The 137137-nt window shown below is 59.9% G+C and overlaps 6 protein-coding genes across 9 annotated transcripts; 1 reads left to right on the top strand and 5 right to left on the bottom strand.

Annotated features, from left to right (window-relative positions):
• Nucleotides 1-723: 723 nt before the first annotated feature.
• On the bottom strand, nucleotides 724-13995 carry FAM83H (family with sequence similarity 83 member H; the record flags this gene model as incomplete). Its single annotated transcript, XM_080693951.1, has 5 exons — nucleotides 13386-13995; nucleotides 4617-5078; nucleotides 3747-3911; nucleotides 3552-3676; nucleotides 724-3448 (listed from the first exon to the last, which is right to left on the bottom strand). Exons 1-5 carry the CDS (start codon nucleotides 13938-13940, stop codon nucleotides 724-726), a joined length of 4032 nt encoding a protein of 1343 aa, XP_080550077.1. The 5' UTR covers nucleotides 13941-13995.
• Nucleotides 13996-16213: 2218 nt separating this feature from the next.
• On the top strand, nucleotides 16214-38265 carry IQANK1 (IQ motif and ankyrin repeat containing 1; the record flags this gene model as incomplete). The annotated part of the gene is made up of 13 exons (XM_080695227.1): nucleotides 16214-16400; nucleotides 16521-16817; nucleotides 20806-20939; nucleotides 21296-21460; nucleotides 22033-22224; nucleotides 22297-22422; nucleotides 36872-37011; nucleotides 37090-37144; nucleotides 37215-37307; nucleotides 37378-37486; nucleotides 37576-37669; nucleotides 37747-37881; nucleotides 37962-38265. The coding sequence occupies 13 exons, from the start codon at nucleotides 16214-16216 to the stop codon at nucleotides 38263-38265; spliced, it is 2031 nt and encodes a 676-aa protein (XP_080551353.1).
• Nucleotides 38266-38581: 316 nt separating this feature from the next.
• On the bottom strand, nucleotides 38582-57117 carry SCRIB (scribble planar cell polarity protein; the record flags this gene model as incomplete). The annotated part of the gene is made up of 37 exons (XM_080693935.1): nucleotides 38582-38727; nucleotides 38799-38850; nucleotides 39010-39084; nucleotides 39208-39460; nucleotides 39534-39719; nucleotides 39790-39925; nucleotides 40006-40153; nucleotides 40253-40360; nucleotides 40500-40583; nucleotides 40963-41025; nucleotides 42031-42105; nucleotides 42188-42244; nucleotides 42313-42423; nucleotides 46829-47017; nucleotides 47083-47376; nucleotides 47477-47587; nucleotides 47924-48181; nucleotides 48257-48337; nucleotides 48423-48764; nucleotides 49378-49455; nucleotides 49782-49871; nucleotides 50249-50311; nucleotides 51085-51462; nucleotides 51990-52157; nucleotides 52748-52873; nucleotides 52965-53095; nucleotides 53175-53341; nucleotides 53411-53610; nucleotides 54130-54248; nucleotides 54653-54797; nucleotides 54862-54936; nucleotides 55046-55109; nucleotides 55193-55249; nucleotides 55331-55420; nucleotides 55501-55579; nucleotides 55659-55776; nucleotides 56959-57117. 37 exons carry the CDS (start codon nucleotides 57115-57117, stop codon nucleotides 38582-38584), a joined length of 5076 nt encoding a protein of 1691 aa, XP_080550061.1.
• Nucleotides 57118-57991: 874 nt separating this feature from the next.
• Nucleotides 57992-70442, bottom strand: PUF60 (poly(U) binding splicing factor 60; the record flags this gene model as incomplete). Of its 4 annotated transcripts, XM_080694914.1 has the most annotated exons (12): nucleotides 57992-58291; nucleotides 58367-58602; nucleotides 58726-58861; nucleotides 58952-59142; nucleotides 59234-59447; nucleotides 59562-59654; nucleotides 59733-59894; nucleotides 61844-61894; nucleotides 62618-62707; nucleotides 62800-62895; nucleotides 65402-65485; nucleotides 70355-70442. In XM_080694914.1, the coding sequence occupies 12 exons, from the start codon at nucleotides 70376-70378 to the stop codon at nucleotides 57992-57994; spliced, it is 1677 nt and encodes a 558-aa protein (XP_080551040.1). The 4 variants fall into 4 exon arrangements, with proteins under 4 accessions (XP_080551040.1, XP_080551038.1, XP_080551039.1 ...); XM_080694912.1 differs by lacking the exon at nucleotides 65402-65485 and having other exon boundaries at nucleotides 70355-70378; XM_080694913.1 differs by lacking the exons at nucleotides 61844-61894; nucleotides 65402-65485 and having other exon boundaries at nucleotides 70355-70378.
• A 6876-nt stretch (nucleotides 70443-77318) lies between these two features.
• NRBP2 (nuclear receptor binding protein 2) lies at nucleotides 77319-82053 on the bottom strand (the record flags this gene model as incomplete). The annotated part of the gene is made up of 18 exons (XM_080693732.1): nucleotides 77319-77387; nucleotides 77469-77524; nucleotides 77614-77677; nucleotides 77767-77820; nucleotides 78660-78795; nucleotides 78868-78918; nucleotides 78991-79093; nucleotides 79179-79311; nucleotides 80017-80112; nucleotides 80207-80262; nucleotides 80345-80428; nucleotides 80549-80572; nucleotides 80704-80798; nucleotides 80888-80928; nucleotides 81059-81148; nucleotides 81240-81341; nucleotides 81419-81541; nucleotides 81925-82053. The coding sequence occupies 18 exons, from the start codon at nucleotides 82051-82053 to the stop codon at nucleotides 77319-77321; spliced, it is 1506 nt and encodes a 501-aa protein (XP_080549858.1).
• A 12070-nt stretch (nucleotides 82054-94123) lies between these two features.
• EPPK1 (epiplakin 1) lies at nucleotides 94124-110845 on the bottom strand (the record flags this gene model as incomplete). Its single annotated transcript, XM_080694140.1, has 6 exons — nucleotides 94124-95344; nucleotides 95684-97231; nucleotides 97571-99118; nucleotides 99458-101005; nucleotides 101345-102949; nucleotides 103289-110845. 6 exons carry the CDS (start codon nucleotides 110843-110845, stop codon nucleotides 94124-94126), a joined length of 15027 nt encoding a protein of 5008 aa, XP_080550266.1.
• Nucleotides 110846-137137: the final 26292 nt, after the last annotated feature.

Genomic DNA, 137137 nt, shown 5'->3' with positions numbered 1-137137 from the left:
GTGTGTGGGCAGGTCTTGAGTGCTCCCCACAAGGATGGGTGGCAATGGCCACAGGGCAAAGTAGGGAGGCCAGAGTCAAACCCTGCAGTGGCAGGCTCAGGCCCCCCGCCTGTGCACAAGCACTCTCCGCCCAGCCCCTCTTGGGCGTGCTGTGGCATGGCGCCCGTGCGGGGGACACTTAATGAGGCCAGTGCCCAGGGTGTCGGTCCAGGCTCTTTTATTGTGCTGCCCTCCTGGCTTGTAGGCCACCAGGTGCCTTCAGTAGGAGGGGCAGAGCTGGCGAAGGCGGCTGCAGCTCCCAGGCAGGCAGCCCTCCTTCCCAGCTTCCCCTTCTCTGCAGGGCAGCATCCTGCTGGGTCCTGCCCCTGCCCCCTCCCAGCTGCCCACAGCCAGTCCTGTGGCAAAGAGCGGGGGCCAGGCGGGAAGAGTGGGCACCCCAGCGGGGGTGGAGTCCGGAGGACGGCAGGGGTGGCTGTGAGCAGAGGCAGCCGCCAGGAGACCAGCACCCTGAGAACAGGAGCCCTGAGGAAGCAAAGCACCCCAAGGAGGGCTGGGAAAGCGAGGCACCAAGTGGTGGGGTCCCCTGAAAGGCGGGGCCCAAGGCACACAGACGGTTCCCTGAGGTGGATGGAAGCCCGGAGGCCGGTCGAGGCAGAGGCGAGCGGGAGCTGGGGAGGAGGGCGCCCGCGGATGCACCGAGCCCGGCTGGCAGCTGGGTGGGCCTCACTTCTTGCCCTTGAGTGTACCCAGGAGCTTGGGCATGAACTTGCCCACCTTGCTGTCCCTCGTGTCCTCCTCCGCCACGCCGTCGCCCGGGCTGCCCGCCTCCTCTTTCTTGCAGAAGACCTCGAAGCGGCTGTAGACGCGCTTCTCCTTGCGCATGCTCTCCATGCGGCGCAGCAGCCGGTCGCGCTCCTCGGCGCTGGCGGGCAGGGTGCGGCTCAGCCGGCCCTGCGGCCCCAGGCTGTCCGAGCGGAAGATGGCCGAGCACTTGTCCTTGTCGGACATGTCTGGGGCCAGGCCTCCGGCGGCGGGGGCCCGGCCCAGCTCGGGGCTGCTGCGGGCCGGGCCGGGCGCGGGGGCCCCGCGGTGCTTCTGGCCATGGGCGCTGATCTGCTCCAGGATGGCCTTCGTGTCGTCCCGCAGGTTGCTGCTGTACAAGGCGTTGGCGGTGGCCGAGGCCAGGCGCGCCCTCGGGCCCCGCTCGTCCTCCGCGCTGTCCCCGCGGCCCAGCGACGGCCGCCGGGGGCTCTCGGGCTGCCCGTTCTCCTGCGGCACGGGGACAGTGCCCTCCTCCTCCCCACGCCGCTCGCTCCTGGGGCTCAGCATCTGCCTGAGGCGCAGGGAGCCCTTCCGCAGGACGTCCATGGGGCCGCCGGCCACCTCCTCCGCGGGCCCGGCCTTCGGGGCCTCCCCGGGGAAGGCCAGGGTGAGGCTGCCCCTGCGCTCCGGCACAGGGGGGCCCGGGCTGCCCCTGCGCTCGGGCACGGGGGGCCCCGGGCTGCCCCTGCGCTCTGGGTGGGTCAAGGTGGGGCTCCCCTTTGGCTCCATCAACCCCGTGGTCGGGCTGCCTCTCCGACTGGGGAAGCCAGGCGTGGGGCTCCCCTTTCGCTCCGGGAAGGCTGAGGTGGGGCTCCCTTTTGGCTCAGAAAGGGGCATCTGGTGCGCTCCGGGCCCTTCCGGCGGGGGGCTGCCGCGCCCCTGCGGGGAGACGAAGCGGGAGGACGGGCGCTCGGCGCCACCCCGGCCCAGAGTCTCCAGGAGCTGCGCGGCCGTGAGCGACGCGGCGCCCGGCTGCCGCTCGGCCTCCTGGTGCAGCCGCTGCGCGAAGGAGTCCCGCAGGTCGAGGAGGCAGCTCTCCAGGCTCCTGCGCTCGCTCCCGCCCGCCTCCTCCCGCCAGGCCTGGGACGCCGCGGCCTGGCTTTGGCCGGACACGGTCACGGCGCCCGCGGGGTCGCGCGCCGGGCCCCGGTACTTCTCCAGGAGCTCGGCCACCTTGGTGGAGGCGGCGGAGCGCACGGCCTCGCCGCCGGGGCTCAGCGTCTCGCTGACCGTCTGCTCCCGGTGCAGGAGCTGCACCTTCTCGGCGGCCCCGCCCGCGCCCTCGGTCTGGGCGAAGATGAGCGAGGAGCGCAGCCTGGAGCTGCGCTGGATGAGCGGGTTCAGGCGTGCGCGGAAGGAGTCCTGCTTGGCCAGGCCGGCCTCCTCGGGGCCCTCGCGCTCCCAGCTCTCGGCGCCGCTGCTGCCCGCGCCCGGCATCACGCCCGGGGCGGGGAAGGCGGCAGGCCCGCGCAAGGCCGAGGGCGGCAGGTCCCCGGCAGCCGCCCGGCCCGCGGGGCCCAGCGCGTCGTCGCCGCCGGCCTGGGCCTCCATGGGCGCGGGCAGGCCCTCCTCGCCGGCGTCCTCGCCGTGGCAGCCGCTCAGGTAGGAGGCCAGGCGCCAGTGGCGCAGCCCGGCCCGGCCCTCGGGCCCAGCCCTGCGCTCGGGCTCCGCCTCCGGGGCGGCGTCGGGGCCGGGGCGGGCGGCCGCCTGGCAGGGGAAGCGCTGGCCCAGGTTGGGGCGCAGGGCCCCGCCGGGCTCCGGGCCTCGGAGGCCGGGCTCGAAGGCGGGGTCGGAGCCGTGGCGCACCTCGCGGGAGGCGCTGGACGGCACGTACTCCAGGCGCTGGTGCCCGTCGGGGCCGAGCTCCGGGAAGCGGGGCCCCGCGCCCAGGGCGAGGTCGTCGTGGTCGGCGAGGCCGAAGCCGGGGCGGCCGGCGCGGAGCTTCTCGAACAGGCCCTGCGGGCGCGCGGGCGCCCACTGCGGGTCCCACTGGTACTGCTGCTGGTAGAGCTGGTCGCGGTGGAAGTGGCTGGTCTGGAAGCGGAAGTCGTCCCCGTGGCCGAGGAAGGTCTGGCGCGACACCTGCCGCGCGGCCGCGAAGTTCTCCACGGCGCCCCCGCCGTCCGCGTAGCTGTGCCGCTTGTAGGCGTCCAGCTCCCAGTGCCGCGCCTGGAAGAAGCCGCGCGGGCCCCCGAGCTCCCCGCCCGGCCCGGCGTCCGCGTCCAGCCGCCGCGGCGGGGGCCGCAGCCCCGCGAGCGGCTCCAGGGCGCCCCCCGGCGGCCGCGGCGGCTCCTCCCGGCGGAAGGCCGACAGGAAGTGGCGGTCGGGGTCCAGGAAGGAGGGGAAGCCCAGGCCTTCTTCCCGCGGCGGCGGGAACAGCAGGTGGGCCCGTTTCGGGAAGGAGAAAGGGGTTGGCGCCCCCAGCCCCGGCATGCCCACCAGGGGCCCGGCCCCCGAGTACGGAGCGAGGGCGCAGGTGTCCATCCGGGCCAGCGCCCCGGCCGAGGGCACCAGCGGCTCGGACTGTGCGAAGAGGATGCGGAACTCCTCGTCGAAGCTGGAGACCAGCTCCCCCTGAAACACGTGCGCCAGGCTGCGGTGGATCTTCTCGAAGGACCACATGAAGCTGCGGGTGGGGGGGAGGGGGAGTCAGGGGAAGCCGCGGCCGGGGGGGGGGGGGGCTCCTGCAGGGGAGGGCTGGGGGCGGCCGGGACCCCGGGAGCGCGCACCTGTAGCTCCCGCTCATCACCACGGCACAATCCACCAGGAGGAACTTCTCCTTCACGTGGCCCTTGAAAGACTTCCCAGTGCGGCAATAATAGGTGGGGCCCGCCACGGTGCGCACGCGCAGGAACTGGAAAGGCGGGCGCGGGGCGAGTCAGGCCATCTCCGGGGCCTCCCCCGCCCCGCCGGCCGCCACTTACGTCTACGTGGTGCAGGTTGACGCGGCACTTGTCCGCCATGTCCAGGAAGTGCTGCGCGTTCATCTCATCCAGCAGGATGTAGACTGGGACTCGGCGCGCGGCGGCCTCCAGCACTTCACTGAGCAAGTCCACGTCGGTGAACATGTCCATCACCACGGCCACCACCTGGGACAGGGCCAGGAGGAAAGGCAACGCATGTGCCCCAGCCTTCCCCCACCGAGGGGGCCTCACACCACCCGCAAGCACTGGAAGACCCCGGCCCAGCCGGGAGGGCAGCGGAGGCGGCTCAGGAGCCGAGCCTGAAGCCGGGTGGGTGGTAGCTGGCAAACTGGGGGGGGGGGGGGCGCGGATGGGAGCCCAGGCAAGGGCAGCACCAGAATCCTGCCCGGGGTGCGGGGCAAGGGAGTCCTTGGACCCTGACCACACAAGTGTCAGTGCTGAGGACAGGCTTCAGGCCGGTCCATGGGGTGGTGACACCACTCCAGGCAGAGGACAAAGTCTTCTGCTCCCGGACCTGCTGTCTCAATTTCCCTGGCTGTTAGAGGCTGCCTTTGCTATTTCCCAACTGCTTGGAGATGCTCTCAGCCGGTCAAAGCGTGTGAGGCAGGACTAGAGAGAATTCTCTGAACTAACCCAGGCTGGGAGAGGCCCGACACCCCAAGTCTGAGTTTGTGGGAACTGGCTGTGGCCATGGGCCACCAAACCTGTGTGGAGAACGGCAGACGGCCCAGCCTCGCAGCCTGAGCTGCCAGGAGCCCGGGCCAGGCCCCCGCTGTCCTGCTTGCCTCTCCCTTTCGCCCCTCCCCATGTTCCCAGGGCCGGCCAGCCCAGTCCACCTTAACCACTGCCCACCGTGTGGCAGCACCACACCTGCTGGGCAGAGCGGATCATCCTGCGAGCCTCGTCTTTGATGCTGGGGCTGTCAGGTGGCGGCGGCTGCACCAGCGTGGTGACCTCAGTGCCCTGGAAGCCGAAGGTCAGGGGCCAGCCCAGGTCAAGCTCAGGTACCGCCTGGTCCGAGTTCACTGGCCAGTAGGTGCCCGAGGAGCCATCCATGTCCACGTCAGGAGGGCTGCCTTCCGGGGGCTCCCGGGCAGCATGCTGTGGGGGCTGCAGGTGGCGGCTCACATGTTCCAGCTCCTCGGGGCACAGGAAGTCAGGCGCCCCCTCCGAGGCTAAGAAGCGGCTGTAGGCCTCTGGGCCTCCCTCAGTCAGCGCATCCACTGCCAGGCGGTAGTACTCTTTGTAGTGAGGCGGCAGGTACCCAGGTGCCAGCGGGTTGTCCCCCTGTGAGGAGCTCTGGGAGCGGCGAGCCATGTTGGGGCCAGGGTCCTGGGAGGCAGGGAGGTGCATTAGCTTGGAGCAGGGGTGCTGGGGCCCAGTGCCCTAGCCCACAGTGGCTGGAGTTCTGCCCATGGCTGAGAGGCCTTTCATGGCCCAGATAGGCTGAGGGCACCCCGGGCCTAGGGTGCCCTGGCTGAGGGAGCTCCAGCAGTGCCTGGGGGATGCCAGCCCTGGCCTCACCTGGGACCCCATTCGCGCTGAAACCCAGGGACTGCTCGCAGTAGGCTCCCAGGAAGGGAGCTCCACTCCACCTTAGCAAGGCCACACTATGGCCCAGACACTTGGCTTTATAAGTCCTTTTCTCTTTTTCTTTTTGTGGTAGTGGGGATGAACCCAGGGGCATTCTACCTCCGAGCTATACCCCCAGCCCTATTTTGTATTCTTTATTTTGAAAGAGGGTCTCTCTGAGTTGCAAAGGGCCTAAGTAGCTGAAGCTGGCTATGAACCCGGATCCTCCTGTCTCAGCCTCCCAAATGCTGGGATTACAAGTGTGCGCCACCATGCCCAGCTCATTATTTGTGTGTGTGTGTGGTACTGAGGGTGGAACCAAAGGGGCTTTTCTACCTCTGGGCTATACTCCCAGACCTACTCTCTCTCTCTCTCTCTCTCTCTATATATATATATATATATATATATATACATATATATATATACATATATATATATTTTTTTTTTTTGCAGCTCTGGGGATGGAACACAGGGGCATTTGACCCTTGAGTTACACCCCCTGCCCTATTTTTTATTCTTTGAGACAGGGTCTCATTAAATTGCAGAGGGCCTCACTAAGTAGCTGAGGCTGTCCATGAACCGTGATCCTACAGTCTCAGCCTCCCAAATGCTGGGATTACAAGCATGTACCACTATGCCCGGCTTTCTTTATTTTGAAACCAGGTCTCAGTAAGTTGTGGAGAGCCTCACTAAGTAGCTGAGGCTGGCTTCAAACCTGTGCTATCCTTCTGTCTCAGCCTCCCAAGCGTGGGGATTACAAGCGTGTGCCACCACGCCCAGCTCATTATTTAATTTGAAGCAAGGTCTCACTGAGTTGCAAAGGACCTCATTAAGTAGTAACTGAGACTGTTCACAAACTGAGATCCTGTCTCAGCCTCCCAAGTACTGGGATTACAAGCATGTGCCATCAGGCCCAGCTGCCTTTCCTCTTAAAAAAATTTTTTAAAAATATTTTGGAACCCAGGAATGGTAGTACACACCTGTAATCTCAATACTTGGGAGGCTGAGACAGGAGGATTGCACGGGTTTGAAGCCAGCCTCAGCTACTTAGTGAGGCTCTCCGCAACTTAATGAGACCGTTTCCAAATTAAAAAAAAAAAATTCCCATCCCCAGTATTACAAATTATATATATATACAGGCGTGGTGGTACATGTTTGTAATCTCAATACTTGGGAGGCTGAGACAGGCTCAGCAAATACTAAAACTCTCATCAAACTGGTGAGACCCTGTTTCTCTTTTTTTTCTTTTTGTGGCACTGGGGGTGGAACCCAGGGACTTTTTTTTTTTTTTACCTCCGGGCTATACTCCCAGACCTATTTTATCCTTTATTTGGAAACAGGGTCTAAGTTGCTGACAGCCTCACTAAGTAGCTGAGGCTGGCTTCGAACCTGCGCGATCCTCCTGTCTCAGCCTCCCAGTGCTGGGATTACAAGCATGTGCATCACGCCGGGCTGTGAGTTCCTGTTTCAAAATAAGATATTTAAGAATAGGGCTCGGGGGTGTAGCCTGGAGGTAGCATGCCCCTGGGCTCCATCCCCACAAATAAAAGAGGAACGGGTGTTTTTTCGGTATAATGCGGGCCGGGCTTGGTGTCGGTGTATTCACTTTGTCCTACCTGTGGTGTGGTCGGGAGGCCCTGGGCTGGCAGCCTCCGCTGGCCAGCAGGGTTAGAGGGCTGAAGGGCTGCACACTGACCCAGGGGGCGGAGCAGGGCTGGGACTTCCTCCAGGGACTGCAGCCTTGGGCCCCGGCCACACCTGTCCCCATCCCCCGAGCTTTGCACTAGGGACCCCCACAGCCCCTTCGCTGACCTCGTGGCTGAGCCTGGCCTCTGTGCCATCCCTGGGTCCCCGCCCTTCCCGGCAGGCCTGTTCTTCACACCCTCAGACCTGGCTCTCCAACTTGTCTATGGCTGCCTGTTCCCACTGCGGTAAGGATGAGGGCAGGGCCTATGTTGTGGCTGTGGGTCTCAGCCCAGGCTCTGTGCGCCACCGAGCCTCCAGGGGGCGGCCTCTCCAGGAAGCTGAGCCTCATCCCAGAATACCTGGACTTCCCCCGGCCCCTCAGGACCGATGCCCTGCTTAACACACAGGTCCCCGGATGTTAGCCCAAGCTGGGAAGTTATTCTACCCAGGAGAATAGCTCTGCCCCCAAGTGTGGCTGGGGTGCTGACGGATGGGGCACCAGCCTGTTGGACCACACCAGGGTTGCAAGAAGACACTTGCCTGAAAATGTTAGGAATCAAACCCTACTATGTGCCGGCCAGGGAGCTGTGCTGTCTGGCTCTCCTAGGGCGGGGCATGGGCCGGAACCGGAGGTGGGGAGACTCCTATGTAACCCCTCCCTTGGCCAGCCTGCATGCTACCGGTCCGCTTGTCCTAGAGAAGACGCCCTGACTTCCCCCGTGGGGCGCTGCCCGGCGGCAGGTGCTCCCCATCACACCTCACACGTGGGGCAGGGCAGTCCTGGGGCAAGGCACACCCGGCAGCTGGCCCAGGGGCGAGGGCGTTGGCCTGTCTGCCAGGGCAGGTCCACAACCTGGTCTGGCTGTCCTGGGGCAGTGTCTGACCACCTGAGTTTGGGGGGCACTTCCTGTCATGGGGGAAACACAGGAAGGGACCCACCGTCCTTGCGAAGCCCCGGGGAGGGGAAGTGACAAGGCATCTGGACTGTAGATGTGGTGGTGAGGAGCCTCCACACACAGGTTCAGGGGGGCCCCAGGCCAGGCAGCCACCTCGGTACTTCACAGACCCTAGCCCCTGCCTGTTTCCTTTTGGGGCACCTACCCCTGGTCTATGGACAGAACGGTGGCCTCTCTCTAGTGGGCAACGGGGCACCCAACAGCCAGCTTCCTGACATTTGTCCACCCAACTAGGCCCAGAGGAAGGGGAGTATCCCATCCAGACCAGTGACTCAGCAGGCTTCCTCCGCTGACCTCTGACCTGAGGCCAGGAAGAGTAGCCAGGGCCCTCACCTCCACTTCAAGGACCCCACCCTCCCCACCTGGGCTGGGGGGGTGGGGTTCCTGTGTCTGGCAGGGGGATCCATGGGAAGGAATTGGGACTTTCACACCACACGGGATGACCGTGGCCAAACTGAGGAGGGAGGGACAGGATTCGGAAGTGGGTAGGTGACCAGAGGGGTGGACCTTGGCTGGATGGGGCTCGCAGGCCGGAAGTCGGTAAGTTATAGCCTGCGGGGTGGGCACTGCGGGGCCCAAGGGTGTAAGGTACACCAGGAAGTTAGCGGCTGCCCAGGCCAGGTGTCCCCTCTGCCCACTCCTGTTCAGGGACTGAGCCCAGGCCAAGGATCAAGGGGCCGGGGACCTCCCGCTCTCCATTCGAGGATCCAAGTCGCGCCCTGGCCACCCCGGCCACGGCAGCTCGAAGAGGTGTCCCCAGAGAAGGTCCAGGCGGTGCCCAGCACCCTTCCCAAGCTGCACCTAGGTCGCTGAGGCGGGCGCGAGTCGGGGCCGGGCAGCCGCCGCGGGCCAGGCCCTCGCTCCCTCGCGCCTGCAGGGCCGGCGCCTGCGCGGGTGCCGCTCACCCCGGGCGCCCAGGTGAGGCCGCGCGGAGCCCTGGCCGCCAGCTGCGATCGGGGGGGGCCTACCTGGCCAGGTGCGCGGGGTCTCGGCACAGGGGCAGCAGCAGCCGACCGCCGCCCAGCGGCCTCGCGGTCCGGTCGGTCCGGCAGCCACTCCCCGGCGCGGCCCGCCCGCCCGCCCGGCCTGATTCACGCGCCCGCCCCCGCCGCCGCCTGCCTCCTGCCTGCCCGGGCAGCACCTGGGCGGGGCGGCTCCGCCCGCGGCGCGCCCGCATTCCTGCCCGACCCCCGCCCGCCGCCGCCGCCCGCCCGGCCCCCTGCACCCAGCCCCCCTGCACCCCAGCCCCCTGCACCCCAACCCCCCTGCACCCAGCCCACCTGCACCCAGCCCCCCTGCACCCAGCCCACCTGCACCCCAGCCCACCTGCACCCAGCCTCCCTGCACCCCAGCCCCCCCTGCACCCCAGGGCCCGCCGCCATCCGCGAAGCCGACGCGCCAAGCCCCTACTCCTGACCCCTGACCCTCGCCCCGGAAGTCGGGGTGACTCGGAAGTTCCGGCTCAGTTGCTAGGAAACAGGCGGCCGACGCGAGGGCAGGGCTCCTGGCCCTGGCGTGGGCCCGCAGGTGAGGCAGGTGAGCCCGGCGCACCAGGAACACCGCCGCACCCCGACCTTGCCGGCCACCCCCACGCTCACACCCCTCACGCAGGGGACCCCTGGCACGCGGGGCCGGTGCTCCTGGGGACTCCCTCCACCAGCTCCCACTACACTCTGATGCCCAAACAAGGGATCGTGAACCACCGACTCCTGTACACGCGGGGCCCTGCACCGACGTGGGGACTCCACCTAGCCCTCAATGCACCCGGACCCGCAAACGCACCAAACCCTACAAGCCCAAGCCCAGTACAGGCCGACCCCCGGCCAGGACCGCGTGAGGCACCCTGTCCACCGAGCAAAGGCCCCCACCCACACCCAAACAGGGCACCTCATACCCACGCATCCAGGGGCACGCACATTGCTCAGGAAGCCCGGGGACCTCCCTTACACATGTCCTTGACCCTGCAGGACAGCAGGAGACCCTCATCCCCCTGCAAGACCTTGGCCCCCACAGACAGGGGACCCCACACACGCACACGCACACGCACCTGTGCACACACCATCCCCACACGGAGGCCGTCATCCCCCTGCCCCAGATGTTCTTGCAGGGGCCCTCCCTACCTGGTGCTCACACCTGTCTTGCCACACCTGTCTCCCTGGCCCTTATGGCCATCAGCTCCAGTCACCTCCTGCCTCCCACCTTCCCACCATGGAGCTGCGCTCAGAGCACTCCTGGTGCCACAGGGCCCTTCCCAAACAGCACCACCCCACTGGTGTCAGTGCAGGGGGCTCAGGGAGGTGAGCTCTGGCCCCGATGAACTGGGGTGAGCCTAGAGAGGAGGGGTTGCTTCCAGGCCCTGACAGCACCTGCAGAGGCCGACAGGCCTGCAGAGGGAGGGGCCGGGCTCAGGAGCAGAGCTGGGGCAGTGAGGGCACCGGGGTCGCTCACAGTAGTGCGGCCCAGAGGTGCGAAGCGGGTGTCCCAGCTTGCTGCAGACTGGGCTGGGCTGGGCCGGAGGGCAGGCATGGAGGCTCAAGGGAGCACATGTCTGCTGCACACCCTTGCTCAAACTACTGGGCACGCGCTCCGGTGACCAGGCTGGGCAGCAAGCTGGTGCGTGGTGAGCCCTGGGAGTCAGTGTGCCTGGCCTGCTTGCCCAGGCCCGCGGCCTCTGCCACTGAAGACAACCTCGGGGGGCTTCTCCTCACACCTGCCAGCAGAATGACCAGTAAGAAGCGGGGGGCTAAAGCTGTGTCAGGGAAGCGGCAGACCCCCCTCGCTGGGCCCAGGCCAAGACCTGCTGCTGGTGAGTACACCCTCTGACCCTAGGGTACTGCCGCCCAAACACTGCTGGGACCCCGCCGCCACTGGAACCCTCTGAGCGGGCCCTGCCCTCCGAGACTGGGCTTCAGGGCATCTCTGGGATAGGCAGAGAGTTCAGAGCTCAGATGTGCGCTTCAGACCCCCATCCTAGGAAGCCGGGCGTGGTGGCACATACTTGTAATCCCCGCGCTTGGGAGGCTGAGACAGGAGGATGGCACAGTTTTGAAGCCAGCCTCAGCTACTTAGTGAGGCTCTCAGCAACTTAGTGAGACCCTGTTTCCAAAAAAAGTATAAGATAGGTCTGGGAGTAGAGCCCGGAGGTAGAAAGCCCCTGGATTCTACCCCCCAGTACCACCAAAAAAAAACCAAAACCCAAAACCCACCCCAGCCTGGGGTCCCTGGGGCTGTGGTGGAGGCTGGGCACAGGCTCAAGGAGAGCACAGCCAAGCCGGGTGTGGTGGCATCCACACACGTGTAATGCCAGCTTTCAGGAGGGTCACAGTTCGTGGACAGCCTCAGCTACTTAGTGAGGCACTCCGCAACTTAGTGAGACTGTTTCAAAATAAAGAATAGGAGCCGGGCATGGGGCATGGTGGTGCACGCTTGTAATCCCAGCATTCCAGCATTTGAGAGGCTGAGACAGGAGGATCTGGGTTCCTGGGCAGCCTCAGCTACTCAGTGAGGCCCTCTGCAACTCAGTGAGACCCTGTTTCAAAATAAAGAATAAAAAATACGCTGGAGGTGCAGCTTGGAGGTAGAATGCCCCTGGGTTCCATCCCCAGACCCGCAAAAAAAAAAAAAAAAAAAAAAAAAAAGGTTGGGAGTCAGGTGAGGTGTGGTGCTTGCCTAGAATCCCAGTACTTGAAAGGCTGAGAGAGGAGGGTCACAGCTTTGTAGCTAGCCTCAGCAATTTAGTGAGGCCTTCCCAACTTAGAGAGTTCCTATTAAAAAAAAAAAAATAGAATGTGGTGGTGCACGCTTGTAATCCCTGTGCTTGGGTGGCTGAGACAGGAGAGTCGCACAGGTTCAAAGCCAAAAGGTCTGGGAGTATAGCCCGGGGGTAGAAAGCCTCTGGGTTCCACCCCTAGTACCACCAAAATAAAAAATAAAAAAATAAAAAATAAAATAAGTCCAGGAGTGTGGCTTGAAGGTTGAGCACACCTGAATTCAATCCCTAGTACTGCAAAGAAGAAGAAGAAAAGAAAGATTGTGGATATAGCTCAGTGGTAGATTGCTTCTGGGCTCAGTCCCTAGTACTGAAAAACAAAATGAACAAACAAGCAAAAACCAGTTTTGAAAAAGTACAGGGCTAGCTGGGCGTGCGCACGCTTGTGATCCCCGCGCTGGGGAGGCGGAGACAGGAGGGTCACGCAGGTTCGAAGCCAGCCTCAGCTACTTAGTGAGGCTCTCAGCAACTTACTGAGACCCTGTTTCCAAATAAAATATGAAATAGGGCTGGGGTGTAGCCCGGAGGTAGGAAAGCCCCTGGGTTCCACCCCCAGTACCACACACACACACACAAAGTGCAGGGCTGCCAGGCGTGTGGTGCACACCTGTAATCCCAGCATTCTGGAACCTGACACAGGAGGATCATGGTTCGAGGACAGCCTAAGTTACTTAGTGAGGCCCTGTACAACTTAGTGAGACCCTGCTTCAAAATAAAGAATAAAAAATAGGGCAGGGGGTGTAGCTCGGAGGTTGAATGCCCCTGGGTTCCAGCCCCAGACCCAAAACAAAACAAAACAAAACACCTCGCAGGGCTTGGTTCTGAGTTGGGTCCTGGGGAGCCTGTCCTCCCATCTGCTGCCTCACCTGCTGCCCGGGTCCTGTGCGGTCAGGGACCCCACAGCAGCCACCCCGCCCTGAGGCCCACTTGTCCCTTGTCACAGCTGTGAACGCCTCCCAGGCCGCACCCCTCCTGGACCCTTTGTGCCCAGGCCTGCCTGGCATCTGTGCTTGCTGCGAGAGCATCCCACCTCTACCACAGCAGCTCCCGCTTGGCATGGGCTGGCTCTTAGCCCTGGGCCCCAGCGAGATCCTGGATTCCCAGAAGCTGATGGGGTGCTGGTGATCCCACACCAAGCCAGGTTTAGTTACCCAAAATAGCCCCAGCCGCGTCTGAGGCCGGCACTCCTCCCGGAATGCGGATAATGGGCCCAGGCCCGCGTGCTGCCTCTATGACCTCAGGGGCCTGCTCCCAGTAAACAGGGCAGGGCGGGTGCCACAAGCTGCCAGGAGGCTAGGGCCGGCGTGTTCCTTCTTTCTGCAGCCTGCCTCTGTGTGCCCAGGCCCCAGCCCCACGCCTTAGCCTGCTCGCTGCCCCGGACAGCCGCTGTGGCCGCCGCTCCGGCTCTCTGGCCCGGGATGCGTGGTTCTGCAAGAACACCTTCCTCCCCACATCCTCCAGCGGCCTCTGTCCACCAAGCTTTGGGCAGCCTCGGCGGCTTGATGCCCCGGTCTCTACAGCACCCTGTGCTGCCCCCGCCTTCTTTGGCAAATGTGAGCAGGGCCACAGAGCTCCCACGGCTAGCCTGGCCTCTGGCAGAGTGGCCACAATGCCAACACCCTGTCCTGACTTCCTTCCCACTCCCTCCGGCCTTACCTGGCCTTGGGTCTGCAGCGCCTCGAGGCCCTCGCTCCGAAGCTGCTCCAGGGCCACGGCCAGCTGCAGCCCCTCCATGTGCACCCAGGCCTGCTCCTCCTGCAGCTGCTGCAGCCACAGCTGCTCCTCCTGCCACAGCTGCATCTGCAGCTGGGCCTGCCGCCGCCGGTCCTCCAGCAGCAGCTGCTCCTGGGCCAGGCACAGCTGGACCTCGTGGAGCCTTAGCAGTTCGGGGCCCAGGGCCGGCATGGGGCCCCAGGCTCCACAGCCCTCCATGAGCTCAGGGAGGCACAGCGCCAGCTCAGACCCCGCAGCAGCGGCCTGCGCTGGCCCCAGGGCTGCCTGTGGCTGCTCTGGCCCAGCTGCCCTTGGTCGCTGGGGAGCCAGCTGGGTGCTGGTCACGTGCCCCATAGAGGCCACCCCCGCCTGGTCCCAAGGGCCCCCCGTGGCGGGGGGCGGGGGCTCGGCCTCTGGGCCCTGCTGCCTGGCTGCCCGCTGGGCCCTGCCCGCCCTCCTGCCCCGGGGTTTGCGAGCTCGGCCTCGTTTCCCAGACATGGCCCTGGATCCAGTGCCTCTTTCGCCGGGTCTGCTCCCCCGGGGGCCGGCTCATCCACTGGCAGCTCAGGGGCACTGGAGAGGCGGCAGCAGGCTGCCTGCTCCCGGCTGCGATCGGCCCCCAGCGCCCGCGGTCCTGAGTGCCGCCCTGCCCCTCGGCCCGCACCCGTAGCACCGCGGCGCCCGGCCCTGCTCCGCCTATGGGCCTCGCAGGCCCCACTCGGCAGGGCCGGGCCACGCCAGGGAGTTTATAGGCCTCGGCGGCACGGTGGCTCACCCAGGCCGAGAAGGCTGACTAAGGAGCTGACAGGCGCAGGACTTACGGGCCACAGGCCTCGCTGGCCAGACGGGGAGGGCGACTGAGAGGCTGGAGGCGTCTCAGCAGCTAGACCGCAGCACACACTGGCTGGCGTGCCCGGTCCTGCCTGGGCGGCACCGAGGCCCCTCACCCTCCCCGGCCCCACCCCAGGTCGCGGGAAACTTGAACTGCCATCAAGGCTGGGAACTGTGTCCTGGCTGCACTGAACCTCGGACCCGGACCCTCACTGGCCACAGTGCGTCCCCAGCCGACCTGAGCACTTCTCAGAGCGGCCAGGGGCTCTGGAGGCGCAGGGCCTCGCGGCCCAGTGTGGCTCCCGGAGGCCTGTGCACTGGTGAAGGAGCACTGGACCTTCAAAGGCCCGGGTGGCATTTTTTTGGGGGGGTACTGAGGATGGAACCCGGGGTCATGTACCTTCGAGCTAAACCCCCAGCCGCCACCGCCGCCACTGGCACCACCGCCACTGCCGCCTCCTCCTTCTTTTTTTTTTTGGCAGGTCTGGGGATAGAACCCAGGGGCATTTGACCTCTGAGCTTGACTCCCTGCTCTGTTTTTTATTCTTTATTTTAAAACAGGGGCCGGGCGTGGTGGCGCACGCTTGTAATCCCCACGCTTGGGAGGTGTAGACAGGAGGATCACGCAGGTTCGAAGCCAGCCGCGCTGGCTTAAGAGACCCTGTTTCCAAATAAAAAATAAAATAAAGAATAAGCCGGGCGTGGTGGCGCACGCTTGTAATCCCTGCGCTTGGGAGGCAGAGACAGGAAGATCGCGCAGGTTCGAAGCCAGCCGCGTGCGCTGGCTTAGGAGACCCTGTTTCCAAATAAAAATGTGAAAATAGGTCTGGGAGTGTAGCCCGGAGGTAGAAGGGCTTCCAGGAACCCCAGTACCACCAAAAAAAAAAAAAAAAGAATAAAAATATATCTTGGAGGTAGAATGCCCCGAGGTTCCATCCACAGTACCACAAAAAAAAAAAAAGAAAGAAAGAAAAAAAGAAAAGGTGACAGTTGGCAGCCTGTCCACTAGGCTGTGGGTGGGCGAAGGGGCAGGCTCCACCCTCGCCATACTGCACTAGACAGAGGAAGTTGGGGACGTTATCCTCTAAGCCTGGTCCCCTGACCTGGAAAATAGGCCAGCCGCGCTGGCTTAAGAGACCCTGTTTCTAACTATAAAAAAAATAGGTCTGGGAGTGTAGCCCCGAGGTAGAAGGGCTTCCAGGAACCCCAGTACCACCAATAAAAATAAATAAATAAATAAATAAATAAATAAATAAATAAAATAGGGTCTCACCAGGTTGTGGAGGGCCTCACTGAGTGCTGAGGCTGTCCATGAACAGCGGTCCTTCAGGCTCAGCCTCCCGAATGCTGGGGTGACAAGCGTGCACCACCACTCCTGGCTCCCAGCCTTGGTTTTTATTCTGTATTTTGAAACAGGGTCTCACTGAGTTCACAAAGGGCCTCACTACGTAGCTTAGGCTGTCTGTGAACCAAAATCCCGTCTCAGCCTCCCGAATTGCTGGGATGACAAGCGTGCCCACCGCGCCCGGCTCCAGATGGCATTTTAAAGACTGATACAGGGCAGGAAGGAAGAGTCTAGTCTACCTCTGGAGGTGGGGGCACTTGCTGCATCTGGTTGGGGTCCAGCACACGCAGCCCTCATGGGGCTCTTGGGCCCCTCCCTGGGGTGGGGTGGGGCCAGCTCCCACACTGGCCCTCCCAGGGCTTCCTGTTGGGAGGTAAGGCCCCAGCTGTTCTCCTGGGCAGGGTTTCTCCCAGGCAGGGGGGCTGACTCACACCCCCGCCCAGGGCCCCATCCCAGCCAGCTCTGCCTCACTGGATGGACTGGTTTGCCTGGCCCAGCCCCGCCCAGAAGCTTCAGCAGCCCCGGTAGAACCCAGTTGGACTGAGATGGGGAGGGCCTGCAGGACAGAGGGGCACTGCTCGGTGGGGGACGCGGAATGTGTGTGCCACGCGCCCCCCTGCTGGCCCGAGGGGCCGGCCAGCGTGGTCCTCCTACCCGGGGCTGCAACATAGGGCCCGGGTTCCCCAGGTCCGAGAGCAGGGGCAGCTCTCCCCACCGGCGGGGTCAGCCGGGCAGGGCAGTGTGGCTGCTGCAGGACGCTGCCTGCTGCTCGTTTGCCTCCCGTGCGGAGCGCCCTAACAGCCGGACACGGCGCCCCCGCGGTGTCCCATGAATATCTCCCGAGGTCGATGGGGCGTGGGGGCTTTCACACCCTAACCTCCCTGACCACGGCCTTCCCCCAGGGAGCCCAGGAGGGACCCTCCAGCTGCAGAGGAAGACAGGCCAGCCCGAGCCCGCGGCCACCGACGGCCCCGAGCCCCCTGCCGGTGAGAGCCTGTGGTCCGGCCTCTGGGCGGGCGGGAGGGCGCGGGGGCTGGGGGCAGGCTCGCCCAACGACCTACGCCCCTCGGCCTCCCGGCCCTCCCGGCGGCGGCGGGGCAGGGAGCGGCCGGCGCTGGCCCCGCCCGGCCTCCCGCGCCCCCTGCAGGAGGCCCGCGCCGGCTGTCCGTCCAGGCTGCCGTCCTCACCCGGGCCGGCGGGTGCAGCCTCCTTGCCCGCCCAGAGGGCAGCGCGGAGCTCAGCCTGGGGGCAGGCGAGGCCGGCCCAGGGCGTGCACTCCCACGGCCAGCTCTGCTACCCCGGGCTCATTCCTGTGCCCACCTCCACGGCACCTCTGAGAGGCACATCCAACCCTATTTTTATTATTTTTTGAAACAGGCTCTCACTAAACTGCAAAGGGCCTAAGTACCTGAGGCTGTCCACGAACCGCACTGTCTGTCTGTCTGTCTGTCTGTCTGTCTGTCTGTCTATCTAAGAGTGCCAAGTGTGTGAAGGCCGGAGATTACACCCAGGGGCATCCCAGGTACGCCCTAGCCCTATTTTTTCCCTTTTGGCACTGAGGATTGAACCCAGAGGCATTCTACCTCTGAGCTAAACCTCCAGCCTGGTTTTATTTCCTATTTGGAAACGGGGTCTCTCTAAGCTGCTCACTAAATCGTCAAAGTTGGCTTTGAACCTGCAATCCTCTGTTCTCAGCCTCCCAAGAACTGGGATTATAACACCATGCCCAGCCATAAATGTCTTTTATCAGACTGAGCAAATTTCCTTCCATTTCTGGTTTGTTGAGTTTTTTTTTTGTTTTGTTTTGTTTTTTGCGGTGCTGGGATGGAGCCCAGGGGTACTGTACCTCCAAGCTACACCTCCAGCCCTATTTTTTTTACTTTTTATTTTTAAATTTATTTATTTGTTTCTTTTATTTATTTTTGCAATATTGGGGATGGAACCCAGAGGCATTCTACCTCCTACCAACACCCCCAGCCTCATTTTTATATTTGTGTGTGTGTGTGTGTGTGTGTGTGTGTGTGTGTGTGTGTGTTACTGGGCTTCCTGGAAGCCCTTCTACCTCCGGGCTACACTCCCAGACCCATTTTATACTTTTTATTTGGAAACAGGGTCTCTTAAGCCAGCGCAGCTGGCTTGGAACCTGCGTGATCCTCCTGTCTCCGCCTCCCGCCTCCCAAGGGCGGGGATTACAAGCTGCCCCACCATGCCCGGCGCCCATTTTTATATTCTTTATTTTGAAACAGGGTCTCACTGAGTTGCAAAGGGCCTCACTAAGTAGCTGAGGCTAGCTGCCGTGATTCTCCGGTCTCCGGATTGCTGGGATTGCTGGGATTGTTAAGTGTTTTGTCATAAAAGGTGTTAATTTTTGTCAAATGCTTTTTCTGCATCCATTGGGATGATCACATGTGCTTGTTCCCTCTTTGTGTTAATATAGCATACTTATAGTGTATTACATTGGCCAGTGTTCATGTATTGAACCATCTTTGTACTCCAGAAATAAGTCCCATTTCTTCTACACAGCACTTTTTTTTTTTTTTAACAGGTCTGGGGATGGAACCCAGGGGCATTCAACCTCCGAGCCACACCCCCTGCCCTATTTTTTATTCTTTATTTTGAAACAGGGTCTCACTGAGTTGCAGAGGTTCTCACTAAGTAGCTGAGGCTGTCCGCGAACCGCGATCCTCCGGTCCCAGCCTCGGAATGCTGGGATGACATGTGTGCGCCGCCACGCCCGGCTCCCAGCAGCTCTTCAAGTCCTTTCTTCCCAGTAGAATCAATAGTACTGTTTCCACTTTGTTGTGGTGGTGATGGGACTGGGGACTGAACCATGAGCCATTCTACCTCTAAGCTATATCCCTAGCCCTATTTTTTATTTTTATTTTGAAACAGGGTCTCACTAGGTTGATGAAGAGTCTTACTACTTGTGGAGGCTGTCCTTGAACTTGTGATCCTCCTGTTTTGGGATTATAGGTGTATACCATCATGCCCGCTTCTCTTTTCTTTTTCCTTTTCTTTCTTTCTTTCTTTCTTTCTTTCTTTCTTTCTTTCTTTCTTTCTTTCTTTCTTCTTGGGCTGGGGATAGAACCCAGAGGCATTCTACCTCTGAGCTACACCCTCAGCCCTATTTTTTATTCTTTATTTTGAAACAGGGTCTCACTGAGTGGCAGAGGGCCTCACTAAGTAGCTGAGGCTGTCTGCAAACCTGTGATCCTCCTGTCTCAGCCTCCCAAGCGCAGGGATTACAAGTGTGCACCACCACGTCCAGCAGTATTTTATTATTTTTAATTTTTATTTATTTATTTATTTGCGGGTCTGGGGATGGAACCCAGGGGCATTCGACCTCCTGCCCTATTTTTTATTCTTTATTTTGAAACCGGGTCTCAGTTGTGGAGGGCCTCACTAAGTAGTCCGTGAACTGCGATCCTCTGGTCTCAGCCTCCCGAATGCTGGGATTACAAGTGTGAGCCACCACACCCGGTTTAAATTTCCTTTTGTAATTTTGAAAAGAAAAAAAAAATAGAGCTGGGAAGCCGAGAATGGTGGCACTTGCTTGTAATCCCAGTACTTGGGAGGCTGAGACAGGAGGATCACAGGTTTGAAGCCAGCCTCAGCAGCTTAGTGAGGCTCTGTTTCTAAATAAAATATAAAGCTGGGTGTGGTGGGCACGCTTGTAATCCCAGCATTTGGGAGGCTGAGACAGAAGGATTGTGGTTCACAGACAGCCTCAGCTACTTAGTGAGGCCCTCTGCAACTCAGTGAGACCCGGCTTCAAAATAAAGAATAAAAATAGGTCAGGGGGTGTAGCTCAGGCACCAAATGCCCCTGGGTTTCATCCCCAGAACCACAAATAAATAAATAAAATATAAAATAGGTCTGGGATTGTATCCCAGGGGTAGAAGGCCCCTGGGTTCCATCCCCAGTACCACAAAAAGAAAAGAAAGAGGTAAAAAAAAAAACAGAAAGAAAGAATAGGGCTGGGGTGTAGCTCAGAGGTAGAATGCCCCTTGGTTCAGTCCCCAGTAACATACACACAGGCACGCGTGAGTACGCGTGCGCGCGCACACACACCCACACCCACACCCACACACCTGACTTTTCTAAATATACCGTTAAAGGTTTTTATTTTATTAATTTATTTATTTGGTGGTACTGGGGTTCCTGGAAGCCCTTCTACCTCCGGGCTACATTCCTAGACCTATTTTATATTTTTATTTGGAAACAGGGTCTCCTAAACCAGCACATGCACCTGGCTTCGAGCCTGCGCGATCCTCCTGTCTCTGCCTCCCAAGTGCGGGGATTACAAGCGTGCGCCACCACGCCCGGCCCGTTAAAGGTTTTTAAATGTTTAGTGTCTGGGCTGCTACTGACCCTGGTGTGGGGCTGAGCCCGGTGTATCCTGTGTTTGTTGATTCTGGGCATTCCACCGTTTTATCCCTCCTACCTGGGGTCCCGTTGTGCTGACTTCTGGTTTTATTTGGCTCAGCTTGGGGACCCCTGGCCGCTGCCTCTCTTCCTCTGGCCTGGGCTCTTCAGCCGTCTTCCCAACGCTGTTGCTCTACTGTGGACAAGGGGCACGGAGGCCCAGCCAGCAAGGCTGAGCCGAGCTCACAGGCCAGTCCCTCGCAGGGCTTCATGGGTTAATGCACTCTCCTGTGGTCCAGGCCACCAGGCTTAGCACTCAGCCTCTGATGGTCTCAGCCTGGAGCTGTTTGGGAGGCCAGGTCTGCAGGGATGGTCCTGGGACCCTGGGCTCTCTGGCTATGGTGGAGCTGTGCCTGGAGCCATGGAGACCCTCCGGGGTGGGGCCATCTTCGCTTCCCAGCTGCCAGGCTCCAGGTGCACTGGGACCCAGGCCAAAGGGAAGCTCTGGCTTTCTGGGGCCTCCAGCCCTAGCAGGTGGAGGCTGCTTTCCTCAGGGTCTCCTACCAACTCCCTCAGCCCGGGGCTTTCCAAGCTGGACGCTTAGTGGATTTTCGGGGTGTCAGGAGATGGGAGCCCTCGCCCCTCCTTCAGCTCCCACTCTGGAAGCCTTCCTCTGGGGCCTCCGCCAGTGGATCCTGGCCTGGCTGTGGGTCTGAGAACCATGTGGGTCCTCACAGGTTAATCTGGTGTGGCTGGCCCCGCAACGGCCGCTGGTGCTTTGGCGGGGAGGCCCAGGGTCCACAGTTCTCTGCCTGCCCCCAGGGCCAACCTTGCAGGACCGAGTGGCCACTCTCATCCAGTGTGCCTTCCGGCAGCACTTGGCGAGGAAGGAGGTGGCCCGGCGTCGGCAGGAGCGCCAGGAGTACCTGGAGCAGATGGAGAGGCTGCAGAGGGAGGTGAGCAGGCTGCGGCCTGCACCCGGGCGCCAGGCCAGCGGCGGGTCTGTCTGAGCCAGGATGCCAGGCGGGCGCTCAGGCTGGTGGGACGGGACCTGCGGGCTGGGGGCGAGGGGGCCGTCCCTTGGGCAGTGCTCAGTGACCTCAGATTGTGTGGAGTGTTCTTAGGGATGTGGACAGTGACTTAAGGGCTGGGAAGGGAGTGATCTCAGGCTGGAAGAGCAGTGACCTCTGGGCGTGGACAGTGGCCCTGGCCTGTGGTCAGTGGCCTCAGGCTAGAGGAATAGTGACCGTGGGCCTGGGGGTAGAGCCCTCTGCCGTGGACAGTGAGCTCGGGCCGGCCTCGCTCCTTGCAGGCCTACCTGGCCCTGGTGCGCCAGGAGCAGGAGGCGGCGCGGCGGCAGCGCGAGCAGGAGGAGGCGGCACAGCGCGCAAGACGAGAGGAGATGGAGCGCCGCCGCCGCCTGCTGGAGGCCGCCTTCGAAGGCGACCTGGGAGAGATCCAGGCGGTCCTGAAGGAGGTCTGCGGGACGAGCGTGAGGGCGTGGCGTGGCGTGAGGGGAAGACGTGGTTGGGTGTGGTGGGGAGGGCGTGGCTCTAGAGGGCGTGGCGAGGGGAAGACGTGGTTGGGTGTGGTGGGGAGGGCGTGGCTCTAGAGGGCGTGGCGAGGGGAAGTCGTGGTTGGGTGTGGTGGGGAGGGCGTGGCTCTAGGGGGCGTGGCGAGGGGGAAGACGTGGTTGGGTGTGGTGGGGAGGGCGTGGCTCTAGGGGGCGTGGCGAGGGGGAAGATGTGGTTGGGTGTGGTGGGGAGGGCGTGGCTCTAGAGGGCGTGGCGAGGGGAAGACGTGGTTGGGTGTGGCAGGGAGGGCGTGGCCCTGGAGGGCGTGGCGTGAGGGGAAGCCGTGGTTGGGCGTGGCCCTGGAGGGCGTGGCCCTGGAGGGCGTGGCCCTGGAGGGCGTGGCGTGAGGGGAAGACGTGATTGGGTGTGGCAGGGAGGGCGTGGCCCTGGAGGGCGTGGCGAGGGGAAGAACTGGGTGTGATGGGGAGAGGGCGTGGCGGGCGGGCCGGGTGGGTGACCCCGCCCACCGGCGCAGGTGGACCAGCTTCTGACCCGCGAGGGCGTGGGCCACGACGAGGAGGGCCGGGCGCGGCGGCTGCAGCGGCGCGTGGCCACGGTGGAGTGCGAGGACAGCCACGGGAACACGCCGCTGTCCGAAGCGGCCGCGGGCGGGCAGCCCCTGGCCATCCAGCTGCTGGCCGAGCTCGGCGCCAGTCCCAACAGCAAGGTGGGCCCCGCGGCGGGTGAGGGGGGCGCGGGGGGCCGCCGCCGGGGTCGTGCTCAGCGAGCTCTCCCGCAGGGCGCCTTCGGTCGGACGCCGCTGTACCGGGCAGCGTTTGGCGGCCACCTGGAAGCCGTGGAGGTGCTTCTAAAGCTCGGAGCAGACCCCCGGGTTTACGCGGACGACGGCAGCACCCCGGAGCAGGTGAGAGCGGGGCAGGCCAGACCCAGGCGGGACAAGGCTCAAGAGCCCGGGTCCGCAGCCCTGGCTTAGCGTTGCTATGCAGGGCCCTTCCCAAAACCTTCCTGTCACCTGTGGTGAAGGTGACTGCCTCCTGCCCCTGTCCTGCCTTATCCCCTTCCATGCTCACCGCGGAATCAGTGTTACTCTCGCCGTTGGGGAAACTGAGGCTGGAGGTTTCCGAAGATGGCTGGGGATGTCCGGGTGCTGGGGCATCCCTGGGCCCACTCAGAATGGCCCACTCAGCACTCTTCCTGCCTCTGAGCCAGGGAGTTGCTCCTGGGACCCAGGGCCTGCCTCAGAGCTGGAGAGAGAGGTGTGCCCCGGCCAGGTGGGGGACACAGGCGACGGGGAGGCCACTGGGGAGGCTCGTGGGCTGCTGAGGAGCCAGGAAGAGCCGCTGCCTTCACTTCTTTTACTTTTGCATCACTGGGGATTGAACTCAGGCGTCTCTCTCATTCAGCCTCAGCCTCATCTCTTTTTATTTTTCATTTTGAGACAGGGACTCACTGAGCTGCCTAGATGGCTTCAAACTGTGGCCCCTTTGCCTCAGCCTCCCCAGGTGCTGGGACTTCAGGCCTGTCCACTGCACCCAGCTCCTTCTTTTCCTTTGTCCTGGGGGTTGAACCTAGGCGCATTCTACCTCAGTCCTTTTTGTTGTGTTTGCAGTACTGATGGAACCCAGGGGCCTTCTGCCTCTGAGCTGCTACACCCCCAGCCCTATTTTTTTATTCTTTATTTTGAAACAAGGTCTCACTAAATTGCAGAGGCCTCGCTAAGTAGCTGAGGCTGGCCATGAACCTGAGATCCTCCTGTTTCAGTCTCCAAGTGCTGGGATGGCACGCGTGAGCCACAGTGCCGGCTTGTTTGGTTGTTTTGAAACAGGATCTCCCTAGGCTGAGGGTCGACACTGCTGAGGTTGTCCTCAGATCTGTGATTCTCCTCTCTCAGCGTCCCAGGTACTGTGATTCCAAACAGGTGCCACCACACCCAGCTCTTCACTCTCCTTAAATCACCTTATTTTGAACCCTAGTCCACACTTCAGACTCCAGGCCCTAAAGCTGAGCCTGCCTAGGAATCCTGGGGTGGCCCTAGGCCTGCGGGCAGACCCTTGCTTCCACAAGCAACCGTGGGGGTGGCCAGCCTCTCTGCCTAGCCTGGAACCCTGGCCCTGGGCTGGCCGTGGGCTCCCTCTGTGGGCACTGCCTCAAACTGGCCCGTGCGGCCCTCTTTCCCTTGTTGGCAGGTGGTGCAGGGTAGAGGCATGGGCTCTTTGAGGCATGCGGGGGCCAGGCGCAAGTCGGTGACTGCTGAGAAGAGGTCCCAAGAGAGCCAGTGCCTGAGGGGCAGTCCCAGGGGATAGAGGGGGGCGGTGTCTGCTGGCTGGGAGGTCAGGATCTTGATCATTAGCCTGGTGCTGGGCCCACTGGATGTCCCCAGAGTGCTGAGGAGCCTTGATCTGAATTTCATACCTTATACTAAAGTAACTTAGGATAGACTTGAAACTTAAATGTCAGTGTAAAACTGAAGACTTTTTTTTTTTTGGTGGTACTGGGGCTCCTGGAAGCTCTACCTTTGGGCTACACTCCCAGACCTTTTTTTTTTTTTTTTGGAAACGGGGTCTCTTAAGCCAGAGCGGCTGGCTTCAAACCTGTCTGATCCTCCTGTCTCCGCCTCCCAAGCGTAGGGATTACAAGCGTGCGCCACACGCCTAGCTAAACTGAAGACTTTTAGACAGATACACAAGAGAAAATCTTTGGGGCATAGGGCATGGTCAAGAGTTCTTAGACACAACCCCAAAGCATGACCCATAAAGAAGAAAAAGAAGGAAAAGCAACAAATCAGAATTCAAGAAATGCAAAACTTCTGCTCGGCAAAAGACCGTGCAAGCTGGAGTGGTGCGCGCCATCCCAGCACTTGGGAGGCTGAGACCGGAGGGTCGCAGGTTCTCAGCCAGCGCCAGCAACTTAGCAAAGCCATCTGCAAGTTGGTGAGGCCCTCTTTCAAAATAAAAAACAAAATAAGGCTGGGAGGGTGTAGCTCGGAGGTATAAGGCCAGGGGCTCTCTCACATACAACTGAAGAAAAGATGAGCCACCCGCCCGCAGGGAGAGGATACTCACAAAGCCTGCACTGACAAAGGGCACACACCTAGAGTATGAAAGCAACGCTCAGATTCCAGGAGTAAATAAACTGTACCATCCAGTTATAAAATGAACAAAGGACAAGGGGAGAAATTTCAACAAGGGAGATACTATAATAGCAGGTAAATACCCTGCCACTGCGCTGAATGCACGGTGCCTGCCGGGTGTGCACAGGCGTCACATGGCGAACCCCTCCGGCGAATGGTGTGGTCGCTTGTTAACCTAAATAGAGGCTGGGCGTGGTGGGCACGCTTGTAATCCCAGCATTTAGGAGCTGAGACTGGAGGATCGCAGTTTGCAGACAGCCCCAGCTACTTAGTGAGGCCCTCTGCAACTCAGTGAGACCCTGTTTCAAGATGATAAAGAATAAAAAATAGGGAGAAGTGTAGCTTGGAGGTCGAATGTCCCTAGGTTCCAGCCCCAGCCCTGCAAACAAACAAACAAACAAACAAACAACAACAACAACAAAAAACTATAAAGGCCAGGCATGATGGTGCACGCTGGACAGGATTGCAGAGATTTGAAGCCAGCCTCAGCCACTTAATGAGGCTCTTGACAACTTAAACCCTGTTTCCAAATAAAATATAAAATAGGTTTGGGAGTGTAGCCTGGAGGTAGAAAGCCCCTGGGTCCATCCTCAGTACCACCAAAACACAAAACATAAAGAAGCCAGGTGTGATGGACACACTTGGAATCCCAGCACTTGAGAGGCTGAGACAGAAGGATGGCAGGTTTGCAGCCAGCCTCAGCTACTTAGTGAGGCTCTCTGCAACTTAGTGAGACCTTATTTAGAAAATAAAGAGCTGGGCGTGGTGACGCACGCTTGTAATCCCCTCGTTTGGGAGGCGGAGACAGGAGGATCGCACAGGTTTGGAGCCAGCCTCAGCTACTTAGTGAGGCTCTCAGCAACTTAGTGAGACCCTGTTTCCAAATAAAATATAAAATAGGTCTGGGAGTATAAAATAGGAGGTAGAAAGCTTCTGGGGTCCACCCCCAGTACCACCAAAATAGCTCAGAGGTAGAATGCCCCAGGTTTGATTCCCAGTACTCAGAACACACACACACACACACACACACACACACACACACACACACACACACACACACACTGTGGTGTGGCTTGGCAGTTTCGCTCCTGGACATTGGTTCCCGTAAGATGGAACCGTTGCCCACACAGCCGCAGGTGCACAAGTGTCCACAGCAGGCTTATCGGTATTGGCCCCAGACTGGAAATCGCCCAGACGTCCTGTCCTTCCGTGTGAGAGGCTGAGCCAGCTGTGGCCACCCCAGGGAATGCCCAGGGCAGGAGGGAACCACGCCCTGGGCTTAGGCTTCCCTGGACAGCACACTCAGAGCTCAGAGATGGAGAGCAGATTAGTGGATTGCAGGGAAAGGGGAGAGAGCCGAGCAGAGGGCGTCTCGGGGGTGGCGCAGCTCTGACCCGAGCCTTATGTGGCTCTGAGTATCTGCTTGTGGTAAGGATCGTACAGTGCACAGACAAATGAGTTAGTGTAAAACTGCTGAGATACACTGTCAGCGTTCCCTGGCACGCTGCACTTAGTTAGCTAAGGTGCTGTGTGGAGGTCGGAGATCCCCGGGCCGAGCTTCCTCGGTGACAGACAGAGTCCAGAAGGACCTGGCAGCCAGGGAGGAGAGCGTCTGAGGCTCCAGAGGCGGGCGGAGGGCCTCTGGAGTCAGCGCTCATGGATGTGAGGGAGTACTCAAGGCTGGGAGAGGCCCCGCGGCAGCCACCAGCCGGGAGCCGCACGTGCCCTGGCTGGTGAGTAGGGGCTCGGGGGAGCTCCCTTAGTTCTAGAGTAAAAGTGGCTCCCTCTGTCTCTCTCCATATATGTATGTATGTATATACATGCATATATATGAGTATATACATACATACATACACATTATTATTATTTTTTGCTATACTGGGGATTGAACTCAGGGGCATTTTAATTCCAAGCTACATCCCCAGCCCTATTTTTTATTCTTTTTTTTGTGGTACTGGGGGTTGAACCTAGAGGCATTCTACTTCCAAGTTAAAGACCCAACCCGATTTTATTTCTCACTTGGAAACGGGGGCTCGCTAAGTTGCCAAGGCTGGCTTCGAAGCTGCAGTTTTCCTATCTCAGCCTCCCAAGTACTGGGATTACAAGCGTGTGACACCTTACTTGGCTTATTCTTTGAAACAGAGTCTCCTCACTAAGTTTCAGAGAGCCTCACTAAGTAGCTGAGGCTGGCCACGAACCTGTGACCCTCTTATGGTCTTGTTAAATTGCTGATGCCTCAGTACCACCAAAAGCCAGTGAATGGCTGAGATCAGGCATGGTGGAGCAGGCCTGTGATCCCAATACATGAGCCTCACCGGTTTGTGACCAGCCTCAGCGACTCAGCAAGGCCTTTGGCAACTTACTCAACCTGTTTCAAAATAAAAAATAGTCTGGGAGCGTGGCCCAGAGGTAGACTGCCCCTGGCTTCAAGCCCCAGGACCCCGACACCCACCATGGAAACCATGCTGGTGACAGAGGGGAACCTTAGAAACGGCTAGAGGTAAAGACACTCTGCTGAGGAGCCAAGATAGAGGCACAGCAAGCGTCTTGCTGGAAGTGGACGAGAAGTCAGCGGTGTGACAACTAGAGCATTGGAGGGCGGGCCATGGCACGCAGCGGGAATCCCAGTACTTGGGAGGCTGAGACAGGAGATCCCAGGTTAGAGGCCAGCCTCAGCAAGTTAGTGAAACCTTGTTTCAAAATAAAAATAAGCCAGGCATGGTGGCACATGCTTGTAATCCCAGCATTTGGGAGGCTGAGACTGGAGGATCGTGGTTCTCGGACAGCCTCAGCAACCTAGACCCTGTTTGAAAATAAAGAATAAAAGTTGAGTGTGGTGGTGCATGCGTGTAATCCCTGCACTTGGGAGGCTGAGACAGGAGGATCACACAGATTCACAGCCAGCCTCAGCTACTTAGGCTCTCAGCAACTTAGCGAGACCCTGTTTCCAAATAAAGTATAAAATAGGTCTGGGAGTATAGCCTGGAGGTAGACAGCCCCCGGATCCCACCCCCAGTACCACCACACACACACACACACACACACACACACACACACACACAGAATAAAAAATAGGGCAGGGCCGGAGGCATGGCTTGAAAGTATAGTGCAGGCCAGGCATGGTGGCACACGCTTGTAATCCTGGCATTTGGGAGGCGGAGGCCAGGGGATCGTGGTTTGTGGACAGCCTCAGCAACTTGGTGAGGCCCTTTGCAACTCAGTGAGACCCTGTTTCAAAAATAAAAAGACTAGCCGGGCGTGGTGGCGCACGCTTGTAATCCCCGCGCTTGGGAGGCAGAGACAGGAGGATCGCGCAGGTTCGAAGCCAGCCGCGCGCGCTGGCTTAGGAGACCCTGTTTCCAAATAAAAATGTAAAAATAGTTCTGGGAGTGTAGCCGGAGGTAGAAGGGCTTCCAGGAACCCCAGTACCACCAAAAAAATAAAAAATAAAATAAATAAATAAAATAAAAAGACTAAAAACTAAGGCTGGGGTGTAGCTTGGAGGTATAGTACCCCTGGCATCCTTGGTACTGCAGAAAGAAAGAAAGGAAGAAAGAAAGAAAGAAAGAAAGAAAGAAAGAAAGAAAGAAAGAAAGAAAGAAAGAAAGAAAGAGTACACTTGTTTCAATCCCTAGTACCACAAAAGTACCGAAGGAACTGGATGTGGTGGACATGCCTGTAATTCTAGCCCTTGGGAGGCTGTCAGGAGGACGGCAGGTCCAGGACAGCCTCAGCAGTTTAGCAAGACTCTCCGCAACCTAGTGAGAGAGAGCCTGTTTCAAAACAAAAAATAGCCAGGTGCGGTGGCGCACGCTTGTCATCCCAGCATTTGGGAGGCTGAGAAAGGAGGATCGAGGTTGACAGCCAGCCTCAGCTACTTAGGCCCTTTGCAACTCAGTGAGACCCTGTCTCAAAATAAAGAATAAAAACTAGGGCTGGGGTGTAGCTTGGAGGTAGAATGCCCCTGGCTTTCATCCTCAGTACTGCAGAAAAAACCAAAACCAACCAAACAAACAAACAAAACAATAAAAATAAAAAGGGCTAGGGGTAGAGCTCAGTGACAGAATGCCCTGTAGTTCAATTCCCAGCACCACAAAATTAACAGACAAAATGAAGGCTACAGCCGGGTTTGTGACACTGCCCTATACTTCCAGCACTTGGGAGGCTCGGACAGGAGGGTCGCAGGTTCTAGAACAGCCTCAGCTACTTAGTGAGGCCCTCTGCAACTCAGTGAGACCCGGTTTCAAAATAATGAATAAAAAATAGGGCAGGGGGTGTAGCTCCGAGGTCAAATGCCCCTGGGTTCCATCTCCAGACCTGCAAAAAAAAAAGGGGGGGAGGGAGCCGGGCTTAGTGCTGCACACTTGTAATCCCAGCACTCAGGAGGCTGAGACAGGAGGAGCGTTTAGGTTTGAAGCCAGCCTCAGCTACTTAGGCCCTCTGGAACTCAATGAGACCCTGTTTCAAAAAAAGAATAAAAAATAGGGCTGGGGATGTAGCTCAGAGGTCGAATGCCCCTGGGTTCTATCCCCAGCACCACGCACACACAAAAAGGAGGGGGCTGGGTTTGTAATTCAGAGGTAGACCCTGGGTTCATGCTCCAGAACCAAAAAGCAAAAGCAAAGTGGTAGAGCTAGAAGGTGAAATAAATCCACAGTTGCCGGGCATGATGGCGCACGCTTGTAATCCGGCGCTTGGGAGGCTGAGACAGGAGGATCGCACAGGTGCGAAGCCAGCCTCAGCTACTTAGTGAGACCCTGTTTCCAAATAAAATAGAAAATAGGTCTGGGAGTATGCCTGGAGGTAGAAAGCCCCTGGGTTCTACGCCCAGTACCACGAAAAGAAAAAAAACATCCACAGTTACTGGTTTCCTCACCTGTCGGTGACTGAGCATGGAGGACATCCGCAGTTGAGGCCTGGGCACGCCGAGCTGCTGTCCTCTCCTACTCACCGCGGCCCTGCTGTGTGCCAGTTTCATAAATGTGCCCATCCAATCCCGTGCCATCCCCGTAGCTGACTTAGCCTTGATCGGTTCGTCAGTCTCTCGTTGACTAGCTGGACACTTAGTCATACACTGGCTCGCCCATCCCTTCCTTACTGTACGGCTTCTGCCCTTTTTTGTGTGTGCAGAGCTGGGATTGAGCTGGGCTCGGTCCCAGCTCTATGGAGCTACACCCCCCAGCTCTATTATTTTAATTTTAATTTTGAAACAGAGTCTTGCAAGCTGGACGTGATGGCGCGTGTTTGTAATCCCAGCATTCGGGAGGCTGAGACAGGATTGTGGTTTGCAGACAGCCTCAGCTACTTAGTAAGGCTCTCCGCAACTTAGTGAGACCCTGTTTCAAAATAAAGAATAAAAAATAGGGCAGGGAAGCCGGGCATGGTGACGCATGCTTGTAATCCCAGCATTTGGGAGGTTGAGACAGAGGATTGTGGGGTTTGCGGACGGCCTCTACTTAGTGAGGCCCTCTGCAACTTAGTGAGACTCGGTTTCAAAATAAAGAATAAAAAAAAAAGGGCAGAGTTGTAGCTCGGAGGTCAAATGCCCCTGGGTTTCACCCCGAGACCCGCAAAAAAAAAAAAGGCAGGGCTGTAGCTCGGAGGTCAGATGCCCCTGGGTTCCATCCCCAGACCCTCAAGAAAAAAAAAAAAAAAAAAAAAAAAAAAAACAGGGTCTTGCTAGGTTGATGAGCCTCACTACTTGCTGAGGCTGTCCTTGAGTCTGGGTTCTTCCTGTCTCAGTCTCCCAAGTACTGGGTTACAGGCATGGACCACCATATATGGCTTTGGTTTTGTCCTTAATGCCATCTTTTGGGGGGGAGTTCTGGGGGAGGATTGAACCCAGTGGCATTCTCCCTCTGAGCTTCCAGACCTATTTATTTATTTATTTATTTATTTATTTATTTATTTATTTATTGGTGATACTGGGGGTAGAGCCCAGGGGCTTTCTACCTCCGGGCTACATGCCCAGACCTATTTTATATTTTATTTGGAGACAGGGTCTCACTGAGTTGCTGAGAGCCTCACTAAGTAGCTGAGGCTGGCTTCGAACCTGTGCGATCCTCCTGTCTCAGCCTCCCAAGCGTGGGATGACAAGTGTGCGCCACCACGCCCGGCTTATTTTATTTTTTTTGTTTTGAAACAAGTGGCAGAAGGCCTCACCAAGTTGCTGAGGCGGTCCTCGAACCTGTGACCCTCCGGTCTCGGCTTCCCAAGCGCCCGCCAGCACGCTGGCCCTCAGCGCCGTCTTCAAACCATCCCTCATTTGTTCATTTATTTATCCAGGACCAGTTCAGATATCCATCTGTTTCCTACTCTCCACCTGACAGTGGCCCAGGCTTGGCTAAGCACAGTCATAACCCGCTGCAGGCCCTGCCTGCCTGTGCGCCGCATGGAGACACCGCAAGGTTTTGTGGCGCTGTGCGTGGTGTGTGCCTGTGATCCCAGCACTCGTGAGGCCGAGACAGGAGGATGGGAGTTCTGAGGCCAGCCTCAGCAACCTAGCAAGACCATTTCAAAGTTGGAGAGTAGATTGGAAGTGGAATGCCGCGGAGTTCAATCCCCAGTGCCACACAAACAGAAAAACTAACAAGGGCTGGGGGCCGCTCGGCGAGGGTCCGAGCTCCACAGTGGTAGTTGCTGGCTTTCCTTGGCCGCCCCCCTCCGCCATGGGCGCCTCGGGCTCTGCGCAGCTTCCCGGGACCTGCAGGTGGCTCAGGTTGGCGTAGCGCGTCCATTAGGTGACCGTCCACAGTGCACCTGCCCCTTCTGCTGCCCGCTTAGCGTCAGGTGGGCAGTAATGGTGGTGCCGGATGCTCAAACGTCCTCCTCCGTTTTTCTTGGCGCTCGTGTGCACAGCTTCCCAAAACTGTGGCAGCGGCAGCATCTTTGTGGTGCAGGGCTGCGGGCTGTGATGGTGGCTCGGTGTGCCTTTAACTTGCATTTCCTGGTTAAGTAGCAAAGGTGAGACATCTATCTTCAGCTTCTTGGCCACTTCACCTTTTATTTTTTTAATTTTTAAAAATTTTTAATTAAAAAAAATTTTGGGGGTGATACTGGGGGTGGAACCCAGGGGCTTTCTACCTCCGGGCTATACTCCCAGACCCATTTTCTATTTTATTTGGAAACAGGGTCTCACTAAGTTGCTGAGAGCCTCACTAAGTAGCTGAGGCTGGCTTTGAACCCGTGCGATCCTCCTGTCTGGGGATTACAAGCGTGCGCCACCACGCCTGGCCCCACTTCACCTTTTAAAGAAGTGCTTTTGGAGAGCTGGGAGGTCGGCCTGGTGGACTTGGTAAGCTGAGAGCAGACTGCAGGTTTGAGCCCAGCCTCAGCAATCTGGTGAGGCCCTCAGCAACGTAAACCTTGTTTCAGAATAAAAAATAAAATAGGGCTGGGATTGTGGCTTTGGAGGTAGAGGTAGAATTCCCCAGATTCCATCCCCAGCACCAAAAGAAAAAAAGAAATCCTATATCAGGCCAATCTTCCCACCTGGTTTTTCCTCAGGACATTTCTGGAAAGGCCCCTGTCATTATCTCTTCTTCATTTCCACCGTATTCTTTTTTTGTGCGTGTGGTCCTAGGGATGTGACCCAGGGGCATTCTACCTCTGAGCTACACCCGAAGCCCCATTTTTTTTGGGGGGGTCTCGGGATGAAACCCAGAGGTATTTGACCTCCAAGCTACACACCCTGTCCAATATTTATTTATTTATTCATTCATTCATTCATTCATTCACTTATTTAGTGGTACTGGGGTTCCTGGAAGCCCTTCTACCTCTGGGCTACACTCCCAGACCTATTTTTAAATATTTTTATTTGGAAATAGGGTCTCTTAAGCCAGCGCAGCTGGCTTCGAACCTGCGCGATCCTCATATCTCTGCCTCCCAAGCGCGGGGATTACAAGTGTGTGCCACCATGCCTGGCTTTTATTCTTTATTTTGAAACCAGGTCTCACTGAGTTGCAGAGGCCTCACTAAGTAGCTGAGGCTGTCTGCGAACCGCGATCCTCAGGTCTCAGTCTCCTGAATGCTGGGATGACAAGCGTGCGCCACCACGCCCGGCTTCGAAGCCCCATTTTTATTCTTTATTTTCAATCAGGGTCTCACTAAGCTGCAGAGGACCCCCACTACGTAGCTGAGGCTGGCTTCGAACCTGCGATCCGCCTGCCTCAGCCTCCCAAGCACTACAAGCATGCACCAGACGCCTGGCTTTATTTATTTATTCTCACCCCCTCAGGATACGGATGGCAGGTCAGCTTGTCTGCTCGGGCAGGGTCTAGCAGTGCAGCGCCGCAGCGGCCCCGGGTCTCAGCGGCTTCAGCCATTGAGTCCTTTTCCTCCTCGTGTGTTTCTACGAGGCTCTGCTTGGCGTAGTGTCAAGAACCCAGGCTGAGGAGCAGTCACTGTCAGGAATATCACTGGTCACCGTACCAGAGGGAGAGAACTCTGGGGTCCGCCCGGAGGCCCCGCTGGGTTTCCTCACCGCAGGTTGGTCTGGAAGCGCTGGACACATATGAGGTTCTTCTCATCAGTCTTTATCATCTTTTCTGAATTTCCCATCATTTTGTCTGTTCATTCTGGACTTCTTATTCCTCCCCAGGGGCATTTGACTTCGGTGCTGTGCCCCTAGCCTTATTATTTATTTATTTATTTATTTATGTATTTATTTATGTATTTATTTATATTACAGATTGAGTCCAGAGGCATTTTACTTATGAGCTACACCCCCAGCCCTCTTTTACTTTTTATTTTGAAATAGAGTCTGGCTAGGCTGCTGAGGCTGTCCTTGAACTTGCAACCTCCTGTCTCAGCTTCCCAAGTACTAGGGTCACAGGTGTGCACCACTATGCCCGGCTGTGTTTTTTTTTTTTTTTTCTTTTGAAACATGGTCTCACTAAATTGCTGAGGAACGTGTTAAGTTTCTGGCTGAGGCTGCCTTGCACATGTGACCTCCTGTCTCAGCCTCTCAAGTACGGGATTTCAGGCGTGGGGCGCTGCACCCAGCTGGGTCAGCATGTCTTCTGACATGTCATCCAGCCCCTGATTTTCTCCTCAGCTCCATCTAGCTGATTGTTTTATGTGTACACTTTTTTTTTTTTTTTTTTTTTTTTTGCGGGTCTGGGAATGGAACCCAAGGCATTTGACCTCCGAGCCACATCCCCTGCCCTTTTATTATTATTTTTTTTTTTGGTGGTACTGGGGCTCCTGGAAACCCTTCTAACTCTGGGTTACACTCCCAGACCTATTTTTTATTTAGAAACAGGGTCTCTTAAGCCTGCACGGCTGGCTTCAAACCTGCGTGATCCTCCTATCTCCGCCTCCCAAGCGTGGGGATTACAAGCGTGCGCCACCACGCCCAGCTCCCTGCCCTATTTTTATTCTTTATTTTGAAACAGGGTCTCACTAAGTTGTGGAGAGCCTCACAAAGTAGCTGAGGCTGTCCGCAAACCGCGATCCTCCAGTCTCAGCCTCCTGAATGCTGGGATTACAAGCGTGCACCACCACGCCCGGTTACACTTTGGTTTCTTTCTTTCTTTCTTTCTTTCTTTCTTTCTTTCTTTCTTTCTTTCTTTCTTTCTTTCTTTCTTTTTTGGTGGTACTGGGGTTCCTGGAAGCCCTTCTACCTCCAGGCTACACTCCCAGACCTATTTTATATTTTTATTTGGAAACAGGGTCTCCTAAGCCAGCACGCACGGCTGGCTTCGAACCTGCGCGATCCTCTTGTCTCTGCCTCCCAAGCTCGGGGATTACAAGTGTGCGCCACCACGCCCGGCTTGTTTTTAATTTGGGTTAATTTTTTTTTTTTTTTTTTTTGGTGGTACTGGGGTTCCTAGAAACCCTTCTACTCTGGGCTACACTCCCAGACCTATTTTTTCTTACTTTTTTTTATTTGGAAATAGGGTCTCCTAAGCCAGCGAGGCTGGCTTCGAACCTGTGTGATCCTCCTGTCTCCGCCTCCCAAGTGCGGGGATTACAAGCGTGCGCCACCACACCCGGCTTGGGTTAATTTTTTGTGTGTGGTATTGGTCATTGAATTCAGGGGCATTCTACCTCTGAGTTATAGCCCTAGCCCTAAATTATTTTTTATTTTGAAACAGGGTTTCACTAAGTCGGTGAGAATCTTGCTAAATTACTGAGGCTTGCCTTGAACCTGCAATCCTGTCGTAGCCTCCCGAGTACTGGGATCACAAGTGTGCATCACCATGCTTGGCTTAGTTATTTTAACTTTAATTAGCACACCTTTCATATATAACACACACCCTAACATATGTATCTCCTAATTCTCTACCAAAGGTAGCAATCTAGTTTTCCATATCCTTGAACACAGTAAATATATTATTTAAATATCTGAAGCCAGGCGTGGTGGCGCACGCTTGTAACCCCAGCATTTGGGAGGCTGAGACCGGAGGATCGCGGTTCACGGACAGCCTCAGCTACTTAGTGAGGCCCTTTGCAACTCAGTGAGACCCTGTTTCAAAATAATAAAAATGGGGCTGGGGGTGTAACAAGAAGAAATCCGTAGCTGAGTACTCCGACGTGTAGACCCCCACGTGTCTGTCACCTGCACTTCCTGCAGTCTTCAGGAAGCACAGGTGGTTCCTGGTGCTCTTTGGTGGTGTCCTGTTTTGTGTGGTGATTTGAAGCCCAGCGCCGCCTCTCCCCCAGGCGCTCACGCTGCCTGCCATCAGGGGCGCTCGCCACCCTGGGGTTCCAGGGCTGGGAAGTGCTGAAGCTGACCTCAGGGCCTTCTGGGAGCCTCGTTCCTGGTCACTTTCAGCCTGAGGCTGCAGTCCTTAGAAGCCAACCCAAAGTGAGATGGAAACCGTACGTTCATGAGCTCCTTTACCGTCTCTCCGCCATTCTCCTCACCCGTGCGTCCGCATCTCGGTCTGCGTGTCTGTCAGTGCATCCGCGTGTTCCTCTCTTCTGTCTCGCCGCCTCTCCTTGCGTACGTCAGCGCCCCACTCCTTCACGCGTGCGTGCCCAGCCTCTGGGCTAACTAATGGACACATCCTCGAAGCCGAAGCCCCGCCTTGAGGTGGGAGGCGGTGGGCAGCCAGCCAGCGCATGGTTGGTGAGTGCTCTAGAGAAGGAAGGGTGGCGCAGAAGGCCCTGCTGGGTTGTGGGGTACAGGGCTGGGGCTTGGGGAAAGGTAGCAAAGAGGAAGGACTTGGAGGTGGGCCGCGCTCGTGCCTGGGCAGCTCAGGCCTGCAGGCGGGACCCAGTGCCTCTGGAGAACGGGCCAGCTCATGGCGCCCTGGCCTGGCCTTGTAGCCCTGGCCTTTGCCCTGTCTGTGGCTGGTGGCTGTCAGTGTCGTGTCCAGGGTATGCCATGCAGGCCATCTCCAAGCTCATGGGCTGTATTTAAAGCTACTGGATGCGTAGACCCTGGAGCTAACACCCAGCTGATGAGACCCACCCACCAGCAGTCAGGGGCCAGGAGGGCACTCTTCACCCTAAGGCCACAGCCCTTTGTGCAGCTCCTTCCTGCATCCTGCACCCCGCCCCAGCCTGCTGGGCTCCTGAATGGGGTCTCCAGGTGCGCCCCATCTTTTCTCCTTCCCCAGCACATCTGAGAATTACTCTCATCTGTCCACTTGTGGGTGCCCTTAGGGTCCCCTTTCCCACGTGGCCCATCTCAGCCTCCTGGCCATCCCCTTTTGGAAGGTCACGTTCTGTACCTGTCCGTGCAGTGAATGTGTGGTCTCCTGCCCCAGCCTCCTTGGCTAGGGCCAGGTCCTGTGCACTGAACCCTGAGGTTTCTGGGGCCCCTCCCCGCCTCCCAGGCACCTCCTGCTTTTCCCCAAGCCGCCCTTCCTTGGGAGGGAGTGAGGCGGGTGGCCTGGGGCAGTGGCAGCTCTGGGGGCTGTACCCTGCAGCTGGCAGCCCGCAGGTGACAGCAGGCAGGCCACATATGCCGTGGGCAGCCTAGGGAGTCTGGGGGACAGAGGTGTTGGCCCAGGGGCCATGGCAGAAGGGTGGAGAAGAAGTGGGGCCTTTGGGCACAGGCAGGGAGCCTGGGGCCTGGTGGTCTTGGCTTTGGGGGCAGCTGCTCTGCAGTGGTTAGGGTTCTGGGCCGGTCAGGGACCAGCCGAGGGTGTGGCAAGCTTTATGGATCATGGTGTGGTGCCCCTTTCTCTAAGACGGGAAAGTGAAGCATCTCCCGCCAGGTTGAGGATACTCAGAAAACGTGCTCTGAGCTGGATAAACGCCCTGTCCTTAGGTGGCGTCACTGGCCGCGGTGGCCAGTGTGCTGCAGGCGTGGGATGTGAGCCTCACAGAGGCCATGCTCCAGAATATGGAGGCGGAGCGGCAGCGCCGGGCCCAGGAGGACCAGAGGCACAGGGAGGCAGAGGCCAAGCGGTGCGCGGCGGGCGTGGTGGCGGGCGTGGTGGTGGGGGCGCTGGCAGGGAGGTCGTCTGAGCCCCCTGCGCACCCCAGCCTGACCCTCAAGGTGCAGCAGCGGGCCAGGGAGCAGCAGCAGTGTCACAGGGAGGTGAGCAGCACTCTGGGGGCAGGTGGGCTCCCCGCCTCCCGTGAGCGGCTCCTGAGGCCTGTGTCCCCAGCTGCAGCAGGCCTACTGCGAGCTCAACCGGAGGATTGCCGAGCACGACAGGTGCCAGCGGAAGTGCCCGGGCAGGACGGAGCTGACGCTGCAGGTGCGCTGCGCTCGCCGGCCCTCCTGGCCCCGGGTGGGCAGATGGGTGATGCCAGTGTGGCCCCCACCAGGCCGTCAAGGATGCAGAGGACCAGGTGGACAGGCTGCGCCAGGAGGCACGGAAGGTGGAGGCGGCGCTGGCCATGGCGCGGCTGGAGCTGCGGGAGCAGAGCCAGCAGGGTGGGCGGGCCTGGCTGGGGCTTGGTGAGGCGGAGTCCAGGGAGGGGCTGGCATTGGCATCTGGTTGGTTGCACCTAACATCCCCACAGAGGAGGCAGAGGTGCCAGGGCTGAGATGCCAGATCACCGAGCTCCACGATGTGCTGCTGAAGGATGTGGGTGACCGCATCAGCGCTGATGGCCGGTCAGTGCGGGGGTGGCGACCTGCTGGTCACTGTGGGGGGCGGGGCCTGCGGCGTGGTGACCTGGTGGCTCCTCCAGGTGGCCTCTTGTCATCGACCCCTCGGGCCAGGCAGCTACCTTCCTGCGCTACCAGGACACCAACTACGTGGACACCTTGAACCCCGAACACCTGCGGCCAGAGAGGATAAGGCTGGCTCTGCTGGGGGCGCTCAGGTGAGCAGGGCAGGCGGGCTGGGTGGGACGCCGCCCACTGGAACACAGGGCGCCCCGCCCTCACCTGCCACTGCGCCCAGGTACGGGAAGCCGCTGGTGTTCGACCTGCGCGAGGTGGACCTGTTCCCCATGGTGCAGAGGCAGCTGGAGGCGGTGCAGCCGGGCCTGGCGCAGGCACTGCTGGGCCGCGGGCTGCTGCAGCAGGAGCAGTACCTGTCCCTGCTGCGGCCGGGCGATGGCCCCGAGTACAGCCCCACCCAGTTCCAGGAGGCGCGCCTGGGGCACTTCCGCCTGTTCTTCGTCACCCAGGTCCGCTGGCCGCCAGCCGAGCAGCTCCAAGCGCTGCTCCCTGTGCGTGTGCAACTGACCCGCCAAGGCCCCTAGGCCACCCAGGCCACCCACGGCCCACCTGCGTGGGGACAGACCTGGGTGCGGTCGGTGCGGGCGGGTGGGCGGACCTACTCGGGAGGTAAAATGTAGTCAACTTTATTCTCCTTAAACCACAAAATAGAGTCTTTGGTTGTACAAACGTCACTAGTTACAGTCTTGCCAAGATTTCCGGCTTGGGGGGCAGTCAGTCGGAGGCCAGGAGTCCTGAGGGGTCTCTTTAAAATGCTAACACCCAGGTTAAAAGACTTGGAGCAAGGGTGGTGTTGGAGCTGGCAGGGCCCCCACCCCAAGTCCAGGCTGGTGCCTGTCCCTAGGAGGGCACCGGGCCCAGGCCCCGGCGCCCAGGCCGCGTGGGGCGGCGGCTGCTGCACAGCGTCACGTCCTCGGGGCCCACGGCGCCAGGTGAGGGCCTGCCCAGGAGCACTAGGGCCACCTCTCCGTCTTCCTCCTGCGGGCCTGGCCAGCGGGCAGGGTGTGAGTCTCGGGCACCCAGAGACCTCGCCCCATGCAGGCACCCACCCACTCACCTGGGCCAGGCGACGGCTCTAAGGACCTCAGCTCCTCCACAAAGTCTGGTGACTGAAGGGGAGAGGGCTGGTCAGTGCGGGCCAGAAATTCCCGGAAGCACCCGGGGGGGACTGGGCTGCGCAGGCGGGAGGGGTAGGGAGGCCAGGCGACAGGCACAGGGCGGTAGCGTGCAACGGAGCCCATGCAGTCAGGAGGCCGGGAGGCCGGTACCTGGATGTCATAGACAGGTCTGGAAGAAGGGAGGGCGGCAAACGCCCTGTAGTCAAACTTCTTTCCAGACAAGGGCTTGGAAGGACAGCGTGAGGGGGAAGAGGTAGAGAGTGCGCCAGGGAGAGGTGAGGGTGGTGTGTGGGGGTCGGGACACCCTCCCCCGGGGTGCGGGGGAGGGGGTGGCTGCCAGCTTCTCACCAGGCGTCCAGGGGAGGTGCTGGTCTGGAGGCTGAGCTCTGGTGGGACAAAAGGCAGGGGTTGGGGGGGCCCAGGGAGCGGGGCCCCTCCCTCTTTGCAGACATACAGACCTTCCAGAGGGGTGGGTGACGGGGTGGGGGCGGGGGAGGGGGCCTCGGCCAGCCGCTCCAGGGGCCCTCGCCTGCTCCCGCCCTCCTGGGACTTGCTGAGGACCATCTGTGCACGCAGGGCGTCCTGCTCCAGCGACTTCATCCTGCAGGACAAGCAGGTGGGCACGGGCACGGGCACGGGCAGGGTGGGGGCTGCGGGCAGGGGTGGGGGCTCACCTGGCCGCCCTCCACAGTGCTCGCTTCTCGGCCTCCAGGGCTCGACGCTCCGCAGGGGACAGGGCCCGCTCGGGCTCCGGCAGCTCTGGGCTCTGCATGCGCAGCCGCTCCTGGTGGCGCCGCTCTGCTTTGGCCGTCCGCACCGGGGCACTGCCTCCCCAGGGTGGGGGGGACGCAGGACTAGGCCTGGGAAAGGGGACAGGCCCGTTGTAGGGGGGAACGTGCTGAGCTGGCGGGAGGCTGGTGCGGTCCTCACCCTCCAGCGGGGCCCAGGCCAGCCCAGGGTGGCTCGTCCTCTGGCTCTTCGGGGGCCTCCTGGTCATCCTGGGGGGTCCCCACGGTGGCTGCCTCCTCCCGCAGCATCTGGGCCCTCTTCTGCTGCAGCTTGCGGGCTGGGGGGGTGGGCGGGTCAGGTCAGGAACCAGGCCCCACCCTGGCCCCGCCCCACCCCAGCCCGCCCCACTGCCCTCACCTTCCTCCTCCTGCATCTTCCGGAGGTCATCGGCACCCACCAGGGACACGCGCTTGGGGTGTCCCTCTGCCTGGGGCGCCCGCACCTCCAGCTCGAAGTACTTCTGCCGCTCGCGGAAGGACAGCTGCTCTGGGGAGGCTGCCAGGGGCTGGAGGAAGTGGGCCCTGAGACTTGGCCCACGGCCCTCCAGGGGCAGTGGCCCCGGAACGGCACACACGGCAGGAGAAGGCGCCGCGGGCCAGCATACCTGGACAGTGCTGCCCTCCAGCGGGTGTGCTGTGGGCACCGCGGCGAAGGCCCTGTAGGCCTGCTTCACGTTGGCGGGCAGCTCCTCCGGGGAGGGCGGCTGTGGAGTGGCTCCGGTGAGCTGGGCTGAGGCAGCTGGTGCAGCCACCGCCCACCAGGCCTCCAGCTGTCTCCACTGACCCCCACCCACCATCCTGCGGGGGAAGGAAGCATCTGCCATCCCTAACCCCTCGGGGCAGGACACTCACAGAGTGGGGACCACCTCTGCCCCTGGGGGCCGGGGAGCCCCTTGGCCAGGCCTGAGCCAGTGGCTGGATCACCCCTGGCTTTGTCTGCGGAAGGCAAGGGTGGGGCCAGTGGAGAGCAGGATCAGAGGTCCAGGAATAGGGTGGGGAGGCGTGGAGGAGAGAGACAGACAGATGAAGCCAGGGAGCACACAGGTGCGTGTGGACATTCGCCCGAGCCTTTGCCTGGGCAGGCCCCCGCCCGCCCCGACCCTCCTCGGGTAGCAGGCTGGTGGGGCACCAAGGACCCGAGGAAGGGCAAGCGTGTGCCAGCCCCTCAGGAGGGCCGAAGCCCCGCCAGGAGCAACATCCCTCAGAAGCTAGCTCTGTCCATGAAGGTGTCCTTCAGAGGGAGGGAGGCATGCACCAACTCCTCAAGACAGCCACCCACCCACAGCCCAGCGCAATGCCGGTGACGGACACTCACCTGCTGGCCACCTGGGGAGCAGGGAGCCTCGGCCATCTTCCCTCCGGTTGTGCCAGGGGGTACCTGGAGGGTCAGGGCGGGGAGAGGGCAAGACTGTCTCTTGAGGGGAGGGGGTGAGGAACCCAGGCACTAACCCTGGCGGTATAGAACCTGCCCCTCAGCTTCTCAACCAACACCCCCCGCCAGGTTTGAACGAATACTTGGTCGCCACGGGGGCTCCTGGGGCAGAGTCCCCTGGGTGCGCTCTCCCCACGGGCTGGGGCTCAGGCCTGGCCCAGCCTCTGTTCTCCCCGGCCCTGGGCTGAACAGCTCAGCCTCTGTCCAAGGCAGGAGGCTGCGCTCGGGAGGTCGCCTGAAACTCTACAGAGCCTGGTGACAGTGGGGCTGGATCTCAGGGACCCCCAGCCACCCGGCCGTGCCCTCCTCTCTCAGGCGGTGCCAGGCTCCCCGCTCCAGGCTGGCTGTGGTGGGGCCTGCCCACGGCTTGGATGGCCCCTGTCTGCCCCTCACACTCACGTTGCTGCAGAGGTCTCCCAGCGGCAGCTGGCTGGGCAGACCCCGAGGATTATTTATATCTCCTAGGGAGAAGTGAGGACTGGCTATCCTCCCTGTCCATCCCCAGGCCCACACTGCCCGGGAGGCCACACCCAGCCCAGCTGCCATTGCTGGCCGCTATCCCGACTGACCCAGGACTCCTGAGACACCCTGCAGCTGCTCAGCCCTGTGCCCACCCAGAGCAACTGCAGCAGTCCAGCCCACCAGGAGCCCGATGGTTCTGGTGCCACGGGGCAGAGGGAGGGCCAGAGGCTTGCCAGGACACCCCTCTGCACCTGGCACCTTCACACCTGCCTCGTGGCTAAGGCCAAGATTACAGAGAGCAGACACTGCCTGGCTGAGAGGCCAGGCCCAGCATTGCCATCCGTGGTCCTGGTCCACGCCCCACACTAGAGCTCCCGCTACAGTGGCCTTGGCTCGCGTGGTTCCCAGAAGAAAGGATATCGGGGCAGGGACAAAACCCACAGGCAGGCGGCAGATGGACGGGCGGGACAGCACACGTTGGGCACTGACCCTTTGCATGGTGCCCGTGCTGGGCACAGCGGCCAGGGCTCGGTAGTCCAGCTTCAGGGGCTCCAGACGCTGGGCCTGGGGAGCAGAGAGGACAAGGGGCTAGCGGGGAGCAGCAGCGGGGCGGCCACGAGCACTGAGCTGCCCGTGAGGGACTCACCGTGGTCGCTGTGGCCTCCGGGCCCCAGTGCGGGGGCCGAGCAGGCAGCTCCTTGTCCTGTGGACAGAGCAGGCAGTCAGGACAGCGGCTGGGCCCTGGCCCGTGCTGCGGCCGTGGGTTCTCACCTTGCCCGAGCCCTCGGGACTCAGCTCCCGGTCGATGGACGAGATGCTTTCCAGGCTGTTCCGATGGCTGATCCCTGCTGCAAAGGGGTTGGCAATGACACCTGGGGATGCCTGCAAGGACAGGAGTGGGCTGGGTGGGCTCGGCACCGGCGAGGTCACAGACTAAAGCCTGGGCCAGTACAGCCCAGGCAGCGCGGGACCTCCGGAGCCCACCTCTGCCAGCTTGGCCTGTCACAAGCCAGAGGTGCCTCCCACTGGGCTTTTCGGGACACTGTCCCACATGCTGCCTGGGCTGGGGCAGAGCATGCTGACCGGTCACCCCAGGAACAAAGAACAGGAGGGCGGGAAGCTGGCATGGACGCCGCGCATGGTGGCACAGAGGGGTGCTCCCAGACGGGTCTAGGGTGCACAGTGCCGACTCCAAAGGACTGGAGTGGGCAAAGAAAGTGTCCGCGTGTTGCTGGGCAGGGCTGGATAGGCGAGCGTGCGGCCTGGCATAGAACGTGCCCAAGGGTAAGCAGCGTGATGGGAAGGGGATGGGTCCCTTCCACCCACCAAGGCCTCCTCCTGCAGTGGTCCAGGAGCAGCCGCGCAGGCAGCAGGAGAGGCGCCAGCGCGCTCGCCACAGCAAGTCCACCGGAGGGCCACCTAGTGCAGGCCCCAAAGACCTCACTGCATGTCATTATTTAAAAAACCGCCCAGTGCTAGGAGGGCAGGCAAATGAACCAAAGGTGCAGAGAGCAGCTGCTCAGACCGAGGCAGGCTCTGAGGCTAAGCTCACCAGCAGGCACGGGGCAGTGCCACAGAAACACATTTACAAAGGTGCCGATCGCCATGAGCTGTTCAGTACTGAGCAGACGAGCAGCTAAACCAGAAAGCAAAGCTACTAGAAACAAGAACTCTAAGTAAAAACAATCATTGTGGGGGACAGAAATGTCTCTCGCATTCTGACAACACTGGTAAGACAAACCAGGTGCTTAACTCCTGGAACACAGTCCAAAGGCCCTGGGGCAAGTCCGAGAGAGGCTGCCGCCTGCAGGTGTGAGGACCACCATGCACGGCCAAGGGAAAATCACAAGCAGCAAGGACCAGGACGCCTGGGCCCAGGTCAGAGGAGCCGCTCGCAGGCCGAGGCTGGGGAGGTGGCCCTCGGGCTTTCTTTGCACGGCCCCTCGCCCTGGCCACGAGGGGCTCTGAGACCACCAGGCTCCAACAGCAGTGCTCTGTGCTCTGCCCAGCATCCGGACCTTGGCTGCTGAGCGCCGCTCAGAGGAGCCAGCGCTCCTTGGAGAAGCAATGAGCCCCGGGGCAGGGCGGGATGGCGTTAAGAAAGCCAGGGAAGCGTTTGAGCAGTGGCAGCAGGAGACTGCCCCAGTCGGAAGCATAAAGACAGACACAACAGACTAACCCGTGAAATAAGCTGGGCACCGAATCCACGCCCATGGACAACCGCGCAACAAGAACAGGAAGTGAAGCAACAAGACGAGTGGTGGTGCGGGCAGACGCGGCCAGCACGGCCTCGCTCACCAGCCCACAGGGCCTGAGGAGCTGCGGCCACGCTCTCCAAGTGCCTCGTAGGGATGACACCCAAATTCAAACATGATGTCTCGACTAAACCTGCACCGCCTTGGCACCACTGTGAAGCCCAAAGACTAAGACCGTCGCGGGCCGGGAACCATCTGCGCTATAGACTTGGGCCAGCTGATGAAGCAGACAAAACACACACAACAGGATCCACAGGAGAGAACTCCAGAAGAGCAGAGTCAAGGGAGCAGAGAATGTCCTCTGCGCCCCACACACGGGCGAGCGAAGCAAAGCTCCTTGGGAAGCGCACACGGGCCACTCTGCTCAGGCGGGCTCTCGAGGGCCTCTGAGGAGGACCTGCTGCCTGCCGCCCTCCCGGGCAAGAGGCCAAGCTGCGCAGGAACCCTAGAAACGTGCCATCCTTGACGGCAGCCCAGGCACGTTCCACTCAGCACCCTGATAAACGCGCTGCCCCGGTGGCCGGCTCGCGAGCTGCAGGTCAGGCAGGCCAACAGACAGCCTGAGTGGGTCAAGTGTAGGGAAAGGTGGGAGGCGAGGCGCCAGGTTTGTCACAGGAGGCCCAGGACCTCAAAGGTCCGGAGGGGATGAGAGGGCTGTACTAGGACCTCTGGTTCTTGGTGAGAATTCCCCCAGGAATCCAGACAGTGCTGGGAAGCCTTGATGTGTACACAGCGTGGCTCGATGGCACCTCTGTGGGCTGAGCCCACCAACTGTACTCAGGACCTCAGGGCCACTTCAGGAAACTCCATGCCCCTTTCAGACAGCTCTTAGAGATAGAGACAGACCCCCCCCCCCCATTAAAGAGTGTTTTAAAAGAAACTAGAGCAAACAATGTGCTACAAGAGCAAAGTCCCTTAGCTGAGCACCGCCAAGGCCACCGACCACGAGCATGGCTGGCCGTGGGGACTGAGGTGGCTCTGGAAGGAGGCTCCACAGGGCTCCTGCCAGGAAATCAGCAAAGCCAGCCCATCAGGCTTTATAGGAACCGATAATAAGAGCTACCTAAAAACACGCTTGAAAAAACCTTACCCCAAATACCAAGGCCCCAGCAACGTCCAACACAGAACGCGGGCAGCTCCATCAGAAAATACAGCAAACAAGACTTTTAAGACAATGACAATAAGACGGGTGACTTGACGGGTGTGGGATACAGGTAAGATGACCGCGGAGAGAGGCGCTGGCCGAGCTGCGACTTGGGGTGCCCCGGGATCATGCTTCCACACGAGGTCACATCCCTCACACCAGCGGGTAGATGGCGGGCCAGTCACAAAAGACCAAGACGACCAACATCGTTCACTTGAAAAGCAAGTCCAGGTGGACTACAGAGCTGCATTTTTTTTTTTTTTTTTTTTTTTTTTTGTGGTACTTGGGTTCATGGAAACCCTTCTACCTCCAGGCTGCACTCCCAGACCTGTCTTTATACTTTTTTTTTTGGAAATGGGGTCTCTTAAGCCAGCACAGCTGGCTTCGAACCTGCGCAATCCTCCTGTCTCTGCCTCCCAGCGCGGGGATTACAAGTGTGTGCCACTACGCCCGGCATCAGAGCTGCATTTTTAAAAACTACAGAAACACTAGAAGAAAATAGGACAATACTTTTGTGACCTACTAAAGGAAAAGCTTTCCTTGGCAAAACCAGTCCCCAGAAGTCCTAGAGGGAAAGACTGAGCCTTAACTCACGATTAAAGGAAGGCTTCGGCGGCAGATGGGGGGCAGCAGCAGCAGCCTACCCTGCAGGACGCTTGCTTGGGCGCTGCCTGAGGGCAGCTGTGTGGAGATGAGACAGGTGTGGGGCTCCAGGGGCGCTCAGCCCCTGCTCCCTGCCCAGGAGCCCTCACCTGCCACCACTAGCAAAGCCAGCCTGCAGACACAGCCCCCGGCGCTCCTGGGTCAGCCAGGAGCAGCAGGACACACGCGGCCCGGCGTGAACAGGGGTATGACAGCCCTACTCTCCCAAAAGATCAGGCCTTCCCTCTCTCCAAGCTTAAAATAAGTAAACATACCAAACACACTTAAACACAACATTAATAAACAAAAAGCAAGGCCCTCTCTGGGGTTCAGAACCGTCTGGAATGCAAGTCCTAAGAAACGTTCATCCCCATACCACCAGGACTCCCTTGTGGACAGTGAGAGGGCGCTGCATCTAGGGAGCGGCTCTGGGCTCAGGCAGGCTGTGGTCGTGCCCAGCGTGGGCAAGACAAAGGCAAGTCATCTCCCATCAGAGGGACCCCTTACTGGTGGTCTGGGTCAAGGGGCTGGGTCTGTCAGCCCTGGGGTGTCTTTCTGGCTGGCATCTGGCAAGAAGTCACTGTCCCAAAGACTCATTGTAAGAAAGCCAACCAGGATGGCTGCCTGCCCCAGGAGCCACTGTGAAGAGTGAAGCTGTGGGCAGAGCTGCCCCAGGCACCATACTCTGGGGCCACGTGAGCAGCAAGGCTGCTCTGTCAAGGCTACAGCAGGGAGGCTCGTCCAGGACACAGGCTGCCGAGCCCAGCCCCGGCCTGGAGTGGAGAGGAGAGTGGCTGAGGTCTGCTCTAGCCTGGGCTTTGCTCTGAGGAACAGGGAGGGAGAGGCTGTCAGTCAGACAGGTGGTGGGAAGGGAATCCTGCCCAGGGGCCGCAGAAAGACGCCCCTGGGTCACACAAGGCCAGGGGCAGCAGGCAAGGGGGGGGGGAATCCTGTGCAAATCTGATACCGAGGCTCCGGCCTTCCCACCTGGCCAGGGCAGCCAGCGGCCCTTCAAGCCGCCTACCAGTGGCCCATGGCTCTGCCTCTCCTCCGGGACAAGGCCCTGCCAGTGCCAGACATGCCCCAAGTCTCACTGCTTCATCCTGTCTAGGCAAAGCCACCAGGCAGTAGGGCTAACAGGGTCAGGAGACAGGCCTGGCTTGGGCCACAGCCAAGCTCCCTCGCCAGAAGGAAAGGCCATGCTTCCCAGCCCACAGATGCGGCCCCGGCCCAGCCAGCCACTAACCTCCAGGGCTGCAGCGGTGCTGGTGTCGAAGCCGTCGCAGACGAGCACAGTGAGGCTGTCACCCACGCCACGCAGCAGCTGCACGGCCTCCGTGTGTGTCAGGCCCAGCAGGCTCTGCTGGTTCACCTCCAGCAGCCGCAGCCCCACGCGAAGCCGGCCGTCACGCCCAGCCGCCCCCGTGGGGCTCACCTGTGGAGAAGCCACATGAGACCCTGCACCAGGCACCTGATGTGGCACCAGGGGATAGCCCTCACCTTGGAGATGAAAATGCCCTCGTCGGTGGGGTCACAGGGGTTCCCTGCGTGGCCCTTGGCGCCCCCGCGGATGCTGATGCCCAGCTTCTCCCCAGGGGCCTTTTGGATGCAAAGTTCCCTCATGCCCGGGGGTGGCGGGTCCCTCCGCACGAGCAGGGCCAGCTCCAGACAGGGCCGGAGCAGGGCGCTGACTGCCTCTTGGTGTGTGGCCTCCCGCACGTCCTGCCCGTTCACTGCCAGGATGCGGTCCCCAACCCGCAGGCCACAGCGAGCAGCCAGGCCCCGCGGGAGCACCTGTTGGGAGGAGGGCAGGATCTAGTGGGTGGGGGGCACATGATCCATGCCAGTTGCCAGGACAGGTCTGGGCACCACGCCACCGATCAGGACCGTCTACCTTGGAGATGAACACGCCAGGCTCCTGGATGCCAAACGGGTGGCTGGAGTGGTCAGAGCCCCCGACGATGCTGAGCCCCAGCGGGCCCCCTGCTCTCGGCAGACGGACTTCCTGAGGACGGGAGACGGGCCTCAGCAGTACAGAAAGGGTACAGGAGCACAGTGGGCAAACACCAGTGGGCTGGGGCAGGAGCCCGGGCCTTGAGCAGGGTGGGGCCGTGGGCCATCGTGCCCCAGAGCTACTCAGACGCCGTGAAACCCTGGCAGGGGACTGTGCCGGGCAGCAGCCACTCCGAGGAGGCCGCCAGGGAGCACGGCTCCGCCTTGTGAGTGCGCAGAGAGGGGCGTGCATGATCCCTCCTGTTCAGATGACTGCAGGACTACAAGCAGGGAGTCCTCCACCCTAGAGCTAGGTGGATGCCTGAGCAGGGGCGTGCTGGCGCCTCACCTCCACTGGGTAGGGCCCTTCCACAGCGGCAGCCAGCAGGCCAGGGCTCAGCCTGGGCAGCCCGGCCTCCCCGGGCACGGCAGCAGCCATGGAGGAAGCAGCAGCAACAGCTGAAGGCGGGGAGGAATGTGGTGGGGGGCTGGGAGGGAGGGGCGCCCCTGCCTCCCGTTCTAGCAGCAGGGCGATGGTAGGCGAGGCGGCGGTCAGCAGGGAGACAGCGTGGTCGTGCCTGGCCTCAGTCATGTCGACTCCGTTGATCTGTGAAGGTGGGGTTGGTCAGGGAGCGTGGGCAGGACAGAGGGCACCGGGCAGGTCTCACTCGCCCCCACTCACCGAGAGAACGCGGTCCCCGACCTGCAGAGTGCCCGCCCGGTGGGCAGCGCCCCCCTCTGCAATGCGGGAGATGAAGATGCCCTGCAGGGGAGGACCACATGAGTCTTCGGGGTGGGGTGCCCGGCAGAGCTGCCTCCCAGACTTCCCTGGGCTCTGTGGGCCTCACCCCATCGCCTGTGCGGTAGGGCGTGGAGCCTTTCCCTCCAGCGATGCTGAAGCCCAGCCCCTTCTCGCTACGCACGAGGCAGGCAGTGTAGCGCTGGCGGAGGGGGCCGGGGGCTTCTGGCTGGGGCAGGGGCAGGGGCAGGGGCAGGGGCAGGCGCAGGCCGCTGCCTCGCCGCTCCCGGGGGCTGTAATCATCCTCAGGCCGCAGAGGCGTGATGGTGACTGCGTTCTCAGGCTCCACCATGCGCTCTCGCCATACTCGCATCTGCACGGTGGTGCCAGCTCCCCGGAGCGCCTCCACGGCCTCATGGTGCTCTGCGTCCTGCAGGGCCACGCCGTTGACCTGTGTATAGTGGGGAAGAGGCCGCGGGACACGTGAGCACCCTGCTGTAGCAACAGACAGCTGGGCTTCAACAGCTTGGTGCGAGCAGGGAGACTGAGGCACCGGGTGAGGGAACTGGCTTCAGGGCCCAGCCCCAACCCCTCCAAGTGCCCAGGAGCAGATCCCTCATGTATCCCTGAGCCGGCAGATGCCAGCATCCTCACTCCTGGGCACCCCCTGTCACCTGCCCCGTGTCTGAACAAGCCCAGGGAACACAAGGCTGCCGGGTCACCCCCGTACGCCTCCCGCTGCCCTTGGACAGGAAGGCAGGACGCCAGCACCCCAACGCCACACAGGGAGCAAGCCCCTCCAGAACTGCTAGGGCCTGACCTTCCACAGCAGCCCCTCTGCTTTCGGTGGCTGGTACCCCTCACTGCCTCCTGCCTAGACTGTGGCTTCCTGGGGAGCCCGGGCCTCTGTAGCCTCATCCCCATGTCCTAGGGACCGGGCTCAGGATACTTGAAGGGGTGGGGGCACCTGTGGAGCCCCACCTCTTGACAGAAACAGCTGAGCACTCCAGGAGCCAAGACCCTCTGCACCCCGAGCACACAGCCCACAGGTATAGCCTACGCACCTCCAGGAGCTTGTCACCCACGCGGACGCCGGCGCGAGCTGCAGGGCCCTCCTCGGACACCCGGGAGATGAAAATGCCCTAGAGCACAAGTGGGGACCGGTCCGCAGCAGCCCTCTACGAGGAGCCCGTGCCGCCAAGCCCCATTCCACAAAGATGCCAGCCCCAGCCTCCGTGCAGAGGCTGCGGAGACCTCCCATGCTTAAAGGGGTCAGGGTTGCGTGCTCCACAGGCCACTGTGGAGTACAGCTGCCCTTGGAAAGGCTCTGACCAGAGAACAGAAGAGCAGATATAGCCTGACTTATGCTGCGCCCGCCAGGGAAGCGCGTTCTCCTGGGGCCGGGCACACCACACCCTCAGAACAAGGAGCTCCTGGGCCCGCCCGCCAGCGGGGAGGTGCTGCTCACCTCATCGTCTCCTTTGTAGGGGGTGGAGCCCTTGCCCCCTGCGATGCTGATGCCCAGGCCCCCCGTCTGTCGCACGATGGTGAGTGTCAGCTAAAAGCAGAAGCAGACGCCGTGACTGGGAGCCACCTGGGTGCTGGCGGCAGTGGGTGGCCAGCTGTAGACAGCCCCTCTGGTTAGTTTTTGGTGGCCGTGCCTCAGGGCAGCCGGGGCAGGAGAGGAGCCACGAGGCACTGAGCCTCCGGGGGCCAGCAGGGCTGCAGGGAGTGGGTGCAGGCAGTAGGGCTGCCTCTAGGGCCGCGGCCTGATCCCACTCTGCGGATGGGGCTGCCTCAGGTTCGTGAGTGGGAGGAGGGACCTCAGCTCTGCGGCGTGTGGAGTTGGGGTTGGGGAGAGGGAGAGCCCGCAGCCCAGAGAGCAAGGTGAGAGCGGCCCCGGCCCAGAGCAGAGCAGCAGTGAGCGGTACAGACCTCTTCCTCCTCAATGCGAGCAGGCTCTATCAGCAGGTTATTGGCCTGGTCAAACGACACCCCCTGTTAGGACAGGACCAGCGAGGCATGCAGGTTAGCCACCGCTGGGGACCGCCACCACCTTACCTAGCCCCGGCCACGAGCAGAGAACAGAGAGAAGACCACACCAAGCTCCTGCGGCCCGAGCCAGCCCCTCCCCACCTGCACCTGGCCCTGCCCTATGGCCGGGTCCTCTCTGGCCTGCGGTACAAATGACCAGGCTTGGCTGGCTAGGGAGAGGCTCCAGGGTGAGGCTCGGCCTGGCCCAGCCCTCAGCTGTCACGTCCCTGACCTGTGTGGGGTGCTGTGGGAGCAGGAAGGGTGGGTCCTCGGGCAGCCCAAGGGACCCGGACCCTCCCTGGCATTGAGGGTCCCCAGTGAGCAGGTGGGACCTGCTGTGAGCCACCTAGAGCAAACGAGGAGCATGCCAGTGCCCCATGGGATCTGCCTGGAGCCCCGGACGGCAGGATCGGACGGCAGGATGAGCCACGGCTCAGCCACAGGGCCTCTTGGCCGAGTCACACCCATGTGTGACTGGGGAGGACACCAGAGGTCGGCTGCTCTCAGGGAGAGGACCTTGCCTGGGTCCCTGAGAGTGTAGAGCAGACCCGCCCGCAGCTTCTGTGAGTCCCTCTGGTCTGCCAGCCTCTGACCTAGAGTTGCCATGAGCCTTGACTAAGGTCAGTGCCAGGGGGCCCAGGGCCGGGTGAGGAGGGCCGAGCAAGGCAAAGGCCTCACCGACTGCGGCACAGACACACCCCAGCCAGCTGGCCGCGGTGGGCTGAGGCCCGACGCACCTTGACAGAGGGCGCAGAAGCCACCGCCTCCTCCTTCTCCTCCTCCTCCGTGGTAGCCTCTCCTTCCTCCTCGGCTCTGTCGTCTTCCTCCTCCCGCTCCTCCTGGGCCCTAGGAGCCCAGGGAGTGTGGGGGCCGTTGTGCCAGCCACCAGGCACCGCGGGGCCCTGCCTGTCCGGCTGCACCCCCTGCAGGAGGGCCACAACGGCCTCGGGCTGCGGCAACTTAGAGATCTTGAAGTGCTTCTTGTAGTGGGGCGTGTCCTTGCGGATGAGCCGCTGCTTCCCTCCAGGCAGGGGCCAGGGGGCCTCGAGCTGGCCCTCCTCACTCTCGCCATCTTCCCTGGGCAGCAGCGTGTCCTCTGCAAAGTGCACTGTGGGCTGTGCAGACAGAGAAATGAGGGTGGCAGCCTGGCCCCGACTCCCAGCTCCTTCCAGAAGCCCTGGGCAACATCGCAGGCAGCAGAAGGGGCTCCGGGAGGACTTGGGCAACTGCCCGGTATGCGGACATGGTAGCTCAGCTCGGCCCAGGAGGCTCTTCCTAGACACCTGGCCCCAGGCGGGAATGCAGGAGTACAGAGTCCAAGCGAGGGCTGACCCTCTGGGACAGAATGCGGCTGGCAGATGACAGTGCAGAGCCGGCCTCTGCAGTGGGGCCACTCGCAGCAGCCTGGGTGGCGCCTCTCCAGGCAGCCCAGCAACACGGCCTCTGAACCTAGGACCACAACCCCGCCCAGCTCTCGGTCAGGCTGCACCAGGAAAGCCCCCGCACAGCCCCTACCTGGCATGGCCCAGCGGCTGTTCACGGGGAGCCCGGATGCTTGGTTGGGCACAGGGTAGGCAGCCTATATCCCTGCAGATACTATCTTTGGTCCAGTGGTACCATACCTGTCCCTGCCCATCCTCACCTCAACATAGTCCTCCTCCGTGTCTTCCTCCTGGGCAGGCGGTAGGGTTTCCTGCTGGCCCAGTCCCTGTGTCTCAGCCAGGGGACCCTCGGGCTCCCCCTGGGAGGCTGTGCTGCCGGATGGACCGGAGCCTTCGCTTGAGCCAGACTCAGTACTCAGCCTTCTCTCCTGTGGCGGGCAGTGGTGTCAGGCTGCGTGAAGCTTGTGACCACAGGGCCCTACCTGAGTGGCCCCTCATGCAGCAGCCCCGGCATCGGCTCCCCTTCCTAGTCCTGGAAACTGAGCTACATATGGAGCCACAGCCCAGGCTCAAATAACCCTTGCCTGACAGCGGAAGGAGAACCACACAGGACCCACGCCTGCCTGAGCGATTCCTCCTCGGCACACCCCGCCCCTGACTGTCCTGCTGCACCACGGGTTTCAGAGTGGCCCCTGATCCCGAGGTCAGAAGCTCCCAGATGAGCAGCCGAGGCCGCCTTTCCTGGTGCTAAGGGGCCTAAGCGGCCACACTGCTGCATGGGAAGACATAGGCCCCGTGGTGTCTGGAGGCCCTGCCCCAACACGACCTCCACCCCAGCACACCCTCAGCCAGCTGCATTCTAGCCCCATGCCCTGCACCCTGCAGTTGCTTGCCTGGCCCTGCAACCCAGCCCCTTCCACCAGCTCATCTCCCCTCCCTGAACAGCTGCAGCTCGCAGAGACCCCCACCCCAGATGGACAGTGTTCAGGGTGCCAGGGGTGGGGCCCTTGATACCCACCTCCTCCAATGGCGAGGGCAGCCCGGGGTCTGGCTTGCAGGTGGAAGCCTCGCTCCGGCGCTCCTCGATGCCCCTCTTCATCACCTTAAGCTCGCTGGGGTGAGGTGTGGCGCGCCGCTGCAGGCCCTGCAGAGGGGACCGGGGTGAGGAGCAGAGGCAGGGCAGGGTCAGGCAGGGTGGGCAGAGGCGCACCACCCAGGGCCCCACCCCCTCATACCCGCTTCTCTGCCGCTGCCTCCTCAGCATCCTCATCGCCTTCGGAGGCCTCCTCAAACTGGATGACACTGACGCGGCTCAGGGGGGTGTCACTCCAGCTCTCTGAGGGGCTCCCCTGCTGCCCAGAGTCCTCTAGAAGAGGCAGGGGTCAGGGCCCAAGCTGCAGCCTGGCCTCGCCCACCCGGCCAGGCCACAGCCACCAGCAACCTACCGAGGCTGGGCAGGGGCTGCTGGGGCAGCAAGTAGCAGGTGAGCACCTTCTCGCCAGTCCGGGCGTCATCCTCGGTCTGGAAGCGGAGCATGGGCTGCGCCTGGTTCTCGGCCAGCCACAGCGCTTTCAGGTTGAGGTGGGTGAGCGCCAACGGCAGACTCCGCAGCCTGGGGGCCAGGTGGGCAGTCAGTGAGAGCTGGACACAGCCAGCCCCCAGGGGTCAGACAGACACTCACCGGTTCCCAGCCACGTCGAGCACGTGGAGCTCAGCCGTGTGGGCGAGCTCAGGGGGCAGGGCGGCCAGGCGGTTGTCCCTCAAGGAGAGGACGCTGAGTGCCACGCAGCCACCAATCTCAGGCGGCAGCACTTCGAGCTGGTTCCGGTCCACATTGAGGTTCGTCAGCTTGGTCAGCTTGCCCAGAGAGCGTGGGAGGGCCTGGCAAGGAGAAGAAGGGCCAGAGGCTTCAGAAGCCCCCTGGGCAGGAGGAGGAAGCAGAGAGCCTTTGGAGCAGAGAAAGGTTGACAGAAGCCACAGCCAGCTCTAGTTCGGGCTCTAGCAGCCCTTGGGGACTAGGACCCAAGGCCTGAACACAGGACCAGGTTACGCCACTTACTCCGTCCCCTCCTGCCCTCAGGGCCACCAAACACTGTCAGGCCACCCAAGACTTCTGACCACACTGTCCCAGGTCCCCTCATGGTCAGAACCAGCCCTAGTCCTGCCCCGTGACTCCTGCTCCACGTGGGACCCATCCCGCAGGGCAGCCCTGTGTGTGTCCTGCCTTTCCGGGGCTCCTGAGGAGGTCCACGGCCCAGCAGCCACCAGTTCCCGCTCCATGCCTGCATTCCACCTCATCGTGCATGCCCTGCAATCCCCTCACCTCCCAAGCGAACTCCGAAACTCCCCTGGGCCAAAAGCACCGCCCTGCCAGGGCCTGGAGCCCCAGGGCCACCCTACCGTCAATAGGTTCTCTGTGAGGATCAGCTCAGAGAGGTTCTCACAGTCCCCAATGGCCTCGGTCACCTCACATAGCCGGTTCTGGTCCACCTTCAGGATAGACAACTGCTTCAACTGACCTGGCATCACAGAGAAATGGCGACTCGGCTGAGCTGGGGCAAAGATATACCACCGTGCAGCCGACCCACCCACGAAGCAGAGACAGGCCATCAGAGTGGCCACAGCCTGTCCCTGCCCTCTGCCGCCGTTGAGCTGCTGCATGGACCTGTGCCCCATCCCCGCCTGCCTCGCTTCCTCTGGAGGGACACTAAGCCTCTGCGCTCCTCCTGACCCTGTCGCCGAGCCTGCCCTGGCCCAGGAGGCTCTCCCCGGAGCTCAGCAGCTGCCCTGGCTTTGCCTCACTCCCCTCCAGGGTGCTTCCAGCTCGGGCCAAGAGATCATCCAGCCCCTGCCCTGCCCCGCTGGATAGCACAGGGGCCGCCGAGCAGACCCCTGTAAAGACCCGGGCAGCTCTGGCACTTACCGATGCCATCCGGCAGCCGCTGCAGTGAGTTCTGGGAGAGCAGCAGGTCTGTCAGCAGTGCCAGCCCACCCAGCTCCACAGGCAACTCCTCCAGTCGGTTCTCCGACACGTCTAAGCACACCAGACGCCGGAGGTTCCCGAGCTCCTGAGGGCAAGGTGAGGGTCAGTGACAGCACCCAAGGTGGGAAGCCCAGCCCACCCTCACTCACCGGGGGCAGTGCTGACAGCTGGTTCCGGTCTAGCCACAGCTCTCGCAGGTTGGGCAGCGCACCCAGAGTGTCGGGCTGCGGGAAAGAGCGGAGCAGGGAACGCATGACCATGGAGCCGCCCCGGCTCTGCCGCCAAGGGCAGCCATCCTCCACCCCGCACCCTGCCCCCAGCGCCCTACCGCACCAGCACTTCCAGATCATTGCCTCCCAGATCCAGTTGCTCCAGCTTGACCAGGAAAGACAGGGACCTGCAGAGGAGACAGTGCTGGTGTGCCCGATGGCAGGGCCCCAGCACAGCTCCGCCCAGGGGGTGGGAGCCTCATTCACTCACGCAGGCAGAGACTTGAGCAGGTTCTCCCGGAGCTCCAAGGTCACCAGGTTGGCCAGGCTACAGGAAAGACCAGGGCTGAGGCTGTGGGAGGCAGGGCAGAGCCAAACCCTCCCAGACCCGTTCACAAGAACCACTCACTTGCCCACATCTCCAGGCAGTGCCTGCAGGGACACGTCGTTCAGGGCTAGGTGAGCCAGGCTGCGCAGCTGCGTGAAGCCATCGGGGAGCCTGGCAGGGAGGAGGGGACAGAGGATGTCAGAGGCTCAGGGCGAGGCACAGGACTCCCACAGCCGCAGGGCGCTGCCCACCTGGACAGGGGGTTTCCGCTGAAGTCTGCGATCTCCAGGGCTTTGCAGAACTTGATGCTCTCAGGGATCTCAGGGATATCTGTGCGAGAGAGTCACCACTTAGGGGTGGCCGCGGCCTAGAGAAGCCCTCGCCCCCACCCTCACTCCTGCCTGCCTACCGTTCCGGGACACGTCCAGCTCCACCAGCTGCATGAAATTGGCTACTTCAGGGGGCAACCGCTGGATCTCGTTGTCACTGAGGCCCAGTTTGCGCAGGTTCAGCAGCCGGAAGAAGGGCTGTGGGGAGGGAGTGTGGTCAGGGGAACGGCTCCCCCGCCGAGGCCTCTGAGGGCAGAGGAGTTTTGTGGGTCCTCTGAGCCTCTGCCTGCCTCTGGTCACACAGGGTCCTAGGGTCTAGCCACAACACCGCAGCTTGCCGGGAGCAAAGCACGCGCACATCCCCCCACTGACCCTGGGCGCCAGGTCGCCTGGTGCTGCTCACATCATTCCTGCCCTCCACACGGCTGGCTTCAATGAGGAGCCCACAGCCCTGGCCGGAGGAGAAGCTGCCCGCCCTGTGCTGCCCTCAGGACTCCACCCACCACAACTGCTTCTTTACTCCTAGCTGAGCCTTCCAGAGTCCAGGCTGGTTTACTGCTGCATGGATCTGAGGATAAGGATTCAGAAAGACCGACAGAAACAAGACAAAGAAACCCAAAGACCACCACAGACATGTGGACGCCACGTAAAGAGAATGCTGGACACACAGGTGGGTCCTGCAAGACAGAGCAGGAACGGGTGTGACGGCCAGACCCAGAGCAGAGCCATGTCCTCCACGGCACCCCCAGCACTACGCATCAGACCACTTAGCCCCAACTCCATCAGGTCACCTCCCACAACTTGCTTCCCCTAAGCTTCTTTAGGAACCTTAAATAAAGGGGTAAAAAAGGGGGGGAAAGGCAGGTCAGGAGGAATGTGGCCAACGAGAGGTGACTCCCTCCAGAGAGAGACAGAGCAAACCTGACCAACAGGGCACTGGAGGAGGCTCCACCCAGTCCACACCCGGGAGGAAAAGGTGGGCAGGGCCTGAGAAGTCCAGGCCTCCACCTCCAGAGCTGCCCAGGAAGCGGTACCCATGTCACCCAAGTCCACCTTCCGCCTCGGTCCCAGTCACCCCCCGCACCCCATGAGCCTCACCGGCTCCCCTTCTCGGCTCAGATCCACCCCGTCCTAGGCGGGCAGGCAGGCACCCATTGCCGCTGCCACCCGGTACCCACGCAGGCGACTGGGTGGGGGTGGGAGGCGAGCCGGGGCGGGGCTCTGGCCAGTAGGAACCAGCGGGGCCGGCTACAGGACCGGCGCCCGCCGGGCCAGCGCCTGCGGAGAGCTCGCTCCAGCCCGCCGCCCCAGCCGGGCAGATCCGCCCAGCGGCCGAGTGCCGGCCTGCGGGCGCCGGCGGCAGGTGCGGCGGCCGCTCACCTTGGGCAGCTCCCGCAGCTGGTTGGCGTCAAGCAGCAGCTCCTCCAGGCTGCGGCTGTAGCGGTAGATCTCCTCGGGCACAGCCTGCAGCGAGCAGTGCCGCTTGTCCACCGACTCCACGTGCCGGTTGCAGCGCCACAGCGGGATGCACTTGAGCATGGTGCGGCGGCGCGCGGGCCCCGGGGCTCTCGGCGGGCTCGGGCCGGGGGGCGGGGCCGGCCCGCATGGGCGCCGGGCGCGGAGCGCGAGCGGGGCGGGAGGCGGGCGGGCGGGCTGGGCCCGGCCGCGCTCGCACTGCGGCGCCCGGGGCGGGGCGCGCGGCGCCTCGGCACTCAGGCGCGCGGGCGGCCGCTCCGCATCCCGGCCGGCCGCCGGGTCGCCGCTAGTCCGCCCGCAGCCCCGCAGCCGGAACCGCCGCCGCTGCCCGCGACAACCGCCCGGCCGCGCAGCCCGCCGGGAAGCCGAGGCCCGCCCTCGCCGCCGAACTGCAGTCCCCAGAAGGCCTCGGGCGCCGCGCCTCCGCCGACCCGTAGTGACCCGGCGCACGGCTTGCCGGGATCCCAGCCCCGCCCAGGCGCGGGGCGTTGTGGGAGCGGCGGCCAGGCCCCGCCCCCCCGCGAGAGCCGCGGGGCGCCGCTCGCTTTCCCGGGGCTAACGCGCCTCGCCCGCCCCCCTCGCGGGAAGCAAAAGCTCAGCCCCCAGGGCCCGCACAGCACACCGCTCCCGCGCTCCCCCAGCCTTTCTGCGGGCGCCCGCGCAGCCCAGTGCCCCCGCCCACGAGAGGCTGGAGCCTGCCTCCCGCCAGGCCAACACGCCTCCGCGACCTGGGATGTCTACAGAAGGAGACCAACGCACGCGCGGGGCTCACAGGACCAACGCGAGACACAGGCACGTTCGGGGCCAGCAGCATCTGCACCTTTATGCACACTACAGGCTGGGCCGAGCAGAGTGCCTGGTCCCAGGGACACCACTGTTTATGACTATAAAACCCAGAGGAAACGAGCAAGTGCGAGTCCGGGGAACTAGCCCAAGGTCACGCGGAGAGGTCACTGTTATCAAAACGCTCCTGGTCGTACACTTCAGCCACCACTTTGCGGCCAGCGAACCAGCGCCCATTGAGGGCCTGGATGGCCTTGTGAGTCTCTGAGGCCATGGAGAACTCCACAAAAATCTTGACGATGATTTCTGCGTCTTCCTCCTCCCCCTGCTTCTCCTGGTAGATGATGACACGGTTGACAGCACCGAACTTGCCACACTCCTCAGTCACCTCCCCTTCCAGGTCGTCGTCGATGTCCTTGGGGTCCACCATGTTGCGGAGAACCATCACTGTGGACTGTGGGGGAGGGTCGGCTAAGTGCTGCGGCCTGCCCGGCCCACCGCCCCCACCCTCCAGGCCCCGGCTGCCCACCTCCTGTTTGCGGAGCAGCTTCTGCATGACCATGTGGCGGGCACTGCTGCCCGAGATGCTCATGTGCTCCTGCTCACTTAGCATCTCTGGCCGCTCTGACTCAGGAAACAGCTCCTCCTCTTCCTTCTCCTTCTTGGGTTCCAGGAGGCCCAGTGTTGGGGGGCTAGCCAGAATGGGGTTCACCACTCCCACAGAAGGGATGGTGACCGGGATGGGAGGTCGAGCTGGGGTCACACCTGCAGCAAAACCAACCAGGTCTAGCAGTCCACCTTCCCTGAAAAACCTTGGGAAGGAGGCCCGCCCCAACTTGGGCAAGGGAGGGCCAGGAATGGAAAAGGCTGTGGAGGGCTCGGACTCACCTGTGATGACTCCAGGGGCCTGGGCAGCCATGACAGCCTGGGGCAGCGCCCCTAGGGGCTGAGCCAAGGTCAGTGCTGGGGACACCAGTCCAGGAGTGGCCAAGGTGCCCAGTACCGCTGCTCCAGCCACTGCTTCCTGCAACCCAAAGGCCATCCTCAGTCCCTGGTCTGGTTGCCTCCACCCACGACCACCCCGTCAAGCCCACACATCTGCAGCAGCCCTCACCTGAGCTGTAATCTTGGCTGTGGCTGCAGCTGCGGCCACAGCAGCAGCAGGCGGGAGGCCTCCAGGGGTGGCAGGTGTTAACAGAGGCATGGGGGGCGTGACGGCCTTGCCCACCCGCAAGTACTGGCCACCCAGGTCAAAGAGGTTCATGGAAGACACGGCATCCTGGGACGACTGGGCCTTCTCGTACTCTGCAGGGCAGGAGCAGCGGTGAGGAGACCAGCCCTGCCCCAGGTGAGCCCCAGTGGCCAGGTGGCCCTCCCTCTTCACCCAGGAGCTCACCAATAAAGCCATAGCCCTTGTGCTTGCCAGTCGTGGGGTCTCGGGCCAGTGTGCAAGACTTGATCTTGCCAAAGGCCTCAAACACGCTCTTGATGTCGTCGTCAGAGAGGTCCTGGTGCACGGACGCCACGTAGATCCGGTTGAAGGCCCGCGCCTCCTCAGCCAGCTGGTCTATGATGGGCTGGGCCTGCCCTATGTTGCTGGGTCTGCCTACCTGGGGAAGTGGCGGAGGACGAAGAACAGTCAGCCAGGCCCATGCACACAGGCTGCGTGTGGGGAACGGGACGCAGCATTCCGTGGGTCCACGACACGACTCCCACACCCTCACCTTGATGTTCCTGCCCCCCAGCATCACTGAATTCATCTGCTCCAAGGCCAGCTGGGCAGCTTCTGGGACCTCGTACTCCACGAAGGCAAAGCCCTAGGCACAGGAGAGCCCTGCTAAGCCAGGAGAGCCCAGGAGGGCAGGTCCTGGGCAGCTGGGCCCACGTCCGCTCACCTTGTGCTTCATGGTGACGGAGTCCCAGGACATGTCAATGCTCTTGATGGGGCCGAAGGGGGCAAAGGCCTGGCGGATAGTGTCCTCCCCCAGCTCGTAGTAGATGGAGCCCACGTAGACCCGGCACATAATGGCCAGTGCGCGCTGCCGCTGAGCTGCCATCTACAGCAGGACAGAAGGAGAGAGCCGCTGGCTTGTCAGGGGGGCAGGAGGCTCAGCAGCCCTCGCCCAGCCCCGCCTGCCCGCCCAGCTCCGCAGTGGGGAGAGCTCCACACACACAGCAGTGCAGGCCGGCCCCTGTGGTTAGGGCATGGGGTCATTGGGACCCCACCCCAGGAAGGCCAGCCCAGCGCAGGACACAGGTCCCAGGCCAACTGCAGCAGCAAAGCTGCCTGGTCAGGAGGCAGGGCAGTGTGCCCTCCCACCCAGCCCTTGCCTCCAGACTGGGGCCAAGGACCCTGGGGCGGGCTGGGAGATCCTCCCGCCTTCCCGCCAAGTACTGCAGCAGAAAAGGGAAGGAGGAGCCATCCAAGCTGGAGGGACCCACTGGAATGGAGGCCAGAAGAGAGGGTGGCAGAAGACAGGGCCGCCACTGCCCAGAAGAGACCCCAAGGGGAGAGCTCAGGAGCCCGGGAGGGGCTCCTGGAGAGAACACGGAGCAGGCTCATGCAGGGCCAATTCAGGCAGGGGCTCAGTGCTGCTTATTATCTGGGTCCCAAACCCCCTCCAAACAAGCTGCCCGGAGCCTGTGCCTGCAGCCATGAGCGTGTCTTGAGATGGGGACGCCAGGGAGAAGCCTCGGGGCTCCCTGGAACTGGGAGTTGGTGGGCCTGGGTCCTAAGGGACCTCCCCACGCCCTGGGGTGGGCTCCCAGGCAGGGGTTCCCTGAGCATCACAAAAGCCCTTGGCCCCAGGCTGCTGCCCTGCATGAACAAGGGCTCCTCGCTCTCACAAAAGTCCCAGTAGCGGAGACCAGTTTACGTCTACCAGGATCAGCAGGCCTGAGACAGGCCCAGCCCGGCCCCTCACTCAGAGAGGACCCTAAAAGGGCCACATCTCACCCCAATACAGGACTCCCCACAGTGACGCCTACCTTCCCTCAAACTAGAAATTCCCCCAAACTCTGACTGCTCTCTTCAAACTACGCTCCCCAACAAACAGGCCCCAGGCTCCTGCTTAAAGGGGCCGAGGTGAAGCCCTATCATCTTCTCCTAGTGGACTCCTCAGGCATGAAGCCATCTGTCCCTAAGCGCAAGTTCCTAGGGGGCCGTGTTTCCTCCTCAGAGGGGGTCCCCAACTACAGGCAGGCAAAGAGCTCTCTCCCTAACCACATCTGCACTGCCCAGGTCTCCTCAGGGGGTGGACAGCTCCCTTTCACACACTTCCCTGGGCGGACACTTAGTGTATCTCCCTCTGAGGGCAGCTCATTCAGGAATGGCTCCTCTGGGTAGATTCATGCCTCAGGATCTTCCTTCCCCAAGACGGGGCTGGCCTCCTCAGCCCACCTCTGGGCGAGGGAGGGGCAAGTCCCTCCCAGGCTCCTCTGCTGGCCGCAGCCTTGGCCAGTCTCTGCCTCCCCCGGCCACAGGGCCTCTACCCCGCTGACAGCCAGGCCCCTGGCTCAGGTCTTTGTGCTTTGTCTCTTGCTTACTCAGGTCCTCCCAGCCCCGCCCTCCCCCCCTCCCCCCAGGATCTGATGGGGCCACGATTTAGGACCCCTCTCTCCTCAGGGCTTGACCCCACCCAAGGGCCCGGGCACCCTGGAGGCTGATGGAGCTGGAGCCCCAGGTGCGCGCCTGTGTGGTCACAAGGCGCAGGTGAGCCTGGCACCGGCAGCTACCCGCCCTGGCTGGCTGCCGCGGCTGCCCTCCGCAGTTACCTGGCCGGTTAGTTTTAAGGCGGGCCCTCAGAGCGGATGGAGGCCTCCCCAGGGGCGGTCCCGGGTGGGTGCCCGCACCACCGGCCCCGCCATGCCTGGCGCTCTGCTCGCTCGTCCAGAGCTGGCGGGCAGGGCCGGCCAGGGGAGCCAGGTCCCCAGCAGCGGGCTGCGCTGCCCCCCCTAGCCCTGACTAAGGACATGAGCCCCGGAAGAAGTGAGCATTTCTATTGACCGATTGCAAAGGTGAGAGAGGATCTCCAAAGCCCATTGTCACTGCTGCCATCTGAAAGACAGTAAAGACAGAGTTCAGTCTGTTGGAGCCCAGCAGCCCCGCGTCAACACTCACGCAGACAGCGGCCAGGCCGGAGCGCCCGCCTGCCCGCCTGCCAGGGAGGGAGGCCCGCCTGCCTTCCCACACTGCGGCCGAGCGGCCTGCGCCGGCACCTGCCGGGGGCTCAGAGCCCCGGGTGCCCTGCCCGCCACCTCTGCGGCAGGCAGAAGGAAGGGAGGCAGGAGGGGCGGACGAAGCACCACGACCAGCCAGCTCTTCTGGCGCAGTGAATGTTGAGGGCTGGCCTGGGGAGGAGGGCGCAAGGCCCGGGAAGGAGCTCGCAGGCCTCACACAGGCCTCTTCCCATGCGGGCAGCGCAGCCTCGGGCCTGGCAGGGCCCGGCGGCCTGGGCTCACTGCGGGTGGGAGCTGGCCGCGGGGGACAGGGTGCGGGAGACCCAGAGGCAACAGTGGGAAGACCAAGAAGGCGGATGGGCAGAACTACAGATGAGGAGCAGGGAGGCGGTGGAGAGGGGCCGCGGCGAGCAGCAGGCGGGAAGGCTGGGCTGCTCATGCCGCAGGGAGGGCCCGAGGAGGAGTCCTTGAGAACCTGAGAACCCTAACACCGCTGGGGCCGCCGCTGGCACCGAAGAGGAAGAGAAGGAAGAGGAGGCGGCGGGGAGGGCAGGGGCTTCCTGGCCCAGGCTAGGTGGTGGCGGTGGGTGGCGGGGCTCACCTGCAGGTTGGTGAGCTGCTGCTGCTGGTGCGCGATGGTCTGCTTCACCAGCACGCTCTTGATGCTCTGCTCCATGGCGTACTTCTTGGCCTGCGAGCGACAGTGGTGAAGAGCACCCGGCCACCGCAGGGAGGTGGCTGCCCCCCCCTCCCCGCCCCACAGCACCCAGGCCTTGCGCTCACCTTTTGGAGGGCCTCCTGCTGCTCAGGCGTCAGGGGAGGCAGCCCCAGCTTGGCGGCTGTACTCTGCCCGTTCTCCATCTTGATGGGATCTGTGCCCTGGAGGAGGAAGCAGGGGAGGCATTCAGCTGCTGCTCAAGATCTCCTTGCATGGCCCCGTCTCCCCAGTCCCTTCCTGGAGAGGATCAGTCCCTAGCACAGACTGCCCTCTGCCTGGCTTGGATGTGGGTCTGCACCGCCACCCATCCCCATCCCAGGCCTGTCTCAACAAGGACCCACGGGTGGGACATAGCCCGAGGCAGGCAGGTATCTTGGGGGTCCTGAGCCAGCCCGGGGCAGTTGAGAGGCCCAGGCCACAACAGACCCCTGAGGAGCCGCCTTGGTGGAGGAGAGGAGCCAGTGGGTACCAGCCTGACCCGCAGCCTCCACCCACTCAGCAGGCCAGCCAACCTCAGCTGCTCTGCAGGAAGCCAGAGTGGGACCAGACTCTTCAGACATTGTGGGGCACCTTCCTCCTTAGGCTGCTGGGCAGGCTGGCCTCTTAGATGCCTCGTGGCCCCTGCCATGGCCCATGGACTGACAAAGGGTCTCGTCCCCATTGCCCATCGCTGGCCCTGCAGATACTGTGCACACCTCTGAGAGCCGGGGTGCTCTCCAGGCCACACGGGCCCTACAGGAGACTCCAGCCTGCTTCCACCAAACTCCTGCCCAAGCTGTGCCCAGTGCCCTGGGAGAAGGCAGAAGCAGAGCCAGCCAGGTGTGCCTGCAGACCAGGAGATGCTGAGACAGGGTGGCTCGCCACAGCCAGTACGAACCCAAGCAAACGGAACTGGAGTGTGTTTACGGTCCTTCTATCAAAGCAGTTCCAACCAAGTTCCTTGCAGGGGGAAGAACACAGCCATCTAAGCAGGGAGAGAAGCCCATCTGCAGGGCCAGCTGAGTGGGGGAAGGGCAGAGAGAACACATGCCTGCCTGTCTACTAACTCAAAAGACCCCCAGGCCCTCTTTGGCTTCCAGATGCAGCCTTGAGAGGGACAGCAGAGAAGAGGGGGCCCCCAGCACACAGTGAGAAGGAAGAACTGAGGGACAAAGGAGCCAGGGCCAGTGGACCCAAACCGCGACCCCCCATCTGGCCACCTGAGTGCGGGGTTTCTAGCCCAGGGTCAACGGCAGGAAGCCTAGGAGGCCCCTTCCTGGGCAACCAGAGCCCCAAGCAGGCCCATTTTGTTTGTTGGCATCGAGGACCGGGGACTGGCAGTGGATGGATCTTGCTCAGCCTGTCCCTGCTCCCCCTGCTGGCCCCAGGCCCATTCCTACTTAGTGGGAGAGGGCCCAAGACTGGGATGCTGGAGCAGGCTGTCACCATGGAAATCAATGCCAGCCCCTCAGTCCCTAGAAACTTTTCAATCTCCTCTTTGTCTTGGTGAACAAAAGGCCCTTCTCCCACCCACCAATGGTCACTGGACAGCAGCTGGGGCCTGAGCCTCCGCCCTGAAGCTTCCCAGGGTCTAGGCTACTTCCCCCCCAGGGTGCCTGGGGACCAGGAGAAGGACCCAGGCCACATACCACAGGCCTGCTGGGACCCTCTGGATGCAGGCAGTGCCGTGGAGAAACACAAACAAGGGGGCACCAAGCGACGACAAAGCCCAGCTCCACTTCCCAGAGGGCCTGCCTAGGGCCAGCAACCAGAGCAGGACAAGGCTCATTCACACCCGCTGAGCACAGAGGCGGCTGGGCTGGCCTACACCTATGCTTTGACTTGCATGCTACTGTCCTATTTAAATTAAGAGCTAAAATGGACACTTACATTTCTGGTTCTAAACCAAATGCACCTGTCATCTTATTTATTTTTGCAGTACTGGGGATGGAACTCAGGGGCTTTCTTCCTCTGAGTTACACCCCAACCCTATTTTGTTCTTTTATTTTGAAATAGGGTCTAAGTTGCTAAGGCTGGCCACAAGACTGTCAGCCTCCCGTCTCAGCCTCCCAAGTACTGGGATTACAAGTGTGCACCACCACACCTGGCTGCAACCATCATTTTGTTTGTGTGTTTGTTTATTTTTGTGGTACCGGGGATGGAACCCAGGGGCATTGTACCTCCAAACTACACCCCCAGCCCTATTTTTAAAGTCTTTTCATTTCTGAAACAGGGTCTCACTGAGTTGCAAAAGGCCTCGCTAAGCAGCTGAGGCTGTCTGCGAACCGTGATCCTCCGGTCTCAACCTCCCGAGTGCTGGGATTACAAGCCTACGCCACCACGCCCGGCCTTGCAACTATCATTTTAGAACAGGAGGCCTACCCTTCTGCATGAAGCTGACTGCTCAGAGGAGCACGGCCAAGGTCCAGTCCTTAGCACCCCAGCCCAGCCAGCCCACTGCCAGGCCCTGCTTGGGGCCTGAGGCAGGATGGATGCACAGGGGAGAGACCAGGCCAGAAACCAAGTGGGGGAAGGGACAGGAGAGCCTGAGGGTGAGGCAGGATCTACCCAGAAGGCAGAGACGGGTTCCTGGGCTTCTCCTAACCTGCCCCTGGCCAGGTCTCTCTAGGCTCAGGACAGGACAGGTGGGCAGGCAGGCCTGAGGGAGAGGATGCTTGAGGTCAATACCTGTGGAGGCTTCCATTTGTCTCCTGCTGCCACCACTGCCGCCGGCGCCGGCTCGGACCCCCCTCCTTGCTGGCCATTGACCTGCTGCAGGCAGGAAGGAGATGCTGTAACCAAGAGTCACACCCCCACTGCCCAGGCCCTCTCCGCTTCCAGGTGAAGGACTGCTCCCTGTGACCCAGCAAGGGATGCTGGGAAGGGGCACACTCGATATCTCCCAGCACTACCTTCACCTTACACTACCCTCTCCTCAACCCACTGGCACACCTGCAGCCAGTTGCAGGCCCTGGCAGAAAGCAGAGCCATCGGGGCAGGGCAGAGTTGGGAGTCCCTGAGGATGGAACCGGGAGGAAAGGGCAGCGAGGCCAAGGAAAGCCGCCCTCTCCTGCACACCCTCCAGGGCCAGGCTGGATGACAGGGTGATCAGCAGCTGGCCGTCTCTCCACACTCGAGGCAGGCACCTCGCACACACATGGACTGGCCTCAGCTCAGCTCTAGTCTCAGACCTCCACAGGTTCGGGTTAAGCCCAGGCTTCCCGCCCCCAGCAGCCAAGGCTGTCTGATCCCTGGGATTGCAGGGCAGCTGAGCCTCGACCCTCTGTAGTCGACAGAAACCATACTCAGGAGGGACAAAGAGCACTGTCGAGCTGAGCCAGCCCCAGGAAGGCTAGCTCTTGCCATGGCCCTCAGGGGCGCCAGGGGCAAAGACGGCTCAGGCAGGTCAGAGAACTAGGCAGAAAGGCCCTACATACCTACCTACCGCATAGGCTGTGCGGCTGGACGAGAGGACAAAATGTGCTCACCCTGCTCCCAGCTCAAGGATGAGACGCACAGATATCTAAGGACATGGAGGGACAGCTCTGCCCACCCTGGAAGATGTGCACAGACACAGCCAGATGCCAAGTGTCACGCCCAGGGCAGACCCCTGAGGTTCTCAGGCCTCTAGGGTAGGACAGGAGCACAGCCTGGAGAGAACAAGCAAATGAGCCCAGAAGCAGTGGCTGACCCAGCCGCGTAGGGAGCCATTCCCAGTGCTGCCAGCACTGGTGTGCTGTTTAGAAACAGAGACAAAGCAGAGGGGCCCTGACATGGCCACACTCCAGCCAAAGAGCACCTCAGCTGCAGGCCCAGACTTGGGCCTGTACAACCTTCTGCCCACCCACACTACTGAGCAGGCTATTTATGAACCAGGGCATTGCTCAGATAAGAGCCATGGGAAAACTCGGTCCACTGGTGGATACTACGCAGGATGTCCCACCCATTCACAGCAGAACAAAGCTCTCAGGTACACTGAGCCCAGGGCTCTGCTCTAACCAGTCTTTAGGAAGAACACCCAAAAAACCCCATTCATCACCACAGCTAGTCATAGGCTGTTCTCTCTGGAACTGAAATGGGTGCTCTGCAGGAGGATGCTTCCCAGTATGCCAGCTATGCCTCTCAGCAACCAGAACAAAGATGACTTTCCATAAAAGACAAAATAAACAGTCACTTGGACAAATGACACACGGGCTCCAGACCTCAGGCTACTCAGCTGTACAGGGCTCACCTCTAGGGCTGCTGTGAAGATTTACTGGATCACCGCCCATGAAATATCCGAGACAGTCCCTGTGGGTCGCAAGCAAGCCACAGGTGCTAACCATTGCCAGCATCACTAATAATGCCAGCCTCAGACCCCTGGAGCGGGGCTGCAGGAGGCTGTCTTCCATCTGTTCAAGGCCCTTCACATGGAGCAGTGCTCTTACTGCACGGCCAGGCTCCATTCTGAGCACTGCAGATGCAACAAAAACAAGGAGAAAAAGAAAACTCTCTGGAGCCTCGTGCTCAGCTGCTGGCATATAAAGAATGTGCCAACCAGATGCTGCTGCAGTAAGGAAGCTCCTGAGGGGACAAAACAAAGTGAGCAGGGCTGCCTGTGAGGCAGCGGAAAGACAGCCTCCTTGGAAGGCGACACGCAGGCCACCACGGCCTCCAGGAGAAAAAGTGACCATGTTCCTGGGACGGGAGAGGAAAGCAAGGGTGAAGGCCCTAGTGGGAGCAGGCCTGGCCGTCAGAAAGGGAACGACCGAACAGGGCACCAGAGGGGATGCAATGAAGACCAACCCCGCTGAGAGGGGTGCCACCCTGTTTCTGCAGCACCAGGCAGAAAGGATGTCCCAAGAGAGAAGGCCCTTCTGCATCTCCCTGTTCCCTCCCCATCTGCCCTGTGCCAGCCAGGATCAGCCACTCCATCTGCCCTCCCACAAGAGCAGAAGCAACCAAGGCAGGGGAACAGGCTTAGTATTCCAAACCAAGACTGTGAGGACCAGACAGCCCACCTAGAAGCCTTTCCACTAGAAACCAGGGGCTGGGAGACTGGCTCAAAAGTAGAGCATACTAGCATGCGTGAAGTCCTAGGTTCAGTCCCCAGCACCAACACAAATTCCACACACAAGCCAGGCGTGGTGGCGCACGCTTGTCATCCCAGCATTTGAGAGGCTGAGTCAAGAGGATTGCGGTTCACAGACAGCCTCAGCTACTTAGTGAGGCCCTTTGCAATTCAGTGAGACCCTGTTTCAAATTAAGAATAAAAAATAGGACTAGAGGTGTAGCTTGGAGGTAGAATGCCCCTGGGTACCATCCCCAGTACCGCCAAAAAAAAAAAAAAAAAGGAAAAAAGAAAATTTCACACACCAAATAATAATAATAATAATAATAATAAAATAATAATAATAATAATAATAATAATAATAATAATAAAAGGGGAATGTAAACCCAGTGTGAGTGTGGCTCATGCTATACTGGGAGGCTGAGACAGGAGGATCGAATGTAGCAACTCTCAGCAACCTAGTGAGACCCTGTTTCAAAATAAAATGTAACTGGAAATGGTGGCCCACACCTCTAATCCCAGTACTTGGGAGGCTGAGACAGGAGGATCATAGATTTGAGACCAGTCTTAGCAACTTACAGTGAGACTCTCAGCAACAAAGCCAGACCTTTTCCAAATAAAAATTTAAAATAAAAAATTGGTCCGGGGTATAGCTTGGAGGTAGAATAGAATGCTACTGGGTCCAATCCTTAAAAAAAAAAAAAAAAAAAAAGAAAGCAAGCAAGCCGGGCGTGGTGGCGCACGCTTGTCATCCCCGCGCTTGGGAGGCAGACACAGGAAGATCGCGCAGGTTTGAAGCCAGCGGCGTGCGCGCTGGCTTAGGAGACCCTGTTTCCAATTAAAAATGTAAAAATAGGTCTGGGAGTGTAGCCCGGAGGTAGAAGGGCTTCCAGGAACCCAGTACCACCAAAAAAAAAAAAAAAAAAAAAAAAAAAAAAAAATGTGGTTGAGACAAGGATCACAGATTGTTGGTCCTCAGCAACTTAGTGAAACCCTGTTTCAAAAAGAAATAATAAAATAGAGCCAGGTGTGGTGGCACATGATGTAATCCCAGTACTTGGGAGACTGAGACAGGAGGATCATGGTTCGCAGCCAGCCCCAGCTACTTACTGAGGCCCTCCAAAACCTAGCAAGACCCTGTTTCAAATTAAAGAATAAAAAAATAGAGCTGGGGTGTAGCTTGGAGGTATAATGCCCCTGGGTTCAATCCCCAGTATGGGGGGGGGGGAGAAAAATAGGGCTGTCCTTGTAGGTCAGAGGTAGAATGGCCCTAGATTCAATCCCCAGTAACACACACACAGAAATGTGTCAGATTTCCTATAGTTTGTTGCAGCAAGCCTGGGCCCTGACAGTTAAAGAGCACATATTTATCTTGAAGATTGGGATGGCAACAAATACCCACTAACAGCCCTGTTTACAGATCAGACTTACTGCTCATGCCCATCTTTAAAACGACACCACTGACTGGCACCACACAACCACAGAGCTGGGGAGCTCACGCCAGTCTCTTACGCCTTCCTAGCATTAAGTGCTTATCTCCGAACCTCTGTCTCCTTCACCATCAACTCTAATTGTGGCCTGCCCTCTTGCCAAGACTGTTTGCTCCAGCGGCTTCAAGAAACAGCAGGAGTCCGGAGGGGTGGCATACACTTGTAATCCCAGTACTTAGGAGGCTAAAACAGGAGGATTGCAGGTTCCGGGGGGGCAGTCTCGGAAGGTAGTGAAATTATCAACCTAGTGAGACCCTGTTTCAAAATAAAAATAGAGCTGGGGGTATAGCTCAGAATATACAGCCCCTGGGTTCCATTCCCAGTGTCACAAAAAACAAAAACAGCAGGGCATCGTAGGAGGCTAACCACGTAAAAGCCACACACTGGGCTGTCCTTCACAAGCGAGGACATCCTGTGCAGGAGCTCCTCTCCCCCTGGGAAGTGGGTTTCTGCTCCCGTGAAGCAAGGCCCCCAGGGCACGCCCTGAGCCGACCAGCCCTGCCTTCAGTTACCTGGTCCAGCTGCCGTCTCGGACCCTGCCCCTTCCCCTGGGAGTGGGCTGCGGGTGGGTGGGTGGCAGGTAATACATGGGAGAACTGCAGTGGGGAAAGGTTCGGAGGGGAGTGCGGCTTGTGCTGTTGGCGGCGTGCATTCTGCCCGCATGCTAGTCATTCCAGCAGCTCCGGCCATACAGGAGCAGAGGGGGGCTCCTTCCTAGAGCGCACGCCACCGAGCTCGGCCCCCTCTGGCGCCCGGTGCCAGGCGCCGGGCGCGGAGCATCTCGGGCCGGGGCGGGGACGGCCCGTTTCCCCGCCGGCCCCGAAGCCCTCCCAGAGCTCGGGAGCTGCCGAGGGGCCGCGTGCTCCCCCCGCGGGGTAACAGCTTCCCCGCGCCCCGGCGCCGCGGGGCGAGCGGCACCCGAGCTCCCGGACGCCGCCGCCGGAAGCTGCGTCCCGGGCCGGAAGCCGCGCCGCCCGCCCCGCCCCGCCGCCCCGCCCGGCTCCGGGCGCCAGCGCCCACCGCCCCCGGGCCCTCGGCCCCGGCCGGCCGCCGAGCGCCCCCCAGCACCCGAGAGCCGCCCGGGCCGCGGCCCTCACTTACGAGAGCGAGGGTCGCCGTCGCCATCTTGCGTCCGTCGCGGCCGCCGCGCGCTCGCGTCCCGCCCCCTGCCAGTCTCGCGCGATCTGGGCGCCGGAGGCCGAACTCTCGCGAGAAGTCCCTAGCGCCCGAGACCCGGAAGGAGCGGAATGCGCTTCCGGGGCGGAGAGCGCCGGCACCGCCCGAGAGGGCCGGCCGGAGGGCGGTGGCGCCGAGCCTCGCCCGGGGGCTCCGCCCCTCAGGGCCGCCCGCACGCTGCCTTTGACACTTCATCTTGTATCCCTGAAATCCCTAGCCAGTTTAATCCCGCGTCCCGAGCCCCGTCTAAGGCTCAGTCCCAGGAGTGCCTGAGAGCGGGTTCTGAAGCTTCTTTTTTTTTTTGGGGGGGGGCCCTCTGGGGATGGAACCCGGGCCTATTTTTTATTCTTTTGTGGTACTGGGGGTGGAACCCAGAGGCTTTCTACCTCCGGGCTATACTCCCAGACATTATATATATATATATAATATATTATTTGGAAACAGGGTGTCACTAAGTTGCTGAGAGCCTCACTCAGTAGCTGAGGCTGGCTTCGAACCTGTGCGATACTCCTGTCTCAGCCTCCCAAGCACGGGGATTACAAGCGTGCCCACCACGCCCTTATTCTTTATTTTGAAACAGGGTCTCACTAAGTTGTGAAGGGCCTCACTAAGTAGCTGAGGCTGTCCAGGAACCGTGATCCTCCTTTCTCAGCCTCCCAAATGCTGGGATTACAAGAGTGCGCCACCACGCCCGGCTGGGCTCTTACCCTTCCATCGCACTTAGCTTTGAAAGCAGAGATCTAGGCGTTCAGGGTACTCTGGCTGTAGATAAGGTGCGTGGCTTCCTAAACTGACGACACACAGGCAATGGACCTGTACCCCAAGAGATGGCTCGCCAGGCAGTCCTGTAGGAGTGGCACTAGCACGGGTCCCTGGAGGCCCTGAGCTGTACAAAGGCTCCAGGTGTCCATCGGCATGGGAAGCGCTGCCCTGACATTTGTGGTGGGTTGTGTCCAATCCCAAGACTCTGAGAAGAAACTATATCAACTGTCTGAAGCAGCAAAGTGTCTTCCCTGGCTGGGCAGGTCTCCCTTTAACCCTGGGAAGTTTAAAATAAAATACAAAGCCAGGCGTGGTGGCGCACACTTGTAATCCCAGCATTCGGGAGGCTGAGACCGAAGGATCACGGTTTGCGGATAGCCTCAGCTATCTAGCGAGGCCCTCTGCAACTCAGTGAGACCCGGTTTCAAAATAAAGAATAAAATATAGGGCAGGGAGGCTGGGTGTGGTGGCACACACGTGTAATCCCAGCATTCGGGAGGCTGAGACCTGGAGGATGGCGGTTCGCGGACAGCCTCAGCTACTTAGTGAGGCCCTCTGCAACTCAGTGAGACCCAGTTTCAAAATAAAGAATAAAAAATAGGGCAGGGGGTGTAGCTCAGAGGTCAAATGCCCCTAGGTTCCATCCCCAGACCTGCAAAAAAAAAAAAAAAACAAAAAAACAAAACAAAAAACCACAAAAACAGATTATTCTAGTAAAATAGTGCAGAGTATGTTCCTCCCCTTCCTCCTGCAACCCCTCTGAAATGACAGGAAAGGAACTTTATAAAGCAAAGCCCTGGAAGGCAGAGGTAGGATGGGGTGAGCAGAGGGAGTGTGCACAGCAGAGCATCCTTAGCAGCTGGGCTGCGGGTCTCAGGCTCTGAGGGACTGCACGGAAGCACACTAGCAAAAGCAGGAGGCCCGGTTCTCTCTGTTCTTGCCACAGAGACGGCGGACGTTGCTGGACCAGGAGCGGCTGAAGGTGAGCTCCAGGGGAGCAGGGCGGCCTGGCCTGGCCCGCTCCACCTCCCTGCCCAGAGCCTGGCTTCCTACATGTGCCGCCCAGGCTCCCCGGAGCCACCTCCTATCTTCCACAGCTCCCAGCTTAAAAGAAAATATTGGCAGCTGGGGCTGACTGGGAGAATGGCCCAGCCAAGACCCTGGCCTCCTACCTACCAGACTCTGGTAACCCCCAGCTGCCAGGAGCAGTGTACACTCAAGTGCAGCTGGACGTCAGGATCACGGGCTGGCTGATCACTTGAGGGGAGGAAAGAAACTAAGGCCGTATAGGAAGAGGAGGAAGAAAAACCGGGCGAAAGCGATGGTAGAGATGTTGCATCAAAAAACAAACAAGAACTGGAGCCAGGCGTGGTGCGCACGCTTGTAATCCCAGCATTCAGGAGGCTGAGACTGGAGGATCGCGGTTCACTAATAGCATCAGCCACCTAGTGAGGCCCTCTGCAACTTAATGAGACCCTGTTTCAAAATAAAGAATAAAAAATAGGACTAGCGTGTCGCTCAGAGGTAGAGTGCCCCTGGGTTCCATCCCCAGAACCGCAAAATAAATAAATAAATAAATAAATAATAAAATTTAAAAAATAAATAAAATAAATTAAAATAAAGAACAAGCTGGGCGTGGTGGCCCACGCTTGTAATCTCTGAGCTTGGGAGGCTGAGACAGGAGGATCGCACAGGTTTGAAGCCAGCCTCAGCTACTTAGGCTCTCAGCAACTTAGTGAGACCCTGTTTCCAAATAAAATATAAAATAGGTCGGGGATGTAGCCCGGAGGTAGAAGGCTCCTGGGTTCCATCCCCAGTACCACACACACACACAGAAAAACAAAGAACAAAAAATGGGGCAGGGAGTGTAGCTTGGAGGTCGAATGCCCCTGGGTTCTATCCCCAGACCTGCAAACAAACAAATAAACAAAAACTAAATGAGAGATCTTTCCTTTTTTTCTTTTCTTTCTTTCTTTCCTTTTTTTTTTTTTTTTTTTTTTGCAGGTCTGGAGATAGAACCCAGGGGCATTCTACCCCAGCCCTATTTTTTATTCTTTATTTTGAAACAGGGTCTCACTAAGTTGCGGAGGGCCTCACTAAGTAGCTGAGGCTGTCCGTGAACCACGATCCTCCTGTCTCAGCCTCCTGAATGCTGGGATTACAAACATGAGCCACCGCCCAATGAGAGATCTTTCACATGAAAAATATGAGAGGGGAATAAGAAATTCATTGAAAGATGAAGTTGAAATCATTCTGATTGCATAACAAAACATAAATGGTAATAATCGCACTCCGAGCTGGGGGCCTGCCTGGCTGGCCGAGCGTCCGCAGTGGTGTGCTGGGGAAGCGGGGCGGGTCTCACCACCACCAGGTGGAGCCTCAGGTACTACCCTCTGTGACAAGTACCTCCACAGCTCTGGCTTTGCACTCAGGTACTTGGTGCCAGGCACCGTCCTGACCTCACAGGAGCTCACGCCGCCCTTATAGCAACCTCTGCAGAGGTGATATCTGCATTGCTCCTGCCGAGGCAGTGCAGGCACAGCTAATGTCACCGCAGGGAGCAGATTAGCTCCAGAGCCTGGGCTCTTAACCACATGAGTGCATCGCTCAAAAGATAAGTCCAGATAAGTCCAGTGGCACATGCCTGTAATCCCAGTATTTGGGAAGCTGAGACAGGAGGATCAAAGGCTCGAGGCCAGCACGCGGTAACCTGATGAGATCCTGTTTCAAAATAAAAAATAAGTGAGTCAGGAGGATTGTAGGTTTGAAGCCAGCCTCGGCAGCTTAGCCAAGCTGTTTCCAAATAAAATATAAAATAGGTGTGGGGGTATAGCTCAGAGGTTGAAGGCCCCTGGGTTCCCTCCCCAGTACCACAAAAAATAAAATTAAAATTAAAAAAGGGCTGGGAAGCCGGGCGTGGTGGCGCATGCTCATAATCCCAGCGCTCGGGAGGCTGAGACAGGAGGATCACAGTTCGTGGACAGGCTCAGCTATTTAGCGAGGCCCTCTGCAACTCAGTGAGACCCAGTTTCAAAATAATTAAAAAATATGGCAGGGGGTGTAGCTTGGAGGTAGAATGCCCCTGGGTTCCACCCCCAGACCCGCAAAAAAAAAAAAAAAGGGCTGGGAGTGTAGCTTAATGAATTGTCCAGGAAAAAGGAAGAGGGAGAAATCAACAAAGAAGTAACTCAAGAAATTTTCCATTTCTGAACAACAGATGAAAAAGTCTCTGAAAATTGCCAAAGCACTGGGGCAAAGAAAAGAGACATGGAGTTCCTGGGGTGAGGAGCAAATGGCCGAGCCTTTCCAACCCTGCAACTGAGCCACTCTCAAGCTAGTGTGAGGCTAGGATAAGGACACACGAGAAAGATCTCCTCACTTCCCTGCGTCCTCGCTCAGGCACCTTGGAAGATGTCCCTGCTCAAAGGGGGTGAATATGGAGGAAAGACCAGACACCCGTGGTGCTGACAGCCCAGGCTGACGACTGGGCCACGGGCGACAGCAGCCCTAGACACAGCCTGGCATGTGGGGATTCCAAGGAAAACAGAACTTAAGTGGTCACTTATGCCCGACTCCTGAGTATTGAGAGGAAGTCCACATGTGTGCAAGGGAATCTGTTGTTGTTGTTTGTTTGTTTTGTGGTACTGGGGATGGAACCCAGGGATATTCTAACTCCAAGATACACCCTAGCCCTATTTTTTTTTTTTTTTTTTTTTTTTTTTTGGTGGTACTGAGGTTCCTGGAAGCCCTTCTACCTCCAGGCTACACTCCCAGACCTGTTTTATATTTTTATTTGGAAACAGGGTCTCTCAAGCCAGCAAGGCTGGCTTCGAACCAGGCGATCCTCCTGTCTCCGCCTCCCAAGCGCGGGGATTACAAGCATGCGCCACCACGCCCGGCCTAGCCCTATTTTTTTATTCTTTGTTTTGAAACAGGGTCTTACTGAGTTGCAGAGGGCCTCACTAAGTAGCTGGGGCTGTCCGTGAACCGCGAGCCTCCGGTCTCAGCCTCCCAGTTACTGGATTCTAAGTGTGCACCACCACTCCTCGCTGCAAGGGAACCTAAAGATGAATTAACGGCACACACAGAACACTAAGAAAAAAAGACAATTATTAACTCCAGGGAAAACAAAAAGTTGTGCAAGAAAGAAAATATAACCTAGGACACCTTGTTCTGTGCCAAGACCTACAGTAACAAAGCTGTAATAATACTGCGGCAGCTGCAACACCCATCACACTGGGAATAGAGCTGGCTGGGCCAGGGTGCAAATGCCTCTTCCCCCTCGGAGACCTGGGGACACCTAATTCAATAAACAGGACCCAAAGCGTGCTTGTAGATTAAGAAAAACGGATTCAAATTCCTTTCAAGAAGCAGCTTCAGGAAGAGTGGTGGATTTGGGAGGAATCAGGGCAGGAGACGGCATTTACTATTGGCCCTCTAAAACCACTGTACTTAAAACAACATGCATATAACTCTAAAAAGGCAACTTAAAAAACTCAATGTAGGCATGAGTAAGTGCAGCAAAGGTAGTATTGATGCTTTTAAGTTCAATCAATTTAAGTTCCATTCAATCAATTGGTACAATGTTATATATTTGCCACTCAAACTGTTTAAGACCATGCAGATAGCTTAGTATTAAGATTCCTCCTAGAATGTGCAAGTTATTTGAAATCTATAATTTCTTAGTTAAAAGGTATGAGAATTTTAAAAACATATAAATAGTACCGGAATGTTTACGATAACTTGAAATTCAACATAGTTGTTCATTTAATTTATTTGACATGCCTTGGCAAATTTGTTTGGTTTTGGCTTTGGTTAGGGAGGTACAGTAGGCAGAATGCTCCCTCCCAGGACGTCCATTCTCTAACCACAAGACCCAGTGAATATTAGTTCACCTGGCAAAAGGAACTTTGTAGATGTGATTATCTTACAGACCTTGAGGGAACGATCATCCTGGACTGTCTGGGTGGGCCCAGCCTAATCACAGGAGTCTTTATGGAGAAAATCCTGACTGCAGAGAACCAGCTGATTCATGACCAAGAGTCAACCTGCTGCTGCTGGTCTCCAGGGTGGAGAAAGGAGTCAGGGAATACGGGCAGCCTCTAGAAGTTGAGAACAGCCCATGAAGAGCTGGGGGCCTTGGTCCTCCCCGCTGCAAACAAGAGGACCCCCACCAACAGTGGAGTGAGCAGCACGCAGATTCCCTCCAGGAAGGAACACAGCACCCGCCAACACCCTGATTCCAGGCTACAAGACCAGTACCAGGCTTCTGACCTACTAAATTATACAAAGCTTCTGTTGCTTTGAGCCACTAAGTTTGTGATCAATTTTACAGCAGCAATATAAAACTAATACAGTAGTGAGCCTTCCTGGTTTGACATTTGAAATGCTTTAAAAGAAACTGGAATGGATTAAATTTATACAATTTAAAAATGTTTAAGATAGTTTAACTAAAGTTGAAGTTGGAGAAGTGGCAGTCGAAAGCTGAGGAGAGTGGGCAGAGTCCACGAGGCGCTGGACCTCCGTGACTGAGACAGGAGTTGAGTGGGGGGATCCCCAGGGAGGAGGTGCGGGAGGATGCTTGACCTCTGACCCCCCAGGCCAGGGAATGCAGAAAACAGCCACTGGAAGGCCTTGGGGGGCCCTTGGTCTCAGAGAATTGCTGAGGTCAGAGAGGGGTGCAGAGTTGCTCCACGTGGGACCAGGGACTTTGCTGATCACGGCCCCGACTCTGGGCTCTCTGTCCTGTTTCTCTGGCCAAGTCCGGACCCTGCCTGGTACCTAGCACTCTCTCTGACTTCTGCAGCTGCTCCGCTGGGCTCGAGGGGCAGGCTCCCTGCCTGGGTCTTCGGTGTCCCTGATGGCTGCTGAGCTGACTGGGCGACCACTCCCCTGACAGATCTGTCCGGGGCTGACCCCACCCTCGGTCCTCAGTCCCTGATGGGCCCCACCACCCTGGGCCCCATGCTGCTGCGGGAGGACAGGCTGCTCAGGAGCAGGGCCCAGCCAAAGTTCATTTGCAACTAGGCACACAGGCGAGGGCTGCTGCCAGCAGAACTGGACTCTTTCCCCCATGGACTGCCCCGAGTGGGCAGCACCTGGGGTTGGGCCTCCAGTGCTGGATGGGTCAGGCCTGGGCCCCACGGTACTTGAGGAATGTAGTCTCCAGGAAGGTGGCTAGCTTCATCCGGTCGTCCTGCAGGGGGAGGGAGGCATGGGGGACCGAGCGGCACAGCACACCCTGCGCCCTCCTAGCCCAGCCGAGCACCCTGCCCACCTCATGCAGGAAGCCGTAGTGCACCAGCTCAGCTGCGAGGTCCTGGGCGCTGTCCGCTGCAGCGAGGGCGGGGGGGGGTGACTCGTGAGGCTGCGCCCACTCCAGCTCCCCAGCCCGGCCTGCCACCCCGGCCCCAGGAGCCTACTTGGGAGCAGGTCGTAGGTCAGCTGCCTGTGCAGCCTGTCCTCCAGCACCAGAAGCAGCGTGAGCTGGGGGTGGAGGGCGTGGTCAGGACCGCGCACTGGGCGCCGAGTGGGCGTGCCCTGCCTTCCCCAGCCCTGCCCGCAGGCCCGCTCACATGCCAGCGCCCTTTGTCCTCGCTTCTCTCCAGGTTGCATTGCATCTGGACCACCTGGTGGCAGGGAGGCCAAGTCACCCACAAGGGCTGGATCTCAGCAGAGGCGCCCAGAAAGGACAGCAGAGATTAGAAACGGGAGAAATCTCCAAGGGGAGCCCAAAAAGGTGCTCTCAATGCTAACTGCTGGCTCCTTAAGGAAAGCTTCAAGGAGTGGGCACTGGGGCTGGGCACTGAAGGCTGAATAGGAGCTTTCACCAATAGAGAATGCCTGGTGAAGGAGGGAACTGTGGGATGCAGGGAGGAGAGAGGTCAGCCTGGATGTGACAGAGCAGACACGTAGGATACTAGCGCGAACAGGCCCGAGAGCCTGGGGCTGGGACTGATGGCTCCCTGAGCTCTCTGGGCGGCTTGGACTGTCAGGACTTGAACCGCACCGTAAACGGAAGGCAGGCAGGCAGGAGGGGAGACCAGGCCAGGGGCTGGTGCAGCAGCCAGGTGAGGAGTGGAGGCGGCTCGGATCAGGGCAGTGGCCCAGTGTGTATGGACATGGACGAGGCCGGGCTGAGCATGAGGGGCTCCCCATGAGCATGGCCTGGCGGGAGAGGCCTGGGAAGCTTGCTGGTGAGGGGAGGGGAACCCGCAGACCCAGGGCTGGGCTCAGATGAGACTTCTGGAGAAGGCTGCTGGGAACACGAGGGGTGGGGGCAGGAGTAAGGGGCTGTGAGAAAGGGGCGGCCCAGCTTGGCCTGCGGGCACCCAGCCCCCACAAGGGCCAGCCTGGGTCTGGTCTTGGGTTCCTGGAGGATGGCCGGGCCGGGGAAACAGCCCTGGGAGAGGCCACCCACTGGGCGAGACGGTCTAAGGCAGCATGGTGCGGCGGAGGGGGCACTTGCCTTTCTGGTCTCTGAGTCAAAAGGCTCTGGTGTCGGGGTCTTGGCCTTTTGTGTCTCCTCAGGGGGTGGGGCCAACACCCGGGGCAGCCCCAGGGGTCTAGCGGCAGCAAAGTTCATGAGTGGGTAGATCCCATTCCTGGGGATACAGGGGTGTGGCTGGGGGCTCGGGCCTGACAGCCCTGCTCCCCAGCCTTATCCCACCTCTCACCTGACATCTTCCAGGAATTTGTCCAGCTCCAAGAAGGAGACCTCTGAGTACCTGGAGTGGGCGGAAAGCAATGAGCAGTGGCCGGCTGCAGGCGGGCCTGGCTGCCGAGGGGCTGCTGCTCACCGCCACTGCATGGGGGGCCGGCGGAGCCGGGGCATCTCTGCCAGGACGGCGTGCAGGTCCATGGCCTTGGTCTTCTCCTCCACCACGTTCTCGGGCATGAGGTCTGTGGGCACAGGAGTGTGCAGGGTGGTGGGCCTGAGCCCCTCCGGCGGGCGCCTTGCCGTCCTCCCCGAGGCCCCTCTCCTCACACTGGTGCTGGATGAAGCAGTGGGCCGCGAGCAGCTTCAGGGAGTGAACCTCAAAGAGCACGCGGTGGAAGAGGAGGTTGTGGGCAGAGGGCCTGCGTGCCGGGTCCCGGGCCAGGCAGGAGAGGATGAATTCCTGGGGCGAGGAGAGGGGAAGGGAAGGGAGGGAGGTGGGCGGTGGCAGAGGCCCCTAGACCCCAGGGGTACCAGCCCCGACCCTCCCTCCCCAGGGATGCCACAAGAGCAATCCTGTGGGAAGGTGGCCCATCCGCAGCCGGGCCAGGACCTGTGCTCAGAACACCATGTGTAATTCCCTGACTCACAGGAACTGTACAAGTGGGGGCTGTGACCTCTGCTTCAGGTGAAAGCCACTGCCAAGCCCCTTTTGGTGGTCACAAATCAGGCCAGACTCAAGATGACTTGCTGGCTAGCCAGCCGCTCCGCGTGTGTGCCCTCTCCTCTCCACCCACCCTTCCTGCCCATTGTGCCCCTCCACCCAGGCCAAGCCTGCCCACCTCCCGGGAGGGAAAGGCAGGACCTGGAGTCAGGCCCCTGGGTACCAGTGCCACCCCGGGGCGTGGCGGCCTTTGGCCTCTCTAAGCTTCATTCTCTTTCTAGAAGGGTAATCTCTCTCTCTCTCTTCTCACCCCTAGTCACATTCTTAGAATGTGCTGCCTTCTTCATAGGCTCACATGGTGTCTCCCGCCAGTGGGCCTTTGTGAATTGCCTGGCACTTCTCTACTGTGCTAACTGGCCAATGTCCATCTGGCCTGCCTAGAGTTCTTCAGGCCCTACCCAGGACACCTCAAGTCAGCCCCCGCGGCCAGGGCAAGCCTCTTACCCGCATGTTGGGGTCACTGAGCGAGTGCCTGGCTCTGGCAATGGCCTCTTCTGTGACTCGGGTGTCCCCGTTAGCTTGGATCTCCAGCACGGCCATCTGGGGTGCAAGGCCCGGCCCACATGAAGGGGGACAGCACAGGTAAGAGGGCGTGGAGCCCAGCTGGAGGGGGTGAGGAGGCAGGGGCCAGTACCTCCAGGGCACACATTCCAAAGGAGAAGATGTCCACAGCGGTCCCATCGGCTACCTCTGACAGCGGGAAAGAGAGGCAGAGCGAGTAGGACCCATGTGCAGGCAGGTGGGGCAGATGCGCCGGCCCCTCCGCACTCACCGCCGTACTCTGGTGGGAAGAAGTGCAGGTTCCGCAGCTCCTCCCGCTCCGCGAGGATTGGGCTCCGGAGATCATCTGGCAGTGCTGAGGGAGGCGTAGGGCTCAGCGGGCGGCCCAGGCACCCCTCCCCAGGCACCCCTCCTCCCTGCCCCTGCTCAGCAGACAGCCCAGGCACCCCTCCTCCCTGCCCCTGGACTCACGAACCGTTGGAGAAGATGCGGTACCACACTGGACCAGCCGCAGGGCGGGGGTGAGGAGAAAGAGCGGTCAGTGGCGGAGACGGTGGGGACGCTGGGCCCTGGACGGCAGCCGGTGCTCCCACGCCGCCCAGCCTCCCCGCCTTGCCCGCACCCACACACCGGAGCCGATCTTGATGAGGCCGTTGTGCTGAATGAAGATGGTGTCACTGGTGAGGTTGCCGTGGATGATGGGGGGGTTGCAGGCGTGCAGGAAACTACAGGCGGGGGAAGAGGGCCAGTGGAGCCAGGTCAGAGGGTGCTGCGCAGTGGTGTGGGGAGTGGCAGGCAGTGGACCACTCCTCACCTGAGCGCGGACAGGATCTGAGTGCACCATCGCTTCCAGGCCTGGCAGCAGACGACGCAGGACTTCGTCGGTTGGGCCGGAGAGGCGGCTCGGCCAGCGAGCCGCCTGCCACCCCTGCCCACCCCCACCCCGGCCCTCCCACCCGCCCGTGCCCCAGCCCACTCCCCATACCCGGGCGTTCATGGCTTTGTGGTTCTTCTTGGTCTTTTTGAGGAACTGCTTGAGGCTGCCCGAGGACACGTACTCAGTGATGAAGATGACCTGCAGGCCAGGCGGGCTCCAGGGCTGCACGGCGCCGGGCGCCCCGCCCGCCTGCCCGCCCCCCCCCCCACCGCCGACCGCCCTCGCTCACCCTCGCGCGGGCCTCCGAGGCGTCCAGCCAGTGCTTGTGCAGCTTGACGATGTTGGGGTGGTCCACCAGCGCCAGCTGCTCGAACATGGCCTGGATCTTCTCCTAGGGAGAGGGGCCGTCATGGGCGTCGCGGGCCAGGCGGGGGGGGGGGGGGGGGCAGGGCGGCGGGCCTCACTCACCTCATGAGCTGCGAAGGCCTTCCTGTCGCCGAAGTGGAGCTCATTCCACACCACCTCCACCCCCTCCTCCGTGTCCATGGCCAGGAAGGTGCTCTGGACCCCGGGCATATTCCCCTGGTTGACCTGGGGTGGGGGATGTGCGCCCGGTAGGTGTGAGGGTGAGGGTGGTCACCTGGTGCCCACACCCCCCTCGGGGCAGGCGTGCGCTGCAGGCCCAAAGCTCTGTCTGGGAAGGCTGGGGGCCTGGAGGGGTGAGCCCGGGAGCCCGGGGCGGGATCCAGGCTGGGCCCAGGTGTTTGGGGCAGGTTTCAGGGATTGAGTGATCCCCAACTGGTCAGCGGGATCCCAGCCCTGGGGAGGTGGTCCTGTTAGAAGACTGACCCCCGGGGAATGGGGGTTCTCGCCGAGGGCCAGGGGCCAGCCAGGAGGCTGCGCCGGCGCCCCCGCTCCGCGCAGCCCCCGCCCCTCCGGCCCGGAGGGCGACGTCGCCCCCAGCCCGCGCCCACCTGCTCCCGCCGCTTCTGCCAGCGGCCGCACGGGCTCTCCTCCAGGATGTCGCTCTCGTCTTCGCTCTCGTCCTCCCGCTCCCTCTCCCGCTCCCGGGCCCGCCGTGGCGCCTGCTCCGGGGCCGCCATGGCTCAGCGAAGCGAGCCGCCGCCCTGCGGCCGCCCGTCCTGGTCCCGCGCCCGGCCGCCCAGCCCCGAGCCCAGCGGAGCCGCCGCCGACTCGAGCCCCCGCCCGGCTCCGGGAACGGGGAGGCGCGGGCGCACGGAGGGCCGGCGGGGCCGGGGGTGGAGCCGACGCGCCCTCCCGAGCTGCCTCTGCGGGCCGGACCCCGAGCGGGCTCCCAGGCGGCGGCGAGGCCCCGCCCCGCCCCGCCCGCCCCTCCCCGCCCGGCGCCCCGCCCCGGCGCCCCGGCGCCCCGGGCCCCGCCCCGGCGCCCCGGCCCCGCCCCGGCGCCCCGGCCCCGCCCCGCCCGGGCCCCGCCCCGGCGCCCAGGCCCCGCCCCGGCGCCCAGGCCCCGCCCCGCAGAGCCCGGTGGAGCAGGGCTTCGCAGGCACTTCCTCCTCCGTAGCCGCCGCTCTCCACCCGGGTGATCCGCCTCGGTCTGGGCCCGGCTGGGCGCGCTGAAGCTTCCGTGGCCAGCGGGGCATGGTGGTGTATGTCTGAAATCCAAGTACTTGCGAGGCTAAGACAGGAGGATCGCAAGTTCTCGGCTAGCCTCACCAATTTAGCGACGCCCTCTCGCGACTTAATGAGACCCTGTTTCAAAACTAAAAGATAAAATAGGGTTGAGGGTGTACCTCGGAGGCAGAATGCCCCCTAGTTTCAATCCCCAGTACCACCACCAAAACAAAAAACAAAAAACCCAGTTTCTGCGGCCCGTGCAGGCCCAGCTCCAGGAGCCGCCCTTCTGCCCTTCTTGCTGCAGCGCATTCCCACCCCACTCCTGCTGCCACGCAGGCATGTCCTGTCCGGCTACAACCCGCCCTGAGTTTGCCAGGTGTAGAGAGCCCGCCTACTTGTCATTGGCCCGAAGGACTGAGGGAGACCCACTGGGCTGTAGAAGGCCCCATAGACTCAAAAATAGGACAATTCAACCGGACATGGTAGCCTGTAGTCCTAGTACTTGGGAGACTGACACAGGAGGATTGCAGGTTCAAAGCCAGCCTCAGCAATTTAGTGAGAGCTGCAGCAATTTACTGAAACCCTGTTTAAAAATAAAGAATAAGAGCCCGTCATGGTGGCGCACACTTGTAATTTCAGCAGTTGGGAGGCTGAAACAGGAGGATCATGGTTCCAAGACAGCCTCAGCTACTTAGTGAGGCCCTTTGCAATTCAGTGAGACCCTGTTTCAAAATAAAGAATAAAAAATAGGGCTGTGGGTGTACCTTGGAGGTAGAATGCCCCTGGGTTCCATCCCCAGTACGCAAAAAAAAAAAAAAAAAAAAAAAAAAAAAAAAAAAAAAAAGCACAACTGTAATCCTAGTACTTGGGAGGATCTCAGTTTTGAAGTTAGCCTCAAAATAGCTGGGCGTAATGGTGCATGCTTATAATTCCAGTGCTTGGGAGGCTGAGACAGAAAGACTTCAGGTTCAAGGCCAGCCTCAGCTACTTGTAAGGCCCTGTTTTAAAATGTAAAAATAGGGCTGGGGAGTCCAGTGTGGCGCTGCACGTTTGTAATCCCAGTACTGGAGAGGCTGAAACAGAAAGTCCTTTGCAAATTAGTGAAGACCCTGCTTCAAAATCAAAAACAAAAAATAGGGCTGGGTCTGTAGTTCGGAGATAGAATGCTCCTAGGTTCCATCCCCAGTACCTTTAAAATAAATAAATAATTAGAAAGTGCTGGGGGTGGCGATTTTCTATCTTCTCTCCCCAAAGGCACTTTCTCCTTCCCACAGTGGTCACACCTAGGGCAGTAGTGGAGCCGCCAGGAGGTGCCCCTGGCATGCAGCCCCTCCCTCTCAAGGATACCCTCCCCAGCTCGCCCCCTTCACCCTTCAGACCTAAACCCCAAGGACTCTGCTGACCAGCACTATTCCCTGTGTACCCTTCAGCCAGCGCCAGGACTGTCTGTTCAGAGCCCTAAGCCTGAGAGGGTTAACTCAGTAGGTTTGGGAAATCGGAACCTTGCATCTCCCAAAGAAACTCTCTCAGGATCAGCACCAGGAGCCCCCATGCACCCTGGGGATATGCTGCAGGATGTGAGTCTGTGTTCAGTGGGACTCGGGGCCACACCAGCTAGCCGGCTAACAATGTGACTGGGGGCTGGGCCTTGGGTGCCCATGGCCAGCTGACCTCTGCCAGAGGGGAGGGGCGAGACTGAGGTCAGCTACTCAGGTGGTCAGCCTGGGTGTCAAGGCTGATGGTATGCCTATGCACTGTCACATGTCACTGATGGGGAAGTTCACGTTGTCCAATGACCACCTAGGACCACCTAGGACAGGACAACTGGATGCTCGCAGGCGGCCTCGCAGGGCGCCATCCCATGAGCCCTTGCTGCTGAGGTTTGCACAGGTGGCCTTCACCATGATGTATTGCACCTGTGACTCTCAGCTTTCTGCATCTCAGGAGCCCTTTTGGCGGGTCACAGAACTTAAGGGTGGTGCTGGGGACACCCCAGTGGTAACATCGCTGAAGTCCAGATCCTGACCATGGCCAGGTGTAGTGGTGCACACCTGTAACCCCAGCGCTTGGAAGGTTGAGACGGGATTGCAGGTTTGAGGCCAGCCTCAGCAACTTAGTGAGACTCTGTTTCAAAATAAAAAGCCCAGCATGGTAGCGCATGCTTGTAACCCCAACATTCGGTGCTGAGATTGAAGGATCATGGTTCACGGACAGCCTCAGTACTTAGGCCCTTCACAACTTAGTGAGACCCTGTTTTAAAATAAAGAATAAAAAATAGGGCAGGGGGTGTAGCTCAGAGGTTGAATGCCCCTGGGTTCCACCCCCAGACCCGCAAAAATAAAAATAATAAAAAATAAAATAAATAAAACAAATAGGGCTAGAGGTATAGCCTAGAAGTAGAATGCCCTTGGGTTCAATTAACAGTAAATAAATAAATAAATAAATACCCTAACCATGAAGGCCTTGTAGCTGGCACTGCAGACTGGCCTCATGCTCGGCCCTCTCTGGGAGCCCAGTGCAGGTGCCCTGGCTATTAGCTGTCTGCTGACCAGGCAGCATGGCCGCTCATTGCCTGGCGCAGTGCACCTCTCCTCTCTGCTTCTGTCCCTGCAGGGACGCACACTCAGGAGACATGGCGTCTGCCCCTTTTGTGCTGAAGTGCTCCCTGGAGCCCTCGGCAAGTGGGCAGGCAGGGCACAGGCTCAGGGAGCGTCCAGGGAAGCTTCTGCAGAGGCAGTTCTAAGTGAATCCCCGAGGACCCTCTCCTCTTCCTCATCCTCTGCCCATAACCAAATTCATGTGCATGTGGTGGGGGGAACAGAGGCCCCAGGGGCCCGCCTGCATCCTAACCCTAACCCGGGAACGCGCCTCATTGGGCAGAGGGTCTGTGCAGATGTGAATGGATTTGGAATCTTTAGGTGCCACCCTCAGGACTTAGGGAGGGCCCCGAATCCGTGACGTGTTGGCCATGCCGACCTCTAGTGCACGTCAGACTCCAGGTGCACGGCCCTGGCAGCTCAGCGTCCAGGCCAGGGCACCACTACCACAGCCCAGACCAGAGGAGGGAGAGCGCCCAATGCAGCGCTCTTCTAGAGATGCTTGTAATCCAGCTGCAGGAATGGTATATGTATTTTTGATAGCATCTACAAACCGATGAGACAGAAAAGAGAAACATGAGCTTGTCTAATAACTGACACTGTGTAATGTTTTCCTTCTTGTTTTAAAAATAGTTACTGTGTGAATTTGTTCTGTCATAACAAAGGCCACAGATGGGGGATGAAGAGCAGGACATGCAGGAGTCCAAGGTGGAGACGTGGACGGGCGGCTGCTGGTGGCCTCTCCCCGGGGTGTGGACGCGGTCCTGTCCCCGGCCTCCCTGCGGGGCCTCTGTGTGCCTGTGTCTTGATCTCTTCTTATAAAGACCCAAACAGATCGGATCAGGGCCCACCCCACTGACCACATTCTCCTCTTTTCTTATTTTTTTACTGCTGGGTATTGTTCCCAGGGTCCCACGGAGTGTGTCTGACTGTTCCACAGAGGAGATTATGCTCTTTGAAGAATGCTAAGAACTTTAGGAAAAACAAGTGTTTAAAGGCGTGTGTGTGCTTGGCAGCAGAACTTCCCAACTCATGTACTGTACAGGGTACAGAACATGCTGATCTCCAGAATGCCTGGAGAGCAGGTGGTGTGTGTGTGTGTGTGTGTGTGTGTGTGTGTGTGTACTGTGGACTTAACTCAGGGGCATTCTACTTCCGAGCTACACTCCCGGTCCTATTTTATTATTTATTTATTTATTTATTTTTGCAGGTTTGGGGATGGAGCCCAGGGGCATTTGACCTCTGAGCTACACCCCCTTCCCTATTTTTTAGTCTTTATTTTTGAAACTGGGTCTCACTGAGTTGAGGAGGGTCTCACTAAGTAGCTGAGGCTGTCCGTGAACTGCGATCCTCCTGTCTCAGCCTCCCTAATGCTGGGATTACAAGCGTGCGCCACCATGCCCGGCTTTATTATTTATTTTTATTATTTATTTATTTGCGGTACTGGTGATGGAATGCAAGGGCATTCTACCTCTGAGATGCTCCCCCAGCCCTATTTTTTTATTCTTTATTTTGAAACAGGGTCTCACTGAGTTGCAAAGAGCCTCACTAAGCATCTGAGGCTGTCCGCGAACCGCAATCCTCCGGTCTCAGCCTCTTGAATGCTGGGATTACAAGCGTGCGCCACCACGCCTGGCTTATTTTTTATTTTAAAACAGTCTCAGCTGGGCTACACGCTTGTAATCCCCGTGCTTGGGAGGTGGAGACAGGAGGATCGCGCAGGTTCGAAGCCAGCCTCGTTGGCTTAAGAGACCCTGTTTCCAAATAGAAATATAAAAACAGGTCTGAGAGTGTAGCCCGAAGATAGAAGGGTTTCCAGGAACCCCAGTACCACCACACACACACACAAAAAAAAAAACAAAAAACCCACACAAAAACAAAAATCAAAAACAAAAACAAAAAACAGTCTCACTAAGTTGCTGAGGTTGTCCTCAAACCGGCAATCCTCCTGTCTCAGCCTCCCAACTACTGAGATTACAAGTGTGTACCACCACGCCTGGCTAGATGGAGATTTTTTATTTTATTTTATTTTTTTGCAGTACTGGGGATGGAACCCAGGGGTATTCTACCTCTGAGCTATACCCCCCAGCCCTATTTTTTATTCTTTATTTTAAAACAGGGTCTCATTGTTGTAAAAGGCCTCGCTAAGAAGTAGCTGAGGCTGTCCCTTGAACTGTGATCCTCCTGTCTCAGCCTCCCAGGCGCGGGGATTACAAGCGTGCCCACTGCGCCTCCTCGTGTGCATGGTGGGGGACGAGCTGAGCATCTTCAGGTAGCAGGGAGACCACTCAGACGGCTCCACCTCTTCAGCACCCCCTCTCCCGGGTCCTGCTCGCTGCCTGTGGGTTGGGGAGGGGCTGGTCCTCCTCTGTGCAGCCCCGCTATCCTGCTTCACGTGGCTTGGAGGCCTCAGCCATCAGCCCACCTCCTGCTCCTCTGAGCCACCCTGACTCTCCTCTCTGCCGCCTGTCGCCTCTTGGCCCTTGGGCGTCTGAGTTCTGCTCTGAGGCCCTTGGGCCTCATGGACGTCTTAGATCAGCTCCGGCATATCCCTGGCCACTGTCCTTTCTAGGGCGTCCTCTGCCCACCTCCAGCCCCTCCTTGGAGGGGCCCGGCTGTCAGGAACTGGGTGGCCTCACTGTTCTCTTGTACCTTGACTTCTCTGCCTTCCCCCCTCCCCACGGCCATTTTTCTGACATGCTGGTTATTGCTTAGACATAGAATGCCCCTGAGTACCAGCATGGGCGTGGACACACACACACACACACACACACACACACACACACACACAACACTTGCTCTATAGGCCTTCCAGAAATCAGTGTGCTCTGTACCTGAATTCTTTTTTTTTTTTTTTTTGATACGGGGGATGCAACCCAGGGGTATTCTACCTCCGAGTGACACCCCAGCTCTATTTTTTATTCTTTATTTTGAAACCAGGTCTCACTGAGTTGCAGAGGGCCTCAATAAGTAGCTGAGGCTGTCCGTAAACTGCGATCCTCCGGTCTCAGCCTCCCAAATGCTAGGATTAAAAGCATGTGCCACCACACCCAGATATTTATTTTATTTTATTGGTACTGGGGATTGAACCAAGGAGCATTCTACATTCCAAGGTACATCCCAGGCCTTTTGTGTGTGTGTGTGGTGCTAGGGATGGAACCCAAGGCATTCTACCTCCGAGTTACATCCCCAGCCCCTTCTTTCCTTCTTTCTCTCTCTCTCTCTTTCTTTCTTTCTTTTCTTTGTTCTTTCTTTCTTTCTTTCTTTCTTTCTTTCTTTCTTTCTTTCTTTCTTTCTTTCTTTCTTTCTTTCTTTCTTTCTTTCTTTCTTTCCACTTTCTTCTTTCTGGATCTGGGGATGGAACCCAGGGGCATTCAACCTCCGAGCTACACCCCCTGCTCTATTTTTTATTTTTATTTATTTATTTTTTTTTGTGGTACTGGAGTTCCTGGAAACCCTTCTCCCTCTGGGCTACACTCCCAGACCTATTTTTATATTTTTATTTGGAAACAGGGTCTCTTAAGCCAGCGAGACTGGCTTCGAACCTGCGTGATCCTCCTGTCTCCGCCTCCCAAGCGTGGGGATTACAAGCGTGCGCCTCCACACCCGGCTTGCTTTCCTCTTTCTTTCTTTCTTTCTTTCTCTCTTTCTTTCTTTCTTTCTTTCTTTCTTTTCTTTCTTTTTCTTTTTTCTTTATTTTTTGGTGGTACTGGGGATGGAACCCTTCTACCTCTGGGATACACTCCCAGACCTATTTTATATTTTATTTGGAAACAGGGCCTCACTAAGTAGCTGAGGCTGTCAGTGAACCACAATCCTCCTGTCTCAGCCTCCCAAATGCTGGGATTACAAGTGTGTACCACCATGCCCAGCTAAAATAATTTTTTATATTAGCTTGCAAGGTTACTGAGGGTCTAAGTTGCAAAGGCTGGCCTCAAACCTGCCATCCTCTTGTCTCGACCTCCCACACCCTGGGATCACAGGTGTGCGCCACGCCCAGCTCTGCCTGACGTCTCAGTTCGAGACCGCTTGCCTCTGGTTCCCTGGCAACGTTTTCAGGCTTGCTCGTGAACGTGCTGACTGGCTGCTTCAGGGTGGCTGTGGGGCGGCCTCTGGGGCTCGCTGTTGGTTCTGGGGTTCCCAGAATTGAGCTGTTCTTCCAGTGCACCCTGGTTTCCTTGATCATGAGCTGGGTGCTGCTGTATTTTGTTTGCTTGTTTGTTTTGAGATGGGGTCTCGCTGTGCTGCCCAGATCAGCCTTGAACTCGGACCTAACCCCCTTCCACCTCAACCTCCCCTGCAGCTGGGACCAGAGGCAGCGCCGCCGCGCTCGGCTGGCACTGCTTTGAGGGGTATTTATAGGAATGAAGTGAGGGTATCTCGCTTCCACAGGGGCAGCTCCTTCCAGAGGACTTTGGCCCCTGGTGACATCGTCAGCGCCACTGGGCCGGGCAGACCCCAGCAGGGCACATCTGGGTGGGGGCTGGTTCACTGCTCGGATGCGGCTGCTCTGCTCAGGATCTTGTATAAAGCGGGAGGGTCTTTTGGGTTCCGCACCTTGGGGGCCCCAGATGGCCTGATGGAGCAGAAGCCTCAGCTTCCTCTTGGTCCGAGGGAAGTGCTCTGCTGGACGTTGAGTTGGCAGGTCCCCGGTGCGAGGGCAGGTGCTTCCCGATTCTCAGAGTCTCTGCCCTGCTGTGCCTCGAGGCCACCCGTCCCACTGCAGGCCCAGTCAGCTCCTACTTGGGCCTGCAGACCCCAGGCCCCCAGGGCTCGGCTCCGTCCCACAGAAGCTCCTCCCTCTTGTCCTGCAAGCAAGCGGCACCTGGCCAGCCTCCCCTCCTGCGAGGTGTTCTGAAGCTACCCGCTAATGGCCCAAGTGGGTGCAGACCTCTGTGGTCTCTGTATCGCAGGCCCAGAATAAGAGGAGGTGTGGGGGCTGGGGAGAAACCACACGTGGCCTGCGGCAACAGAGACCGTGGGGCCGGCCGACTCCTCGCTCGGCCTGGTGCCTCGCTCGCTCTGAAGGTACACGTCTCCATGTGAGCTCATCTGTCCTTTAGATTCTTTCTCCAGCAACCCTAATTCCTTTCAGCTAGAAGAATGCCTTGGCCTTCTGGGTGGGGGTGGGGATTTTCTATTTAGATAAGAAAGGCAGATGGATGCTAAAAATAATAAAAAACGATCCGAGCATGATGGTGTGCACCTGTCATCCCAGGACTCGAGAGGCCGAGACAGGAGGATCGCAGGCTCGTGGCCAGCCTCAGCTACTTAGTGAGACCTCTGCAACTCAGTGAGACCCTGTTTGAAAATAAAGAATAAAATATAGGACTCGGAGGTAGAATGCCCCCGGGGTTCAGTCTCTGGTATCCCAAAAAAGAAGAAAAAGGAAAAATTATATACTCTGCCCCGCTGTGCCCTCATTGTGGCTATTTCTGGAATACTTCACACACATCCCTCTGTTTGCACTTAGACCCACTCAGGAGGCAGGCGCTATTGGTATACCTTCTCTCTCTCTCTCTCTCTCTCTCTCTCTCTCGTGGTACTAGGGATGGAACCCAGGGACATTCTACTTATGAGCTACACTCTCAGCCCTATTTTTTTATATTCTTTATTTTGAAACAGGGTCTCACTGAGTTGCAAAAGGCCTCACTAAGGAGTAAGCTAAGGCTGACCTCGAACCGCGATCCTCCTGTCTCAGCCTTCCGAACGCAGGGATTACAAGCGTGCGCCACCACGCCCGGCACCTTATCTTTTGATATGGAGGACTGAACCCAGGGGTGTTTTGCCTTTGAGCTTCTCTTCCACCCCTCAGGTCTTGCTAAGAGGTCGCCCTCAGGCTGGCAGTCTCCCTGTGTCGGCTCCCGAGTGCTGGGACTGCAGGTGCACCACACGCCCGCTTCACCATGCCCACCCACTTTCCTTCTTCTCAGCCTTCCTAGGACCCCCCTTTGGTTTTTGAGTTCAGGCACCTGAGACCAGAGAAAATGTTTGTCAAGATACCCCACAGATATAAAAATCTACTTTGCTTTGAAACTTGAGACCACGAGTATGGAGAGTATGAAGACTGAACGATGACATGTGCCGGGCGCCTCTCCTCCCGCGCCATTCCATGGAGGTGGAGGTGAGGCGGCGCCGCTAGTGCCCACCCCGCTGTGCCTGTTGGCCCTCGGTCCCCCATCCCAGAAGGATGACAAAGGACCTGCTGGCCATTCTGCTGCTGGCCAGGCAGCCCAGGAGACCTCATGCTACTCACCGTTCGGAAGCCACCTGTGCAGCCGGTGGAGACGGGCTGCCCTGTCAGGGTGTCATCCTGGGATGCTCTGGGTCTCAGAGAGACGTCCCGCCTCCTCTCCCCGCATGTCTCAGCATGGACTCTCCGGGTGAGGTTGCATCTTGGAGTTGCTTGCTCTGGAGTGCCCAGCCCAGCCCTGGGCACGCTAACCTCCCCAAGACTCAGGTGACCACTTGTCAAGTCAGAATAGTCACAGCTGGCCAGGCGGGGCGGCCCATGCCTGTAATACCAGTAGTTGGGAGGCTGAGACAGAAGGACCACAGATGTGAGGCCAGCCTGGCAATTTAGCGAGACGCTGTCTCAGAATCAGAAATAGAATCGGGCTGGTGTAGACTGGAGGTAGAATGCCCCTGGGTTCGCTCTCCCCACAAATAGTCATGACTAATCTGCCTGGACAGAACATGAACAGCGGCCCTGGGAGCTGGCTGGAAAGCTCAGAGCAGCAGGGCTGGGGTCAGAGCCCTGACAGCGTGTGTTTAGTGGCAATGTGGGGCTCGCTCTTGCCTGCCTGCCTGCCGGGTCTTGGATCCAGGGGGCTGCAGCCTCAGCACTGCACATGAGCAGGAAGCCCCGAGAGAATCCCACCTTTTCCCTCTGCGTGCTGGAGAGTGGGCGACAGCCATGTTCCCTCTCTCCTCCCCAGCTCCGTCCTGGACCTACCTTGCAACCCACCCTGGGGTGCGGGTGCCATGATGGGCTAGACCCTCGGAGCCTGGCCTCCGTGTGCAGAGGGCCGGGCAGGCTGAACCCCTCTCACCTTGCCCACTTGACCCTTTAGGTGCCATTGCCCAACAGTACAGGGAACTAGATCACAGAGAATGCCTTTGGTGTTCTAGACGGAGGAGCTGGGGGCGGCCTGCGGGAGCCAGGGGTGTGCAGGAGGCTGGGGCGCTACCTTAGCTCGGGCACAGCTGCCCAGACCAGGCTGGCTCCCGGGATGAGCTGCACCTGGACGGGAAAACCCCACACATCACGGCACAAGCTTCAAAGCCAGGACTGGCACTGAACCAGGAGCGCTGCCCAAGAAGGTGGACACAAGGGCAGTCCAAACCTAGCCAGGCTGAGAGCCGGCCAAAGCCGCGCACACCAGACCCTGAAAATACTCAAGATGCTCCTAATGACTCAGCATTCCAAGATCTGAACACCCGAGGCAGTCTCAAGAGGAGAGACATCAACAAACAGTAACGCTGGGCGGCTCAGGGCTGGATTACCAGAAGACGCCCCATCAGAGCCTCGCCACACCCAGGCGGGTGGCCCACACCTGGGAGGCCGAGACCGGAGGATTGCAGGTTGGACACCAGCCTCAGCAACTCAGCATGACCCTGTTCCAAAATTTAAAAAAGTAAATAAAAGTAAAAAGGGCTGAGGACGCCGGGCATGGTGGCACACACTTGTAATCCCCGCGCTTGGGAGGCGGAGACAGGAGGATCGCGCTGGTTCAAAGCCAGCCACGCTGGCTTAAGAGATCCTGTTTCCAAATAAAAAAGTATATAAAATAGGTCTGGGAGTGTAGCCCAGAGGTAGAAGGGCTTTCAGGAACCCCAGTACCACCAAAAAAGAAAAAAAAAAAAAAAGGGCTGGAGGAGTAGCTGGGAGGTAGAGTGCCTCTGGGTTCCATCCCAGTACCAAAACCCAAACAACAGCAGCAGCAAACTTCAGGAAACTCCAAGTAGGAAACTCCAAGCAGAGAGCGGAGGCCTGTGGCTGCTCAGGTGGGGCTGCCCAGGCCTCCAGGCCAGGTGGAGAGAGGACAGGAGGACCGTACACACACACACACACACACACACACACACACACACGGCTCGACCGGCGGGACTCCAGGCCGCCAGGAGCAGGACTCAGGAGTGGTGTGGAGGTGACTCCATCAGCAGCAGGACTCCATCCTCCTCCACTTGGATTTGAGATTAACTTCCTTGTTAATTCTCTACATCAAGGACATGGAGTTTCATGGGTGAAAGTTTAAAGCAAGCATTCTCGCTCTGTGCCCAGAGAGCTGTCAGCGAAAAGATGCAAGCCCTGGCTGATGTAATTTCAGAACCACGAGCCCAAAGAAACCTCTATTCTGCATCAGAAAAAGACAAAACCCAGTTCTGCTCATCGCTACACATTCCTTGTATATGATTCCCCACGGCAGGCTCCGAGATGAAGCGGGTAAGCCAGGTTTTCCTGGGAGAGGGGATCTCCAAGGCTCCGAGAACAAGAGAGACCAAAGCAAGCAGATGCCCGCTGTCTGGCGCAGCAGCAACACAGATCCTGGTCGAGCCACAGGCGCTATCTGACATGGCTGGGAGGGAAATGAGTTCACCCCAAAAGACAGAAATCATTCAATAATTTAAAAAGTATGCATTTAATACAAACTGCAATACAACAAAAATATGAGGATGCTCAGGGTGATATGCAGAGGGCCCAAGAAGAAGAGGCCGGCCACCAGGGTCAGGCCCGTGACGCGGCCAGGGGCGAAGTGAACACGGGAGGTCTGCAGAAACATTGCACGGGAGAGAGGCACTGCGGGGGCCGAGATGACTCGCACAAGCGACACCTGTGCGCCGGAAAAGCTCAGCGGCACCGCAGAAAACAGCAATGAACTTAAAAAGGTCCAACCGACTAAAAAGTGGAATGGTTAAATGACAGATTGTACAATACAAAACACCAGAGAAGGAACAGAAAGAAAGAAGGGAACGCCATTCACCCACATGACACAGAGAGAAACAAGAGGCCAGTCTCAGGATCGACAGTGGCCCTTTCCAGCAGCTGCATGTAGGTGAGGTTCTCGTGCGTGTTGGGGTCGAAGAAGCCCTTGGTGTCGTCGCTGGGGTCCGCCAGGACGCGGCTCATCTCCTCGTCGAAGTAGCCGCGCTGGTAGGCCACCTCCACGGGCACCCGGTGGCTGTGCACGGGGTCGATGACGCCGCCCGTGGCGATCTGGGCCTCCAGCAGGCGGATGCCGTGGTCCCTGACGATGAGGTCCCTCTGCATGGCCTGGAAGAGCGAGATCTGCTCCTCGGTGTAGGGGTCGGTGTAGCCGGTGACGGCGCGCTCCGCGGACAGCAGCTTCTCTCGGATCTCGCCGCCCACCACGCCCGCGGCCACGGCCTCCTCCACAGACAGCCTCCGGTTGTGGATGGGGTCGATGACAAAGCCCGTGGCCGCCTGGGCCTCCAGCAGCACCAGGGCGGTGCCGGGGCGCAGCACGCCCTTCCACATGGCCTGGTAGATGCTCATCTTCTCCTGGCGGCCGGGCTCGCCCCGGACGGGCACCAGGACGCCGGCGATGCAGCTGGTGCCCTCCAGGTAGCGCTTGACGGAGTCCATCTCTGTCACCTCCTGCAGGGTCTTGGTCCCCTGCGCCAGGTCCCGCAGGGTCTCGGGGCCCAGGACCCCGGACGTGCGCAGCTCCGAGGCGGACACCTGGCGCCTCAGGCCCCGGAAGGACACCTTGCTGAGCCGCTCCTCGGTCTCCTCGACAATCCGCACAAGGATGGAGACCAGGTCGGGCAGCCCCAGCGAGCCGGCCGCGTGCTGGGCCAGCAGCTCGCCTCGGCGGGCCTCGCTCAGGTACGAGGAGAAGAGGACGTCCCACGCGGAGACCCGCTGGCCACGGAACTGCCCCGCGCCCACCTCCATGGTGGCCGCTCGCAGGGCCTGTTCTTGGCGGCTGGTGGCTCCGGCCTCTTCCTCCTGGCCTGCGGATGGCCCCGAGCTGCCGCCCAGCCTGCGTCCGGACGACCCTGGTTCCCGCTGTCCAGTCTGGGCCTGTCTTACGTCCTCATGGCTGGACTCAGGCTGGCTCCCGTGGGCCTCCTCGGCCGCCTCGATGATGGTGGCGAGCCTGCGGGTCAGCGCGGGCAAGGCCAACGTGCCCGATTGGAACTGGGCCAGCAGCTGCTCCCGGGTGGCCCCGCTGACGTAGCCGGAGGCCAGCACGTCCCACACGGGGACCGTGCGTCCACGCAGCCGGCCCACCTTGACCTCCATGGTGGCCGTGCGCAGGGCCTGCTCCTGGCCGTGACTGGAGTCCTCGGGCTCAGCCTCCTCGCCTGGGCAGGGTCCGCAGCTGCTGTGTGGACCATTCCCACGCCTCTCTGGTCCCTGCTGGCCAGGCTCCGTCCTCCCTGCCGTGGGCCTGAGCCCCCGCGCCTCCTCGGCCTCCTCCACGATGGTGGCGAGCCTGCGGGTCAGCGCGGGCAAGGCCAGGCTTCCTGACGCGTACTGGGCCAGCAGCTGCTCCCGGGCGTCCCCGCTCACGTAGCTGGAGGCCAGCACGTCCCACACGGGCACGGCGCGCCCACGCAGGCGGCCCACCTTGACCTCCATGGTGGCCGCGCGCAGGGCCCCCTGAGGGTCCTGGGCCTGGGCCAGCAGCGAGGTGAGGGCGCCGCTCATGTCCCGCACCGTCAGCGTGCCCGCCCGGTACCGGCGCAGCAGGTCCTGGCGCCGGCTCTCGGGCACCTCGCGGTAGAAGAGGAGCTCCCAGACGGAGACGCTCTGGCCCCGCAGGCTGCCCCAGTCCAGGGTCACACGGGCGTCACGCAGCGCGCAGCGCAGCTCCTCGCTCAGCTGGTGCAAGGCAGAGCCCTGGCCGGCCAGCTGCAGCATGTAGAGCCCGGTGTCCGGGTCGCGCACGCAGCGGCGCAGCAGCTGCATGTAGGTGAGGTTCTCGTGCGTGTTGGGGTCGAAGAAGCCCTTGGTGTCGTCGCTGGGGTCCGCCAGGACGCGGCTCATCTCCTCGTCGAAGTAGCCGCGCTGGTAGGCCACCTCCACGGGCACCCGGTGGCTGTGCACGGGGTCGATGACGCCGCCCGTGGCGATCTGGGCCTCCAGCAGGCGGATGCCGTGGTCCCTGACGATGAGGTCCCTCTGCATGGCCTGGAAGAGCGAGATCTGCTCCTCGGTGTAGGGGTCGGTGTAGCCGGTGACGGCGCGCTCCGCGGACAGCAGCTTCTCTCGGATCTCGCCGCCCACCACGCCCGCGGCCACGGCCTCCTCCACAGACAGCCTCCGGTTGTGGATGGGGTCGATGACAAAGCCCGTGGCCGCCTGGGCCTCCAGCAGCACCAGGGCGGTGCCGGGGCGCAGCACGCCCTTCCACATGGCCTGGTAGATGCTCATCTTCTCCTGGCGGCCGGGCTCGCCCCGGACGGGCACCAGGACGCCGGCGATGCAGCTGGTGCCCTCCAGGTAGCGCTTGACGGAGTCCATCTCTGTCACCTCCTGCAGGGTCTTGGTCCCCTGCGCCAGGTCCCGCAGGGTCTCGGGGCCCAGGACCCCGGACGTGCGCAGCTCCGAGGCGGACACCTGGCGCCTCAGGCCCCGGAAGGACACCTTGCTGAGCCGCTCCTCGGTCTCCTCGACAATCCGCACAAGGATGGAGACCAGGTCGGGCAGCCCCAGCGAGCCGGCCGCGTGCTGGGCCAGCAGCTCGCCTCGGCGGGCCTCGCTCAGGTACGAGGAGAAGAGGACGTCCCACGCGGAGACCCGCTGGCCACGGAACTGCCCCGCGCCCACCTCCATGGTGGCCGCTCGCAGGGCCTGTTCTTGGCGGCTGGTGGCTCCGGCCTCTTCCTCCTGGCCTGCGGATGGCCCCGAGCTGCCGCCCAGCCTGCGTCCGGACGACCCTGGTTCCCGCTGTCCAGTCTGGGCCTGTCTTACGTCCTCATGGCTGGACTCAGGCTGGCTCCCGTGGGCCTCCTCGGCCGCCTCGATGATGGTGGCGAGCCTGCGGGTCAGCGCGGGCAAGGCCAACGTGCCCGATTGGAACTGGGCCAGCAGCTGCTCCCGGGTGGCCCCGCTGACGTAGCCGGAGGCCAGCACGTCCCACACGGGGACCGTGCGTCCACGCAGCCGGCCCACCTTGACCTCCATGGTGGCCGTGCGCAGGGCCTGCTCCTGGCCGTGACTGGAGTCCTCGGGCTCAGCCTCCTCGCCTGGGCAGGGTCCGCAGCTGCTGTGTGGACCATTCCCACGCCTCTCTGGTCCCTGCTGGCCAGGCTCCGTCCTCCCTGCCGTGGGCCTGAGCCCCCGCGCCTCCTCGGCCTCCTCCACGATGGTGGCGAGCCTGCGGGTCAGCGCGGGCAAGGCCAGGCTTCCTGACGCGTACTGGGCCAGCAGCTGCTCCCGGGCGTCCCCGCTCACGTAGCTGGAGGCCAGCACGTCCCACACGGGCACGGCGCGCCCACGCAGGCGGCCCACCTTGACCTCCATGGTGGCCGCGCGCAGGGCCCCCTGAGGGTCCTGGGCCTGGGCCAGCAGCGAGGTGAGGGCGCCGCTCATGTCCCGCACCGTCAGCGTGCCCGCCCGGTACCGGCGCAGCAGGTCCTGGCGCCGGCTCTCGGGCACCTCGCGGTAGAAGAGGAGCTCCCAGACGGAGACGCTCTGGCCCCGCAGGCTGCCCCAGTCCAGGGTCACACGGGCGTCACGCAGCGCGCAGCGCAGCTCCTCGCTCAGCTGGTGCAAGGCAGAGCCCTGGCCGGCCAGCTGCAGCATGTAGAGCCCGGTGTCCGGGTCGCGCACGCAGCGGCGCAGCAGCTGCATGTAGGTGAGGTTCTCGTGCGTGTTGGGGTCGAAGAAGCCCTTGGTGTCGTCGCTGGGGTCCGCCAGGACGCGGCTCATCTCCTCGTCGAAGTAGCCGCGCTGGTAGGCCACCTCCACGGGCACCCGGTGGCTGTGCACGGGGTCGATGACGCCGCCCGTGGCGATCTGGGCCTCCAGCAGGCGGATGCCGTGGTCCCTGACGATGAGGTCCCTCTGCATGGCCTGGAAGAGCGAGATCTGCTCCTCGGTGTAGGGGTCGGTGTAGCCGGTGACGGCGCGCTCCGCGGACAGCAGCTTCTCTCGGATCTCGCCGCCCACCACGCCCGCGGCCACGGCCTCCTCCACAGACAGCCTCCGGTTGTGGATGGGGTCGATGACAAAGCCCGTGGCCGCCTGGGCCTCCAGCAGCACCAGGGCGGTGCCGGGGCGCAGCACGCCCTTCCACATGGCCTGGTAGATGCTCATCTTCTCCTGGCGGCCGGGCTCGCCCCGGACGGGCACCAGGACGCCGGCGATGCAGCTGGTGCCCTCCAGGTAGCGCTTGACGGAGTCCATCTCTGTCACCTCCTGCAGGGTCTTGGTCCCCTGCGCCAGGTCCCGCAGGGTCTCGGGGCCCAGGACCCCGGACGTGCGCAGCTCCGAGGCGGACACCTGGCGCCTCAGGCCCCGGAAGGACACCTTGCTGAGCCGCTCCTCGGTCTCCTCGACAATCCGCACAAGGATGGAGACCAGGTCGGGCAGCCCCAGCGAGCCGGCCGCGTGCTGGGCCAGCAGCTCGCCTCGGCGGGCCTCGCTCAGGTACGAGGAGAAGAGGACGTCCCACGCGGAGACCCGCTGGCCACGGAACTGCCCCGCGCCCACCTCCATGGTGGCCGCTCGCAGGGCCTGTTCTTGGCGGCTGGTGGCTCCGGCCTCTTCCTCCTGGCCTGCGGATGGCCCCGAGCTGCCGCCCAGCCTGCGTCCGGACGACCCTGGTTCCCGCTGTCCAGTCTGGGCCTGTCTTACGTCCTCATGGCTGGACTCAGGCTGGCTCCCGTGGGCCTCCTCGGCCGCCTCGATGATGGTGGCGAGCCTGCGGGTCAGCGCGGGCAAGGCCAACGTGCCCGATTGGAACTGGGCCAGCAGCTGCTCCCGGGTGGCCCCGCTGACGTAGCCGGAGGCCAGCACGTCCCACACGGGGACCGTGCGTCCACGCAGCCGGCCCACCTTGACCTCCATGGTGGCCGTGCGCAGGGCCTGCTCCTGGCCGTGACTGGAGTCCTCGGGCTCAGCCTCCTCGCCTGGGCAGGGTCCGCAGCTGCTGTGTGGACCATTCCCACGCCTCTCTGGTCCCTGCTGGCCAGGCTCCGTCCTCCCTGCCGTGGGCCTGAGCCCCCGCGCCTCCTCGGCCTCCTCCACGATGGTGGCGAGCCTGCGGGTCAGCGCGGGCAAGGCCAGGCTTCCTGACGCGTACTGGGCCAGCAGCTGCTCCCGGGCGTCCCCGCTCACGTAGCTGGAGGCCAGCACGTCCCACACGGGCACGGCGCGCCCACGCAGGCGGCCCACCTTGACCTCCATGGTGGCCGCGCGCAGGGCCCCCTGAGGGTCCTGGGCCTGGGCCAGCAGCGAGGTGAGGGCGCCGCTCATGTCCCGCACCGTCAGCGTGCCCGCCCGGTACCGGCGCAGCAGGTCCTGGCGCCGGCTCTCGGGCACCTCGCGGTAGAAGAGGAGCTCCCAGACGGAGACGCTCTGGCCCCGCAGGCTGCCCCAGTCCAGGGTCACACGGGCGTCACGCAGCGCGCAGCGCAGCTCCTCGCTCAGCTGGTGCAAGGCAGAGCCCTGGCCGGCCAGCTGCAGCATGTAGAGCCCGGTGTCCGGGTCGCGCACGCAGCGGCGCAGCAGCTGCATGTAGGTGAGGTTCTCGTGCGTGTTGGGGTCGAAGAAGCCCTTGGTGTCGTCGCTGGGGTCCGCCAGGACGCGGCTCATCTCCTCGTCGAAGTAGCCGCGCTGGTAGGCCACCTCCACGGGCACCCGGTGGCTGTGCACGGGGTCGATGACGCCGCCCGTGGCGATCTGGGCCTCCAGCAGGCGGATGCCGTGGTCCCTGACGATGAGGTCCCTCTGCATGGCCTGGAAGAGCGAGATCTGCTCCTCGGTGTAGGGGTCGGTGTAGCCGGTGACGGCGCGCTCCGCGGACAGCAGCTTCTCTCGGATCTCGCCGCCCACCACGCCCGCGGCCACGGCCTCCTCCACAGACAGCCTCCGGTTGTGGATGGGGTCGATGACAAAGCCCGTGGCCGCCTGGGCCTCCAGCAGCACCAGGGCGGTGCCGGGGCGCAGCACGCCCTTCCACATGGCCTGGTAGATGCTCATCTTCTCCTGGCGGCCGGGCTCGCCCCGGACGGGCACCAGGACGCCGGCGATGCAGCTGGTGCCCTCCAGGTAGCGCTTGACGGAGTCCATCTCTGTCACCTCCTGCAGGGTCTTGGTCCCCTGCGCCAGGTCCCGCAGGGTCTCGGGGCCCAGGACCCCGGACGTGCGCAGCTCCGAGGCGGACACCTGGCGCCTCAGGCCCCGGAAGGACACCTTGCTGAGCCGCTCCTCGGTCTCCTCGACAATCCGCACAAGGATGGAGACCAGGTCGGGCAGCCCCAGCGAGCCGGCCGCGTGCTGGGCCAGCAGCTCGCCTCGGCGGGCCTCGCTCAGGTACGAGGAGAAGAGGACGTCCCACGCGGAGACCCGCTGGCCACGGAACTGCCCCGCGCCCACCTCCATGGTGGCCGCTCGCAGGGCCTGTTCTTGGCGGCTGGTGGCTCCGGCCTCTTCCTCCTGGCCTGCGGATGGCCCCGAGCTGCCGCCCAGCCTGCGTCCGGACGACCCTGGTTCCCGCTGTCCAGTCTGGGCCTGTCTTACGTCCTCATGGCTGGACTCAGGCTGGCTCCCGTGGGCCTCCTCGGCCGCCTCGATGATGGTGGCGAGCCTGCGGGTCAGCGCGGGCAAGGCCAACGTGCCCGATTGGAACTGGGCCAGCAGCTGCTCCCGGGTGGCCCCGCTGACGTAGCCGGAGGCCAGCACGTCCCACACGGGGACCGTGCGTCCACGCAGCCGGCCCACCTTGACCTCCATGGTGGCCGTGCGCAGGGCCTGCTCCTGGCCGTGACTGGAGTCCTCGGGCTCAGCCTCCTCGCCTGGGCAGGGTCCGCAGCTGCTGTGTGGACCATTCCCACGCCTCTCTGGTCCCTGCTGGCCAGGCTCCGTCCTCCCTGCCGTGGGCCTGAGCCCCCGCGCCTCCTCGGCCTCCTCCACGATGGTGGCGAGCCTGCGGGTCAGCGCGGGCAAGGCCAGGCTTCCTGACGCGTACTGGGCCAGCAGCTGCTCCCGGGCGTCCCCGCTCACGTAGCTGGAGGCCAGCACGTCCCACACGGGCACGGCGCGCCCACGCAGGCGGCCCACCTTGACCTCCATGGTGGCCGCGCGCAGGGCCCCCTGAGGGTCCTGGGCCTGGGCCAGCAGCGAGGTGAGGGCGCCGCTCATGTCCCGCACCGTCAGCGTGCCCGCCCGGTACCGGCGCAGCAGGTCCTGGCGCCGGCTCTCGGGCACCTCGCGGTAGAAGAGGAGCTCCCAGACGGAGACGCTCTGGCCCCGCAGGCTGCCCCAGTCCAGGGTCACACGGGCGTCACGCAGCGCGCAGCGCAGCTCCTCGCTCAGCTGGTGCAAGGCAGAGCCCTGGCCGGCCAGCTGCAGCATGTAGAGCCCGGTGTCCGGGTCGCGCACGCAGCGGCGCAGCAGCTGCATGTAGGTGAGGTTCTCGTGCGTGTTGGGGTCGAAGAAGCCCTTGGTGTCGTCGCTGGGGTCCGCCAGGACGCGGCTCATCTCCTCGTCGAAGTAGCCGCGCTGGTAGGCCACCTCCACGGGCACCCGGTGGCTGTGCACGGGGTCGATGACGCCGCCCGTGGCGATCTGGGCCTCCAGCAGGCGGATGCCGTGGTCCCTGACGATGAGGTCCCTCTGCATGGCCTGGAAGAGCGAGATCTGCTCCTCGGTGTAGGGGTCGGTGTAGCCGGTGACGGCGCGCTCCGCGGACAGCAGCTTCTCTCGGATCTCGCCGCCCACCACGCCCGCGGCCACGGCCTCCTCCACAGACAGCCTCCGGTTGTGGATGGGGTCGATGACAAAGCCCGTGGCCGCCTGGGCCTCCAGCAGCACCAGGGCGGTGCCGGGGCGCAGCACGCCCTTCCACATGGCCTGGTAGATGCTCATCTTCTCCTGGCGGCCGGGCTCGCCCCGGACGGGCACCAGGACGCCGGCGATGCAGCTGGTGCCCTCCAGGTAGCGCTTGACGGAGTCCATCTCTGTCACCTCCTGCAGGGTCTTGGTCCCCTGCGCCAGGTCCCGCAGGGTCTCGGGGCCCAGGACCCCGGACGTGCGCAGCTCCGAGGCGGACACCTGGCGCCTCAGGCCCCGGAAGGACACCTTGCTGAGCCGCTCCTCGGTCTCCTCGACAATCCGCACAAGGATGGAGACCAGGTCGGGCAGCCCCAGCGAGCCGGCCGCGTGCTGGGCCAGCAGCTCGCCTCGGCGGGCCTCGCTCAGGTACGAGGAGAAGAGGACGTCCCACGCGGAGACCCGCTGGCCACGGAACTGCCCCGCGCCCACCTCCATGGTGGCCGCTCGCAGGGCCTGTTCTTGGCGGCTGGTGGCTCCGGCCTCTTCCTCCTGGCCTGCGGATGGCCCCGAGCTGCCGCCCAGCCTGCGTCCGGACGACCCTGGTTCCCGCTGTCCAGTCTGGGCCTGTCTTACGTCCTCATGGCTGGACTCAGGCTGGCTCCCGTGGGCCTCCTCGGCCGCCTCGATGATGGTGGCGAGCCTGCGGGTCAGCGCGGGCAAGGCCAACGTGCCCGATTGGAACTGGGCCAGCAGCTGCTCCCGGGTGGCCCCGCTGACGTAGCCGGAGGCCAGCACGTCCCACACGGGGACCGTGCGTCCACGCAGCCGGCCCACCTTGACCTCCATGGTGGCCGTGCGCAGGGCCTGCTCCTGGCCGTGACTGGAGTCCTCGGGCTCAGCCTCCTCGCCTGGGCAGGGTCCGCAGCTGCTGTGTGGACCATTCCCACGCCTCTCTGGTCCCTGCTGGCCAGGCTCCGTCCTCCCTGCCGTGGGCCTGAGCCCCCGCGCCTCCTCGGCCTCCTCCACGATGGTGGCGAGCCTGCGGGTCAGCGCGGGCAAGGCCAGGCTTCCTGACGCGTACTGGGCCAGCAGCTGCTCCCGGGCGTCCCCGCTCACGTAGCTGGAGGCCAGCACGTCCCACACGGGCACGGCGCGCCCACGCAGGCGGCCCACCTTGACCTCCATGGTGGCCGCGCGCAGGGCCCCCTGAGGGTCCTGGGCCTGGGCCAGCAGCGAGGTGAGGGCGCCGCTCATGTCCCGCACCGTCAGCGTGCCCGCCCGGTACCGGCGCAGCAGGTCCTGGCGCCGGCTCTCGGGCACCTCGCGGTAGAAGAGGAGCTCCCAGACGGAGACGCTCTGGCCCCGCAGGCTGCCCCAGTCCAGGGTCACACGGGCGTCACGCAGCGCGCAGCGCAGCTCCTCGCTCAGCTGGTGCAAGGCAGAGCCCTGGCCGGCCAGCTGCAGCATGTAGAGCCCGGTGTCCGGGTCGCGCACGCAGCGGCGCAGCAGCTGCATGTAGGTGAGGTTCTCGTGCGTGTTGGGGTCGAAGAAGCCCTTGGTGTCGTCGCTGGGGTCCGCCAGGACGCGGCTCATCTCCTCGTCGAAGTAGCCGCGCTGGTAGGCCACCTCCACGGGCACCCGGTGGCTGTGCACGGGGTCGATGACGCCGCCCGTGGCGATCTGGGCCTCCAGCAGGCGGATGCCGTGGTCCCTGACGATGAGGTCCCTCTGCATGGCCTGGAAGAGCGAGATCTGCTCCTCGGTGTAGGGGTCGGTGTAGCCGGTGACGGCGCGCTCCGCGGACAGCAGCTTCTCTCGGATCTCGCCGCCCACCACGCCCGCGGCCACGGCCTCCTCCACAGACAGCCTCCGGTTGTGGATGGGGTCGATGACAAAGCCCGTGGCCGCCTGGGCCTCCAGCAGCACCAGGGCGGTGCCGGGGCGCAGCACGCCCTTCCACATGGCCTGGTAGATGCTCATCTTCTCCTGGCGGCCGGGCTCGCCCCGGACGGGCACCAGGACGCCGGCGATGCAGCTGGTGCCCTCCAGGTACGTCTTCACGCGCTGATCTCCCTGGATCTGCTGCACAGTGCTCTTTCCCGTTTCCAGTTCTGCCAGCGTCTCCGTGCTGATGATGGCCGCGCTCAGAAGCTCGGTCGCCGTGATCTGCTTTCGGATCCCTCGGAACCACAGTTGCTTGCTGCTCTTTTCCTTGTCTGCGATCATCTGGAGAATGACCTTCACCACCTTCCCCAGGGCCTGGGCGGTGTCCCCTTTATATGTCCTAACCAATTCTCGCTTTTTCTCCTCTGTCACATACTCTGAGTTCAGCAGCTCCCACACTGAGCGCCTCTGGCCTCTGTACCTCCCCACTGTTATCTCCACCTGCTCTGCCTCCAGGGCCCTCCGAGTCAGCTCATCCACGTACTCGGAGTCCCTCGCGTCCTTGACTACCGGGAACAGGGCCCAGCCTGACTTGGGCTCCTTCTGGCACCGGTCCTGCAGCTCCTGGTACGTTACCTTCTCCTGCGTGTTTGGGTCCACAAACCTTCTCTTCATGTGCTTATGACCCGCAATAAGCGCGTATGTGTCCTGGTCCAGACAGCTGCGCCTGTAGGCGGTCTCCAGTGGGAGCCGGTGGTGGTGCCGTGGGTCGATGACGCCCCCTGTGGCCACCTGCACCTCCAGCAGCCGCAGGGCCTCCTCCCTTTGCACTAATCTCTTTTTCATGGCTTGGAACAGCGGGATCGTCTCTCCTGTGGCTGGGTCCGCGTAGCCCTTGGCGGCTTTCTCGGCGTTCACCAGCCTTTCTTGCAGTTCCTCGTCCACCAGGCCGACCGCCGTGGCCTCGTGCACAGACAGTCTCTGGTTCTGGCGGGGATCCAGCAGGAACCCTGTAGCTGCCTGTGCCTCTAGCAGCTGGGCTGCAAACCCCGCGGGGATGTGCTCCTTCTTGCTGGCCTCCTGGAGGCTCATGACCTCCTGGGTGAAGGGCGCAAGCACCCCGGCAATGCAGCCGCTGCCTTCCAGGTAGGTGCTCACATGCTGCAGGTGGGAGAGGTCCTGGCATGTGTCCTCCCCGCTGCGAAGTGCGTCCAGGGCCTTCCTGTCGATGACCCCGGAGTTGAACAGCTCCGCAGCAGTCACCTCCCCGTGGATGGCCGCCACCTTGACAGCTTGGTTCTGCCTCTCTGTCTCTTCAATGGTAGTAGTGACCATCTCCAACAGCTTCTCCAGGCACAGGCTCTGGGCTTGGTACTCCCGCACCAGCTCTCTCCGCCTGCTATCTGTGAAATATGGAGAGGAGAGCAGGTCCCAGACAGACACCGCCTCACCCGCAAACCTCCCCACCTGCATGTGCACAGTCCTGGAGCGCAGAGTTTGCTTTGTGGTTTCATCGATGTATGCGTAGGTCTCCCCTTTCTTTACAATTTGCAACATGTACAAGCCCGTCTCGGGGTCCTCCACGCAGCGCTCCAGCAGCTGCAGGTAGGTGAGGTTCTCGTGAGTGTTGGGGTCGAAGAAGCCCTTGGTGTCGTCGCTGGGGTCCGCCAGGACGCGATTCATCTCCTCGTCGAAGTAGCCGCGCTGGTAGGCCACCTCCACGGGCACCCGGTGGCTGTGCACGGGGTCGATGATGCCGCCCGTGGCGATCTGGGCCTCCAGCAGGCGGATGCCGTGGTCCCTGACGATGAGGTCCCTCTGCATGGCCTGGAAGAGCGAGATCTGCTCCCCCGTGTAGGGGTCGGTGTAGCCGGTGACGGCGCGCTCCGCGGACAGCAGCTTTGTGTAGGTTTCCCTGCCGAACATCCCTGCCTCGAACGCCTGCTCTACGGTCAGCTTCCGGTTCTCCACAGGGTCGATGACAAAGCCCGTGGCCGCTTGCGCCTCCAGGAGCACCAGGGCCGTGCCGGGCCGCAGAATGTGCCTTCTCAGGGCCTCTGGGATGCTCATCTTCTCCTTGGTGCCCTGGATCAGGACCCCAGCGATGAAGTTGCCACCCTCCAGGGACCGCCTCACACTGTCCATCTCGGACACCTCCTGCACCGTCTTCCTGCCCTCGTTCAGCTCGTCCAGCGTCTGCTTATTGATCAGCTGAGACCTAAACAGGTCCCTGGCCGACACCTGCTTGCGGAGGCCTCTGAAGGCCGCCTGGGAGGGCTGCTTCTCTGCAGCCTCCACCAGGGCGGTGACTGCACTGACCACCTGTCGCAGGGCTGTGGCTCGCCCTGACCGACACAGAGCCGCCAGCTCCTGCCGCTTGTCTGCACTGACATACTCGGAGTGGAGCAGGTCCCAGAGTGACACACTGTGCCCTTGGAACCTCCCCGCGCTGACGGGCACCTTCATGGCCCTCAGTGCCACTGCGGTGTGCTCGTCCACTGCCAGCGCGGCATCCTGGCGGAGCGGGAGCAGCCACAGGCCCGTGTCCGGCTCCACCACACAGAGCTCCTTGAGCTGCTGGTACGTCACCTCATCCCGGCCACTGGGGTCAAAGAAGAACTTGTTGTCCTCTTCGGTCGCGCTCAGCACCCGGCTTGTCCGCTCATCCAGGAGGCCGAGCCTGCAGGCCGCTGCCTGCGGCAGGTGCACCCCATACACTGGGTCTACCACACCCCCCGTGGCCAGCTGCGCCTGCAGGAGTGGGAAGGCCTCCTTCTGGGACACCAGCCCCTTCTCCAAGGCCTGCCACAGAGAAAGGGAGCCCCCCGAGTAGGGGTCTGTGTACCCAGCCACAGCCCTCTCAGCCTGCCTGAGCGGCTCACTCAGCTCCCCACCCACCAGGCCGGCCTTGACTGCCTCCTCCACTGACAGCCTTTGGTTGGTCAGCGGGTCGACCAGGGAGCCGGACGCCACCTGGGCCTCCAGCAGCCTCTGGCCCAGGCCTGCGGGCAGGAGGCCATCCCTCATGGCCTGGGTGATGCTCGCCTTGGTCCCAGAGGGCTGCAACAGCACACCGGCCACGCAGCCTGTGCCCCAGAGGCAGGCCTTCACCGTGGGCTGCTGGGTGACCTCAGTGGGTGACTGTGTTCCCCGAGCCAGAGCCGCCAGCACCTCCTGGCTAATGACGCCGGCATCCCGGAGCCAGGCGGCAGGGACCTCACCCCGTGGGCCAGGGACCGTGACACGGGCCTGGCTCAGGAGCTCTGCCTCCTGCACACAGTGACACACGGCGGCCTGCAGCTGAGGCACAGAGGTCCTCCCAACCCGGAAGTCTTCTAGGAGGTCTTTGCGCTGTTCCTCGGTGAAGTGGTGGGAGATGAGCAGGTCCCAGAGGGACGCGCCTTCCTCAGTCCCCGGCGTGGCCTGCAGGGCCTTCTGGAGCTGAGTGTCTGTGGGGACAGCAGGAGCACCTTCTTCCAGGGGCAGGAGGTGAAGGCCAGAGGCCTCGTCCTGGGGGCACTGCTCCAGAAGTTGGGCGTAGCTGGTATACCCCCTGCCGTCCGCTGTGGGGAAGGTCTTGGGAGAGCTGGACAAGGCCCTCTCTGTGTCCGGGTCGATGCAGCCACGCTGGATGGCCACAGGCATGGGGAGGTGGTGGTGGACCGTGGGATCGATGACCCCTCCTGTGGACACCTGGGCCTCTAGCAGGCGGGCAGCCTGCTCTGCAGGGACAAGGCCCTTCTTCATGGCCTGGAATAGGGGGACCCTCTTCCCAGAGAAGGGGTCTCGGAAGCCGGCGAGAGCCTCCTCGGCCCGCCTCAGCCTGCTGTACACCTCCGGCCCCACCACGCCCCTGCGCACGGCCTCATCCACAGTCAGGGTCTCCAGACTGCAGGGGTCTGTGATGGCTCCGGTGGCAGCCTGGGCCTCCAGCAGGGTCAGGGCCACGCTGGGTGCCAGCAGCTTCTGCTTCATGGCCTGGTAAAGGCTGAGACGCCGGTTGGAAGGACGGAGCAACACGCCCCCCACAGTGCCCGAGCCCCGCAGGTACCTGTGGACACCGGCCATGCGGAGGAGAGTGTCAGGGCTGACCACCCCTGCCAGCACCTGGTCCAGGAGCTCCTGGTCTATGATCTGGGTCTCAAGGAGCTGGTAGATGGGCACCTGGCCCCGCAGTGCAGGCACCATGATGTCTGTCCACCTCCTGGACTCGCTCTCCAGCAGCTGTGCGACGCGCTCCAGCGTGACCTTGCGCTGACGGTAGCGCTGCAGCAGCTGCCTCCTCCAGGCCTCGCTGAAGTACTCCGAGTTGATCAGGTCCCATGCGGAGACTCTCTGTCCCCGGAACCGGCCATACCTCACGGACAGCAGCAAGTTCTGGAAGGCCTGCCGGGTGCTGCCGTCCACCAGCTGGGGCCTTGCGCTGCTGAGCGGCAGGAGGCGCAGGCCCGTCTCGGGGTCCTCCACGCAGCGCTCCAGCAGCTGCAGGTAGGTGAGGTTCTCGTGCGTGTTGGGGTCGAAGAAGCCCTTGGTGTCGTCGCTGGGGTCCGCCAGGACCAAGTTCAGCATCTGGTCGAAGTAGCCGCGCTGGTAGGCCACCTCCACGGGCACCCGGTGGCTGTGCACGGGGTCAATGATGCCACCCGTGGCGATCTGGGCCTCCAGCAGGCGGATGCCGTGGTCCCTGACGATGAGGTCCCTCTGCATGGCCTGGAAGAGCGAGATCTGCTCCCTGGTGGAGGGGTCGGTGTAGCCGGTGACGGCGCGCTCGGCCGACAGGAGCTTCATGTAGACATCAGGCCCGATAACACCAGCCTTCAGTGCCTCCTCCACGGAGTATCTCTTGTTTTCTTTGGGGTCGATGATGAAGCCCGTGGCAGCCTGGGCCTCGAGGAGGATGAGTGCGGTGCCAGGCCTGAGGAGCCCCTTGCTGCGGGCCTCATAGATGCCAAGGCGCTCCTGGGAGCCAGGCAGCAGCAGGCCGGCGACGCAGCCTGTGCCCTGCAGGTACCTCTGCACGGAGTCCAGGCTGCCCACATCCTGGGCTGAGGCCTGTCCACATTCTAGCTGCTCATACAGCTCCTGGTCGATGATCTCGGCTTTCAACAGCTCTCCAGGCGTCACACTGTCCCTCAGCCCAGCAAAGGCCACCCTGGCAGTGGCTGCAGCCTGCTCGATGGTGGCTTTCAGCTCAGCTGCCAGCCCTTCCCCTGAGAGGGCCCCTTCCTGGTACTGCTGGGCCAGCATGGCTCTCTGCTCCACAGGAATGGCCTCAGAGAAGAGCAGCTCCCAGAGGGACACGGTTTGGCCTCGGAACTTCCCCACGGAGATGGAGGTCGTGGCCACGCTCAAAGCCTGCCGGGTGCGGTGCTCAATGAACATGGGTGCCTGGGGCGCTTCTCCATGGGCCCCCCCTGAGAGAGGCAGGAGGGCGAGCCCCGTCTCTGGGTCAGTGACACAGTGGGCCAGCAGCTGCCCATAAGACAGGCTGTCATGGGTGCTGGGGTTTGAGAAGCCCGCAGCCTGTAAGAGGTGCTGCTGGGTCTCTTCATCCAGGCAGCCTAGGCGCAGGGCAGCCTCCAGAGGCAGCCGAAACCTGCGGGCCGGGCACATCAGCCCACCTGTGGCCAGCTGTGCATCCAGAAGACGCAGAGCCAGTGACCTGTCCACCAGCTCCTTCTTCATGGCCTGGAAGAGCGAGATTTGGGAGCTGCTGAAAGGGTCGTGGTACCCTGTTATTGCCTGCTCTGCTACTAGGAGCTGCTCGTGGAGTTCTGGGCCAACCAAGCCCACCTTGACTGCCTCATCGACCCAGAGCTGTCGACCTGTGGCTGGGTCCACCAGGGTGTGGGTGGCGGCCTGAGCTTCCAGGAGTGGGAGCACGGCTCCCATGGGGAGCAGGTGCTCGACAGTGGCCTGGAAGAAGCTCTTCTTGTGGCCCTCTGGCAGCAAGACGACCCCTGCCACACTGCCGGTGCCCTCCAGGTAGCGCTGGACCTCAGGGCGTGCGCTCACGTCTGACACCGCCAGTGTGCCGTCCTGCAGGCCCTGGGCCACCTCCTTGTCCAGGACCCCTGCCTCCAGCAGCTCAGCTACGCTGGCTGCCCCACTCAGGGTGTGGAAGGTGGTCTTGAGGGGCAACAGGGCCAGCCTGGAGCCAGGGGCCTGCATGCACCTACCCAGAAGCATGTGGTACGGCAGCTGCTCCAGCGTGTTGGGGTCAAGGAAACCTGGGGCATCTGCACTGGGCTCCAGCTTCACCAGGCTGAGCCATGTCTCCTGGTCCAGGAGGCCCTGCTGGCAGGCTAGCTCTGGGGCCACTCGCACGCCCTGGACAGGGTCCACCACGCCCCCCGTGGCCAGCTGGGCCTCCAGCCAGCTCCGCCCCAGGGTTCTGTCTACTGCTTCCTTTCCGATGGCCTGGAAGAGGGCCAGCTTCCCCCCGCCATAGGGGTCAGGGTAGCCGGTGACTGCACGCTCGGCAGCCAGCAACTTCTCCTTCAGCTCCAGCCCCACCAGGCCCTGCCGCAGGGCCTCAGACACGGAGAGCAGCTGGCCCTGGGTGGGGTCCACGAGGCCTCCTGTGGCTGCCTGGGCCTCCAGAAGAGCCAGCCCAAGCCCAGAGGGCAGGAGGCCCTGCTTCACGGCAATGTAGACACTCTGGGTCTGCCCTGTGGCCTCCACGTACACCCCAGCGATGCTCCTGGCCTTGGTGGGGGCTGCCTCTGCCTGGGGCCCGAATGGGGTGCTGGCCTCCAGCCCGGACTTCATGCTTTTGGGAGCAGAGGCCTGCTCAGGACCGTTGGTGACCAGGACCTCAAGATGAGGAGTGGCCTGGCCGTTCATTGCATGCAGCTGGTCTTGCAGAGCTTACAGGAGGTCACCAGAGTCCTGTGGGGACAGAAAGGCTCAGTCAGACTGAGTGGCAGGGCAAGTGGGGGAGACAGTTGTGCGGTCAGTGCAGACCCTCCCAAGACGGAGAGCTCTGAACCCACCTCCCAGTGCGCAGCTGGACCGCCCCTCGGTGTGGGACTGTCCCGTCTACTTGTGGTGGCAGAGGGCCCAGATGCAGCTCATGCTCCTGGGCGTGTCGCCGTGGGGCATAGGATCCTTGTGGAGGGGATGAAGGAGTCTCCCCAGCATGCTCAGAGGATGCAAGGCATGGTGTACGCACAGGGACGGGCTGGCCCCCGGCCCCCCTCCCAGGACCTGAGGGCTCTGCTTCCCCTTGCGTCCCTTGGACCACAGCCCAGACCCTGGGACAGGGGCATGGGGCCTTCCTCTGTACCCTCTGGTTCCAACCCTGCAGAAAGGCCCAGGGTGTTGGAGGCACCTTGCTTCAGCCCCTCTGCACCAACCCCTGTCCAGGGGTTCCTGGGGTCCCTAGAGCCAGCACCCCTGCCTGTCCCTGGTCATTTGGCTTCAGGCCCCAGCCCTCTGCCAACTGCCTCTGCCCAGGCCTGCCCCCTTCTGAGCTGTGTTGAACTGATTGCCCAAAAAGATATGTCAAAACCCTAACCTGCGGTACCTATGAGTGTGACCTTATTTGGAAACAGGATCTCTGTAGACACAGTCTTAATGAGATCATGCTGGAGCGGGGCTGGTCCCAATCCGGTATTCCTGGTATCTTTGTAAGACAAGTGTCACACACAGGCAGAAGGCGGCCTGTAAGCATGAAGCCACAGGCGCTGTCAGAGGCAGTAGGGCCCTGGCCACCCCTGAACTCAGGCCTCTAGGCTCCGCGGCACTAGTGCCTGCCCCGTAGTCGGGCCCTTGGTGCGTGGGTCTGCCCTCTGCTGGGAAGCATGTGTGAGCCATTCACGGCCTTTGCCCCTGCACAGGATTGAGGAAGGCCCCCGCTTGCCCTCACGCCCAGAGCACAGCCTTCTCTGGCACAGCCTACACACTGCTGCCTTCTCACAGACACATGTTGAACCTAACCGTGAGGCAGGCGGGCACTATGCCCTGGTGCCAGGATCTTGCTCCATCGTCATGTAACCACTGAGTCACAGAGCTCCCGGGCCTAACCTCAGCTCCCCAAGCTGGCAGCTCGGCCCGGCTTGCCTGGCATCCCGAACCCTGTGCCCACCTTCCCCTGGACGCGGCCACCGTGGCCTCTGGTGCTCCTCCCCAGCTGCACTCCGGCCTTGGAAGGTGCCGAGCACCCCCTCCTTGACAGCTGTCCTGCCAGGGGCGCCATGCCACGCTGGCCCACACCCCGCACACTGCACTGCAGCGTCGTCCCTGAGCTGGGCGCTACCAGCCTCTTCAGGGTGGCGCCACCCTCCTGGGGCTGCAGGCTCAGTCCCTTGACAGGACTGGTGCCACTTCTGAACGCCCCGGGGCCATGGTGTCCTGGCCCACCACCTCAGCAAGACCCCACCCTCTCTTCCTTCCCACAGGTGACAGTCCCGAGCTTCTGGGCACCCTGCTCAGAAACTCGGGTGTCAATAGCAGGGCCTGGTGACCCTGGGGGTCCATTAATGTTCACCACCTAGCCGGCAGATTGGAGCACAGCCCAGGGCCCCAGAAGCAGCACTGTCCTTTGGCTCTCCCAGGGGGGCGTGCTTGGGACACAGTGGGGAGGACACGGAGGGCGCAGGGCATCGGGATGAAGGGCTGCGGCTAAGCAACCGAGCCCTGAGGAAAGAGCACCAGAGGCTGGAGTGACCGGCCGTGCCGCTGTGGGGCTCTCGTCTCCTGGGGCAGGACGGCCCAGGAAGCCCCGCCACGAGGGCCCACGACCAGGTTTAACCTCAGTGGGCACGTCCTCCCAGGGGGAGGCCCAGGTGGGGTGAGGATGTTGGGTCAACGTACCTCCGAATCTCAAATAGACACATTCCCCTTGAGGAATCCTGCACCTGCAAAGCGAGCCTGCTCAGGGCCAGCCCTCCTGTGCAGGGCTGCAGCTTCCTGACCTCCGCATCCCAGACCAGGTCAAGAGGAGTCAGGGCCCCACCCCAAAGGGACACAGGGGCCCGAGCCGCCAGGCACGCAGCCGGAGGCATCCTTGCCCGATGACGGAGGGGAGAGGCAAGGTCCCGGGAGGCCACCAACCCTGTCCTGTGTGCTCCCCAAGGAAGGCCCAGCAGCGTCTTGGAGGCTCATTCTGGGGCAGTAGCCCGTGGAGGACATGGGTCTGCCAGCCCTGTCTTCAGGGGCCAGCAAGACTTAGCAGGCCAGTATCTCCCTCAGCCAACTTGCCTCCTCCTCCCCTCCACAGGACCCCCGAGCCTCCAACCCATCTCAGACTCTGTTCCTGGACCCCCGAGGCACCTTCCCCGCGCGCCTACATGGTACACCACCTGGGCCTCTGAGCTGGGGACCACATGAGGCAGCGTCCAGCCTGGGTCAGGGAAGAACACAGGCCGGAGGGCCACTGACACTCGGGCAGTTCACTGCCCAGCAGGGTGGGGCCCAGGGCGTTGGGCCATGGGGGGGCAGAGGTGGCCAGGCGGAAATGGCCTTGACCTGGACACAGGCTGTCACACCAGGCACTGCACACTCGGGAGGCCAGCACAAGTACCAGAAACCAGACAGAGCCAGTGCAGTCACGGCAGGCTCAGTGGGCAGGCAGCTCAGGTTCCTGAACAGAGACTGGGGAGGAAGCTCGGACCCGGGGGTGGGTGGGACTGTGCGGGAGCCGGTGGCTGGCTGGGCCACTCCCTGCTGGTCTGTGGGTGACCTTGGGCCTGCTGTGAGCTCCCTGGCCCTGGCCCTTCCCAGGCTGCCTAGAGGACAGCTGAGCACACACCTGGAGTCGGGTGGCGCCTGGGGAGGCAGCTGGCAGAGGGTCTAGAGCCTGGGAAAGGGCAGACCAGGAACTGGGAGGTGAGCAGTGAGGTGGCGTGCGGGCAAGGATGCCCAGTCAAGTTCCCGCCAGGAAAGCCATGGACCAGCGTCCTGGGGAGCGGCTGCCAGCCTCGGGGGCAGGGGCCAGTGGTCTTGGGGCTGGGGGAGGGAGGTGGAGAGCGTTAGGGGAAGGAGCCCTCTGCCCAGGGAGGTAGGGCCATTCCAGAGGAGGGCAGATCTGCCTCCTGGGGGAGGCTTGGGCCACTGTCTGTCACCACACTGAAGTGCGGGCTCTGCGCTCCAGCCTGGGACGGGGGTGTCCCCTCGAGCCCCCACTCCACTGTGAGCAGTTGCTGCATGGTGGGCAGTGTGGGCAGGAGGTGGGCCCCCGCCTATGGCCACCCAGAGTGGCCATCCCTTGTGACCCACACCGATGGCGGGCAGCTCCTCCTGGGCTCAGCCCCACCTCCCTCACCCAGCTCCAGGCCAGGAGCCGCCCTCCCTTTCCATTGGTGAGCGTGTCAGCCAAATCGCCTGGCGCCCTATGCCCTGCGCAGAGACCCCTTCCTGCTAGGAGAGGTCAGGTAGGAGCCAGAGCTCGGCCGGCCCAGCGCCGTGAGCCCCTGAGAGCCCTGGGTCCCGTCCCCCCACCGCCCGCGTGCGCAGCTGTTTCGGTTTCGCTGGTCCCCACCTGCTGGCTAAGTGCCGGGCGCTGGCGCTGGATCCGCACTGCACCGCCTCTGCTCGCTCTGCCCTGCCCACCCCTTAGCATTTAAACCTGCGCGGCCCCTCCCGCAGGCCCAGCCCTCTGTGGGGGTGTGGGCAGGAGGTGGGGCTGTGGCTGTGGGGCTGGGCAGGCAGGTGGGGCTGCCCGCAAACACCCCCAGGCAGGAGGGGCTGTCTGTCAAACGCTGGAACCCTCCCCGCCCTTCCCCTGGCCAAGTCACTGCGCAGGAATGTCAGGCGCGCTGGGGGTAGAGCAGCACCAGGACAGCCTCTGAATGGAGTTTGCAAGGGAAATGCAGCCGGGCAGAGCGGGGTGGGTTCTCGTCCCCATTAGCCCTTTATTCCCCGTCGGGAGCAGGAGCAGGAAGGCCATGCCTGTGCCCCCAGCCCCTCCAGTCAGTGCCAGCTGGGCCAGCGCGCTGCTTTCTGTTCAGTGTCTGCTGGGTCCAGGTGTCCTCCCGGGATCCCCCCGGCCTTGGCCTTGGCAGTGCTGGGGTCTCTGTGTGCCTGGCAGTGAGGCAGCCTTGTCTGGGAGGGGTGGCCGGGCCCCACCCACCACTAGCCCCTCCACCTGGCTCAGAAAAGGCCACCTGTCTGCCCAGGAGTACCTGGCTTTCCCTCTAAGTCGGTCCCAGCACCCACCTTCTGAGGCAACACCCCCAGGGCCCTGAGGGCTGGGCTCGCCTTTACCCACCTAACGCCCACCCGTGCCTCACACTGCCCCCCACCAGCAAGGGCGACCCCGGCTGGCCCTGTCCTTCCTCTCCTGGGCCTCGGAGACCGGGTCATCACTGCCCGGCGCTGAGCGGATGCCCAGGGTGTAGGCGAGGAAAGCTCAGCAGGCACTCTCTGTGTTTGAATTTTGTTCCCCCAAATTCCTATGTTGAAGTCCTGACCCCCCAGGCCTGGAAGGTGACAACTTGTCAAGAGGCGGGGCCACGGGGCGGCTGGTGTCCTTGTCCTTACAGGGGAAACCGAGGCAAACAAGCACAGAAGGAAGCGGCGGCCATTGCAGAGGGGCTGCCAGAGTGCGCCCGGGAAGCGGCCGCCGCACTGCCCTCACACTGAGGCTTGGAGACTCCCAGCCACAGGGTTTCTGGGGTCCGGGCCCCCGGGCTGGGTTAGTTGGCTTCAGCAGCCCGGGAAACTAAAAGAGGCCCAAATCTGGGAAGTAAACCTGGCCGAGCAAGTGAGGAAGGGCCGGGGTCAGCGCGGGAGCAGCCCTCCGCCTGCCTCAGGAGCTCTGCCTCACAGGGAGACCGGCCCAAGGCACTGCCCCAGCTGCAGTCGCAGGAGAGGGCCTGGCCGAGCCTCGGGGCCCACCTGCCTCCCATCTCGCTGCAGTGTGTGTCCAGCTGCTGCAGAGACGGGCTCATCTGAGGTGGCACGGTGCTAGCACTCCCCTAAGTAGAGAAGGTGAGAAGTGTGCCCAGCGAGGACCCGGCCCCCGCCCAGCCACCCACACAGCCTGGAGTCGGCAGCAGTGTCTCAGAGGAGCTGCTCTTGTCTGGCAGCCAGGGGCCACCTGGGCCTCCCATCCTGACCCTGCTGGGACAGTCGCGGGGCCATGCTGCACGCACGGGAGCCGGGTTCACAGTTACTGCCAGAGTCCCCCATTTCCCTGCCCCCGGTCATGTCCTCTTTGCTCCCAAGGAGCTCGGTACCCTGACTTGCCCTCCCGCCAGCTGACGGATGCTCAGCCCGAGTCCCGCGGGGTCCTGCCTCCCCAGGGCCGCCCTGTCTTCCCAAGGGACTCTGGGTATCTCTCCCTTGCCCAGGCCATCCAAGCCACCTGGGAGGCAGGGTCCCAGCTGCCCTCAGGCTGTCACCCCTCCTTGATTGTTGCCGGCTCTTCCAGGCCACACCAGGTCTGCTGGGCTTGTCCCCACGTGGCCTTCAGCCCGAGGTCCTGCTGCTCAGCCTCTGACCCGCAGCCTTCCGGGGGCTCCACTTCTGAAGAGACAGGAGACCGGACTGCCTAGGAGCCTGCCCTTCATGGCCCTCGGCCCACCCTCCTGGCCCGGCTCCCCTGCACTCGCCCGAGCCAGCGCACATTGGTTCTGGCTGTGTGCCCTCTCGCCACGGCCCCCGGAGCCGCCAGGGCACCTGCTGGGAGCCTCTGTTCCTGGCTAGGCCCCGGGTGCGCTGCTGCCCAGCCAGGGGCCTCGGCTCGCCATGCCAGTAGCTCCAGCCGCTTGGCTAGCTGCGTCAGCCGGACACTCAGCTAGAGGAGGAGGCCAGCATCATCCCGGGCACCCGGCCAGGGGCAGCAAGCCCTGGGCGCACACTCCCTGCTCCCTGCTCCCTGGGCTGGGGTTACAGCCGCCTTTGGGGGCACAGACACCTGTTTCTGGTCCCTGAGCCCTGGGCTCTCAGAGGCTGCCTCCTCCAGGTCAGGCTGGTCCTCCAGGACTGCTGGGGTGAGGGCTCGGGGGACCCCATCCTCTGGGCACAGAACAACTTCTGCCAGGCGCAGGCCGTGCCGGATGTGACCAGCCTCATCTGCTTCTGGAGCTGCTCCAGCTGCTGCCCCACTGGGCGCCCTTGGTCCTCTGTGGCCCCGGGGAGAAGAGGCCGGGGCAGTGAGCTTGGGGCCAGGCGGGAACACGGGCATGGGGCTGTGTGTAGGGGCTGCGTGGGCTTTTCTGTGGATCCCAAAACATGAGCGCTGAGGATGCTCTGACCCAGCAGCCAGGCTGAGGTCCACTCACCTGCCAGCAGCTCCCTGAGCCTCCAGCTGCTCTCCAGGGGCCTCTCCAGGTCCCCCACACGTGCCGCAGCCCCCTTACACGTGCACTGTGAACATAGCCCACTGAGCCCCATACCAGCCCGCTCGCCGATGCCATGGGCCCGGGTCCTACCTGCAGCTGTTCCTGCCACACCTCAGCTGGGAGCTGCTCGCCGGGGCTCAGCCTCTCCAGGAGAGCCTCACCGGCTGCTTCGAAGCTCTGAGCTGCTGGGATGAGCCGCTCCAGGAGACCCTCTGGGGACCAAGGAAGGACAGTCACCCTAGCCCGCTGCCCTCCTGCCCAGGCCCGTGGCCTCACCTGGCCTCTGCCTGCCGCAACACCTGGTGCCACTGTGTGCGCAGCTCTGCCGGGCTCCCCGCTGCCCGAAGCCTGCTCCCCCAGCCAGTGCCGGAGCAACTGTGGGGTGAGGTCGGAGACCCAGCCTGTCCCTGTGGCTCCACACCACCCCCCGGCACCATCAGCAGCTCTGCGTCCGCCCAGCCCCTCGTGGCCTGGCCACGCACCAAGGCTTAGCTAGGAGTGTGAGCCCCACGCACCCACCGCCTATACCTTCTGCTCCCACAGCCGCAGTGGTATCTGCAGCCAGGGATCCCTGGGAGGCCTGCAGCTCCTCCATGCCATCCAGCCAACTTTGCAGGGTGTCCAGGGGCACCTGCAAGGGCCCGCTGGCCCTCCTGCCTTGCCTGGGCCGGTGCCCTCTCTGCCAGCCAGGCCCCACCTCCACAGCCTGCCACCACTGTCTCTGTCATCTCTGTCACCTGAATGGCAGGGGAGGCCTCTGGGGGGAGATGGTCCTGCAGTGCAGCAGGCAGGGAGGGGCCCCCCAGGCCCTGGGGCTGCCCCCCAAGCGGCTCCTCCTCTCCTCCAGCAGCTCAGGTGGCCAGGTTCCCCATGGTGGAGCCACCTGCGCTGCAGGACGGACTTGCTGGGGTGAGAAGGACCAGGGAGGACCAGCCGCCTGCACCGCACCCCCGCCCCATGCACTGCTGGTGCTGGGCATGCCCCTGACTCACCTCTGGGGTCTGCACTGCTGGCCCAGCCTGGGAGTTGGAGGGACCCCGCGCCCAGCTCTGCCCAGGCCCCGCACCTGGCCAGCCCAGCTGTGGCTTCTAGTTTCCTAGGAAACCAGTGCCCTGCCTCAGCCATGCAATGGGGGAGGGGCAGAGAAAGGGGCTTCAGCCGAGCTTCTCACCCCTCCCCCTCAGTGCCCTTTACAGTGGGGGGCTTTGGGGCACTCACTCCCCACCAGGTCATTCAGACTACCCACACTTCCTTGAGCTGAGTTCAACGGAGTTGAAGGAGAGATGGCTGGAGCCAGAGCATACCCCCTGGAAGCAGGGCTGAGAAACCACAGGTGAATGCTCTACAGCCATGCAGACCCCAGGGAGCCCTGGGCTGCAGCCCCCGCCCCAGCCACAGGGCCTCACCACCTCTCCACCCACCACCCCACACCCAGGACACCCCAGACTGGTCGGTTCTTGATTCCAGGAACCCCACACCTGGCCACACCTTCTCCCACCTGGGCCTGGAATGAGCCCGCCCCTTCTCCAGCCTGGTCGCCCCCTCCTCCCAGGCCTGCTGGACCAGGTGGGGAGGTCACTCCCCAGCGGGGTGAGGATGCTCCTGGGTCCCTGCAGGTGCACAGTGCGCTGTGTGGGCCCCTCCAACCAGCCCCCTGGCCCATCCTTGTGTCTATTCCTCTACCAAGGAGTAGATGCTGTGCTTGGCAGACACACCGAGGGCCCATGTCCACTGCCACAAGGGCCCAGGCCCTCCCAGCAGCCATCCGTTTGGGTGAGGGATAGGGATGGGCCGCCAGGCCTCGGAGCATCCCCTGCGCTGCTGACAGTGGGGCCTGAAGCCAGCCCTGCCCTTCCCAGCTGCCTGGCCCGTGCCCCCCAGGCCCGCCCTGCCCCGCCTCTTCGTCATAGGTTTGTGCTGCTGTTGCCCTGGGAACTTTCCATCGCAAAATGTTGGGTGAGGTGGGCAGGCAGACAGGCCAGGGCAGGCCGCAGACACGCTGTGGGTGGATGGGTGGTAGACGCCTCTCCCCGGAGGGCTTGGCTGCCCCACACCCTAGGACGGCCCACCCTGTCCTGCCTGCTCCCAGTTCTCAGCCCCCGCCTCAGACCTGTGTGGGTCCCCATGGGGAGCCTCAGTGGGCGGGAAGGCTGTTCCTGGCACAGGCCCACCCACTCTGCACCCAGCCTCATAGTCAGTGCCCATGGGCTGCCAGGACATCCTGGCAGAGGCCACGGAGTGCCCAGGACCAGCAGCCCGTCCAGCATCTGGGCCTGTGCCCCACAAGGTGCTAAGCCCCAGCCCTTCTCCTCCCTGGCCCTTAGGCCTGCTGTGGGAGGAGGGAGCAGGTGCCCACTCTCCTCCTGGTCCCTGGCCTGCCTCCCCCTTGGCAGGGCCAGGTCAGGTTTGGCCAAAGGCTCCTGGGCTGGCCAAGGCCTGTGACATCAAAGCCGAGACCTGGGAGACCGTGGGCAAACTCAGGGCAGCGCCAGCCGTCCCAGGGGCCAGGCCAGGGTGCTAAGCCAAGTCCACTTCTGCATGGGGAAAGCCACACCCGCCCAGCGGGACCCTCACTGCACTCACGGGTCCTCTGCTAGCCTCTGTGGGTGGGGGGAGCCACCAGGAGGAGCGGCGCCTGGCCCAGGAGAGCATCTCACCTGTGGATGAGCCTTGGCGTGTTCAGGCTGGGCAGAGGTCAGCCTGGCCAGAGCTGGCTTTGCCACACGGATGTGGCCTGAAGCCGGGCACCTGCCAAGGTGGGGGAGCAGAGGTGGCCAGGTGTCAGGGCCCAGGCCTGGCCACAGATGGACAGACACAGGGCACATGCGTGGGGCTTCTCTCTCCCCAGGGGGCTCCGAGCCCCTGGGAGGAAGAGGTGGCACAGGGAACTGGCTCCGGTGGAGGTCTCATTTGGCAGGGGGTATCTCAAGACGAGTGGCTTTTTTTTGAAACCCAGGGGCATTATACCTCAAGCTACACCCCAGCCCTAGTTTTTAGTCTTTCTAATTTTTGTTTTGTTTTGTTTTTGTTTTTTTTTTTTTGCAGGCCTGGGGATGGAACCCGGAGGCGTTTGACCTCCGAGCAACACCCCCTGCCCTATTTTTTATTCTTTTTTTGAAACTGGGTCTCACTGAGTTGCAAAGGGCCTCACTGAGTAGCCAAGGCTGTCCGCAAACCGTGATCCTCCTGTCTCAGCCTCCCGATTGCTGGGATTACAAGTGTGCGCCACCACGCCCAGCAAGTCTCTATTTTTGAAACAGGGTCTCACTGAGTTGTGAAGGGCCTCACCAAGTATCTGAGACTGTCTGTGAACCATTCGAACCTTGGTCTCCGCCTCCCAAATGCTGGGATTACAAGCGTGTACCACTACCCTTTCCAACGTAAAATTTAGTAGGAAGGAAAACGTGGCCACAGTAGTCGTTTCTGTCCTTAGCAGTGCTTGCACCTTGATGATAGAAAAGCCCAACGGGTCTGGGGACGGGAGTCCGAGGGACCTGCACCCTGTCCCAGGTGATGGGCCCTGAGCCCCTCCCTGAGTGGGGAATGGGGAGCGGCCACGTGGCCGCTCTGCAGCTCTGCCGACCTGGAGGGATGGGCAGAGCCTTGGCTTTGGCTGGTCCCCAAGAACCCAGCTCAAATAAAAGTTGAAAATAAAAGCAAAAGCATGGGCTCCAGAGGCTGAGGGAGGCGTGTGCACGGGACCTTGGGCGCAGCCTCGAGTCTGGTGGGCCTGAAGCCTTGAGACCCGGAGTCCAGGCAGGCAGGGAAACCACGTTGGGGCCAGACGCCCGCCAGCCCCTCCCAAAATTCTGGAAACATCACAATGGCTAGCATGGCTCTGGCTGGCCACCTGCTCTTATGGGTTAATTGTATTCCCCCCAAAGCTCCACTCAAGCCCTCACTCCCAGGAGAATGGTGAGGCTTGGGTTAGATCCCCGGTCCTGTCCCCTCCCAACAGAAGTCCTAATTCTAAGACCTGGGAATGCAACCTTATTTGGACACAGGTTTTTGCAGATGTCATCAAAGGAGTGAGGTCATTAGGTGGCCTAATCCAATGTGACTGGTGAACGTGAGAGGATCTCCCATGAAGACAGACACGGGACAAGCCCCGTGACATGCAGGCGGAGCCAAGGTGCTGAGCTGGGGCAAGGGTGTGGTTGTGTGTGTGTGTGTGTGTGTGCGTGCGTGCGTGCGTGTGTGTTACTGGAGGCTGAACCTGGGGAGCATTCTATCTCTGAGCTACCCCCACCCGGGTAATATTTTTTTCATTTTGAAACAAGGTCTCACTGAGTGACCATGCACTCACCTCACACCTGCAATCCTCCCGTCTCAGCCCTCCGAGTACTGAGGTCAGGGTGTGCGCCATGCCATTACAGGCAGCAGGGAAGGGCGTAGCCTGGGGTTCAGGGGACACTACGCACTGACACCTTTCATTCAGGCTCCTGGCCCAAGAACCGAGAGGGAATTCCTTTTCCTTGTTTTGTGTCTCCTCCCCCAGCTGTGGTCCTGGGCTGTGGACACCCAGGAGACAGGCCTGCAGGTGGCACGGGGTCCCCTCCCCTGCCCTCCCCTCCTGGGACCCATGGGCCCCTCTTCCCTGGGCTGTTTTCCATCTCTAACAATTCAGTGGGCTCTCATTATTCTCCCAAAGCTTTTAGTGTGTGTGTGGGGGGGGTGGGGATGGAACCCAGGGGCATCTACTTCCGAGCTTCACCCTCAGCCCTATTTTTTATTCTTTATTTTGAAACAGGGTCTCACCTAGTTTCAGAAGGCCTCATTAAGTAGCTGAAGCTGTCTGCGAACCTGCAATCTTTCTGTCTTAGCCTCCCAAGTACTGGAAAAAATGATCTCTTGCCTAAGTTTCTGTTGCTGATACTCAGGGCCCCAAATTACACACCTGAGGGGAGCAGCCGGCCCTGCTGCCCTGGGCCCACCAGGCAGACACGGGCCAGGCAGTGACCAGCACGAGTCTCCAGACCCTTGGTCAGAGTCTCAGCTGACACCTGTGCTCGAGATGTCCTGAGGTAACCGATGAGATAACACTGCCACAGTGGACAGGGCCTCAGGGTTCCATCGCCGAGTCGCCATCCTCCTGTGCAGTCCTCCTCCTTCCAAGTTCACAAAGCCGCCGACCATAGTTCCCACAGACGGCCCTGAAGGCAGAACCGCACCTCCTGAGCTGCTTCCACACCAGAGGAACCGCTCAGCTTTCCACGGAATCTGAGCAAGGCGGGCGGCCCGGCCTGAGTGAGCAGGACCCAGCATGGTTCCAGATCAAGCTGATCCTGCTAGTGTGAGCCTGCCCATGAACTGGGGATTCCAGGCTCCGGGGCACCCTCAGCAGCTGGGAGCAGGTCAGCGTGGACCCGCCCAGCCCCGCACGGGGGCACAGGCCACCCCAGGAGGCGTTTGTGGTGGGACCCTGGGTTCTGCTGGGCCTGGGGCCACCTGGAAGTCAGCGCAGTAGAAAAGCAATTCTCTGCAGGAAAGGGCCTAGAGCCCCGGGGTGGGCCTGCGTCCTGGCGCCCCCCGTTGGGCCCCTCCGGGTGCAGTTAGAGGGCAGCACCTTGGCCGGGTACCATGTTGGTTTCGGCCAGAGGCAGATGGGATGCTCTGAAGTGGCCCTGGCTGGCCAGCCTTGGTGTTCAAGCCTGGGTAGAGGGCGACAGGGAGCTCAAGGCTCTGCAGCCCCGAGGAGACAGGACAGAACCGCCCCAATGACACTACTTTTGATGTGGGAAAGGAGTATGTTCATGTCTTTCTGGCTTCCATAACAAGGAGCCACACAGTGGTGCCTAATAACAGAAATACCTCTTCCCGCTCTTGAGGCCGGAGTCCGCCTCAGGGTGAGGCCCGACTTTGCCTCTGGCTCCACGAGGCTCCAGCCCCCCAGCTCCAAGCAGCCTCGCGCATCCAGTGATCCCGTCTGCTCCCTTCCACCAGGCTGTCTCCCGCATGGATGCGTGGCCCCGAGCAGCAGAGGCGGCGCCATTCCTGCTGTATGACAGGGTCGCAGCTGGGAAGAGAATTCTGCGGGGCTGGAAGACTCTGGCAAAGCTGAAGCCATTATCCCTCTTGATTTTAGTTATAATAATGATAATATTAATGAAATTTGAATATTGCTTTGATTGAGGATTGATGTTTTGTAATAATCTGAAAATTGATGTGAATATGACTGGAAAATGCCCTAAGATTTGTGTTGGGAATAGCACTAAATGTGTATATGTATATATATATATATATATATATATATATATATACACACACACACACACACACACATATATATATATGTATATATGTGTATATATGTATGTATATATATATATGACTTTGGGAAAACTTAAAAAAAGCTACATAGAAAAGAGCTCTTTGCTCCTCTGCTTACACCTGACTCACTTAAGGTTTTAGCCATGAAAGGAAAAAGTTAACTTGAGGCAAATTATACCTACTGTGCAGGGCCTTCCATATGTTGCTTATAAGTTAGGGCGTTGACTATAGTATCCCCCTCAAGGGGCTAGCACTAATCAGAATACTTTTCCACCTCCAACCAGCCTCCACTTTCCTGTACAGGAGCATATGATGAATGGAAAACACAGAGTTAATATTACTGGAAAACGGCTTGACGTCAGGACTCCGCTGTTCCTACAAAGGGCTGGGCAGGCGGGGACCTTCTTGGTGCCTGCTCACTAAAAGAGTTCTCTTGGCAGACAACTTAATAGGTATTATAGGAAATTAGGTGTAGGCATTGTATCCTAGAAAAACCAGAATAAGTTTAATGGGGGTTTGATGTTTGGGTCAAAATAAGTTAATAGAATACCTAGTGGCCAAAACAGCAGATAAAATTAGCAGTTAATTTTAGAAGTAGATACAGTAAGTCTAATATTTAGTAGCTAAGATAGAGGAGAGGATAAGTTCAGTGAAAGTTTATTATGTGTGATGTAGAGTAGTAATAGGTCTTGTGGGTCAATTCATTACAAATTAATAAAAAACAAAAAACAGGAAAAACAGGTGGCTTAGGGGTATGCCTGCTACGTGGAATTCAGGTTAATGAAAAACAATGTGTGTGTAATGTGGTTTTGAAAAGCAAAATACATATGATGTGGCTTGCTGTAACTTGTCAGGTCCATGTATAAATGAAGTCTATTCTAGGGCACAGGCAGAGATGCCTTCCCGCTGCTACTAAGCACGGCGTCTCCCATTCTTCAATTTCGCTGACCCTACGCCTCCTTCAAGACTCCTGGACTGGCTGAGGCTGGACCCTGGCACCTGAGGCCCACCTGGTCTCACCTTCAGACCCTAATCTATGTACTTTTTAATTTTTATTTCTTTTGGTTCTGGGGATTGAACCCAGGGGCATTCTACCTCTGAGCAACACCCAAGCCCTATTTTTTAATTAATTAATTTATTTATTTTTGCAGATCTGGGATGGAACCCAGAGGCATTTGACCTCCAAGCTACATCCCCTGCCCAATTTTTTTATTCTTTATTTTGGAACTGGGTCTCACTGAGTTGCGAAGGGCCTCACTAAGTAGCTGAGGCTGTCCGCGAACCGCGATCCTCCGGTCTCAACCTCCAAATGCTGGGATTACAGGTTTGTGCCACCACGCTCAGCTCAGACCCTCAATCTAGTTATGTCCACAAAGAACTTTTTCCCAAATAAGGCCACATCTCCCGGTACTCAGAGGCTAACATTCAGCCCTCCACAAGGAGAAAATACATATGTGCATTTGCTTTAAAAAGCAGAAAAGGATGCATGAATCTGGTTTCATTTGAGGCCACCACCCAGAGCTGCAGGTGGTTCTGAGTGGGCAGAGGTCTCTGGGATAACAAATGCCTCTGTGGGTCTTTGCCCGAGTCTTGGCATGCCAATGCCTCCCCAAAGCATGCAGGGCTGATACCAAGAAACAAGTGTGAGATGTACTCCTGGCCAGACAGACGTTCAGAAAAAGAGGAAAGCATTTCTGGCCCTTTCTATGTACTGGAAGAGAGAGAAGAAAGTGCCTCTGGCCCAGCATGCATCTGGGCATACGTGGGGCACCTGGGGTGGAGCTGAGCGCACCTGGGCAGTGAGGAAGTGTGTCCCCAGCCACCCAGCTGTCTGTGCTGGGCACCGCTGCACTACCTGTCCTCGTCTCCTCTACAGTGCAGTGCGCTCCAGGAGAGGTGCCAGCTGGAGCCTTGTCTATCGCCCTCCCCGCCCTCCAGTTCCCTCTCCAGCGCCGTGGGGAGGTGGGTTGGAGAAGCTCTTCTAGGACATCCTTGGGGTGTCCTTCCATAAGGAGACTCTGTGTCCTTTAACACAGAGGCCAGCACCCGGAGGCCTGGCCTGTACACTCCCCTACCCTGCCAGATGGGAGAAGAGGACTACTGAGGCAAAATGAGCCACTACCAGGAGCCGCAGCCATCAGAGGCGGATGTGTGCTGAGCAGCAGCCCAACCTACCGAGGTACTGAGGCAGGCAAAGTGACTAAAGCCAGCGGACGCAGTGGAGCGCGCCTGTGACCCCAGCCCTGGGAGGCTGAGACAGGAGGCTGAGGGTTGGGAACCAGCCTCAGCAATGCTGTGAGGTCCTCAGCAACTTGGTCAGACCCTGTTTCAAAAAATAAAAACATAAGTCAGGTGTGGTGGCTCACACCTGTAATCCCAGTACTTGGGAAGCTGAGACAGGAGGATCACAGGTTCAAGACTAGTCTCAGCAACTTGGCCAGACCTTGTTTCAAAATAAAAATAAAATAGGGCTGGGGGTTTAGCTCAGAGGTAGAATGCCCCTGGGTTCCATCCCCAGTACCACAATAAAAAAAAAAAAAAAAAAGCCAGGCTTGATGGTACACACTTGTAATCTCAGTACTTGGGAGGCTGAGACAGGAGGATTGCAGGTTCAAAGCCAGCCTTGGCAATTTATTTATTTATTTATTTATTTTTCTGTTAAAATTTTTTTATTGGTGCATTGTAATCATATATCACATTGGAATACAAGACTTGAGAGGATATATAAGCACACATCATCCAATTAGCCCTCATCCAGCCCCCATCCCATTCCCTCCCCCTCCCTTGATCCCATGCTTGTTTGGTGATTAACTTTGATACATATGTTTATGTACCTCCTGTGTTTTAAAGAGGCTCCGTCCTCCCCTATTCCATACCCTCTGATTGGTCACATTAGTTGCTTCACTATAGGGCCCTTTCTATAGCTCGACCTCTTCCTGTTGCCCCTTTCCTCCTAGTTTTTGCTGATTAGGGGAAGCATCTGATTTTTATTTCCTGCGATATTTCTCTGTGCATGCTGTGTTGCAAGTACCGGTCCCACTCTTGACGGCCCCAGTAGTGGCCTGGCTACCCGGTGGACTGATCCAGACTTCGCTGGCTCAAGCAGCGGCCTTGCCTCATGGGAGGCCCTGATTCTGGTCTCACTGGCCCGGACACCAGCCTAACCCCTCAGCTGGCTCCGATCCTGGCCTCGGAGGCCCCAGTAGTGGCCCTGCCTCACGGCAGGCTCCAATGCCAGCTATTGGCCCTGGCACCGGCCTAACCCCTCGGCAGGCTCTGATCCCGGCCTCGGAGGCCCCAGCACCGGCCTAGCCTCACGGCAGGCTCCGATTCCGGCCTCGCTGGCGCCAGCACCGGCCTAACCCCTCGGCAGGCTCCAATCCCGACCTCGGAGGCCCCAGTCAGTAGCAGCCTTGCCTCACAGCAGGCTCCGATGCTGGCCATTGGCTGGCCCTGGCATTGGCCTAACCCCCTCAGCAGTCTCTGATCCCGGCCTCAGAGGCCCCAGCACCGGCCTTGCCTCACAGCAGGCTCCGATGCCGGCATTGGCCCCGGCACTGGCCTAACCCTTCGGCACAGCCTTGGCAATTTAGCAAGGCTCTCTACCAACCTAGTGAAACCCTGTTTCTAAATAAGAAATAAAATTGGGCTGAGGAGTTAGTTTGGGGATAGAATGTCTCTGAGTTTCATCCCTAGTACAAAAAGAAGAAAAAAAAAATTAAAGCAAGCACACTTTAAAGAAAACAAGGGAAGTTGCCTGGCATGACAAACAGGCAGGAATCCGAGGCTCCTGGACTGATCCCAGCGCCTCGGGAAGGACAGGAAACCCACAGCACAAAGAGAGCCAAGTGCAGGAGAACGCAGGTGGCCCTCAGGCTGCAGGAGGCTTGAGCGCCTGCCTGGGAGCAGGAAAGAGAGATGGGCCTGGGTTTCTCAGCGCTCAGGAGAGAAGAGAGACACTGGCTGGCTCCACCCCGACCCAGGGAGGCTGAAGAGCTTGGAGGACAAGGGGAAATTCCAAGTCAGGGCCCAAGACAAAAGCCTGCACCCAGGGTCAGGTTTCTCAGTCGGAGCTCCAGCTCCGAGCTCACAAACAATGGTGTGGTTGTTCAGAAGCACTGGGCGCAGGGCGCCTTCCCGGACTTGGGCCTGCCTCTCAAAAGCCATTCAAATGCTGACAGCATTCCCAACCCGCCCCGTGTGGCTGACAGCTGGAGAGCAACGGTGAGGAGCTGGCGGCCGACCTCAGGCCCCGGCAGGAGGCGAGCAGAGGCCCTCCATGCAGGCGAAGACAAAGAAAGGACCGGTGTAACTGGAAACTTGATGTATCCAATAGTGAGTGAGAAAGGGGAGAAAAAGAAGAAAGCAAGAATACAACACAGCGCAGAGAGCACGCACGCTGAGGGGACCCGGACAACCGTGACTCTCCGACAGGACTGAAAACAGAACAAGATGTCGGGCGTACTTGGGAGGCTGAGACAGGAGGATCACAGGTTCGAGGACAGCCTCAGCAAGTAGTGAGACTCTCATCAACCAGTGAGACCCTGTTTCAAACAATCAAAAAAATAGGGCTGGGGTTGTAACTTAAAGGTAGGATGCCTTCAAGTTCAATTGCCAATACCAGAAAAATTAAATTAAATTAAAATTTATAATTTTTTTTACAGTACTGGGGATGGAACCCAGGGGCTTTCTACCCCCGAGCTACATTCCCATACCTATTTTATATTTTATTTGGAAACAGGGTCTTACTAAGTTGCTGAGAGCCTCACTAAATAGCTGAGGCTGGCTCTGAACCTGCACAATCCTCCTGTTTCAGCCTCCCAAGCACTGGGATTACAAGTGTGTGCCACCATGCCCGGCTCTTTCTTTCTTCTTTCTTTCCTTCCTTCCTTCCTTCCTTCTTTATTTCTTTGTTTCTCTTTCTTCTTACTTTCTTTCTTTTTCTTTCTTTCTTTCTTTCTTTTTCTTTTTGCGGGTCTGGGGATGGAACCCAGAGGCATTCTACCTCCGAGCTACACCCCCTGCCCAATTTTTTATACTTTATTTTGAAACAGGGTCTCACTGAGTTGCAGAGGGCCTCACTACTAAGTAGCTAAGGCTGGTTGCAAACCGCAATCCTCCGGTCTCAGTCTCCCAAATGCTGGGATTACGTGCTTGTAATCCACGCCCGGCTCTAAATTAAAAAAAAAAACAACAAAAAAAAAACAGAACAAAAGAGATAGGTTGGCTACAGGGAATGCTGTTAAAACAGAAGCAGGAGTCAAAAGCAGGCAGCGGGTCTCCCACCAGCTGGAGGTGTGCGCTGTGGGGCTGTGGGAACTGAGCCTCAAAAATAAATAAGGAGGCCAGGGGCAGGGTGAAGGGCAAAGGGCAAAGGTGAAGGGCACCCCGTGCATATTCGATGGTAGCAAGACCAAGCTCTCCCAGGTCCCGATCCTTTGCCTGTGACCGGCATCACAGGACAGGCATCCCACACGGGCAGCTGCTGCGGAGACCCTCTCAGCGGCACCCGCGCGGCGGCCCTCCTCTGCGCTCAGGAGCTCCATTTCAAGCCAGCCGGCACATGACCCAAACTTCTGTTTGCTCAGGACTTCAGAGGCTGAGACTGGAGGATCGCAGGTTTAAAGCCAGCCTCGACAACTTAGGCTCTGTTTAAAAAACAAACAAACAAAAGTTGCAGGAATAAGACAGATGTAGAAAGCCCCAGATTCAATCCCCAGGACCAGGTAAATGAATAACCCCTCCCCAGCCTGTTGCCGTGGGACGTGGCCCCTCATAGCAGCCGGGTTTGGGGTTCCCTGCTGTTCCTGATTAAACTCATTTTCCCTCGAGCCTCTCTGTTGTCTAGGTTGACACAGTGACAGGTGAGTGTCATCGAGGCAGGAAGCACCAACTTGCTGTAAGAGAAACCGCAAGGCACCGCACCCGGGGCCTCCGGGCGGCTCAGGAGCCAGCAGAAGAGAAACCTCGCACCTCGGGAAGTGGAGGCTTACCAGATGCCAGGACCCCTGAGCGACCACCCCACGGACAGCACACTCACCAGCCCCACAAAGCACCTCGCCCCTCTCGGACACCAAGACAGCTTAGACCGCCCCAAATAGTGACCAGTGCAGACTAGCCTCTCAGAGACAGATGGACGTGGGTATGCCCAGCCTCCAACAAGGAACAAGGAAGGCCGCCGAGCGGGCTGCCCAGAGTGCGCCCGCCCTTCCTTTTATGTTTTGTTTTGGGGTGTGTGTGTGTGTGTGATCCTGTTTCAAAAATAAAGAATAACAAATCAGGCTGGGGATGTAGCTCACAGGAATGCCCCTGGGTTCCATCCCCAGTACTGCAAAAAAAAAGAAAGTATCACATACCAAATTTTGGGGGGATATGACTAAAGCAAGTCTTTTGAAGTTAGGTATCATGTTAGAAATGTTTTACTAGGAAATAAGAGAAGCTAAAAGCAAAAGAGTAAATAAATAAATAAAAGCAAAAGAGTTAAAACTCAACTAAAGCCTGGCGTGGTGGCACATGCTTGTAATCCCAGCATTTGGGAGGCTGAGATGGGAGGGGCCAGCCTTAGCAATTTAGGGGGCCTCTCCACAACTTAGTGAGATTCTACTTCAAGATTAAAAATAAATAGGGCTGGGGGTATAGCTCAGAGAAAGAATGCCCGTGGGGTTCTATCCTCAGTAACACACACACACACACACACACACACACACACACACACACTGAAACATGAAATAAGACATCAAAACCAACAATAAGCCAGGTGTGATGGCTCACGCATGTCTAATCCCGTACTTAAGAGGGGAGTCGCAGGCTCAAGACCAGCCTTTACAATTTAGTGAGGCGCTCAGCAACTTAGTGAAATCCAATTAGAAAAAAAAAAAAAAAGGAAGAAAGAAATAGGGTTGGTGATGCAGCTCCATGGCGGAGTGGCCTAGATTCAGTGTTCAATGCCACAATACATACACAGGCACACAAATAAGTAAAATTCAGGGAAGGACAGGATGTTTACAGTCAGCACTCACAGTCCACACAGTACTGGAGGCCTTGCCAATTCTCTAAGGAAATAAACAAATAAAGGAGTAAAGATTTGGGAGGAAAGAGAAATAACTGTCTTACTGACAAATTTTATCATCATAGAAAAAAATAAGTGACAGACACTTACAGCAGATGAGAGCCTACTGTCTAGACTCGAGAGAGATGGGTCTCCTGAGCCCGCCCAGGGTTTGGGTGGAGGATGCAGGCTGCAGGAGACCGTCCCAACCCTGTGGGGAAGGCGGGAAGCCATAGCTCCAGGCCCCTGCCCAGCCTCCAGATGCCCTCCTGCCCTTTGGGCAGTGGGTCTTAGACACGTAGGGGCCCCGTTTCTTGGTGGTGTTGAGTTACAGTAACATGGTGGTGACCGGTCTGTGCAGGCTCCCGTGCCTTTGACAGCGTGGTGCTGATGACGGCTGTGGACTGGACGGGGTCTACAGGTGTCAGCTGTGAGTGACTGAGAGGCTCTCGCTCTGGAAGCCAGAGACGAGCACGTGGGTCCTTGACGCTACAGTCATCCCCCTTAATCGTGAGGGACCTGTTCCGACTTGGATGCCTGAAACTGTGGCTACGTATACATCTGTACTATGTTTTTTCCTACACAGGCACACCTATGGTAAAGTTTAATTTATAAACTAGTCACAGTAAGAGATTAACAACAGTAACTAATGATAAAAAGTCAGCAATTATAATATTACATGGTTTCGGTCAGCATTCTCACTGCTGTGACCCAAAGCTGACGACTACAGCTTAGGAGGAAGAGGTACTTGCTCAGGGTTCTGTAGATTCAGTCCCTGGCAGGCTGGGTGAAGCCTGTGGAGCCCGAGGCATGGAGGCAGGAGGCGCAGAGCAGGAACGGAGGGACTCTGCCCCCTTCCTGAAGCAGAGAGAGAGCAAGGGGCAGGGGACACAGCTCTAGTCCCCAAGGCCACACCCCAGGGGCCCCTCCGCAGCAACCAAGCCCCAAGCACCACATCCAGCATGGCTGTCTTGTCTACACCATGAGGTCTGGGGGATATTCTAAATCTAAACCCTAACATACACCACAATAAAAGTTGTGAATGTGGTCTCTCTTTTTCTATCCCTCCCTCTCTCCCTTACTCTCTCAATATCTTATTGTACTTTGGTCTTTTCACTTAAAGGAAGCACTTTATGACTCTTCTTTGGTATGACTGAATTCCCAGCATCACTATGCTTCTGCTTTGGGGCCATTATTAAATAAAATAAAAGACAAGTGTGGTGGTGCACACCTGTGATCTCAGTACTTGGGAAGCTGAGACAGGAGGATCACAGGTTCAAGGCCAGCCTCAGCAACTTAGTGAGACCCAGTTTCAAAATAAAAAGGGCAGGGGATATAGCTTGGAGGTAGAATGTCCCTGACTTCAATCCCCAGTATTAAAAAAAGAAGAAGAAAAAAAGAAGACAAGCACTGAGCAGCAGTGAATCTGATAGTGAAGGGTCCGAGAATTGCCCACCAACCCAAATATCGAAGGACTCACAAGAGATGTAAAATGCAAGTGAGGTTTATTGTGCTGCGGCTCTGTCCCGGCTAGCCAGGGGTCAAGACCAAGACACTAAATGGTCGAGGTTTGACCCCTCCCCACTCCAAGCTCTGAATTTTATAACCCTACGAGGGAGTGGTTACACAGTCAGAGCCCGCCAAAAGTTCGAGCCCGCCAACCTTAGAATACAACCAATCAGATACAAGGACAAACAAGTACAACCAATAATTTTAAAACATGCATCCACACACGTCAGAGCCTGCTAAGGACTGCTTATCTCCCTTATGGTATGTGTTCGTTCCCTAGGGCTGCCTTTCCCACCCACCTTGGTTGGGCCAGGCTTATCTCTGCACTGAAGAATCTGCCTGGAGAGCAGATTAGCCTGGCCTTGTTTGCTGATCTAGCTCAGAGATATGGGGATGGGGTCCCATTTACAAAGACCTTGGCGGGCAAGCTGGAGATTAGAGGCTTTGACCTTGTGGGTCCCCTACCCTCGTCCTTGAATCCTGCAACCTGGGCAGCTGGGCTTATGGATCTTCATTCTATTTCCAATCCTACCTTACTTCTATATCTTAACTCTATATTTTAATACCTTATTTCTAATCCTAATATGGAAGAAGACTTCTCTAGTTAACTTCTCATACTGGGGGGAAAGCGCTTCTTCCAGCCTGCTTTCCAGCACCCCTACATTTCCCCCTTTTTCTCTTCAAACTGAGGAATCTTCCTCAGACATACTGTTAGGCCCCTCCAATGGATCAAAATGATGTCTGAGGACCAAGAGTTGTACAGAGTTGATACGGTCCTTCACAAAAGCTATCAGTTTCAGAAAATACAATTTGACTATTACAAGTATACAGACATTTAACATGAGCTAATTTCCCATCAATATCACCCCATTATTATTACATACATGCATGTACCCATAGCAAAGGAATCAGGGCGACGACTCATCAAGCTGCTTCTAGCTGAACAGGGGTGACTTAAGGGGGCCCCCAGCTTAGGGTACATATGTATGTAATTGGCATGGGGAGATCAGATGGGTCCATGCGGTGTGTGTCTATGACCATCCAGAGGACTCCGATAGATGATCTTGTCAGGGTCTGTCTGTAACACCATCTGAAGTCTAAAAGCTTCCAGCCTATGAGAAATGAAATTTAAAATCATCCTAAGGGGAGATGTAAGTTTGATGTTGGAGTAGGACTTGTGATCGTATGATCACATTTGAGATTACATGGCACAGGTCCCACATGAAAACAGTTTCCCAGGACATGGAGGTTGGAACCATGAAAATTTAGAAATGACGTCACATAACATTGTTATCTAGGACTATGTTCTAATCAGAAAAGATCTAAAGGCTTCCCTTGGCATGAGTGAAACCAAGCTGCCAATCTTCACCTGGACATGTGTCTCTAGATTGCTTGCTTGATGGACTTAACAAGCTTTTGGAATTAGTTTCTAAAGCAAATTTCAAATTCCTGTATATGACTTAGTCTCCTGTAACTTTTTTTTTCAGTAAACAATCTTGAAGACAGTTCTAAAGAATTATTACAGACTTTGGGGTCTCCCAGTTTCATTGCCAAAAGCAATCCTCTAGCCTTTCTATCCACAGTACATCCCTGCTGAACCCTAGCACTTTTCTCTTGGGAATACACAAATGGTAGGCTTAGTAGAAACCTACACAATGTTAATAATCAATCTTCATCACATATGCAAACAAACATACCACAGACCCTCTACAACTTAACACAAACCTTCTGCCAACTTGCTTTAACCCTCTTAATTTTTTTTTAATCCTGGTCCTTTCTTTCCCATTTGGGACAATCTTAGGATAAAACCTACAAACAAATTCCACCAGTGCTTTACCACTTACTTTAACCTTCTGATTTTCCTATCCTGGTCCTTGTTTCCCATTTGGGACAATCTTAGGATAAAACCTACAAACAAATTCCACCAGTGCTTTACCACTTGCTTTAACCCTCTGATTTTCCTATCCTGGTCCTTGTTTCCCATTTGGGACAATCAGGATAAACCTTACACCATGCTTTCTTAGTCTCACAACATTTCCTTTCTCTGTATTTATCAACATATAAAGAAATACATCTATAGTCTCTCTAAATATGTCTTTTGTTGTTACATACAAGCAAACCTAAAAAAAATACCATTTAATAATGTTGTTCATATACCAGCAGTTAAAGAAACCCATTTACAAGACTTAAGTGTTACTTTCAACCTTATGAAGTTAAGAGCAGTTTTCTTTCTAGTTAGGTGTAACTTCAGTGGATCGGAGAGATGTCGTCGGACAGTCCACTCGTCGGTTGTTCTTCTTGCCTCACCGGGTTGTGCTTTCCTCATGTGGGAAAAGTGCACCCAAGGTCCAATACCGTCAACCTTCAGAGAAGTAGGGGTAGCTAACAAGACAACATAAGGCCCTTTCCACCGAGGTTCTAAAGTCTTTGACTGGTGTCTCTTGACCCAGACCATATCCCCTGGGACGGTACCATGTTTTGGGTTTGGTTCTGTATTCTTTTCATGATAGGCCTGAATTAAGAGCCAAATTGTTTGCTGGACCCTGGACAGGGCCTGCAACATAGTTAGGTAATTTGAGGCCAGATTTTTCTCCCCTGGTGGTGCTACAGCAAGCTGGATGATGGGGGGAGGTGCTCCATGCAAAATTTCGAAAGGAGTTAGGCCATGAATGTATGGAGAATACCAAACCCGAAGTGGCTAGAGGGTGGAGTGTCACCCAGTCACCGCCAGTCTCTGTTACCAATTTAGTTAAGATCTCCTTTAGAGTCCGATTCATCCTTTCTCCCTGCCCAGAGCTTTGGGGGTTATACTCACAGTGCAATTTCCAATCCAACCCCATTGCTTGGGCCAGTCCTTGGAGGACTTTACTAATGAAAGCAAGACCATTATCAGACCCTGTTGTCTCTGGGATCCCGTATCGGGGAATTATTTCTTCTAGTTAGGCTTTGGCTACCACCTGACTTGTTTCCCTTTTTGTGGGAAAAGCTTCTTCCCACCCAGAGAAAGTATCTACTAACACTAATAAATATTGATACCCAAACTTGCCAGACTTTACCTCAGTGAAGTCCACCTCCCAACTCTGTCCTGGAGACCTTCCCGATACCCGAGTACCTGTATGCAGACTTTTCTGTAAAGCCGGCCTATCATGGTACAGCTCACACACTGTTCTACTACCTGCCGTGCGATGCAGTTTTGGTGGGGAAACCAGATCTGTGCTGCAGAAAACAAAGTCAATAATTTCTTCCAGCCCAAGTGGGAAGTTTGATGAAGATTGGCGAGAAGAAAGAGTCCTAATTCTTGTGGCAAAATTAGCCTTTTTCACAGTCTCTTTGCCATTCGTTGGAATTTATAGGTCCATGAACTCGCAGGTGCATTTTTATCCAATTCAAATCCTCTGAGGAGTAGTTTGGCTGTGGCGGCGATGCGGGCATCTCTGGTAGGGGCAGACTCATAGAGGCCACAGTGATGTTTCCTGGCTTTCTGCTGCCACTCTTCTGGCCTCTGCGTCTGATCCATTACTGATTGCTTCTGAGGTGTTTGCAGATTGATGTCCTGGAACGTGCAAGTTCTCTGCCTTCTGATGTGCAAAACCCCCATTCCCGGTAGATGGTGCCTTGCACATGTACAGTTCCAAACGCGTATCTGCTGTCGGTATACATGTTGACGCGTTTTCCCTCAGCCCGTTCAAAAGCCTTGGCTAGTGCTACCAGCACAGCCTTTGGGGCTGACGTTCTGGGGGGTAGGGCACTGCTCCAGACCACCTCTCCTTGATTCACCACTGCTGCCCCCGCTCGCCGTTGTCCATTCTGTACGAAGCTGCTGCCATCCGTGTACCAGTTCAACTCACAGTTAGGCAGTGGAACATCCTGCAGATCAGCTCGCACCTGGGAGACTTCTGACAGGATTTCTGCACAGTCATGAAGAGGCTGTTGCAGGTCCGGTGCTGGCAGCAGGGTGGCTGGATTCAGAATCACTGAATCTGTGAAGGTAATCCTAGGCGAGTCCAATAACAGTCCCTGGTAATGAGTTAATCTGGTATTTGTCATCCATTTGCCTGGTGGCTGTCTTAGGACTCCCTCCACCGTATGGGGAGCCGTAATTTGCAGATTTTGCTCAAAAGTCAATTTATCTGCATCTTTGACAAGCACAGCTGTGGCTGCAATGATGCGGAGGCACGGGGGCCATCCTGCCGCTACTGCATCCAGTCTTTTTGACAAATAGGCTACTGGCCTTTTCCACGGTCCTAGCCACTGGGTTAACACCCCTTTAGCTACTCCTTCTCTCTCGTCCACAAACAGAGTGTGGGGTTTCAGGGGATCAGGCAGGGTTAGAGCAGGCGCCTGCAACAGGGCTCTCTTAAGATGATCAAAGGCCTGTTGATGTTCCCCAGTTTATTGCCACCTTTTAGTCTCTTTGGTGGCCTCATAGAGGGGCCTAGTCACCTCTGCAAAATTTGGTATCCATAGTCGGCAAAACCCTGCAGAACCCAAGAATTCTCTCACCTTCCGAGCGGCGGTAGGCGTTGGAATATGAAGAACGGTCTTCTTCATTTCATCAGTGAGCCATCGTGCTCCATCCCTTAATTTGTACCCCAGGTAGGTGACAGTGTGTTGGCAAATCTGTGCCTTTTTAGCACTGGCACGATACCCCAGGGTCCCCAACTCCTCAAGCAGCTGGCCTGTTGCTTTCAAGCCTTCTTTCTAGTGGCTGCCGCTAGCAGCAAATCAATATACTGTAGCAGAGTCACGTGAGGATCAGTCTATTGAAATGCTCCAGGTCCCGGCTAAGGGCCTCATTAAAGAGTTGGGGAATTCTTGAATCCCTGGGGAAGCCTGGTCCATGTTAATTGGCCTGTCTTTCCCCCTTTTTCTTCTTGCCCCTCAAAAGCAAACAATGGTTAGCCAACTTCAGCCAATCTTAACCGAATTAGTGTTGGGGAAAGATGGCTTAAGATTGTGTAGGGATTAGGCACTGTTGGGTGTATGTCTTCAGTTCTTTCATTGATCTTTCTAAGATCCTGC

This window comes from Muscardinus avellanarius (assembly GCF_963383645.1).
Source record: "Muscardinus avellanarius genome assembly, chromosome: 4".
NCBI classification, from domain to species: Eukaryota; Metazoa; Chordata; class Mammalia; order Rodentia; family Gliridae; genus Muscardinus; species Muscardinus avellanarius.
This window is presented reverse-complemented; position numbering and strand designations above follow the sequence as displayed.